This window comes from Tenrec ecaudatus, chromosome 11 (genome assembly GCF_050624435.1).
Source record: "Tenrec ecaudatus isolate mTenEca1 chromosome 11, mTenEca1.hap1, whole genome shotgun sequence".
NCBI lineage: Eukaryota > Metazoa > Chordata > Mammalia > Afrosoricida > Tenrecidae > Tenrec > Tenrec ecaudatus.
In genome coordinates this window covers 51,423,941-51,568,119 of record NC_134540.1, presented here as the reverse complement: position 1 = coordinate 51,568,119, position 144,179 = coordinate 51,423,941, and the positions used below count along the sequence as shown (strand labels likewise).

The 144,179-nt window shown below is 46.2% G+C and overlaps 1 protein-coding gene and 2 pseudogenes across 2 annotated transcripts; 2 read left to right on the top strand and 1 right to left on the bottom strand.

The window, feature by feature from the left end:
• LOC142460924 (putative ATP-dependent RNA helicase DDX47 pseudogene) overlaps positions 1-19,496 on the top strand; it is a 31,993-nt pseudogene extending 12,497 nt beyond the window's left edge.
• A 47,697-nt stretch (positions 19,497-67,193) lies between these two features.
• COG3 (component of oligomeric golgi complex 3) lies at positions 67,194-136,019 on the bottom strand. Of its 2 annotated transcripts, XM_075563052.1 has the most exons (24): positions 135,597-135,701; positions 130,904-130,982; positions 128,696-128,842; positions 125,171-125,232; positions 124,064-124,229; positions 123,362-123,436; positions 122,138-122,230; positions 120,860-120,985; positions 119,350-119,430; positions 117,475-117,518; positions 115,908-116,034; positions 114,270-114,361; positions 111,878-112,017; positions 109,420-109,580; positions 95,937-96,042; positions 90,067-90,191; positions 88,637-88,726; positions 85,921-86,041; positions 82,683-82,771; positions 82,430-82,564; positions 77,007-77,082; positions 73,179-73,306; positions 71,783-71,881; positions 67,194-68,934 (listed from the first exon to the last, which is right to left on the bottom strand). In XM_075563052.1, exons 2-24 carry the CDS (start codon positions 130,946-130,948, stop codon positions 68,905-68,907), a joined length of 2,358 nt encoding a protein of 785 aa, XP_075419167.1. In that variant the 5' UTR covers positions 130,949-130,982; positions 135,597-135,701; the 3' UTR covers positions 67,194-68,904. The 2 variants fall into 2 exon arrangements, with proteins under 2 accessions (XP_075419167.1, XP_075419166.1); XM_075563051.1 differs by lacking the exon at positions 130,904-130,982 and having other exon boundaries at positions 135,597-136,019.
• LOC142461711 (heat shock protein HSP 90-beta pseudogene) lies at positions 105,356-107,522 on the top strand (annotated as a pseudogene).
• Positions 136,020-144,179: the final 8,160 nt, after the last annotated feature.

Here is a 144,179-nt window from a genome sequence, read left to right as displayed (position 1 = left end):
AAGTAAGTTACAGCCATGCCTTACAGCCACTGCTTACAGCCACGCCTTACAGCCACTGATTACAGCCACTGCTACTTGGCCTAACGGCTACCCTTCAGTAGCCATTTCCAACTAAGAGTGATGCCCACTATTTAAGGGGAAGGGGAGGACATATGGAGAAAGGCGGGGAAGAAAGAACCAGTCCACTTTTCACGCAGGAAAAGCCATCCACAGTTGGTGGCAGGGCATCCCTCCAGCAGGGGACTGTGAAACAGAGATGCTGACCCAGGACCGAGGTCTCTAGCCGCCTCTGTGCTCCTGGCCAACAGGGTCGTTTTCTGCCGGTCGTATCCTGCCCTGACCCAGGCTGAGAAGCCCCGCGCAGTGCCACCGGGTAGGGAATAGCCAGAATTTGGTGTACGCTTGGCTCCTGAGCAAACCATTGGTGGTTTGAGTGCCCTTAGAGGGCTGAAGATCTCCTTCCTAAACTCAGCCTCTGGAAATCCAATGGAGCACAGCCGTGCTCTGACAGGCCTGGGACGGCCGCGAGTTGGAGTCAAAGAATCGACAGCTGGTTGGTTTGCCTTGTTGCTGACGATCATAATCTTCTTCATGCTCCCATAATCATTTCCTCATATTCCACAAATGAAGAACAGTTAGGTGGATCAAACTCTTTAGGCAGAAACTAATCCAAGGAACTGAGACAGATCCCAAACCTTCTCTTCCCTCTCGGTTGCTTTTTAATGTCCCTGGCTCCTCCTTTCCCTCTCTTTGTTTTTTAATGAATTATGTGCTCATTTTAATTTGAGAAGAGTGACAGAAAGAAATAAAGCTAATTGTGTTCATTTAAGAAAACGAAGGATTTGAAAAATCAATGAGCACCACTCCTGACTCATATTGCTGCTGTCAGGTGCCTTCCAGTCGGTTCCTGCCCATAGCGGCCCTGTGCGTGACGAGTTCCTGCCCATAACGGCCCTGTGCATGACAGGTTCCTGCCCATAGCGACCCTGTGCATGACGGGTTCTTGCCCATAGCAGCCCTGTGCGTTACGGGTTCCTGCCCATAGCGGCCCTGTGCTTGACAGGTTCCTGCCCATAGCGGCCCTGTGACAGGTTCCTGCCCATAGTGGCCCTATGCGTGACGGGTTCCTGCCCATAGCGGCCCTGTAAGTGACGGGTTCCTGCTCAGAGTAACCCCTATGGGTTTCCCTTTATGGAGTAGAAAGTCTCATCTTTCTCCCTCAGAGTAGCTGGTGGCTTCAAACTGCTGACCTTGGTGCTAAAAGGCCAATTCATAACCCATTAGGCCGCCAGGGTCCCTTTCATCAGCTACAAGCACCTCAAAAAAAATGAATCGAGTCCATACTCCAGTGGTTTTTCTCTTATCTCCTATCCTTGGTTTTGGGGTTGTTTGGGGTTTGGGGGAATGTTTGTTTTCATATTTTCTGGTCATTGTCTTTGTTTTATTTGTGTATGTTTTACAGTTTGAAGTATGTTATATATGGAATAGCAGTGGCAAAAAAAACACTTTACTTTTTAAATTTTATATTAGGATTTCAGGAGCCCTAGTGGCTCAGTGGTTGAAGAGCTTAGCTGCTAACCAGACAGGCTGGGGTCAAACGCATCAGCTGTTCCCATGGAGATGGTTGTCTTGAACACCCTACCGAGCAGCTGTCCGTCCTACAAGCTGCTGTCAGTCACAAGTGACGCAACAGCAATGGGGTGGGGTATTAGGACTTCAGCATTTGCCTGTGCTGCTTAAATTTAGAAGATATCATTTTAATAGTTGAATAATAGTCTGACACACACATAACAGACACACATTTTGAACAATAAAGCTTCAACTGTGTCTTTTCTGAAGATCGTGTCTTTCTTGCTGCCACTGAAGCATTCTCAGTTGATAGAATTCATAGCATATTTTGTCCACTAGTACATGAAATGTCAGATCAATCGCATTTAAATGAGGCATGTGTCCACCTTAGAAATTAATATTTCAAAATAGTTCCATCCCGTACACCTCAGTGATGCTTCCATTAAACCAGAGGCAGAGAGGTGAGGGCCAGAATCTAAAAAGTAACTTCTAGTTTCTGAAATCCAGGCTTTCAAGATGATTTCAAAGATTACCTTAAGGTTAACTTTATGAAATTTCAAGCTAATAATTTTTAAAGGGAGCTATAAAGGGACACATTGTAGGACAGCCAAAACAGAAAGCTACACTGATCACTGCCCTCCTAGCACAATTTCAGAAGCATAGATTTTTTTAAAGGAAGATGCTTTATGATTTTCCCCATATTCTATCTGTGTTCTTTGTTTCCAACAGAAATCCTGATGGCTCCAGTGTTTCAAAGCACACCTTCCTTGAAAGAAAGGTAATAGTGCTCTTTTCAGATACGTCCGCCAGAAACATGTACTGAGGGACGCTGCTTGAGGGGTCTTTGGGGGGTTGAAAGCAAGGGGTGGGAAGCCTTGAGGAGAAAACCCCCAGAGTCTGGGGAGCTGAGAGAGGTCTCCTGGGATTTTACTCAAGAGCCTGGCAACACTATGCACCTCTGCCACTTTGCCATTCCCATGATCAACCCTGGGAATGAAGAACTAGCAGGGAGGAAAGAGGAGACAGTCTAGAATATGAGCACCCCAAAAAAGACAGGCGAGAGGGTCTGAGCTCAAGAGAGCGAGCATGCCCAGTGTGGGGGCAGCTGGTGGGTGAAGAGATGAGTGGATGCACGATGCCTAAAGGAAGTCACTTTCTACCCAAGAGCAGAATACACTCAGGCATACTTTCTAGCTCTGAATTGTGCTCCTGCCACAAACCTGGGACTTGCTAAGCAGCACATTGACAGGCAGTTTCCAGAGGTTTAGGCCAGGTTCAGAAGAGGCCATGGAACCAGGGTTATCGTTGCTGGTATCAGATGGATCTTTACGGAAAGTAGGAAATAACAGAAAGTCTGGTAATCTCCTTTCCAAAAAAAAAAACCTATGAATGAAATTCTATTCTGACACGTATGAGGTCGCCATGAGTTGGAATCAATTTAACAGCAACTATATTTTTAATAATTCAAGTGTTCTTTGATGATAAAAATGATGCATATTTTTATTCCTCTAGCATTGACTTGTGAGGGTGTCATGGTCATGGGTTGGGTTACAATCCACAGGCAGCGGTTCAAAACCATCAATCCGCTCTGTGAGAGAAAGACAGGGCTTTCCATTCTCGTGGATAGTTACAGGCCTCATTCCAATTCTGTAGAAATGATTCCACAATACACAGGTTGACAATATGCTACCAAACTCATTTCATGAAGCAACTCTAATTCCTAAACCAGGAAAAGACATCACTATAATTGAAAATTACAGACCAATATCTCTAATAAATATAGATACCGGAGGGAGGGGAAAAAAAAGAGGACCTGATGCAAAGGGCTTAAGTGGAGAGCAAATGCTTTGAGAATGATTGGGGCAGGGAATGTATGGATGTGCTTTATACAATTGATGTATGTATATGTATGGATTGTGATGGGAGTTGTATGAGTCCCTAGTAGCATGTAAAAAAAGAAAAGAGGAGAAAAAAAATGATTAGGGCAAAGAATGTACAGATGTGCTTTATACAATTGATGTATGTATATGTATGAACTGTGATAAGAGTTGTATGAGCCCCTAATAAATTGTTAAAAAATATATATAGATATATATAGATATAGATATAGATATAGATAGATACCAAGCAAGATCTTCGATAAAAATCTTAGTCGAGAGTTCAAGTAAGCATCAAAAAATAATGCATCACGATCACGTGGTATTCATACCAAATATGCAAGAATGCTTTAATATTAGAAAAACAATGTAATACATCACATAAGCAAAAGAAAGAGCCATATTATGATACTAACTGATGTAGAAAAGGTATTTGATAAAATTCAATGACCATTTCTGATAAAGACACTCAACAAAATAGGTATAAAATGGAAATTTCTCAACATAATAAAATCCATATATATGAAACTAATCACCTGCATCTTACTTAATGGAGGGAAATTGAAATCAATTTCTCTTTGAATAGGCACTAAGCACGGCTGCCCTTTATAGCCCTTTTAATTAATATAGTTCTGTAAATTGTAGCTAGAGCCTTAAGTCACCAAAGAAGAAATAAGTAAACAAAAAGAAGTAAAACTCTTTATTTGCATATGACATAATCCTGGATAGCGAAAGCCTCGAAGATTCAACTAACCCATTGCTTGAACAAGGTGTAGCAGACTACAAGGTCAACATACAGACATCAGTTGGATTCTGGTATATTAAGGATAATGATGCCAAAAAGATAGCGAAAGCGCAAAATGCCATTTACAATAACTGCACAGAAGATACACTATTGAGGAATAAATCTTACCAGAGAAACAAAAGGCCTATGCAAAGAAAACTTTAAAATACTCCAAGAAATGGAAAGGAATTTACACAAATGGAACATGTTACCAAGTTCATGGATAGTAGGGAGGCTAAATATTGTGAAAATGTCAATATTACCAAAAATACAAATTCAATGAAATTCCATCTAAATCCCACCACAATTTTTCAAAGAAATGGATAAACTAATTAGCACCTTTATGTGGAAAGAAAGAAACCTAGGGTAAATAAAACACCATTTAAAAAATACAAAGTAGGAGGACTTTCACTCCCAGACCTTCACGCCTACTATATAGTCACAGTAATCATAACAGCCTGGTATCAGTACAATAGATATGAACGCCAATGGGTTAGAACTAAAAACCTAGAAATACAACCAAGCACCTATAGACACCTCATTTTTGATAAAGAACTAAAGGCACATTAAATGGGCAAGAGATAGTCTTTTTACCAATGGTGCTGGAAAAACTGGGTCTTCGCCTGCAAAAGAATGAAAAGGGCCCTACCTCACACCATGGACTAAAAAAACCCAAAACTCAAGATGGATCAAAGACCTGAATGTAAATCACACATTTACTAATGCCATCAATGAAAAAGTAGGAAAGGGCCCGAATACAAGGCATGTACACACTATTGAACATAATGAAAAATATCCACACTATAGAAGACAAAATAAAGAACTGGGGTCTTCCAGAAATACATTTAAATGACAAAAGGATTCATCAAAAACCTTTTTTTTTCATGAAAAATCCATTTTTTTCACTCACACATTGGGAAAAACTAGTAATAATACATCAGAGGAGGGGTTAATCTCCAAAATCTACAGAAAACTACCACATCTTAACAACAGAAAAAATACAAGTAATCTGATAAAAAAATTGGCTGAAGCCATGAATAGACAGTTTACCAAAGCTGACACATAGAAGCCCAGCGACCATGAAGAAATGTTTGAGGCTCTAAGACTTGACAGAAGCAGCCAGCCTCCTGTCTCTCCTACAAAGCAACTGGTGGGCTTGAACTGCCAATGTCCTTTCAGTTAGCACCTAGCCCTTACCTGAGAGCACCACTGTTACTGACACACAAAGGGAGTTGATCAGTGTAGCAGTGGAGGGCCCGGTCAAGCCACACTGCTCCTGCACAGTCAGCTGTGTGATACAACACCCAAACCAAACTACCTCTGCGCCCAGCAAGTCACTCCCCAGAACAGAAGGAGAGAACCCCACGGGGGGCGGGAGGGAGGTGGTTCTTGGCTATCCTCTTTATAGAAAAGCCTGGTGGCATCAAGAACTGAACTCTTAACCACACAGTCAGCTGCTGAATCCACCGGAGAGAGAGGTGCCTGCTCCCCTACAGACAGATGTCCTTGACGAGTAGACTTCTGTCGATGAGTAGACTGGGTGGGCTTAACATTAAGTGTGTACACACATAGGGGAGACAAGTGCGGTAGCATGCACTTAATTGGACACTCTCAGCCTAGTTTGTATTCAATCCTCACTAACCCCGGCCACGTGCTTTAGACAACCAGAACTTTCGACTCTGTCCCTTCGAGGTGCCCCGCGTCCACACCGGAAGGATTCTATTTGGAGTTCCCAGTAAGCAAACTGAACTCTAACTTAAGTGCACCGGGTAGCAGATAAAAGAAATGCTCCCGTGTGTCTCCGGCTGAAATGCAGAGCCTGTGAGAAGACACCGGGGACTATTTTCCCAAGGGTATGGATGTGAAGGTCATTGGACTTTGGTTCAAGTCCTTGCCTGGAGCGTGCCCGGTACATGGCAGCTGGGGTGACCATGTGCCTCTGTGAAAGGGCATCACAGATAGCTCCCCCTCCCTCCAGCCCTCATGGTCTGTGTAGACAGTGCCCAGTCGCCTACGTAGGGACTACAAATCAACCATCCATACATTGTGGTCTAAACAAACTGTCCTATACATGCAAACTTCCTTTCTCTCGACAGCACTTTAAATTCTATACCAGCCGCTAATGAGTAGTAATAGCGAGAGAACTGCCATAAGCCCCGTGGGGATCACTGTAATGGCCTTTCATAAAATAACCTCAGGACAGACTGGGCTTTCTACTCCCGTAAAGGGCTAAGTCTTAGAAACTCACAGGGGCAGTTCTGCTCTGTCCTATAGGGTCTATGTGAGTTAGAATCAACTCAATGGCAGGCAGTTAAGAAAATAATAATGATATGTTTTGAATCATTATGAACCAGGGACATAAATAAACCACAGATATATGTATGGGTTTTGAGCTCACACTGAATCATAGCCCCAATCTATGAACAAGTACTTCTTATGACCCTGCTCAATCATGAAGAGATCACTCAAGATATGGGTGCTGTAGCAAAGTGTGGTGAAGAAAGCAGTTGGTGCCTGGCTACCAGAGGGAAAAATAGCATCTGGGGTCTTAAAGGCTTGTCTTACAACAAGCAGCCATTGAAATGAGGCGTCAGCTAAGTCTACGCAGAAGCAGCACACCAGCATGTGGGATCCAAGAACTGCAAACAATAAAATCCAAACCCAGAGGAGGAACCGTAGGAGAGCTTAAATCCTGAACACCCGGTTTGCAGAAGGCTGCAGATGGCAGTGACAAACCCGTTGCAGGGCCCCCAGGCAGCTGAAGCCTCCAGTGAATCCCCCTGACTGGGGACCCGGAAGGGAAAGGCCTCGTCAGCAGAGCACATTGCAGGGTGGGTTACTGACGCCTTGTCATTGTTGTCCCTGACTCCCTTCACGATGCACTATTGCTCCAATTGCTGACATTTCCTCCTTCGTTTCGGATCTCAGGGTTGGTGGTGGTTTTTATGCCTCTGTTGTTGGGTTTGTTTGCTTACTGTCTTATTTTGCATAGTGTTCTGTATATGAAATCCAGATTAGGTAAACCTATAGAGACAACAACTAGACCAACAGATTCAAAGGGACATAGCGTGGGAGGCTGGCAGGAAATCGGAGCTAAGCACAATAAGTATAAGGGGGAAAAATGCCCTGGAATTGGTCATGGTGACAGTCACTCAGCTCTTATGAGTGTGATAGGATTATTGAAATGCATGAGGTGTGAATGATATGTCTGTGAATTGCTAAAAATAAAGAAATTCATTTTTAAATAAATACTTTTTTTTTTTTTTTAAGATTGACAGTCTCTGCCCTATCAGTCAGAATCAATCCAGGGCCATGGGTTTGGCTTGGGAATCTTTACAGAAAGCCTGTCTCCCAAGATACTGCTGGGAAGGTTCGAACTGACAGCCTTTAGGTTAGAAGTCAAGTGCAAACTGTTTGCGCCATCTCCTGCCTCAGTTTCCTCATCTGTGAAATGAGGACAGTAAGCACGCCAGCCTTGCAGGGGTGAGGACCAAGGGAGCACTAACTCGCGACAAGTGGGTAGCATCGCAGGCCGTACTCAGGAGGTGTTGCTGGGTGTTTCTAGAGTTCTTTCTGCTCCCCACGAACCTCCAGGTGGGAACCTTGGCATTCCGAACAAGAGAACCCTAATTCAGGTCCGCATTGTCCCAAAGGCACACACACAGTCCATCGTGTCATCTGTAGTTCAGCTGTGTATCTGTTCCCCATGGCCCGGCAGAGCTTTGTGGGGATCAGAGGTGCCTTGTGGCCTTCCCTGATCTCCTGGACTCTGATTTGCATCCCAGAGTCCAAGTCTGGGCCCCAGGTGTTCTGAGAGGCTTGGATTTTCCTGACATCAGGGGCCAAAGAAGCGGAACCCTCCACAGGCCTTTGAGGAAGTGCTGTGTTTTTATTTGTTTAGGAAGGGTCTGGGGAAGGGGACCAGATATGTCAGACCTATGCTGGCCTCTTACACACAGGGAAGTCGCCAGCCGCCCAGGCCTGGACCCATCCTCCTCTTCCATTTCCACCCACACCCCTGAAGCTCCCCCACACATGAGGCAGGGTCCTCCTCCCTTCAAAGTGGCTCCCAAACTCAAACTCCCAGCCGTCGAGTGAATTTTGACTCATAAGGACCTTACAGAATGAAGGCGCAGAGAGCCTCGTCTTGTGCCCTGGGAGCAGGTGGTGCATTCAAGCTGCTGGTCTTGTGGCTGGCAGCCCACCGAGACCTCAGACTATCACAGCTCCCGGGCCCTCATGTTAACTGTTCTTCACAGAGCCTGTTTGCCCCCGCTGCCCGGTGCAGGGGCCGCCCTAGCGCCTGGGCAAGTGTCTCCAAGGCCCTCTACAGCCTCGAGAGGGAGCTGTACCAATGTAATGACGAGAGCGGTAGCCAGAGGTGCCACCACTAGGTCAAGCCAAGGCCCTGTTTTGCTCAGCAGCTTTGCCTCTCACAGTCCTTCCGTAGGGACCTACATGATCTTGCTGGGTCCCGGGGGGCGGGGGGGGGGGGGGGAAGCAGGACAGATGTCCCATAGGAGAAAGAAATGGCAGTGCGTGTCGGGCTTCCTGATCTGGCCTATGGAGCTTGATTCCTGGCCTCAGAGGAACCGAGCAGGCGGGCATTTTTCATTCCACTGGACCTAGGACCCCTTTGTAACAGCAGCAGCCCTCAAAGCCTGCCCGGGAGCATCCTCCACCCAGTCCCAGACCCTTCAGAAGCAGAAGAGCTTCTCCACAATACCTGCCTGTCCGAACCTTTCAGAACAGCCTCCTCCCTCGTCAGCCTCCTCACTCAGGGTCTCAGGCTCCAGCCCTTCACTCCCCACCCCTGAGGCAGGAAGGTTCTGCTGGACTGAGCGGGGCTCTGGGTCTGGAAGGATGGAGAATGTTGAGCACATCAGCCTGTCCGTTGTGGCAGCCTGGCCTTGTGACCTCTGAAGGCCATCACAGATCCTTTTGCGTTTAGTCAAACAGCCTTGGACAGTGTTCAGCTCAGTTGCTAACACACAGGTGAACACACAGGCCTAGGTTCCTACATCCGCAAGCTGGTCCCTTGTTACCTCTCGACAGTGCCAACTTGGGGAGGTGGGGAGCAGTCAAAGTCACTGCATTTCACATGCCATAAACCGGGGTTCCTAGCCTGGTCTCTGTCTGGGGAGTTGACCCACCCCTCTGCTTCCTCCCACAGGTTCTCAACCACTAGCAGTCTCAGAAGCTCCTCTACTTTGCCCCTTTCTGGCTCCAGAATCATCAGCGAGTATTCCCTCTCCATGCCATTTTCTAAATTCCACCTCAAGGAAGATGGAACTTTGATGACCTTCGTAGATCAGAGCACTCAGACAGAATGGCTCTACGAGAGCCATTCGTGTAAGGAAATCAGCACAAAGCCGGCCAGCCCACCACCGGGCTCTCCAGGGCCTGGTGAGCAAACAGTGGTCTTGTGGCCATGCGTTTCTATTAACTATCATGACCAAGTATAGCCTCTCATGCTACTGTTACCATGGCACTTCCAGGGAAGGAGGGTGTCTTGACATTGAAGCGGCTTGGGGGTAACAAGTTAGACTCTCCACCTAGCCTTGTCTCCCTGGCTCTTGCACCCTTACAGGGACATTCAGGTGCAGCACTGGAAAGAGGAGTCAGATGGGTCATGCAGAGACGGCTGATACGACACACAGTTCCCTAGGCACACAGAGACTTGGGTCACCTGTCAAGCTGCCCTTGACAATGAGGAATAGGACCTGTGTGCCGCAAGCAGGGCGAGGGGAGCTCAGTTTCCCACGCTTCTCAGGGACTGGGCCTGCCGCATGAGCCTACTCACCAAGCAGCTAGCCTCAGGCCATATATCCTAGGAGGGTGAGACCCTGGCCCCAGAGGTGTTTGCAGAGTTGACTTAATCAGCTTCTCAAGAAGGGGACCGACCAGACGGGCCTGCACTCACAGCTCCCACTGTGTCAAGACAGCACTTTCAGAAAATGACGCTGCGCACGTCTGCATAGAAAGAGCAGAAACCGACTTTGGAAGCTGGTCTCTCCTACCGTCTTTCCTTTCCCTCCCCTGCACGCTCATCAGACTTCTGGAATTGCTCTACATGAATTCAAGACTATTTCCCTCGGGGACATGGGTCAGTTCCTGTGCAGATTTTACCCCTTGGCTCCCGCGGGCAGGGGGTAGGAGCAGCACCCAGATCATCAAGTAGAAAGTGGTGAGTGGACCTCAGGCCACCCTGACACTCTGTCTCTTTGTGGAAAATGTGTGTGGCCACAACAGGGAGACACACCGTAAAGTTCAGCAAGATTGCCCTGAGGGTATCAATCCTCTGCCCAATTTACCCCACTGGCCCGTGACTCCGATGTCCTGAGGACAGGACACTGGACTGCATTTCTCCCCACTGCTAATCATTGAAATCCAGCCTGGGGGTGATGGAGCCGCCATTGGCCCAGAGGTGTATCCCACAGCTGGAGTCTTGGCAAACATTAGATTTCCCAGTCCCTCACTGCCCGCCACCACTCCCCCTGCCTGCTGAGGTTTGCGGCTGGGGTGTGATTAAATGGCATGAGGATCTGGAAGCCCTATAAGAAAAAACTAGGGAGCCCGGGCACAGGTAGAGCGGGCCGAGAACGCTGCAGTGCCCGCCACTCGGGGTGAGGAGCACTACTTTACTTTTGTCAGCATGTGACTCGGACAGAGCCCTGACAACAGGGGGCACTTCAAGGTCAGTAAGCCCAGCAGCTTGGGTCCGTCTCAGCATTTATGTAAATATTCATCAGCAGGATCGTGAAAGCCACTTACTGGGTAATGACACTAAGAAGTGCCAGTGCTAAGCTTGAAGGGATACAGAAGAGGCTGAGGGAGAGGCCAGCCAAGCCGTGCAGACGATGGAAGACCCATCCCCAGAGGCAGACCCTGCTGAAACCACAACTTCCTCTGTCCTGCTCTCCCGTCCCACCCCCACCCCCCTCCTTTGGTCTTTAAATGTAATTTCTAGTCTTCATGTCACATCTAAATTTTAAGCACCCTGTATATTTGGTCTGGGCAGACTTGTGTGTGTTTTAGATACTGGATTCTGTAAGGACAATGATTAAACGTAAAAGTGGTAATAATTGACCTGGTGTCAGTTCCCCCTCAAGGCAGCCCCATGTGTAGCAGAGCAGAACCATGCTCCCATGGCAGTCAATGACTGGTGTTTCAAAAGAACTTGGCCAAGATTCTCTTCTCCAGTGCCACTGGCTGGGTTTGAACTACTAACCTTTCCATTCGTAGCTGATCACAAGCTGTTGGTATCGTGTTTGGTAAAACTGGGCGCCCACAGTCAACATCTCCATCCAGAGCCTGTACGGCTGGTGTGCTGGGGAAGGTGTGGTCTGTGCGGGAGCCTCGGGGCCAGGGCCTTCAGCAGGCAGCCCCAGGTCAGCATGGAGGTAGTGGCAGACAGAGATCTGAGAAGCAAGCAATTGCCTAAAATGCATGGAGGAGGTTTCTCTTTCTCATCTGCCTCCTCTAGCCACTTCTCTGTCACTCCCATCAAATGACTGGGTGAGACCAGCAAAATAAGGTGTAGTGGTCTCTAATCCAGGTCCGTTAAACCACTTCTCTGGGTATAAGCTAGGTATTGCAGAAGCAGAAACAGAGATTCCTGTGACGGCCAAGAGAGAAGAGCCACCAGCAGAGCACCTGGGAAGTCGCTGCCGGAAGGATGCAGGCAGCAGAGGAGCCACAGCGCGGAGAGCCTGGGCAGCGAGGCAGAGCAGCCAACAGGCTTCCTGGCGCACCGATGCACGGGGGAAGAGGATAAGGGACCAAGCAACCATGAGGAGAGTGAGGACCAAAAAGGGATTGGGCTGCTGGCTAAGGAGGGGGGTGGCTGTAAACCAAAGACTGTATTCTTAATGCTTTCTGATCCTCGCTGTGGCCGTGGAACAAGATGAACACCTTAACCCAACGCCCCCACATGAGGAAACTAAGCAGCAAATGCGCTACAGAAACCCTCTCCATGAACAGAGAAAACGCTGGAGCCCTGAATCTTGATGTGTGTGGACAGAAGGGGTACAGTGAGTGGATCCCCTTCACGACCCAGGAGACTGCTGGAACAGATGCTGAACCACCCCTGGTTCCCCAAGGGTCCCAAGGGTCCCCAGAGGGGTCACAAGCACACACATTGGCCAGTGGATAGGGGATGGAATCCATGTAGGAGGTTTTTGTTCTCTTTAAATATTTTTTTCTGCAATAAACCAGTGGAGCGTGTTCAAAGAGCAAGGCCTATATTCACCCCTGCTGTTTGTAGTGTTATTAGCAATAGTCTGAGGCTCACAAAGCAGGCTGGGACTTGACATTGTTTCTCTCACTTTTCTACACCTGGGGAACTACACAAAAGGGTATAGACCACCCATCCTCCATTGCTCTCCTGGCTGAGGTGAGAGTCTGCCCAAACAGCACCCTAAGGCGGCCAGCCAGCACGGATTCCCCACTGCGGCAAGATTCCATGAAAACGGGAGTGCCAGCTGCACGCTCCCTCACTCTCCCCACACTGCTGTATGTGGCTGAGGTGAAAGGCCACCCAAACAACACTGCAGGGGCGCGGGTCACTGTCTGTGTTTGCTTGGTGCTTTGGGTGTTTCTATAAGTACTTTCTCACTCCACTTGATGGAGTCCATTGTTGCCACATGATCCAGTCACCCTCCCACCTCTAACAGTGGCATCCCAATGTCGCGGAGACAACAGACCAGCCCATGAAGAAGCCAGAAGGGCTAGCCCAAACTAGGGACCAATAATATACAGATACAAAAAGATCTCCTGAGAAAGAAAAGGCATTGAAACACCCAGAAAAGAACATTAGAAGGCTGTTCAGATATTTTCAACGACTCTAGAAGATGACTGAGAGAGCGAGGATGGAAAACTAATGAAAAAAATTAGAAACCATACCAAAAAATAGAAACTCAGAAGATCAATACTAATACAATACACAATCCTTTAACATAGCAAAGCAGTAGAAGTGAAGCAATGGAAAGCCAAATCAATGAGTTTCAAAAGACAAATTTCTTGATTCCAATCTTTGAAAAGAACAATCAATTGAAAAAACAAACACTCCAAAGAATTATGGTTAGAGACTATCAAAGACTATAACTTACATTGCATTGGTATTCCAGAACAGGAAGAACAAAATCCGCAGAGAAAATAGTCCAAGAATGACTGGAAGTAAACTTCCCTAACACCACAAAAGAGGACAAAACATCCATTCCAAAAGCTGAAAGAATTCCAAACAGGATGGACTCCAGAAAAACGTCACCACGATTTATTACAGTCCAGCGCCCTGACAAGGGAGTGTCCTCAGAGCATCTCCGGGAAAGAGAATACTTATCTACAAAAGGGACTCAGAAGGAATGGCTCAGATTTGTCTCAGCACGCATCATGGGTACGTAGTTAGGGTACGTATAAAATGCAGGGGAAATTTTCCAACCAAAAATCTTATATGCTGAAAACTTTCCCCTCAAATATAAAGAAGAAACTAGGGTATTTCCAGATAAGGATGAATTAAAAGAGTGTGTAAAAACAAGATCAACCGTACGAAAATACTAGGGGAGTTCTTTAGACAGAAAATCAACAGCAGATATCAGCCTGAGATCAACATAATAGACATGACCAACCAAATCTAACTTAAAGCAGCATTCCCCCCTCCCAAAAGAAAAAATTTACAAGATTGAGAATAGGGAGCCAGTGATAGCATTCAATAATTCAATCATATTTTAAAAGTGTACAATCATCAACCACTACAATCAGTACTAGAACTTTTTCTTTCTTGTACTCATTGTTATTAGCTTCCCATCTCCCCTCAACCTCCCCTGCTGTACCTAGAAAACATTAAGCCAGTTACTGCCTCTGTAGATTTGCCTCTCCTGGATTTCATCTACAGAAAAACATAGCCCAAAATAGCAAAAAATAAAAACAATAATGAAATAAACCACCAAAAAAAAGCCTTAACTAAAAAAAAAAAAAAAGCTGGACACATTAAAAACTAGAACAAATTTACAATAGGTCAAAGGGAGACCAAATGATCAGGTGTTACACCTGCAACAATCCACTTTCCGCAGCACTGTGCATGCTGACAAGGTCACTCTCTTCCCTGGTCTATGGTCAGAGGGAATTCACTGCAGGGTTAATCCACATGGGTCCCCCTTCACTTTTTTTTAATGAAATAACTTTAAAATGGGTCAAAGGATGTTACATTTTAACCTGATTGCCTCTACCATAATGGAGTTTACAATCTGTCTGACGGCAAGGCTATCATACCCTTCCATTATGGCCAGAGGGCATTCACTGGAAGCTTCATCCATGTGGGGACACGTAAATGGATTAGGGCTTCCACTGTCCTCCATAGCCTTCTGCAAACTGGCTGTTCACAATTTAAGATCTCATACCATTTTCTCCTTCAGATTCGGATTTTGTTATTTATAATCTTTGGATCACACAGACTGCTGTGCTTCTTCCATGTGAGCTTAGCTGACATCTCACTTAGCTTCTCATGTAAGACAAGCCTTTAAGACCCTGGATACAATTCTTGTTGATAGCGGGGCACCATCTGCCTTCTTCACCACCTTTACTCTGAAACATCAGGATATTACAGCCCAATTTCTAAGACCACAATACTATAAAATTAGAAATCAATAATAAGAAGATCAAGAGGAAAAAATCAAATTCATGGAAACTGAACAGCACCCTGCTTAAAAACTACTGAAGAATTAAAAAATGAAATGTTAAAAATCCTTGAAACAATGAGAACAAACATTCAACTTACCAAAATGTATGGGACACAACAAAAGCAACACTCAGAGGGCATTTGTGAACAATAAATATAATTGCAAAAAAAAGGGAAGAACTAAAAATCAACATTTTCACCCTACACCTTCCATAAGTAGACCAGCTCTTAGGAAGCCCGTGGAGCACAGGCTCTACTATGGCCACGTGGAGCCACACGGTCAAGCTGGTGCCATGGCAATGGGTTTGAATAGCCTGGAGCGTTAAGGAATAACCTGACTCACTGCCATCGAGTCAATGTTGACTCATAGTGAGCGACCTCTAGGACAGTCTAGACCTTCCCACAATTTTATGTTCAGTCTGAACAAGGAACAATCTGACCTCTGAATCAGGAATCGAGATCTCATTGGGAAGCGTAAAGTTAAAATCATCAATGGCTACCCCCTTTTGCCTTTCAACAGCTATTTCAACATCTAAAAAAGACGACTCCAAAACCTGACAAGAAGTCAGGTTCCCAAGGTAATGTTTATTATTTTAATGATATACAGAAGTTACTAGGAGCCCTTGAGGGGAAGTGGTTTTAATTTGAGCTGCAAACCGCAAGGTCAACAGTTTGAAACCACCAGTGCTCCACAGGAGAAAATTCTACCTGGTAAAGAGTTAGTCTTGGAAACCAAGAGAGGAGGAAGTTCTATTCTGCCCTACAAGGCTACCATGAGTCAGCATCCACTCAATGGCAGAGTGTTTGTTTTAGGTTTTGTTTGTTTGGGATTGGTTTTGTTGTTGTGTGTGTTTTTCTTTTTTTTGGTGGAGGCGTTGTTTGGGGAGATTTTTGGTTCTACAGAAGTTACTAATCTATCTGGGAGAAAGTAAGAAACACAGAATGTTTATGCACCCAGTCAAGGAAATAATCTGATGGTTTCAGAAGAGGCAGCTTTAACCGAGGCCGGTGGCCAAGGCAACACTTCTGGTAGTTGGCATCAGGGTCATGTAAGAAAGTGAGCCCGCAGCTAAAGCACTCAGTATTCTGAAGAAGCAGAGCAAGACTTGTCAGCAGAGCGGGACGGAAGATTACGGACTGCCTCGACAGGCATGCCTGCTTTATGAGCGCTTCTTGACGGGCCCTGCCTTTCCTGCAGACCCAAGGTTTGTGGCAGCCCCGCATCGAGAATTGTGTCTGCACTCGGTGCCACTTTGTGTGTCTGTGTCACATTTTGATGATTCCCGCACTATTTGGGATATTTGTTTTCAAGACTATTGCCTACTTCATCGGTACCGTGTCACTTCCATACGCACTAAGAAACCAAACCATGAGACTTGCTTTGTTGTGATATTCGCTTTATGCAGTAGTCTGGACCCAAACCCGCAATATCTCCGAGGTCTGCCTGAACTCGGCTCATCAGATGACACTCACTGCATGCTGAGCAGAAGATCAGGAAGAAGAAACTCTAGTGGCCAAGCTGAGATGGGAACAAAGGCAGGGAGTCGGTGCTGGTTGGGAATCCACAGCCTCTTTCCCGAGACCTTTGCTCTTCACCCTGGGTCTCCCAGATCTTTAGGAAATGGTTCCACCATGGACTCCCTGGGGGGCCTTCACTTTCCCATGGCCCATTATCAATTTCCCTAATTTTTTTCAGATGACACTGTCATGGATGTGGAAGAAAAGGAAGAAAATGGTAAGTCTAACATACTGTTTAAATCATTTTATTGGGGCTCTTACAGCTCTTATAACAATCCATACGTACATCCATTGGGTCAAGCACATTTGTACATGTTGCCATCATCATTTTCTAAACATCTTCTCTTTGAACCTTTAGTATCACCTCATTGTTTTTTCCTCCCTCTCTCAGGAACCCTTGATAATTTATATTTTTTTCATGTCTTATACCAACCACTGTCTCCCTTCACCCACTTTTCTCTTATCCAGCCCTGGGAGGGGGTGGTTCATGTATGTTGATCATTGTGACTAGTTCCCCTTTCTCCCCACACCTTCCCCTTCCCCTCCTGGTATCACTATTCTCATTATGGGTCCTGAGGGGTTACTGCCCTGGATTCCTGTGTTTCCAGCTCTTATATGTACCTGGTACATGCTCTGGTCTAGTCAGATTTGTAAGGTAGAATTGGGGGCGTGGTAGTGGGGGGAGAGGAAGCATTAAAGAACTAGATCAGCGGTTCTCAACCTTCCCTATGCCGTGACCCTTTCATACAGTTCCTCATGTTGTGGTGACCCCCCAACCATCACATTATTTTCATTACTACTTCATAACTGTCATATTGCTACTGTTGGGAATCGGGTGACCCCTGTAAAGGGTCATTTGACCCCCAAAGGAGTCACGACCCACAGGTTGAGAACCGCTGAACTAGAGGAAAGTTGTCTGTTTCATCAGGGCTATACTGATTCGTCTCTTCTTTGTGACCCTTCTGTGAAGGGATGTTCAATTGTTTGCAGACGGAATATGAGCCTGCACTCCACCTCACTCACATTGATATGGGCTTTTGTTCTGGGTCTTTGATGCCTGATCCCTGATCCCATCGACACCTCGTGATCACACAGGCCGGTGTGATATTTTCTCATATATTTTTCAATGGCCATAGTCCCTGCAGAGGGTAAAGAAACTAAAGAAAATGGCCCAGCAAGTGGGTCCCTGACTGGTCCCGCTAATTTGCACCAAGTCCTAGAAAGGCCAACCCATCAACTCACTGGACACACGCCTGACATGTGTGTGCCGAGGACTTCATTCCTGCAGGAGGGGGCAAAGCAAGAACAGAGAGAGGGCCTGTGGCAGGGAAACAGGATGACTGAATAGCAAGGTTTTAGAACCACTTAGAGATTGACTGATGCTCATAGCAACCACCGAACCTACCCTACCCGGGATACTCCCTTGCCGAAGGGCGTCCACCTGTGGGCTGGTTCATGGGCAAGGCCAGCCGGTCACATGGCGGGCTAGTCATGCACACTGTCCCCCTCCATCCTCACCTATCCCCTGGGAATGTGCTGCCCACCCAGCGCCACAAACACACAAACAGCTCACACTTCTCTCCCACCTTCAGGAACTGCTGGGCTATCAAGACAAACACTGGAGGAGAGGCATTTGGATGGGGGAAATTAAGATGAATCTTTAATCAGACAGCGGGAGACACGCTCCACTTACCAAGCGCACGGGACCAGGCAATTACCTGCATTAGGATGAGTCCATTTTTCCCCATGACCTCAGCCAGCAGTGGAGAAGGAGGAAGCTAAAACATTTAAAGATCTGGGTGTGGCCCGTGTGTTGTGCGAAACCTGTGACCAGTTGGGATGGAAGCAGCTCACGAAGATCCAGGTGGAAGCTATTCCTTTGACTTTGCATGGTTGTGATATTGTTGGGCCGGCAGAAACGGGCTCTGGGAAAATGAGGGCCTTTGCTCTGCCTGTTCTAAATACCCTACTGGAGCCGCCCTAGCGTTCCTGTGCCCTGGTTCTTCCCCTGACTCGGGAGTCGGCCTTTCAGATCTCAGAGCAGATTGAAGCTCCGGGCTCCTCTTGTGGAGTACAAGCTGCCGTGATTGTAGGTGGAGTTGATTCAATGCCCCAATCTCTAGCCGAGAAAACCACACGTGGTGATAGCAACTCCTGGTCGACTATTGACCATTTGGAAAAAACAAAGGCTTCTACTTAGGAGCTCTCAGATACTTGGTCATGGATGAAGCTGACCGAATATTGAATATGGATTTTGAAAGAGAGGTTGGTAAGATCCTCAAAGTGGTGCCCCGAGACCGGAATCCGTCCCTCTTCTCTGCGACCATGACCAAGAAGGTACAAAAACTTCAGCGAGCACCTTTGAAGAATCCCGTGAAATGTACCATTTCCTCTAAACACCAGACAGTTGAGAAATTTCAACAATATTGCCTTTTTATTCCCTCCAAGTTCAAGGATACCTACCTGCTGTCTATCCTAAAGGAGTTGGCTGGGAACTGCTTTGTAATATTCTGCAGCACCTGCACCAATCCTCAAGAGAACCGCTCTGCTCTTACGGCATCTCGAATTCACTGCCCACCCCTGAGACAGAGGGGCCGGGCCAAGCTCCTAGGGTCCCCAACAAATTCAAGGCAAAAGCTCGTTCCATTCTTGTGGCCAGCCGAGGCTTAGAGATTCCTCATGTGGATGTCGTGGTCAACTTTGACATTCCCACCCATTCCAAGGACGACATCCATCGCGTGGGAAGAACGGCTTGGGCGGGATGGGGGGGGAAGTCTAGTACTTTGGCCACGCTGTGTGATGTAGAACTCTTCCAGAACACTTAAGTGGGAAGAAGCTGCCTGCCTTTCCCACACAGAATGAAAAGGCTTTGATGCGAACAGAACGTGGGATGGAGCCCAAAGGTTTCCCCGAACGGAGCTAAGGAGAACAGAAGAAACGCTCACCAGACGATGCTGGGGACAGCGATGACACAGAGGGTGCTGTCTGTGTCAGGAACAAAGCGGCTGGAGGGAAAATGAGCAAACGGAGAGGCGTGAATCCCTGTGGTGGAGACTCTGCAAACGGGCGCTGAAGAAAGGACTGGGGCGACAGACAGCCTTCTCACACCAGCATCTGCGCTCCGTCCAGTCCTCTGTGCGAGTCCTGCCGTGCTGATGTTTGACTGTTGGTGTTCTTCACCCTCGGTCCTCTGCTCCTGAGAGGTGCACCTCTGACCACTTCACCCCCTTGACCATTGCCAGCACAAGCCAAGGACTGCGGTGGTGAGCCAAATGAGCTGTCCTCATAAAGGGGAGGACGCCTCTCTATCTATGGTCCTGCATATCGCTTGGGTACAGCTATCAGAGGATGATATTCAAGTCTTCTCAGCTTGTGCTTTATTAGCGCTGATGTGAAATAATAAATTTGCATAAATTTAAAAGAAAAAAAAAGGAGGGAACTGGGGTGCTGTGGGACTCAGTGGCCAAGCCCTGGGTGACAGGCTTCCACGCTACCCTGGCCTGACACTTTCTCACCACCTCCCTCAGGAATAGCGAGATCACCATGTCACTGGAAAAGAAGGAACGGTGGACAGAAATCCTCAAGAGGAAAGTTGCTCCGGAGAAAAGCTTTGACTCTGGCACTCAGTGCCGGTTATAACTAAGGTTAATGACTACATTGCCTAGACCACCTGTAAGTTCGCTGGGCGGGGTCAGAGCCACCAGGCTCACCTTTTCCCTGGATGTACATCTACCGCCTTCTTGTCTGCAGTAAGAGTGGATTAACCAGTAAAGCCGTGCACGTGGGCAATTCAAAGGATGGACCTGTCTTGAGCCAGACTCTCAGTGGTAGGCCAGAGTAGGGGAGGTGGCTGGCCTTGAAGCTCTGCTCCGAAGTCCCTCCAGCACTCGCCAGACAAAGCTTCCGGATGTTGCCTTGACTTCCCACGGACTTCCGCTGGCTTTTCCTGAATTGCTTTTCAAAATGTCTCCTGCCATCTCCACAGCAGACAGTCTGGGTCAGTAGTGGGTCATTGGGCAGGAGCTTGAAGCCCTCTTGCCTTTACCATGGGTTGGCACACTGGGAACTAGAGCAAAACCCTGCCCGGCGAGTGCTGGAAGCTCACCGCCCAGCAGGGCACCCAAAGGAAGATTGGCCTAGGGGACCATAGGAAGAGGCCTCTATCACAAAGGCAGATCCATTAGTCATGTTCTCTGTCCCTTCAGGAGCTCCAAGTCGGGGGAGTCTTCCCCAAGGAACTAAAATCGGCAAACATAGCAAACATGTCCTGTGATCACAAAGAATGTTTCCTTCCCTAAAGGTAGAAGGAAATCCAAAGGCGTGGTTAAAAAGCAGCCGCTGAAGAATCAAGCCAGCTCACGGCGAGTCCACGTGTGTCATATAGACCTGGGCTCCACAGGGTCCTCACCATCCATTTCTTCCCAGGCACCTCTGAGTGGACACGGCCTACCGGCCTTTCGGTTGACAGCTGAGCGGGTTCACTGATTCCATGGTCCAGAGACTCCTGGAGGCATACTAGGGACATGATCCAGGTCTGCCTTGTGCCTACCCTGGTGGGTTTCCAAGGCGCTCTCGGATGTGCCAGCTCGAAGAGACTGGTGCCATCTTGAATCCGAGACAACAGGCCTTTGGCATCCCCTTGAGGGTCCAATTGTCTTGTGAGGACTATTTCCTCCCAGGGCACATCCCTCGGGCCTCCTCTTCCCAAGAGTAAGGAAACAAGCTCACTTTGCATGCTCAATTCCCTGATTCAATTTGCAGCCCAACAGCACTGGAGGCTCTAAGCCTCTCCCCTGACGCAGAGAGTCTAGGGGCGGAGGCTGCCCTTTGGCTGATCTCCACTCTCTCAGGTAGACTTTCTCTAGCTCGGTTGCTGTAGGATTCATCCCTTCTGCTTAGATTAGCACTTATGAATAATGCATGATTCTGGAAACGGGTAGTTTTGTTTTGTTTACAAAACTGGCAAGAGATAGGACTATTTCTTTGGATTTTCAAGAGAAAAAAAAACTCATAAATTAATCTTCCAAATAAAATGCAAGATCCCGCCTGAGCTGCCACTGGCCCCTATCCCCTCTGCCACCCTTCACGCTCCCTCCTCTCTGGTCATCCTGTGCCATGGAAGCCACTACCAGTTTGTTTCAGAAGGCTCGGGGCTCACATAGGAGCCCTGTCAGTGCTATTTGAAGAGCATGGGTGAGGCAAGCCCTAGGTGATTGGCTGTTAAGGAGAAAGTTGGCGGTTCAAGTCCACCTTGAGGTCCTGCGGAAGAAAGGCCTGGCGATGATCTACTCTGAACAGATGGCAGTCAAGAAAAGCCTAAGGAGCTCAGCTCTCCTACGGAACACATGGGGTTGGCATGAGCCGGGGCAACAGAAAGCAGCTAACAAGAAGGCAGCAGTCCTATTTTACAGTTGAATTTGACAGAATTTCATGAACAGATTTAAAGTCTTACTGGTGATGTCTACAATTTGATTTTAAAAGATGCAAGGTCAATGGTCATAAATCCATGTCCTTTCTTTTTCTTCTTTGGTTCGTTCCAAACGCCTTTCCTTTAGATGTGCCTGACAAAATGCAAGTCCTGGAGTCCCTTTCTGCAAGTATGCTTTTGGAAGACTTAATGAATGAGTCTTCGGAAGCACTGGAACCTGACGACGTGTCCAGCAATGTAAGTGGGATTCGAGCTGAAATCGCAGTTTCTTTAAACGTGGGAGCGGGAGGCCTGAGTGCCAGCAGGGAAGGGCCTCTGGATGTGAACTTTCCAGACTCACTCTGCAGACAGCACATGGAAACGGTGGACAGGCAAATGGGGAGCTCCCTGCTGACCATGCAAACACATACCCGCATGCTGCTTCTTAAAACAGAAACACAACAAATGAAATCTGACCACTCTCTTGGTATCTAGGATAGTCACACTTGTGGAAACCATGTAAAAAGAAATTTTGCTTCCTGAAAGATGGAGTGGATATATTTTTTCCTATCCTTCCCACCTATTGGTCCAGTTGTGAGGATTTGGGTCCTCTTACATTGAGTTATAATTCACACTGAAGGCTGCAATCCTTGATCTTTATCAGCCAGTGCTTCAATTCTTCCTCACTTGCAGGAAGCAAAGTTGTGTCCTCTGTATATTGTGGGTTGTTAATAAGCCTCCCTACACTCTGATGCCTCACACTTCTTCCTAGAGTCCAGCTTCTCTGACGGTTTGCTTAGCATACAGGTTGGATAAATTGGATCCCTTACGAGTCATAGAAGTGGCCAACTAGGAAACCATTCATTCTCATTTTCTGGATACTTCCTTTCCGGGTCCCTTTGCAGCTAAGGCGCAGTAACTCCTACCAGAAGGTGTTTCGGATGATGCTGAGAGAAATGGCTGCTCAAAGTGAGATAGAAGAAGACATTGATATCCCTTTGACTGGCGGCCTGGAGAGTGAAACCAGGAGGAAACTGTGGCTTCTGTAAGTAGAGGGGAAGTCGAAACTGGGCCTTCTCTAAGTGGTGGGGAAGCCGATAGTGAGGATTCTGTAAGTGGCCAGAAAGGTTGGTTGGGTCACAGGTAGTTGCAGAGGAAAAGGAAATCGAACGTACGGGGGAAAGAGCAAGAGTCAGACAGGTCCCCTGAATCAAGGAGCTGGAACAGGACAGAAACAAGAGGCCAGGCAAGAGTCAGGGGGCAAGGGAAATGGAATGTCCAGCTGCCAGCCCAAGAGCAGAGACATCTAGAAACACAGCAGGCACAAACCAGGATCAGAGACAGACAGTGGCAGAGGTGCAACATCCAGGACAGGGCAAGTCTTGGAGGTATACAACAGTCTGGGGGGGTGAGGCTCCGACCGCTGGGCCTTAAGAAGAGGGGAGCAATGAAGGTCCAAGATCCTGGATGCCTGCTCAAGGAATTGTCCCAGGCTAACCAAGTGGTCACTGCGTTGACTGGAACTCATGGTGGCCTTATCTGTGCATGGTCCCGTGCTTCACTGAGTTTTCAGGGGCTGATTTTACAGAAGTAGATCACCAGGCCTTTCTTCCAAGCCACCTCTGCAGGGGCTTGAACTGCTGAGTTATCCTTTAGCAGCCGAGTAATATTGACTGTGCCCCCAAGGGACTCCTTGCCCTCAGCGAACAGATACTCGTCCGTGTTCCCTGAAAGAGGGGTGTGTGAGTCTGGGGGGACTAGAGACACTCATATGTGTATAAGAAAGAACTTCATATACAAGAGCAACTGAATATTGACAAAACATCACATCCCAATCCAGGTCAAGTCCATAAGTCCAATATTAGCCCATATGTCCAATACCAATCTATAAATTCCTCTCCAGACTCACGCAGCACATGCAATGACACCGAATGCAGGAAGATCACAGGCCAGTGGGTGGAAAGTCTTGTGGATCCAGTGGTGGTGGAAGCATCTCAGTGCTGGCAGGGGTCTCCCACATACCTCCTCCAGCCCCAGGGCTCTAGCGTAACTCCATGTGTCTTGTCAGGAAGCATGTCTCACAGTGAGTGAGCTTGTGTTTCACCTCCAGCAAGCTATTTATCTCCTTAACGCCTCCAAATGAGGTTATCAAGCTGCAACCTGACTGACAGGTCAAACTCCACCCCTTCACTCTTAAGTCTCAAGTAGGCAACAGATTGTGTAACTGCCACAAGGGGGATCTCAGTCTTGAGCTTCACTGACCTTGGGGTCGAAGCTCACTCACTGACATTGAATTCATGCTGACTCAGAGAGAATCTACAGCAGAGTAGACATGCTCCTGTGGATTTCTGAGACTATTGATCTTTACAAGAGTAGAAAGCCTCATCTTTATCCTGCAGAGAAAGATGACCTAGAACTGCTGACTTTGTGGTTCCTGCCCAATGTACAACCACTATGCCACCAGGGCTCCCTGGGGGTCAGGGTACAAGCCCCCATTTGGAGTGGGAAATGAGAGAGCTCTTGCAGCCCCATTGGGAGCCCCATGTCTGTCTGCCTGACATGGCCCCAAACTCCAAAATATCCTGAGCTCGTTTATACCTCCAGCCTGTGGTGCAGCCATGCTCTTTGCATAGAAACCTGGGATCTCACGTCTGCGCTGCCACAGTTCAGAGAGCGTGGTGTGTGCTGAGCTGCCTGGGTGCCAGGCAAAGTCTCCGGCAGTGCAGACCGAGACTGCAGTCCCCACCTCTAAAGGCCGGGCTTTACTTTTACAGAAGGCAGACATAGAGGCTGGCCATGGGCATCTTCTGCTTTAGGCCCAGTAGCCTCCTTGGACAAGAGAGGCCTGAGGCATCCTGAGGAGCAAAGCCAGTTGTCGTCAAGTTGCCTCCACCCCATGGTAGCCCCAAATGTGTCGGAGCAGGATTGCACTCCATGGGGTCTGTGAGGGCTTTTCCAGAAGTAGATCGCCAGACCTTTTTCTGACACACCTTTGGGTGGATTTGAACTTCCAATCTTTTGGTTAGCCGCCCAGGATGTTAACTGTCTGATCCATCCAGGGACTCTCTAGGAAAGGGACTTGACTCTTGTCTACAGTTGAGACCCGGGTTTCAGCCTGTGGGACAGGGGCCCGGGCCCCACTCCACACCATACAGCAGTGGTTCTCAACCTTGCTAACGCCGCAACCCTTTAATACAATTTCTCATGTGGTGGTGACCCCCAACCATAATATTATTTTCGTTGGCTACTACATAACTCTAATTTTGCTACTGTTATGAATCAAGCAACCCCTGTGAAAGGGTCGTTCAACCCCCAAAGGGGTCATGACCCACAGGTTGAGAACCTCTGCCTTACATCTTTATTCCTGCACAGGTGCTGGTCGGCTAGGAAACACAACTGCAAGTCCATTCAAAGTGTTTGCCAACAAAACGTGTTTGGTACAGAAGGGCCACAAAGAGCCATCCCTGGCAGGGTAGCAACAATGAAACATACAACCTTCCTCTAGTTCCTAAATGCTTCCGCCCCACCCACCCCCCAACTATCATGATCTCAATTCTACCTTACAAATCTGGCTAGACCAGAGGATGTACACTGGTACAGATAGGAACTGGAAACACAAGAAATCCAGGCAGATGATCCCTTCAGGACCAGCACCAAGAGTGGCTATACAGGGAGGGTGGAGGGAGAGTGGGGTAGAAAGGGGGAACCGATTACAAGGATCTACATATAACCTCCTTCCTGAGGGATGGAAAACAGAAAAGTGGGTGAAGGGAGACATCAGACAGTGTAAGATATGACAAAAGAATTTATAAATTATCAAGGGTCCGTGAGGTAGGGGGAGCGGGGAGGGAGGGGAAAAATGAGGAGCTGATGCCAGGGGCTTAAGTGGAGAGCAAATGTTTTGAGAATGATGACAGCAATGAATGTACAGATGTGCTTGACACAATGGATATATGTATAGATTGTGATAAGAGTTGTATGAGCCCCCAATAAAATGATTTATTTAAAAAAAAAGAGCTCATCCCCCATACTCCCTGCTTCTTCCGAGGGGCAAGTAGTAAACCAGAAGTCTCTGCCCTCGGAGTCTCTGGGCAGTGCAGTTAAGTACCAAAAGCTTGGTGGTTTTAGGCCACCCAGAGGTGCCTCAGCAGGCAGGCTGGGTGACTGGCTTCCATGCAGATGATGGTCTCAAGAAGTCCCTATGGAATCTCCACTGGGAACTCAGCCACCATGTCCAAAGTAGAGCAGGAGAGAAGGGGCATCCCCCCCGGGGGGTGATCGCCCACTCTGTAGCCCAGAACTGTACCCGGAGATCACTTTCAGGGGACTGCCAGAATTGTACACGAAATAAAGGATACTGCCCTTGAGGTGCCCTTCTTTAAAAACCTTCGTATGAGACCAAATGCTAAATAATCACTAACCGAGAAGTCCGGGAGGCAGGGCAGCTGGAGGGAGGCTGCCTTAGCAATGTGCTGGATTCCACTCCAGACCACGGCAACGAGGTGCAGGGCGCCAGAAAGCAGGTCTCGTGACTTGTTGTTTTTTGCCCAGGGCCCAGCCAACAGTTGTCTTTACATGCCGTACTGTAGGGTCTGAAGTGTGCCGTAGTCAAATGATGAAAACGTTTAGAATATTGTGGAGACTTGCCCCAAGGGGACACAGAGACATGGGTGAGCACCTGTTGTTTGGAAAATGGCGCCAATGGACTTGCTCAAGTCAGGGTGGCGAAAGCACGGGCCCTGCAAAGCACAACAAAGCCAAAGAGCCCTGACACAAGGTGTGCTGGCCTGGGTAGGGGTGCACGAGCCAAATTAAAAAGAATGCTGGCGCTTTGTGAGAAGGGTAACAACTGCCACTGAAGAATTTGCATGGACATTGCCAAATGGGAGCCTAACGTGGAATGCAAACGTTCACCCCAAACTCAATAAAAGAGCACTTTATGAATAAATAAACCTGGCCTGTCAAAAGTCGACTCTTTAGATTCGGGGAAGCCTGGAGGCTCACCTGGTCCCAGCACTTTCCCTTTCGAGAAGCGAGAAACGCAGCCGTCTCTGGAGACCATGCGCATTGGGAAGGAAGACAGGCCACGCCACGGAAACGCCAACCCGTCTTGCTTTGTACTTGCCATGAGAAGAGGCGTGACCATTTTGAAAAGGCTGGGCCTTGCCTTCCCCAGGCTTCATGCAAAAGCCCCTTCAAAATGCAAAACAGTCTCCAGGGGACTGGCCAGCAGACAGTGCTGCTTTTCTATGGATTTCCAAGTGTCAGCCTTCTTGGGCTGCATGGAAAAGCCAACCAAGCTTCCCACAGACAGCTACCCCCTGCTCTGTCCCAGCCTCCAAGACAGCGCTCAGCCCACGGGCCCAGGGGGAGGGCCACCTAGAGGCCAAGCTTCTGCACTGTCTGGAAGAAGAGCTGATCAGGTGGCTAAGCTGATGGGCGGCCCAGTGTTCCCTGAGCAGCACATCCCTCAGGCTCCAGCATGCTCTGCACGGAGCCACATAAATCTGGGTTTGCTCTCAGTAGCTAAAGATGATGGTTTTTCCTTTCAGGCTGAAGAAAAACTTTGGGAAATGCAAGGAATTCATCATGTGTTTTTTAAAGAAGCGAGAAAGTAAGCACAGCCCTCCCACTACAGATGCTGACCCTGGCTCCCTGTCTACCCCTCACTGTTCATCCTGAGCCTGGCTCCCTGTGTGAGTCTCACTGACCATCCGAGCCTGGCTCCCTGTCTGACTCTCATTGCCCATCCTAAGCATGGCTCCCTGTCTAACATACACTGCCCGTCTGGAACAGGGCAAAGTAAGATAAAGAAATGAAAGCTCAGAGAGGCTTGGCTCTCAGCTACCCAGCATCCAAAACAAAACACATGTCTATTATACACTGAAGGCAATACTTGCTCATTGCTGGATTTCCTGTTCCAGCTGGGCTTTAGACATCTGTATCTTTCATTCCTTGGCATCTCAGCAAGGCACACAGTAGGTTCTCCTAGGTGTTTCTTGGGTGAGTGGGTGGATGGATGGACTCAAGCATGCATGCATGCATGATCTTTTGTTTTGTTTTGTTTGTTTCAGAACTCCTTGCTCCTCAAAAACCAGGTAAGACTTCCAATTAGAGAATCATACAATGTAAACAGTCAGATCCCCTTAGCGCCTACTCCCAGCTTCTCTGGACAACGAAAGCCGAGGAGGTTTGAGTGGTTATACTTGTAGTTGACAAGACACAGCCTTACATGTTCCTGCTGTGGTCACACCAAAGAAATCTCCCAGCCTCCCTTGAGATGTTAGCTCAACAGCTAGCCCATTTTCCAATTCCAAGCACACAGTCCACGCCTCTGAGCCCTGCAACGCCCACCAGAAGTGGCTTCCTGCATGTGTGGCCTGTGTGGGCAGATAGGACTTGCTGCTTAAAACGTCCTGCGCCTGAGTCAGGGCCCCGAGGAGGCTGCTGTGAAATGTCCCGGCATTTTTTAACTATTTTAGTTTATTTACCTCATTTTTTTAAATTTGAGAATAACTATGGATTCACATGTAGTTCTAAGAAATAATACAGAAAAATTCTGTTTACCCCTCAACCAATCCCCACCCTCTCGAGCTAGCAGCTTGTTTAACTCTCATACAGTATCATAACCGGGGTTTTGATATGGTGCAAGCTATTGATCTAGATCAGTTTTATATACACTCATTTGAGTGTGTGCATGATCAGTTCTCAGCAATGTTATCATATGTGACCACCATATGGTCACACTTAAGGGTCCTATTATAAGGCAAACATACACTGTCATTCCATAACAATCTGGTTGCCACCACCAGAATTTTTGTTTGTTTGAAACTAGCCCATCGGCCATTCAACAAAAACATTGAGGTCCATTTCAAAGTGTTTTTTCTTCCTTTGGTCCCCCCTCAGGCCCGTGTTTGGGGCTGATGGGGAAGGAAACTGGAGGGCTGGCAAGCCTGCGGCATCTCTCTCTCTCCTTTTATTCGTGGAGCATAACACACACAAACTAAATATGCAAAACACAGTTGCATAGTCCACCTCACCAGAACAGTGACGGTATTCCAGTAAGCGCGCGCACACACACACACACACACACACACACACACGTGTGCGGCCCTTTATTCAGGCTCCCGCCCCCCGTCCCCGCCCCCCGTCCCCGCCCCCGTCCCCCGTCCCCGCCCCCGCCCCCCGTCCCCGCCCCCCCGTCCCCGCCCCCGCCCCCCAATCTCCTTTGCTTCCTGTTCCTTCTCCAGCTGGCTTCGCCAGAGCCTTCACAGTGTCTCTGTTGGTGTCAGAGCCAAACTTGGTGACTTCCGAATGTGTCCACGTCATGAAGTGTCCGACGGTTTCATTATTGTTTTCAGAGATGCATACTATTCCACAGTGTGTAGTCGTGCTCCGTTCTTCACAGATGGCTTCTTCGGATGCTTCCATCTCTTTTGCTATCATAGAAAGTGCTATAAGCAAGAGTGTGCATCTATCTGTCCCTGTTTTGTTCTTTATTTATTTGGGGACCAGATCGAGAAAATAGATTGCAGGTCTGTGTAGTATTTCTATTCCCATTTGTTTACGGAGGCACCATCCTATTTGCCACCGTGGCGATCTGCTTAATAATTTTCTAACAGGGACTCGACATTTTTACTTTGCAGGACATTTAGCAAAATACTTAGCCATTGTTGTTCAGAACCCCCTCAAACCAAAAACCAAATTGCTGCCATCGAAGTCATTCTGACTCGTGGTGACCCTACAGGACAAGGCAGAACTGTCCCTGTGGGTTTCTGAGATGATAACTCTTACAGGAGTAGAAAGCCTCATCTTTCTCCTTTGGGACACCTGGTGGTTTCAAACTCCTGACCTTGCAATTGGCAGTCCAACTCGTAACCCTCAATGCCACCAGGGCTCCTTTCAGACCCATCTAGACTGGCAAAAAGAAGCTGAACAGCGTGTTTCATGCATCATTGAAATCCAATGCTCTTTGGAAAAGGCACCAAGCCAAGGAGTGGCAGGCACTGTGCAAGCGGTTACAGCTACCCTCCAGTGACTGCAGGGAAACCAAGGCCCAGGACAGGGGCCTAAAGCCTTGCCCGAGAGGACAAAGCTAGTACCTAGCCAAAAACCAGCTTTTTGACAGATGAGCTAAAAAGGGAGGGGGGGGGCGGGGGGAGAATCATGTAAACGTCTTCTTTCTTTACAATTACAGAAATGCTTTCTATTAATTTCTAATTGACCCTCAGGCGCCGTTTGATTCCATTTTTGCTTTGCTTACGGTATTTCTCTCTCTGATGAATCCGTATTGTCCCATAAATAAACACTGCAGGAGGGACTCCGTAATGGGCATGTGACCTTTTCCCAAACCCTCCACAGGGGTCACAAGAACGTGGGTGATCCAGTCCGGCTACCTCTTGCTCCTCCCTCTCCGTCTTCCGGAAGCAGCGCTTCTTTCAGTCCTCAGCTACACTGGGCTCCATTTCCACACCCCACCCCACCCCAGCCCACCCCACCCAGCCCACCCTTCCTGAGAGACCTCCTGCCCGCACAGCTCTCCGCCCCTCAGGCAGCTTCATTTCTCCCCTGGAAGTCCAATCTCTCTGGCCTCTCAACTTCTCGTATTTCGGGCCTCTCTCCATATTTCCAGCACCATCTTTGTTAAAGTCTTTGTTGGCCCTCCATTGCTTTCACGGAAGTGTCTCCTCTCCAGACACATTGGCCGCTTTATTCATTCATCAAATGGTCCTGTTGCCCGCTGCCTTGGGCCTTTGTGCTTGCTGCCTGCCTGCCCCCTCAGATAGCTCTTCGGCCTGCTCCCCGACTTCTTTCTGGACTCTGCTTAGGTGTCACCTATGTACTTTCCTCAGCTGTCTTTAGAAACCAGTAAACACATGTGCACGCACAGACTTCGATTCCTCAAGTGTCCCTCAGACACACCACACCCGGGTGGCTTGAAGCAACAGAAATTGATTTTCTCAGTTCAGAAGGCTAGAAGTCCACATTCTTGGCATGTCTGGGAGTCGGGAATCCTTCTCTGTCGTATTCAGAGTTCTAGAAGTTCTGGATGCTTCCCTTTAATATCAGCAGTGATTGGCGTTCCTGGACTCTGTTGCATGTCTTCCTCTTCCTTCTGTGTGTGTTTCTGTGACTGGAGTATTCTTTTTGTAACTCAGAAGTGATCAGGTGTAGGAGCCACCACATATTGTGGGGAGAAAGACTCAGAATTCAATTTGCAACACATACAAGCAGAGGTACACACTCACATTATTTTCCATTGTTCTAACTCGGCTTAATTTTTCTTCAGAACCCCGTTAGCACCTATTCTTATCTGTTTACGTGTTCAGCATCCATAAATCTGAAGCCCGTGTTAGCAAAAGTTCGTAGTCTCCACTATGACAATGACCCGCAAAAATGAGCGCGTTTCCATACACAAGGCAGTTCTTGGCACACAGTGGGTTCACAATAGAGAGAGAGAGAGAGAGAGAGAGAGTGAGTGAGTGACTGAGTGACTGAGTGACTGATTGACAGGTTGGGTTAGTCTTGCCTGTTTCCCCTGTCACCACTAACCCTTGCCCATCTAGGCTTCAACCAGGTGCTACTCACAAAAGGAATCCCCATTGGGTATTAGAGCCTGCTTGGGATCCCTTCCAGGCAGTCCTCGGGGTCTCTGTGCTGAGGCTGATGGTGGGACCATTAGAGTTCTCTTAACGGGACCAACCTAGGCAGGTGGCTGAGGGAACCAGGGGTAAAATACTGGGCAAGACAGACCCACTGGAACAGGCGCTGGGTGCTAGCGAAGGAGAAGGGGGATAGTCAAGACGTAGGGAGCTAACTCACTTCAGGATGACTGAGCGCTATTACGGTGGGAAGAAGCTATAGAACCATCCAGAATGGAATACGAATTCAAGATTGGGAAAGAATTCGCCCCTTTAAGAAGCGGCCCAAGAACTTTAGAATCTCCCTGTTAAGATGTGCCTTTCATGGAGGGTGCCCGTTTTGGGGGGTTCTAATCGTGGAAAGTTTAGATCAGGAGAACAAACTATTGAGCTACTTAATTCAGAGACTCAAATCCACTGTGTGGAATATCTTTCCCACATGCGCACAAACGGCCGCAAGGCCCACGGTAGCTGGAGCGGATGGGCCATGGCACTTCCTCTCAGTGAGTCAGGATGCCGCTTCTGGTTCCCCCTCAAGTTGGCGCTCAGTCTCCAAGGCCAGCGCGCCCTGACCTCACTCCTGAGGCAGACACCCTGTGCTGTGCTAGACACCTTCACACCCACTCTCTGGCTCAAGGTCCTCTGGAACAATGCCAAGCAAGAGGAAGAAACAAAACTCAAAGAGGCCACAGTGGTTTGCCGAAGATGGCCCAACCACACAGTGGAAAAGCTCAGAGCTGATCGTCTTGACACAGTCAAGAGTGGCACAGGCTGGTGGTGTGTCGAGAGGGGAAAGCAGGGGCTTCTACCTCTAGGAATGGTGTCCTCGCGGGAGCTAGGGCACAGGGAGAGGGAGGAAGGACCCCCTTCAGTCTCTATAGTGGTGAAGGCACTGTGTCCCACCATGATTCACGCAGGGGGCTGTCCCCAAACGACAAAAAGCTCTCAGCTACCCAGCATCCAAAAACATAACAACACATGTCTATTATACACTGAAGGCAATACTTGCTAGTTGCTGGCTTTCCTGTTCCAGCTGGGCTTTAGACATCTGCATCTTTCATTCCTTGGCATCTCAGCAAGGCACACAGTAGGTTCTCCTAGGTGTTTCTTGGGTGAGTGGGTGGATGGATGGACTCAAGCATGCATGCATGCATGATCTTTTGTTTTGTTTGTTTCAGAACCCCTTGCTCCTCAAAAACCAGGTAAGACTTCCAATTAGAGAATCATACAATCATATAAAGCCTACTCCCAGCTTCTCTGGACAACGAAAGCCGAGGAGGTTTGAGTGATTATACTTGTAGTTGACAAGAGACAGCCTTACATGTTCCTGCTGTGGTCACACCAAAGAAATCTCCCAGCCTCCCTTGAGATGCTAGCTCAACAGCTAGCCCATTTTCCAATTCCAAGCACACAGTCCACGCCTCTGAGCCCTGCAACGCCCCACCAGAAGCGGCTTCCTGGGAACAACAGCCTGTGTGATCCTGAGGTGTCCATGGGAAAAGGTATCAGAACTTCAAAAGCAAGCAACCAACTTGTTGTGAAGGAGTGGGGATGCAGTGGGGACCCACTTGTAAGAAGGGCCACAGGGAAGGGATGATAAATCCAGGGTGTGGTGTAGCACTGATGAAGCACATAACTCTCCTCTGGCTCTCTAATATTTCTTCTCCTCACTATGAGGGCTTTTATTTGTTTTTCCTCATTAATCACGTTAGACTTGCATATGTTTATTTGTATAATGAAGACCGTTCAATACATGAAAGCCAAGATGGATAACCCTTCAGAAACAGTAACAGAAGTAACAGTTCCCTGAGGGAATGGGAAGCAAGGGGTGGGGGGAGGGGTGGGGGGGGCGCAGCTGAGAGCACTGACGACCGTATAACCCCACTCAAGGGGCCCGAGCCACTGCATTGTACATAAATAGAGATACTGCATGGTATAAGAGGAGGCAAAATAAATAAATAAAATAAGGGTTCCTGGGGGGAAGGTGGGGGAGGGAGAGGACAAAGGAGAGCTGATATCAAGGAGCAAAGAAGAAGAAAAGGTCTTGAAACTGACGGTGGGCGCAATTGGGCAGCACTGCTTGATGTGACTGAATGGTGAAGTGTTTGGCTATCTGTAAAGCTCCCAATGAACTGATAAGGACACCGCTTCCTGCACGCGTGGCCTCCTGCTCAGGACGCCCTGTGCCTGAGTCAGGGCCGTGAGGAGGCCGCTGTGAAATGTCCCAGCGTTCTTTCACCATTTTAATGTCTTTAACTTTGAATGTCTTATTTGAGAATAATTATGGATTCACATGTTGTTTTAAGAAATAATACAGAAAATTCTGTTTACCCTTCAACCAATCTCACCCTCCCGAGCTGGCGGCTTGCACTTAACTCTGGTAAAGTATCATGACCAGGGTATTGATATGCATAGTCATACAAACTATTGATCTAGATCAGTTTTATATACACTCATTTGAGTGTGTGCATGTTGACTTCTCTGCAATGTTATCATATGTGACCACCATATGGTCACGCTTAAGGGCCCTATTATAAGGCAAACATACATGTCATTTCATAATAATTTTATGTGGTCGCCATCACCAGAATTTTGTTTGTGTGTTTGAAACTAGCCCGTAGGCCATTCAACGAAAACATTGAGGTCCGTTTCAAAGTGGCTTTTCTTCCTTTGGTACCCACTCAGGCCCGTGTTTGGGGCTGATGGGGAAGGAAACTGGCTGTGGCCTCTCTCACTTGCTCCTGGATTGTTGTTCTGTTTGGTAATGCTACTGTCTGTGTATCTATCCATATGTGGGACTATCTGTCTGACTCAAGCCACTCATTGCAGAGGCGGGTATTCTCTCTTTTCGCTTGTTGAACCAGCAACCATCAGCCCAAGAGACTCGAAAAGCAGAGCAAACTATGATGCACGACCCTGCTACTGATGGAAGGAAGATGTTAGAACTAGATGTAGATTGGATGGTAAAGAAGATGAAGGTAGGCACGGGGATGGGGGGTGTTCTCACTTTGCACAATGTTTGGTTTTGTTTGGGGCTCAGGTGAGACACACGCACACACACGCACACACACACACACACACACGAGGGAGCATCTGGTCCAGTTCACAGCATGACCACAAACATGAAGGTCTCCATTGCATGACAACAAACCCTCTGTTGCCAAAAAGATTCAAACACACTCCCACACGCGATGTGTGTGTATAGGTGTGTTTACCTAGAGGTTCTGGGTTCATTAAAAAGTGACCTCGATTTTTATTAGGATTTATTGAGATTTAGCCTATGAGGCACTATTTTTGACAAATAAAATGGGTTAGGATGGAGTTGAAAGGTGATCAGAAAGACATGTTCTGTGACCAACCTAAACTCTGAATCATAAATGAAATGGTACAACCACTCCAGAAAACTGTGGCGTGTCCTTAGAAAGCTGACCAGATGGCCCAGCCGCGCGGAGCCTGGGTTTGTCCCCACAGGACGTGGGGGCAGAACCGTGAGCCGATACTCTTCATCAAAGCACCGTGACTGACCGCCACCAGAGGAAGACAACCGAACGTGGACCATACAGACAATGGACTAGAACAGGCCGGAAAGAGAAGTGGAGTTTTAATGGAACTTGAGTGACCCCGTGAACCTGGGAAATATGCTGAGCAAAATAAGCCGGTCACACCGGGCAGATGCTGCAGGGCTGGAGTAACATGACATTAACTAGCACAGAGAGACCAAAGAGGCTCGGTGGCTACCCGGAGTGGGGACCCTGGTGGCATGGCGGGTTACACGTGTGGCTGCTAACTGCAAGGCCACCCATTCAAAGCCACCAGCTGTTCTGCAGGAGGGGGCTGAGGGTCCTCCGCTGTAAAGAGGGACCGTCTCAAACACCCCCAGGCTCGATTGTGCACTGGCCTATAGGGTCGCTAGAAGTGGATGGTTACTCGATGGACGTGAATTGGTGTTTTGTTCTTGAGCGGTGGGAAGGAGGAGGAAGGGGTAGTTTTTCTTGGGGGGGTACCTTGAGTTTATGTCAAGAGTGGTGAAATGTTTGAGGAAAAGATAACTGTAATAGTGTCACAACAGGAAAAGGACAATCAATGTCCTTGAATATTATGTGGACGTAGTACGTTTTGTCCTGAGAATATTTGGGTGGGTATGTTTTCATCACAACTTTAAAAATGAATCAATAAGGTTTTTCTGTTTGGGTTTATTGTTGTTGTTGGATTTCCTTTTGCTTTGTTATGCTTTTCTGTATATGAAATCCAGGGTAGGTAAAGCTATGGAGACAGCAGCTGGATTAACAGTGTCTTGAGGGGAAGGCAGGGAGGTTGGGGGCAATGGGGAGCGAATCACAATGAGTACAAGAAAGAAGATCTGTTCTAAAACTGATTGTGGTGATGACTGCATAAGTCTTTTTAATATGATTAAACTATTGAATTGTGTGAATGTGAATTATCTGCCAATAAAACAGCTTTTAAAATTGAATTGCATGCTATCTTTAAAGACTGATACTATAACATCATCAATGACAAACTAGCTGCCACTGAATTCATTCTGACTCACGGTGGCCTCATGCAGGTCAGAGCAGAGCTATGCCTCCCTCACAGGCTTCCCAGGACTAATCTTCCTGCAGTAGGTCACCCGGCCTTTCTTTCATGGCACCTCTGCGTGAGCACAAACTTCCAACAGCCAGGAGGTTAACCTTTTGTATTCCCTGATGACTGCTGGTACATAAAAACTAGTCTGTCTTATAGTGGTACCGTAAGTCGGAGTGACTTGGAAACTAGGTCTGATGCTCAAAAGAGGATTTTTGAAAAAAGAGGCGTCACAGTGGGCTATAGAAAGACAAAGCACATTTATTTATGCAGTCCATAAATATTTACTAATCACTTTCTACGGGCCAGGCACCATTCTAGAGGTTGGAGAGACAGGGATGAACCAAACACAGCCTGCATTCTCAATTGGGCAGACGGCCCATATGCCAAAATACTACTGGATGCTGCAGCAGTATCGTTAGGTGGCCTCAGGCGAAGACAGACCAAGGAGCTTTGGAGCTGAAAGCCTAGAAGTGAATTCCAAGGACCCTTGGTCAAGTGGTATCTGAGCCAAGATCGGCAGGAAAAGAGAGAGTGGACCCTGCTGTTCCCTGCGGGAGGGCGAGCTCGACAGAGCAGACGTGTATGAAGATCATGAGGCTCCAACCACACCAGTGAGCAGAGGAAGGAGGGAGACGAATGGAGGCTAGGTGGGGCCAGGTCAGGTGGTGTACTGTGGCTCATAGAAGACTTAACATTTTACCCTAAGCATGATCTCTTAATGGTAGAGTAGCTAAAGCAAATGGAAGAACTGAATAGAACTTTTCAAGGACAACTTGAAAAAACAGTCAAATATCCTAATTATAACGAAATGTGCAAACACCTAGAGTTAGAAGACCAAAATGGAGGAAAACACTTAGCATCTCTTCTTGAAATTCAAGCCTTCCGTTGCAATGCTTGAAAAGGTCTATGGGCAAAATATTGAATGATGCAGGAAACATTAAAAGAAAGAAAGAAAGATGGGAAGAATACACAGAGTCACGGTACCAAAAAGAACTGATCGACAGTCCATCATTTCACGAGGTAGCATGTGAGCAAGAGCCAATATTGCTGAAGAAAGTACAAGTTGCATGGAAAACATTAGCCAAAAACGAGGCTCCAGGAATTGACAATTACCAATCGAAATGTTTCAACAGACTGAAGAAGCATGAGAAGTACTTAATCATCCATGCCAGGAAATTTGGAAGGCAGGTACTTGACCAACTGACTGAAAAGAGATCCACATTTGTGCCCGTTCCATAGAAAAGTGGCCCAACAGAATGCTCAAATTCTAAAACTATCATTGATGACATATGAAAGTAAAAATCTGTTGAAGAACAGCCAACAATAGAGGCAGTAGTACATTGACAGGGAGCAGCCAGTGGGTTCGGGCCAGATTCAAAAGAGGACGTGGAACAAGGGATCTCATTGCTGATGTCAGATGGATTTTGGTGGAAAACAGAAAGATGTTTACTTGTGTTCTACTGTTATGCCAAGGCCTTTGACTATTTGGGTCATAACAAACTATGCATAACTTTGAGAAGAAGGGGAATTCCAGAACACTTTATTGTGCTCTTGCAGAACTTGGACATGGATCAAGAGGGCAGTTGTGTGAACAGAACAAGGGAAGATTACATGGTTGAAAATCAGGAAAGGTGTGCATCAAGGCGGAATCCTCTCACTCTACGTATGCAATCTGTGTGCTGAGCAGATCATCAGAGAAGCTGGATTACATGAAGAAGCATTCGCATAAGGATTGCAGGAAACCGTATTGACAACCTGCGATAGCAGATGGCACAACCTTGTTTGTTGAAAGTGAAGAGGACTTAAGGCAACTACAGATGTAGATCAGGGATTGCACCCTTCAGTTTGGATTACAACTCAGTGTAAAGAAGACCAAAATCTTCACAACTGGACCAAGAGGTAACATCATGACAAATGGAGATACGGTTGACGTTGTCGAGGATTGTGTTTGCCTGGATTCACAATACATGCTCTTAGAAGCAGTGGTCAAGAGAACAAAAGACATGATAAACTGGGGAAATCTGCCTCACTTCAGAGTATTGAAATGCAAAGATGTTCATTTGAGGACTAAGATGTACCAGACCCAAGCCGTGGTATTCTCAATTGCCTCATAAAAAAATAAACCAAACTCTCTGCCAGGAAGTCAGTGCTGATTCATAGCAACCCATCGTGGGTTCCCAAGACGGTAGCTGTTTATGGGATTAGAAAGTCCAGTCTTTCTCCCACCAAGCTACTGGTGGTGGTGAATCGTGGTGCTGGTAAAGAATCTTGAAAGGTCTGCCGAAGGACAACCTGCTCTGCCTTGGAAGAAGTATGGCCAGAGTGCTCCTTAGAGGCCAGGGTGGTGAGACTTCATCTGATATACTCTGATGGTGTTGTCAGGAGATACCTGTCCCCGGAGAAGGACATCATGCTTGGTAAAGTAGAGGGGCAGCGAGAGAGAGACGTGCCCTTAACGAGATGGATTGGCACAGTGGCCCCAACAAGCATAGGAACAATTGTGAGTGTTTCATTCTGTTGTGCTAAGGTTGCTGTGAGTCAGAAATGACTTGAGGGCACCTGCCAACAGCAAGAAGAATGGCTGGTTGAGAGCAGGAGAGAAGCATTGTCAGACTTAGACAAATCCTCCTTTGCGCTGCTCTGAGGAGCATTGGAGCGGGAAGTTGGTGGAGCCCTGGCAGCAGTTCTGGCAGAGATGGTGGTCACTTCTGCTAGAGTGGGGGCAGTCAAGGTGGGGAGAGGGGTCTGATTTGGGATGTTCATTTTTGGTTTTTTTTTTTTTAAGAAAGAAATGAACAAGAGGACTTCCGCTTGAATTGGGTACAGGTGTTAGCGAAAGGAAGAGTCTATGAATTTTGGCATGAGGAACTGAGCATACGCTGTTGCCCTTTGTTTATGGAATCGCAGAAGACTAATGATAATCACTGAGTCAGTCCTGTGACATGGTACACGTAAGGAAGCACTCCCACGACGTGTCTGTCAGTTGGTCATACTTCAGTGGGGTTCAAATTTCTGTGATACTGGAAAGGTGGGCCACTAGTATGTGCATACCAGCAGGTTCGCCCACGGTTGCGCTTCCAGACTGGGGAAGTTACTGTGGGTCATTGCCAAACATCGTTGGATGTCGGGCCAGACGGTGAGCACATGAGGATGAACACAGAGCAGGGCCTGGCAGCATCCTGGTCAGATGTACCGAGGGTTGCCATCCACTAGACTTGATGTGATTGCAGCTAACAATAGGAACACATTAATGTAGGATTGGAGACAACCATGTGGTAGTTCGTTAAGGAAAATGGGGCCCAGGAGAACTTAAATGACTATTGGCAGGGCACAGAGCCGGTATTGGTCAAGGTAATGCTCATTAGCTACTTAAACAAACAGTCCCCGAGGCTGAGTGGTTTAATAAGCAGCAGCAGATTTCTTGCCAACATCACATCTGAGTTGAGTCTTTGAACTCGCTAGGGCTGCTCTCCTCCAAGTTGAGGAGACTCAGATCTGGGCGCCTTTGTCATTGGGGCTCCATCATCACTGAGGTCATGACCAGCTGTGTGGATAGGAAGGGGAGCCAGGATCCAAGTCTAAACTCATCAACTTGAACAAGTCAGTGCACTGCGATGCAAGGGCCCTGGGGGGAATCCTCATTCTGTTGGCCTAGGGGAAAAGCAAAGCCCTTCGGAGTAAGAAAAAAAGCAATCGCCTTGCAGAAAGTGATGAGGATGGTCTCACTAGCGGCAAAAGAACAAGGACCGTGCACTGTTGACAAAGTACCAGGGAAGAAGTGGGAATTTCAGTGTGTCTTCATCGCTGCATGTCGAAGGGACATCAGTGGGACCAGTCAAACTCCTAGGGAAGAGAAATTGAGGAAGGGGCCTCTACAGGTTGTACCAGACCATGAAAACGGTGTTGGAAGCCTAAGGTAAGTCCTTCAGCTTTGCCATCTCCCTGGCCTCGCCGCCAACAAATGGAAGAACCCACGTGTGATTACCTGCTCCGGTTAGCCTAGCAAGCACCACACTCTCTCAGTCACCATGCCTGGTGCTGCCTCAAAGCAGTGTCTTCCCTACAGCCTAGAAGACCTAGCTCGGGTCCCGGCAGCCTAGAGGGACCCATCCAGCCTACCAGGCACGCCAGCCTACACAAAGGACCTGAAAAGTGGGGCAGATGGTGGGTCATGTGCTGGAATTTTTAACCAACAACGCATTCCAGGCAGCTGTGGAGTCGAGCGGCACTGCGTGTAAATAGCTGCAGATTCTCAGGCGGAATCCATCGGGCCCTGGCCCAGCAACTCCCAGCTGCCCTGGTGGGGATCAGACATTGCCACTTCTCCTGGCTGCTTACACCAGTTGGTTCCAACTCATGGTGACCCATGGGCTTGCGCCACAGGCTTTTCAAGATGGTGACCTCTGGGAAGAGAAGCACCAGGTCTTTCTTCCGAGACAGTCCGGGGGCACTCAAATCACTAACCTCACGGTTCCCACCGGCGCACTGAGCCATCTGCCTGCAGCACCAGGGAGCCCATCTGGCTGCCCATTGTGGTGTTTTCCCGCTCACAGAACTCAAGAAAAGGAGAGGCCCTCTCCACTCTAAGCTCCCGGCTCTTAGCCCCCAAAGCACGCCGTGCTGACGTCTGAGCTGTTGGGCATGTCAGTCATGTATATTTACGTGTCAGTCATGTGTATTTCCCAGGGAGAGGGAATGGGCCCATGACACCTCTGGGGCAGAGATTTTGCTTTGCCCACGGGTTTCTCACATGAGGAAAATGCCATTACATAACATTTGAAGTTGACGAAAAGCAAACAAACAAAAAGCCCCTCACTGCCATAAAGTCGATGCAACTCATTGTGACCCTCTAGGACAGGGGAGAACTGTCCCTGGGGGTTTCTGAGATGGTCACTCTCTACAGGAGCAGCAAAAAAATCCATCTTTCCCCACGAAGCAGCTGGTGGTTTCGAACCGCTGACCTTGCAGATCATAGCCCAACGCTTAACCAATACAGGGGTCCTCAAACTTTTAAACAGGGGCCGGTACACTGTCCCTCAGACCCGTTGGAGGCTGGACTATAGTCTGAAAAAAAAACTCTGAACAAATTCCTATACACACTGCACATATCTTATTTTGAGGTAAAAAAACAAAATAGGGCAAAAACACCCGGCGGGCCGGATAAATGTCCTCAGGGGGCCGCATGTGGCCCGCGGGCTGTAGTTTGAGGACGTCTGCACTGCACCATCAGGACAAGAAGAGAGTATCTCAAAATTTTTGACTTTGGGGTGCCTTCTGGGGAAAAGAAACAAAACTAAACTATAGCCTCTGTCCCGTGAGAAATGCCTACCAAGAGCCTGCCCACCGGTGTCATGAACAAAACAACCTTAAGCTAAAGGAAAGCAATGGTCGACAGATGAAACGGACAAGGACAGGAGCATGGGACCTGGAAGCAGTGAGGCCCAAGGGCCTGCCTCCCCCTGGGTAACTGTGTTTGCCATTGAGCCTCTCAGGTGGGGGGCAGTTGTTCACTGGAAAGGCCTTCACTCTACAGTCACACCATTAGAGAGCCCATTGCACTGGGCAAATCTGCTGCAAAAGACCCCTTGAACGTGCTAAGGGGCCGAGTTGTGGCTCTGCTGACTAAAAGGCCCCTGACCCCAGTCAGCATTGCTGTCCTTTTATTATTTTACTACTGCCTCGTGCCAAAACTGGAGCTCGGAAAAGGAAGACAAGGCGAAATGGTGCAAGTTGGACCTGTGCAACTGGGAACCGTGGTGCGTCAAAGCGTATTGAATATACTGCGGCAGGCTCAGGTTAGTCACTGAGCACGGTGAACACGGGCTTGCCTGGGCTGCAACCCTCATCCCGAGCCAACAATCGTGCTTTTTTTCACCACATCAAAGATTCTGCTTCTAGGTACAGCTCTTCTCTCTCTCTCTCTCTCTCTCTCTCTCTCTCTCTCTCTCTCTCTCTCTCTCTCTCTCTCCTGACCCCACGTGCCTTCAGACAGAACCAACGCCTTTTTTCAAATGTACAATCCCCAGCAGAGTGATACAGTGAAAATCCTGTGAGCCCATTCACTCCATTGGTCAGTAAACACAAGCTTCTCTTGCATATTGGGCAATCAGCCCCTCCCTGGAATTGCCAAAGAATGAAGGAATCGGTCTTAGAAGAAAGACAAGCAGAATTCTCCTTTGAACCAAGGATGATGAGACATCAGTGCCTTTACTTAGGACACTGCGTCATCAGGAAAGCCCCAGTCCCAGAAACGGACATTATGTTTGTAAAGTCAGGGATCGGAGAAACTCTCGGGAACGTGGACTGACACCATCGCAGAAAGAGGAGGCAGGCTCAGCAGGAGTCTGGGAGACAGCCCCAGGTCAGGCAGCATACAGTCTGCTGGGCCTGAGATCTCGCTGAGTGGGAGCTGACTGGTGGCAAGTGCCAACAAATGGGGACACAAGTACTCCAAAGGCCCATTGTACTGTGACCGCGTGCAGGCAATGAGCTGGCCACCTGTTGGCTGATACAATGTCATTGCCCAGTGCAGTTGCCATCCTGATGCCCAAGCTCCTGGGCACACAGAGGCAGTGTCCTGGGGACACTGTCCGCCACCCTCCCCCAAGCAGCAGTTTCTCAAACATTTCCTTGAAGAAACTGCTTGGCTGTGAAATAGCACCTTCTGGAAATCCCTAGTGTGACTCCCCAGGATGGGCATACTCATGTGGGATGCGACATAGCCGGAAGAAATCTTCCTGTCACAAACACCTGGGAGACCAGGACGTGTAGATACAATTAAAGAGACATCCTTTTATGTGCAGAGCAGCGTGTGTGAACGAGAGTAAGGGGCTTAACCAAAGCCAGAAACGAAGAGGCCACTCAAAACTGGAGGGCGGGGCCGGGGGTGGGTGGTCACCTAACACCGTGAGTTCCATGAGGCCAGTGCTGGGGGAGACAGAGGTCGGTAAGAGGAGAGTGGTATTTCTTGACAACCTTGGACTCGTTTTGTTTCTATATCCACTTGGCTGGGTCAGGATTCTCAGTGGCTTGGCAGTTAACACCTAGTAATTCCCGATGACCCAGCCTAGCACAATGTCATCACAGCCAATTTGTTGTAAGCCTACAAAATAGGATATGATTAGGTGGTATGCGATGCCCTTACTTAGACAGAGTTTCCTTGGAATATGACTTGCTTCCAATATAAGTGGATGCTGTGGAAAAGTTTGCTTGCTTTTTTGCTCTGGTCTGTATCTTGCATCTGGCTCCTCGACCTCTGGTTCTTTGGACATGAGCCAATGACTTACATATTGCCTGTCAATCCTGAGAGGCATCAGTGACCTGCCATCTGAACTGCCTGCTTTGGCTCCATTCGCCTCTGCAGTCCCAAGCCTGCCCTGCTGACCTTAGATTCGTAGGTCTGTAGCCACCTTCCAGGTGATGTTGGGTTCATCAGCAACCACAGGTATGTGAATGAGGATAAACCTCCAGGTTGACATTTGGTCCACAAACTTGGAACCTGCCTAGACGCAGGCTGGCCTGCTTCTACAAGGGTGTGAGCCTTTTTCTTCATATACATTTCTCTCTCGATGTATACAGGTATACGCACCACTGGGTTTGCTTCTCTAAAGAACTCACTAAGACACTCATGAAGTAACAACTCCCTACTGTGTGGCTTAGATTTTGACATCGATGTGGGGACTGGAAGTAACTGGAGCGTATGCATCCTTGTGTCATACTGACCCCACACTAGGCCACAAAACAAATCTCAGCAAATGCTAAAGAGCCGATCTGCAGACAGACAACCCAGCTTCGAGAAACAGTCTGCAAGCATCCAAAAAGCACCCTTCCCACAGCCATGTCCAAAAGGAGGGTCAGCTCAGCTGAAGTGGTGATGAAGGAGGAGCCCAAGAGGAGATGGGCAGGGTTGTCAGTGAAACCCGTGCCTGAAAAGTGGAGACAAAGTCAAAAAAGACAGCAGGAAGGGCTACATCTTCCAACAAAGAAGCGCAGCCAAAGGGAAACAACGGGAGCAAAGGGAAAACAGGCTGAAGTCGCTGACCAAGACACTCCAGATTTACCTGCCGAAAATGGAGAAAGGACAAACGAGGAGCGCCAGCCTCAGATGAAGCAGGAGAAAAAGAAGCCACGTCTGATTAATGTTTATCTACCATGTCTTATCAGTGGGCCCTATTAGCTCCCTTCTTGTACAATCCAGAGGACTATTTTTATCAAGTATTTTATAAATGCAAATTTTTAGCAGCTCTAGAAACATTTTCAAGAAAGAGGAAATCCCACTTCACTCCCCCCACCACTTGATTTTTAAGTGTAAATGCTTTTTTTTAAGACGTGAAATCATTTACTGATTGTTTATCTTTTGGCATAACCAGAAAATAGAGGGACTTGCAATTATGGGAATACTTGACGGTCGTGGGTGTCAACATAACATTTCATGGGATTGGGGGGTAGGGGGAAGTGTTGTATCCCTAATACAAAACATACATAATGACAAGTTGAAGCAACTGTCCTGCATTTACATAACTTGAACATTTAAAATTCTATTTCCATATTGTTGCTGTTTTTAGTAAAATTGTGTCTGAAAACCATTCCGCCTTCAAGACTGTCTTGTCAGAACTGTGTGGATTCGATCGCACCTGTGGTCACAGCAGTCCAGTTTTCCTGGTAGCTGTGTTCTGTGCTGTGCAGGGCTGAGCATTCCAGTGTGTGCTGTTGTGTGGTGCTGAATTGTGAATTACTGGAACTTAAGATGTAATAGCTTATCAACATTTGAAGATAATGGAACTTCATAACCCCTTCAAATTTTTTCCTCCCAAACTGACAGCAGGAAAATCACTGGAAGTTAGAAAATAATTGTCTCTACATGCCATTTTAGGATTTTGGCATGTGCATTAGAATTGTGTACAAATTGCTCATAATGTTTCTGTGCTGATCTCAAAACAACCAATGAAACGCCAGTTACAAAGGAAAGCAAATGGAAGAGTACAGCTCACGTGCAGACTATGGTCTCTTCCCTCATGCAGTTTAATGGCAATTACAATCAGCTCACCAAAAGCACATTATACATCTTGAAAATTTGAAAACATACTTTCAAATAATTCCTGTTATTTAGAAATATTTATTGGAAGTTGGAAAATATTTAAAATCAAGTGGAAATGAAAAGCAACTAGCAACACTCATCGGGGGAAATGTGCAGCCTCAAATGTCACGGTGAAGGAGGGGGACAGACAGGAACAGCACAGGCAGGAGCAGCGTCCTCAGCCGCCACGGGACGAAGAGGAAAATGAAAAGCAGTGAGCTCACCCTTCCAATTAAGGACCTAGGCGGATCACAGAAGTGGCAGCGCATTGGGCATAAAGGATAACAACAAAAGCAGACACCAGCATCCTACAAACGAAGGAAATAATGGGACCGGCAAACCAAAGGCTGGTTCTTTGAAAAGATGGAACGGGAGAACCTTTGGGCAAGATTGGTTATTTTTGAATGCTTAAAAAAAAAAGAGCAAGAAAGAAAAGATAAAGGTAGAATGAAAAATGAAGGTAGAGGCATAACTACAGATATTTCAGAGATGTTAAAAATGCATTATGTAAATTAATACTATGGCAAATTTGTAAAAAGGCAATTTTACTTTTTAAAAAGGCAATTTACTAAAACTGATCCCAGAAGAAAATTTTTAAGTGACTATACCAGTAAACCACTAGAGTGACTGAAATACTAGTCTAAAATCTGTACAACACACACGCACACACATACACACACAGACTGACCCAGTTCCATCTCTTCCCTCTCTAGACAGGAACGCGGCAGCTCTGAGCTGTTTCCTATCCAGAGTTCCCAGCAAGCACTGGGGCCGGGTGGGTGCTGTGGGCCAGGCCGGGCTGGACCGGGGTGTGGACAAGACAGCCTGTGAGCATTCCCAGGGCAGAGAAGAAAGTACAAAGCATTCCAGCAAATGCTCTTGGGATGCTCGCAACCTGGACAAGCGGCCCCCTTGCACTTTTCATTTTCTTCCCAGGGACACCAAGGTGATGGAAAAGTCATTCTCTACCCAACTGGCGTGTTCTTCCAAATCCTCTTTCCTGACGGGACAGGCCAGATATAGTATCCACTGTCAATTGGGCTGGGCCGGGTCTGCCTATTGAGGGACCTCCCTTTGCCCGGAAGCCCAGGAGACACAGCCTGTGCCTTAACCACCTCCCAGTTATCCATCAGGAAACCTGGCCATGCTTATCCTCAGTATCTTTGCTGGAAAGTTCATCTACATCATTCTGGAAGACAGTAATAGCATGTGGATACGGGCCCTGATCAACAACTCCGGCCATGCCACCTTCTACGATGAAAACAGAGATATCTGGTAAGTCGATCCCAACTCATGGCAACCCCATGAGTGTCAGAGTAGAACCAGACTCCGTGGGGTTTTCTAGAAGGCACCTCTGGGGGGCTCAAACCACCAACCTTTGGAGTTGGCCCGACCCTGGAACTCCTAAGCTTGCATAAGCATTTGTATCCCTGAAGAACTTCTAAGCTTGGGCCGCAAATACTCCTGCAGGTGGAGGAGCAGAATGGGCTCTTTGGTTCCCAGTATGCTCTGCCTTCCTGCCTCACCAGCTAAGTGGCTCTCTGTCTCTCACCTATGAATGTATTCATCCACCTACCCTTTATAAAATTGGACAAGGGGGGAGATAGGTCCCCCTCCCTGTGAGCCACCACCTCCCCCGCAGGGAAGCAGGGGTCATGGGCACAGACTACCCCCACACGGTAGCTCACATCCTAAGCACCTCTTTCGAGAATTGCTTTAGAAAAAGCCGCCCCTCTCAGTTCTGGGACCTCTGGGAAGAAGGCTTGCAGGGCTTTGGAGATGCCTGGATGGTGTCCAGAATTCACCGGCACGTACGGGGCTCCATAATGCAGCTTCGCCGGACTTCATTATGAATAGTCTTAGTTCATAAGTTCCCACGTCTTGTCGTGGTGAAGAAGTTCAAGACGCCTCTCCATCTCCTTTGGGAAAGGCTGCCGTCATGTCAGGTCCCCAGTCCCCTCCCCTCGACCACTAACCAAGGTGTGGTCCGTCCAACCCCGGGCAGAGGGGCCTTCGCAGAGGGCCTGGAGAGCTGCTGGGGAAATCCTCCTGCAGAAACGCGCAGGTCACCAGGGTCGGAAGAGCCTGATGGCCATGGATCAGCTCTCTGCTTTCCTTCTTCCTGCTAGTCAAAACTAACGCTGTGGTTGACTATTCCAAAAACTCTCTCAACCGTGGATCTGAAGATGACTTTCTCAGCTAGGGGTTTTTCCAATGCCATTCCCCAGTGGCCGTGTTGTGTTCTCTGGGGGAGGGCGGGGATGGGGTGGGGGGAGGGTCTGCGTGGGTGGGAGAGGAGGGGCACATGATCCACCACCTACAGTGGACACCTGGGTGAGAACCCCCACGGATTTTCATGAGGGCCTCTTCTCCCTCAGGGTGCTGAACATCAGGGCCACAGGGACCCTGGAGGAACAGACTGCCTGAGGGAAGGATCCATGCTGGTGTTTATGGGGAAACTGAGGCCAGGACTCCCTTCTCTGAGTCACACATATAGTTTACTGAAGAGACAGTTCTGAGCCATTCTTTAAAACCATCAGACAAGGTGTGTGAGAGTCACACCCTCATAGCACCCCTGAATCTCAGCTCTCCACATGGAAGGACTGGGATGAGGCTCAGAGTAGGGCTGAGGGCTGACGGCCTTCAGGGAGCCTGGGCAGCGGGCCTTCAAAGCTTCCAGTAATTGCCGGTGGGCCACCTCGGGGAACCCACAGCATATCTCCCCTGAGTCTCTACGTCTTCGGAAAGTGGCAGGTTCCAAAAGCTGGCAGCAGCTGCCCACCCACCCCCATCTCAAAGGGCTCTGTTTTCCACGTGAGGCTGTTTAAATAAGATAAAGACAGGAGACCCTCAGAGAAATTGTCCAGTGTCCTACTTAAAACTCCCAGGAGGTACCCACCTTGCCCCCTCAGGGAGGAGTGGGCGCGATACTCAGGCTCCCCTGGGGCTCTGGTAAAGCTTTGATTCCGTGAAGACACTGGGCGGGATGCAAGAAGAGGCTCCCCAGAACACCTTGGCTTCATTCAGTTCAGGGTGCAGAGACCCGTCCTCCCTCACCGTCCACCTTTTCCCCCTACTCCTACTACCTTTTTGTCCTTGGAAGTGTTTCCACACACCTGCTAACCGCTTAATGACTGGTGGGGTCAAGTACACACCGACAGCTTGCCCTCCTCGCCCTCAGACGGCCAGCCATTTCTTATATGACACCTGGGGGGGGGATCTTCACCCCATTAATGTGGTTAGAGCTGAGCTGTTTGCCGACTGCTTACCCCATCACCACCCCCACCACCACCCTCTTCCTTTCTTCAACCACTGCCAGGCAGTCACTGACTCACAGTGATCCGCAGAACTGCCCCTGTGGGTTTCCAAGGAAACAGATGGACCCCCTTTCTTCTGGTGGGCTCAAACCACCAAAATCGAATGACTGCATTGGGGTGTCAGCAGGACCGTGCTGCCCCAAAGACGCTGGGGATGGCCCTTCCTGGCCTGTCCTAGCGCCTGGTGGTCTCAGAATCCTGGGCCTCCGGGTACAACCTGACGTCACCTTGGAGTGCTCATCTTCCCTCCATCCCTCCTCTCCTCCTTTCTAAGGCCCACTGGACTGCAGTAGGCCCTTGCCATGACTCAACGCCTCTGCAAAGACACTATTCCCAAATACAATCACGAGCCCTCCTGGGTCTTAGGGGTCGGAGCCTCAACACGTGATTTCGGAGGACACACGTCAACACATGACACACCCCTGAGGAGGCCTCCAGATCCAGTCCATTTCTGGAGGTTCTAGGTCTCATTTTCCTAAGGGCACCTAAGCCTCAAGGTTCGCACCCCCAGCCAGGGCTAGACCTCTGACCTCAGGGGGTGGGGAGCTCTGAAGGGTGCCCTCCTCTCCAACAGTGGTAACCAGGAAATTCTAATCTTTGTCACTTCACTGCTGTCCCTAACCAAACTCACTGCCAGAGAGCCAATTCTGATGCATGGTGATCCTACAGGGCAGGATAGAGCTGCCCCTGTATGTTTGAGACTGCATCTCTTTATGGGATAGTAAGCCTCATCTTGCTTGGGGCTAGAGTGACTAGTGGTTTTGAACTGCACCACCAGGTGTTATTGCTATAGACAGTAATTTAATGCTCCCCGCAGTCCTTTGACTAAGGGACTCTTGTTAGCTCCATTTTGCATTTGAAAAAAAACTAAGGCATGAAAAGGTTAAGTAGTGGTCCAAAGCCCACACAACTTGCAGCTGGCAGAGCCAAGCTTCGACCCTGGAGATCGGCCCAGGTTTTGGATGCACCACTCTGCACTCCTGCCTTGTTTCCTTGGAAAGGGTTGTAGGAGGGGATCCCGGCTGTCCCCACAGTCCTCTCTGTCCACAGAGGAAGCCCCAAGCCACTCCAGCAAGAACACCCAGATGGTCTGAGAAAGCCAAGCTCCATCTCCTCCTGCCAACCGGTCTCAACATCAGTTGCCGGCTTTGTGTGTGAGGGGTGCCATTGGGACCCCCAAACAGAAGTCCTGGCTCCTGTACCCGTGAATGTGATCCCGTTTGGAAATGGGTGTTTTCTTTGCCGAATGTTAAAGTCATGCTGGAGTAGGTGAGTCCTAGACCTAATCCTACTGCCTGGTGGCTTAATAAAGAGGAGAGAGACAGCGAGGGAGAAGCCATGGTATGAGAGAGAATCCACTATAACCTCAGGAACACTAAGGAACAAATGCCCAGGGCTGCTAAAGCCACCAGAGACCAGGGAGGGACCTTCCTGAGCAACGCGGCCCGCCCAACACCCTGGATTCAGACTGCCAGCTCCCCAGATGGTGAGATCCTAAATCCAGTTTTCAAAGGCACCCCGTGGTCATCTTCAACGGCAGCCTACAGAAACCGAGACACTATGAGAGGTGGTGCTGCCCTCTCAGGAGCACTGATGGGGTCCAGAAGGCAGAAATGAGGCTCACGAAGAGAAAGCTCACCTGGTGAGCGGGACCTGGGCAAGTTGAGGGAGAAGCCCCTCAGTCTAGTTCCTCACGTGACACGGAGGCAGGTGCCAGCACAGGGCTGGCAGCAGAAATCCTGCAGGGGAACAGAACAGGTGGCACGCTCACCCTCACAGAGCTTCCGTTTCCGTGGGGGAGGACAGACCCTGTGTAGCTGTGGCTAGGTGCCATTGAGTCAGTCCTGGCCCATAGCGACCTCACGCACCCAGCAGACACAAATGCTGCCCTGCCCTGCGCCATCCTCACCATTGTCCCCATGCCTGAGCCCACTGTTTCGGTCCCGGGTCCATCCATCTCCTGAGCGCCTTCCTCTTTGTCACTGCCCCTCCGCTTTCCCAAACATGACGGCCTTTTCCAGGGACTGGTCTCTGCTGACGTGTCCAAAGTATGCGAGACGAAGTCTTCCTTGCCTCGAAAGCGCTCTGGCCATACTTCCAGGAAGTATACAGTAGGTAGGGGACCCTCATTGTTCACCGAACACTGACTTAGCAAACGCGCAACCAGCCTCCCACAGGGGCCGGGAACCGTCTGCTGCTCCGTGCACATCCATGGCTAGCCGGGAAATGGCAGGTGCTGACGCAGAAATGGTTTATAGGGAAGGCCATGAAGAAAGCGAGCCAAGCGCGCGGCTGAGAGATCCGGGGGGGGTGGGGGTGTCTCTGCTCCCTACAGCTGCTCTCAGGCAACACCGCCGACGGGCGGTTCAAAGGGGCAGAAGCGTAACTCCTCAGCTCTGGAGGACACATGTCCAACTCAGGGCCTGCGCTGCCAATTCCTGCCCTGTCGGTAGCCTGGGCATTCCCTGGCCCCTTGGCTGATAGACCCAGTCTTCACAGTCCAACACACACACACACACACACACACACACACACGCACACACACACACACACCGCTGTTCCTGTGTGGACATGTTGTCGCCTCTAGTCTGCCTTCTTTCATAACTCAGAAGTAATTTGATGTAGCCCCGCCCAACTTGAATGTGACCTCATGAACTTTAAATAAAGAGAACCCTGTTTTCAGACAGTCACACCCACAAGGGAAAGGGTGAGCGTCCCGCCATGCATCTGGGGCCGGGGACACAGTCCGTAACAGGGAGTCAGATGGCTGATCAGGAAGGGCCTCTCAGGAGGAGACCTTAGCCGCTGAGCCTCAGGGTAAAGGGAGACATGGGAAGAGCGGCATTCAAAGCCCCTGAGGGAGTGAAGCCCAGGGGTGAGCCAGACACTGAATGGGGGGTGAGGGGAGGAGGTCAGGACCTAGTGGGAGGCCGAGGAGACCTAGAGTGCTCAGGGTGCCCTCCCACTGCTGAGCACCTGAGGGCTGTTTTGTGGGCTGAGAAGAGGGAAAGAAAGAGGGGCCCCTGCTCTCCGACCAGGGAGAGGCTGTGGAGAGCACCCCACTCTGAGCCGGGCTCTGACCGCCCGGTCTGCCTTCCTGCCCTAGGCTGAGCCTAAGCCACAATCTGGGCTACTACTTCACCAGGGACTGCAGCCCCAAGGCCTGGAACTGGTGGGACCTTAACCTGCACATCCACGCGCCCCCAGTCCAGCCCATCATGCTGATGATCAACTGCTACATCCAAGTACTGATCCGGAGCCAGGATCAGATCCTCTTCTCCTTCCTCAGCCCCACGAACCGGATTCACTTAAACCTGGGCACCAAGTACAAGGTACGGGGGCGGGTCCCAGGCCCTCTGCCAGGCTAATAGCCCACCTGCACTTGGGCACCTTCTAGCTCGACTGACTTCACCCCAGGCCCCTAAGCCCACCCATCGGGCCACATGCCCAGTTACTAGCTGTAACCGGTCCACGGGGCAACACCCAGAGTTCAGAAGCAAGTCCACGCAGGTGTGCATTTGGGGAGTCGATAGAAAGGCCCCAGGTACAGGACCGGCAGCACAGGTTTGTCCCCCGGTGACGGTTCCAGGGATTGCTGAGTCGTGGCCACAGAGGACTGGTCCCTGGGGGTGGGTGAGGGGTGGGGGCCATGCTCCGCCTCACCCAGTCTCCTGTGGATCTCCCCAGCATGTAACTCCAGAGGTGCTGAGTGAGATGAAGAAGACAAGAGTCTGGGAAATGGAATCCCACTCTACGGTGCAGAAAATCCAGATCCTCCTTGGGAAGATGAGCAAGATCCTGGGTCTGACGCCCATCCGCAGCCTGGAAACCTTTGTGGGAAACGCCAGGGCTTTTCTAGAGAAGGGTTTTCTGAAGAGCAATCCATGGTAGGACCACCTCCCAACTGTCTGTCTCAGCGACAGGGAGCCCCGCGAGCCCCAGGACAGCCCCGCGAGCCGGCCGGGTCTTTTAAGGGCCAATCTGTCCCGTCTCAGTAGTTCAACATGAGGGTTTCCCACGCCGCTGTCAGCAAAGGATAGGTCTCCAGCTTGGCCCTGTCTCAATAGCCTAGACGTTCGTTAGGATGGGGGAAGTAATACACGTGCACCCTGCTCCGCCTGACTCTACTGTTTCTTATCCACACGTTCTTGTGTGACCTCCCTGTGTTTCTGCTCTTGACCTGAGCAGAAACCTAGCCTTCCCACTGGTTGGCTGTTCGAAACCTAGCCTTCCCACTGGTTGGCTGTGCGACTTTGGGAAAGTCGTTTGCTATCTGTTTTCTCATCTGAAAATGAGCCTAGAAATAGTGCCGACAACTCTCGAGGCATGCGTACTGGATTTGGGGGGGGGGGTGTTGAGTCCCTGGACCCCGTCATAGAAACCACTCGGTAAGCATTCCATCCCTGTTATCAGAAGCCTGGCCCTCCCTTCATGCCTGGCCATCTGTGGGGAAACATTCTTCAGATGTGACCTCTCTTACCAAGGCCGTCAGTCAGCTCTCTGAGGCACCTGCTCTTCCTGAGCGCAGCTGCTATGCGCGGGGCAGGCTCATGGCCAACCACCATGCCAGTTCCGGCTCCCTCGGGCCTATGGCACGTGTGGTATTTTCTCTCCGTCAGGCCTAGCCCTGCGGCTCACAGGGGATAGTAGCCAGCCAGGTTCACACAGTGCTCAGTGATGAAGACCGGAGTTACTTGACTGCAAATGACAGCGATGGTTTGTTGTGTGGATGTGTGTGGATGTGTGTGTGTGTGTGTGTGTGTGTGTGTGTGTTGTGACTCCCCATCACTAGTTGGCCTCAAGTCCATTCTGGCTCCAGGAGACCCCACGTGACAGGGCAGAACTACTCCCTACGGTTTCCAAGACGGAGACTCTGGTAGGAAAGACGCAGAGGGGCAGGCCTGGCTCCCAAGGCACCTCTCAGTGGGTTTGACTCCCCGCCTCTGCAGTCTTGAGTTCACTGTCCCACAACCAGGTAGCGCTGCTCCACACAAATTATGTGTTCGCCTCTGGAAGGCAGCTCCCTCCTGAGCACCACCCCCAGGGACCTCCCCGCAGGGGCCTCATCCTGAAGGCTGAGAGGGAAGACCTGCCTTTGGCCCCTGTCTTCCTATGCGTTCTGCAGAAACCCTAGCCTCACCCCAAACACCTCATTTCCCACCCCACTCAGGCAGAAAGGCATCCACACAGCAAAGCAGCCCAGTCTGCCCCAGTTCCCCAAACAGGGGCCACAGGACCGACATTTAGTCTCCCTCTCATAGTAAGAGGCCCCCTTAGTCCTGCTCACACGTTCCCAATTTACAAGCTGATGCTAGTAGACGCACCAGTTTCTACTGAAGCACCTCAAGCCAAACAGGAAATGGTCATCGGTCCATAGGAGAGGGCAGAGACCACAGAAAGGCGCCGAACCCAGAATGACCTCTGGCTCTCACGCCTGCTCCATTCATCTTTTCAGGACACATGATTTCTGTGCCTCTAAACTCACATGACGAGCAAAAGATGCTCCCAAATGAGAAGAGTCTCCTGGTCTCTGTCCCTCCCAATTTCAAATACCCCAGCGTGAGTCCAGAGACCACTCCTGCCCCAAAGCAGTGAAGTAAGGGAGGGCGAGGCAATCGTGGCTCCCAGCAGACACCTAAGCGGTTGGCGGGGTGGGGTGGGGCAGGGGGAGTTGCCAGAAGTGGAGGACTTGAGACTTAGGCAGAGCTCTGCAGTGTGGTTTTATGCATCCTTGGGATACCTGCAAACTTCCCAGAACCACCTCTGTGTTAGGCAGGATTCTCTAGAGAAACGAGACCAGGACACGTAATGATTTTAGATAGAGAGAGATAGATAGATTGACTTATACAGTGAGAAAGAATATAACAGTTAATTAGTCCACACAGCAGTACAGACGGCGCACTTCAACTCGCTTCTATGGAACAGTTAATATACTGGAAAACCTTCAACTCACGTGGGCTTCCAGGTCCAAGGTCAAGGAAGCAGACAGCAGAGTCCTTGGGGCAAGGCAAGCAGAGTCGGCCCACAGGCAGCAAGCAGCAGGGTGGGTCAGCGACAGTCAGTAGCTTGGGAGTTTAGCGAAGCAGGCCATGGATGGGGTATCGAAAGCAAGCAAAGCAAGGCAAAAGGATCCACCAGCCGCAAGCTCAAGCGATGTACACACCAGTAGCGTGGCGAAGCAGGTCTCGAAGGAGCCTCAAGCTCTAGCGACAGGAGCCACGGGCTGGCCTGGCCCACAGGTTGAGGCAGAGAACTAGCTACAGCAGCAGCACACGCTCTCCAGCATGCTACAATCAACCTTATTAATCAACTTGATTTTTCCCACATGTTCCTATTGCCAGGTTGGCACAATAAACCTCACACCTCCAGCCTAACTGCAGATCAGTACAGACAGTTCAGTTACCTCCCCCTCATGACCACCCACATGTATCAGAGTAGAACTTGACCCACAAGGTTTTCTTTTTCCTTCTCATCTTTAAAGCCAACTTTATTCATGACACGTTTTTAAATGACAAACCAACTCCCACACCCTGAGACAAAACAAAAGAAGCAAAACCAAACCTGAAAAAAGCCCAAAAGCTAGGAGCAAGCTGGTACATGTCCCTGGGGGAGGGGGCATGTTGTCCAATTTATAGTGGAGTCGTTGGACCCGCTGGGAGGAGAAGGGAGATTTCCAGATACGAAAGCTGAAAAGAATGTCACTCAGTCGGAAAAGAAACTCGAAAGGAAACAGATGGGATCACCTGGGGTTCCGGAGCGGCAGGGAGCCAGAAGAGAGGGTGGGTGGCCCAACTCACAGGATAGGAAGAGGCAGGGGGCCAAGCCCAGCTGTTCGGAGACCTCCCAGAGCCCAGGGTAAAAAAAATTTTAAATCCCTCTGGGTACCCACGCCTAAACAGGTGAATGGCCTGCACATTTGGCAAGGGTCCCTAGAGAAGCCCCAGTGCAAGTGGACAGCCAGTCCCTTGCCTGACTTGGGCTTCTCCCCCTCCAGAGGGTTTTCAGTGGCTGATAGAAATCCCAAGTAGATCACCAGGCCTTTCTTATGCAGCATTTCCACCCACCTTCTGACCAGCGGCTGAGCATGGTAGCCTTGGGCACCACCTGTCGCAGTCCAGCTGCAGCAAGGTCCGGGGGTCCCTCAAGGTGGGTCATGGCATCGGCAAGTGGGAGACAGAAACCACACCACTCAAAGGTTGCGGGTGACTGTTCCAATTTTATTCGTGCAAAGCTTCAACTTATATATTCTTTTTCTTGGCTTAAAGCTTATGGCCTGAGATCATACATTAGGAAATTCTCAGGCCACAAGACCGTAACAAGTTACATCAATCACATCATGATTTTTGGTTAAAAATTAGTACATCTGGAAATAAAACTTTCTCAACTACAAGGGTGATAGACATAAACCTTCTAACAATAACTGAGCACAGTTCATCCAACTAAGGCGCATTGTTCTAACTATGAAATCAATAAAGCATTAATACATTTCATTATCAATCACAAAAATTACTTGACAGGCTTTGGCTGTTCTTTCTGGGCTGTTCCTCTAGGGCTTTCATTTCTTGTTCTTTCTTTTCCACTAAGTTCCCATAAATTAAACTCCCCAAAGTCTTTCTGAACCAAGTCATGAGTTGCCTCACTATAGGTAGCTTTGCTTCAGTGGACTTCAAACATCACGGAGGCCCTCTTCTTGCTAACCGTTCCATAAAACTTAAACTACTAAAAGGAACTTGTACACCTTCTTTGTTAACCATTCTTATGCCATGTTTATTATAAGCCCTCGTATAAGGTAAATCAGGGTCAGGAACTCTATTTCTCTTGGGTTATTTCCTGGAGGGGGGTGCCATATTCTACCCCCTAGGCAGTAACCAAGATAAGGAGGGGGAAAATGAGAGGATGATAACCTTTTTTAGAGTCTTGTACAAAAGCTTCCAAACGAGCCTCTGAGATTTCCGTGGGTTTCGGTTGCAATAGCTCAGCCTGCTCAAGATCTAACATAAATTCCTTAAGGGGGGTTTCTGGCTTGCAGTTTCTAGTTTTATTATACAATACACTTTGCACGTAGTCAGGACATGGATCTTTCAAAGCCATAGGAAGGGGAGTAACCTCAACTTCTGGGGACTATTCCTCAGTTGACATCAGTTGTTTCCTAAAAGGGGAAGTGATCAAAATTATCAGGAACCAGAGAGCAGCTACAATTATCAACAATGATATCAGGTCAATCATTTCAAAGGGTTCACGGAAGAGACCTTCCTTGGTGGAGCCTTCTTTGAATGCTCCTCCTCCATGCGCCGACTTTGTCAAGGCCCATGGTTGGAAGCAATCTCAGCAACCACCCACCCCAGAACTCCAAGCCTTTCCCGGGAGTGGCCCTTCTCCCTTGCTGAGCCCACACAACCTGCCACCTACTTTCACTGAGCGTCTGCAGGGGGGAGGGAGGAGGGGACAGGCTGTTACCTCCTTACCTGTCATACTTGAAGTCACCACCTTGTTGGTGGGTGGTTTTTTAAAAAAAGTCAAAAATAATAATTAAAAAAAATAAACTCACTGCCATCAAGTTGGTGCCGACTCATAATGGCTCTATAGGACAGGGTAGAACTACCCCTGGGGTTTCTAAGACTGTAACTCTTTATAGAAGTAGAAAAAACTCATCTTTTTTCCAATGAACTGATGGTGGTTTTGAACTGCTGACTGTGTGGTTAATAGCCCAACAGGTCACCAACCCACTGCACCACCAGGCTACAGCTGAAATGCAGCAGCTGCTTTGCTGCAGGGTAGTGAACCATTCCTGAGCTGAGCGGTGCGGCGACAGGAGCAGCAAACATTGCTTGGTGCCAAAAGCTGGTTCACAAGATGCTCCCTGCTAGAAAGCTAAAAACAAAACGGAAAAATAACTTGCCAGAGAAGGAGTTGCCCCAGCGCTCCTGTACTCCGGGACCGCCAGCCTGGGGAAGCAGGCACGCGGCGCCCTCTAGCAGCAAAGCCTAGCATTACGTTTATCTGGTCCAGCTCCAGAATCACATAGCTGTTTGCAGTAAGGGTGGTTTGGGAGCTGAGGGAGAAGATATTGATAACTGGCACAGAGAAAGGTCCGCCTCCTCCTTGTTCCAGGACTCCATGGAGGCACAGAGAGACACCCATCCCCAGCCTCGCCCAAGGGGAGCACGTTTGGCCCTCAAAACATGCAGTGGTACCAGTCCAGGACGCTGCCACAGCAAGGGGCCAGACTGAAGCAACTTCTGTTTGAAGAAAAACATACCTGCTCTTAACACCCTGGTTCTCCAGCCCCCCATCTGTCCCATGGGCTCCCCACACCCTCCCTCATGTTTTCCGGAGCCTGCTGGATAGAGAAAGAGGCGGACGGGACCCAGAACAGGTGGCTGGGGCCTGTTTGAGACAGCCCTGTGCCGTCAGAAGTTTCAGCTTCCACATTACAGGATGGAGGGTGGGACTGGGGCATTCTTTAACCAGATGTATTGTAAAGATGCCAGTAAGCCCAGAGAAAGCAATGAGGGCATGGGCAGAGCAGAGGAGGGATTAGCCAGGTGGGACAGAGAGCAGGCAGGATTGCTAAGAGTGGGAAGGGGGAGGGTAGGCTGCCAGACCAGGGCAACGGAGTGGCTCATTTACTCCTTCAACAATTTCTGACTGAGCACCTACTTTTGTGAAGTTCGGTGCCGGCTGTCATCCACAGAGGGACTGGCAAGCTCCGAACCCATGGGGCGCGTTACTGTCCAGAGATAAGCCGAGCTCGCCTACGCACAGAGCAGCGATTTAAGCCAGTTTTATTAAAGCACAGTGACTTCAAAAGGAATAAAGACGGGGTCACCTTAAGCATCGATCAGATACACTTCCCTCTGGAGGCGACGCGGGTCCCTCCCTTAAGGTGAGAGGGACATTTTCTAGGGGAACGCTTCCAGTTCTTCTATGGCACCTTCAAGTGGGAGGTGGTTGATGCTGCAGATGGTCAAGCAACCTTCAAAACAGTTACTCAGTCCGTCCTTGGGTCTCAAGCGGCATTTCCTTCCGTTTTCTCTGGGCTGCTGCTCTGGGTCGGCACGTCTCAGAATGTGTCAGCATGACCTCTGAGGACAGTCCTGCATCAGGATGTCCCCTACGACCTGCGCTCAAGGGAAAGCTGTTTGCCAAGCCAGCGCTCACAGAGCCCTGTGTTCTGACTTGTTTCACTGGGTCCTTTGTTCGTTCCCTTAGCAGACAGCGCAGAGCCCCTGGGCCATGCCGGTCACCGAAGCACTGTTCTAGGAGCTACCTGCAAAGCACTGAACAAAGCTAAGTTCCTCGCCCATGGATAGGAGGGAGACAGACAACCACACAAAACAAGATTTAGACGAAGCTAATGTGTAGATTATGGAAGCAATGGTACTTCGTAAGTATCATGAAGGGCAGTGAGGGGACAGCTCGTGTGGTGGAGAACCACTGTATACAGTAAGTATCATGAAGGGCAGTAGGGGGATAGCTAGCGTGGTGGAGAACCACTGTATACAGTAAGTATCATGAAGGGCAGTGGGGGGATAGCTGGCGTGGTGGTGAACCACTGTATACAGTAAGTATCATGAAGGGCAGTGAGGGGCTAGCTGGCGTGGTGGAGAACCACTGTATACAGTAAGTATCATGAAGGGCAGTGAGGGGCTAGCTGGCGTGGTGGAGAACCACTGTATACAGTAAGTATCATGAAGGGCAGTGGAGGGATAGCTGGCGTGGTGGAGAACCACTGTATAGAGTAAGGCTTCTCTGACATTTTGCGCTGGGTGGCTTCGATGTAGGGGCTGTCCTATGCCCTCTCCTATGTTTAGCAGCATCCTTAGCCTCTACCACTAGATGCCAGCAGAGTTGCTGCCCACGGTTGAAAACAGGTCTTTGAGACACTGTCAGATGTCCTGGCCAGGTCTTGGGGAGGAGCTAAATGACCCCACTCCCACCCCCCGGTTGAGAATTATTGATGTCAAAGAGCACAGTGGGGCTTCTGGTACAACTGAAGTTGCAAAACGATCCCGGATTAGGCAGCACCTTGTAAAGATGCTCCAAAGTACTGCCGGCAAAGGGAACGTTCACAAGAGCTCGATCACGAGGATCCAGGAACGAACCAGAAGAGCATTCTGATGGGCCGAAACTTGCGGATCCATGCTTAACAGACACGAGACAAAGGTAGGACCCCATCCACCGTGTTTCGCGAGTCACAACGCTTGGGCCACTTAAAGAATGCTCTTCCTGGGAGCGTGCTGGGCGAGAAGGCGGAGGGTGCGAGGCTAGCAGGCTCCAGATACACAGGAAACGGAAGAATGGAAGAGGCGGAGTCTGGCCTGCATCTCGGGCAGAAGCATCTCTTTGTGCCAAGCCTCTAGTTCGTGAGCTCCTTCACCCCGCTGTGTATGCTTGGGTTGTCGGTCTGTCAGCGCACACTTGAAAAGAAGGATTCGTCTTCAGTTACTGGGCGTTCTGAGTTCACCATGATGAAAGCGGGCACATGCAGACCTCCAGTTGGTTCATCTTATAATTGGTCTTGTTGTTGTTGTTGTCGTCAGGTGCCATCGAGCCTGCCCCGACTCCCAGAGACCCTGGGGACAACAGAAGGGGACACTGCTGATCCTGGGCCTCACCACGTTGCTGCTACTCCTTGGGAATCTTCCTCTTTTGGGATGACTGTCTCTGAGCACGATGTCTTTTTCCAGGGACTATCTTCTCCTGGTAACATGTGTGGAGTGGGAGGCAGAGTCTTGCCATTCTTGTTTCCAAGGGGCCTTTTGAACGGACTTCTTGCAGGACATGTGCTTGTTCCTCTGGCAAGCCATGGGGCGCTGAATATTCCTCCCCAACCAGGATTCGAGGACATCAAGTCTTCCCCCATCTTCCTTACTCACTGCCCAACGTTCACATGCATTTGATGGGATTGAAAACACCGTGGCTTGGCTCAGGCGCTTTAAAGAGACCTCGGGCAGCAGATTTTCCCGATGCAATTCACCATTTGATTTCTTGACCACAGTTTCCCAGGAGCATGGATTGGGGCTCCGAGTGAATGCAATTCTTGATAACTTTAATTTTTTTAATTTATCATGATGTTATCTATTAGTCCAGTTGTGGGGATTTTCTTTTTCTTTACAATAAGTCGCAGTCCATACTCAAGGCTGTAGTCTTCGACCTCCATGCACAAGGGCCTCGTGTGTTCCTCACTGTCACGGGCAAGTTTGTGTCAGCTGCACATTGCAAACCATCCGAGAGCTCCCAGCGTGATGCCACCTTCTTCTAGACAAAGTCCAGCTTCTTGGATTATCTGCTCAGCAAACAGAATGGATAAGTATGGTGACATGATACAACACTGATGCACAACTTTCCCGATTTTAAAGCCCACAATATTCCCCGTGTTCTGTTTGAACAACTGACTCTTGGTAGGTGTCCGAGTTCCACATGAGCACAATTACGTTCTCTGAAACGCCCAGTCTTCTCAATGTTATCCATAGTTTTATGCGAATCACACCATCACATACATGGTGATTGGATGACTGTGTGTCCCGTAGACACTCCTGGCTAGGAGTGGAGTCAAACCTGTCCATCAAGTGGCAGTTGAATGACATCTCCTCAGGGGTGTGGCCTTTGGTAGGACAGTGAGGGACCCTGGGAACTGCCTCTGCAACTTCACCTTCCTGCTTGCTGGGACTCTGCTGCTGACCCCGAGAGCTGTCCGTGTCCTGCCATGTTTCCACTCACTCTGCACCCACTGGTCGGTGATCTTCCTGCTTCCTGGTTTGCCTTCCTGTGCCCCCAGAATGTGGCCACCTGAGTCTGGAGAGGGACGTAGGACTAGCATCAGACTTATGGACTTGACTTGGACAGGGTCAAGGTGCCTTCTTGATAAGTAGTTACTCTTTGATATAAAGCCCTTTCTTATCCAGAGATGAGTGTCCCTGGATGCGGTTCTCTGGACGACCATGAGATCGTTTGATAATGTCTGGATTCTGTTGGGTCCTTTTTTTGGAATAGGCACACATCTGGATCCCTTCCAGTCAGTCGGCCCACTCTTCTGAATTTCTTGGCATGAACTAGTGAGTGCTTCCCCAGTTTTTTAAAGCCTTTCCGGCAGTGTTCTGCCCATTCCTGGAGGCTGGCTTTCTGTTGGTGTGCCTGAAACTCTTGGACTTCCAGCACTAGTTCTTGAAAGGCTGGTCGCTGACTGTGCCTTTTAGTCCGGTGACCCTGTCTATTGCTCCTATCATCTTTTGATGCTTCTTGAATCACTCGACATTTTACCGCGAGAATCTTTCCATGTTGTGACTCAAGGCTTGAGTGTCTCTTCAGTTTGAAATATGCTTTTGGTTTTCTGACTCCAGGTCTTCCTTATGCTGCTTCACCTTGTCTTCTCGGGGGTCCTGTGGAACTCTCCTGCTCGGCCCTCTTGCGTCATCTTTCCTGACACTCTCGTGAGTACTCGATTGTCAACAGCAAAGGCCAGGGTCTCTTCTGACCTTCACTTTGGCCTTTTCGTTCCTCTCTTCGTAATGACCTTTGCTTTATCCAGGTATGTTCTTGATATCATGCCACAACTCATCCGGTCTTCGGTGATATTAATGTTCACTGCGTCAAATCTTTTCTTGAGAGGGTCTCTAAATTCAGTTGAGATATACACAAGGTCATATTTTGGTTTTTGTGGACTTCTTTTAATTTTCTTAAGCTTCCACCTACGCTTGCATATGAGCAATTGGCGGTCTGCCCCACACACTTCCGCTGGCCTTGTTTTGGATGATGACATTGAGCTTCTACATTCTCTTTTCACAGACAGGGTCAATTTGATTTCTCTGTATGTCATATGGTGAAGTCCTTATGTATAGTTGCCATTAGTGTTGTCCAAAAAAAAATTATAATGAAGTCGTTGGTCTTGCAAAATTCTATAATTTCATTTTGTTTCTATCACCAAAGTCCTATTTTCCAACGACTGATACTTCCTTTTTTCCCCAACTTTCACATTCCACTAATTATCCACGCATCTTGATTGCATGTTTGATCAATTTCAAATGGAAGACATTGGCCTCAAAACTGTCATACAGTCAATGCTGACTCGGAGCGACCCTGTAGGACAGAGTAGAACTGTCCCTACAAGGGTCTGACACTGTAACTGCTTATGGGAGTAGAAAGCCCCATCTTTCTCCCTCTGAGCGGCTGGCAGTTTTGAACAGCTGACCTTGCAATTAGCACAATGTGTAACCACTACACCACCAGAGGCTCCTTGAAGACACTGGTAGAATTCAACTTCTGCTTCACTTGCTTTAGTAGTTGGTGCACAAATTTGAATAATAGTTGTATTGACTGGATTTCTTTGTATACAGATAGATATGATTCTATTATAGAGAACATTGTACTTAAAGATATCATGAAATGCATTTTTATGAATGATACCTCTTGAATGTATCATCCCCAGTATAGTAAACCATATGATTATCAAAGTGACCAATACTAGTACATTTTGGCTCACTAAAGCCTCAGGTATCAATCTTAATGTGCTCCATTTCGTTTTTCATGATTTCCAATTTTCCTACATTCATACATTATGCATTCCACTTTCTGATTATTAATGGATGTTTGTAACCATTTCTTCTCATTTTGAGCTGTGTCCCATCAGCCAATGAAGTCCTGACAGCTTTCTTCCCTTCCTGTCATTATGATTGCCTGTACAGTAAGGAGGCAGTTCTTCCTGTCATGTTTTCAGTGCCTTCCAAACTGAGAGCCTCATCTTGTGCCACTGTTATTCATAAAGTTCTTCGTGGCTAATCCTTTGGAATAACCTGCTCCTTCTCTGTAGTGTGCTCTTAATTTGGAAGCTCCATTGAAGTCCGCCCACTCTGGATGTCTGTGGAGATAAGCAGTGGATTACTATCCCAAAGTCAGCAGTTCACTTGCTGGTAGCTCGGTGAGAAAAAGGTGAGGCTGCTCAATCCTCTAGAGCAGTGGTTCTCCACCTTCTTCAGGCCGCAACCCTTTCATACAGTTCCTCAAGGTGTGGTGACCCCTAACCATATTATTGTCGTTGCTACTTCATCACTGTCATTTTGCTACTGTTATGAATCGGGCGACCCCTGTGAAAGGGGCCGCGACCCACAGGTTGAGAACCACTGCTGTTAAGATTCACATCAGCCACCCCTCCACTATCATGACCCCACTTCTACCTTACAAATCTGGCTAGGCCAGAGCATGTACACTGGTACAGATAGCAAATGGAAACGCAGCATGTAGGACAGATGAACCCCGCAGGACCAACATTGAGAGTAGTCATACCAGGAGGAGAAGGGGAAGGTGAGGGGGAGAGAGGGTGAACTGATCACAATGATCTACCTATAACCCCTTCCCAGGGGGATGGACAACAGAAAAGTGAGTGAAGGGAGACATCAGTCAGTGTAAGACATGAAATAATAATAATTTATAAATTATCAAGGGTTCATGAGGGAGGGGGGTGCAGAGAAGCTGATACCAAGGGTTCAAGTAATAAGAAAATGTTTTGAAAATGGTGGCAACAAATGTACAAATGTGCTTGACACAATGGATGGATGATGGATGGATGGATGGATGGGTGGGTGGATGGATAGATGGATGGATGGATGGATGGATGGTGTTAAGAGTTGTATGATCCCCCAATAAAATGATTTTAAAAAGAAAAAAAGAGTGAGGAAACAGGGAAAAAATGCTGGTCACAAAGAGATCCCTTTGATTTCTGTAAAATATGTATGAAGACCAATTCTTAATCAGACTAAGATTTTAAAATATACACAGCAAAAAATATAAAGAAGATATATACCAGTCATTGCCTTTGAGCAGTGGCTTATAAGACTTCCACCTTTTACATTAAAAAATACGAACACTTAAGAAATACACATGAGGGGTATGAGCCCCTAATAAATTGTTAAAAATAAATTAAATAAAATAAATTAAAAAAATAATAGCAACAACACAGAAAAAAGAAATCAAATGCATTTCTTTGTAAATACTAGGTTAAAGTTGATTGATTAAAGGAAAGTTTGCTGAAAGCAATGTATGAATAAGACAATTGATAAAGACTTAAATACGTTTATCAAAATCTAAAAAAAAAAAGAAATACACATGAGGGCTTCAAATAATTCATGGACCCTGTTATTGTGCAAAGCACTGTCAAGTCAATCATGGTAGGTCAAAATGTAGTATCGTTTGGTCTCCCTTTTGGCCCAGTTTAAAGCTGTTAGTTTGGTTTTGTTGTTTTTTAAGTGAAGGAGAAATACTCATGGATGGAGCCCCTAGTGAATCCCGCCGCCCCCCCACCGCCCCCTCGCCAACCGTGGACCAGGGGTGTGAGTACCCTTGCTCACATACAGAGCTTTGGAGAGTGGAATGTAGCAGATGCAGGTAGATGAAAATGTTGCACCCTATCATTTGATCTCCCTTATGAACCATTTACATTTGTTCTAATTTTTAATGTTTTCTGCTTTCCTTTTTTTGTTAGCTTTTATTTGCTTTTTAATGTTTTTCTGTACATGAAATCTAGACTAGGAAAATCTACAGAAACGGTAACGATTAAATGGTTCTTCTCGGGTATGGTCGGGAGGATGGGGGTAAACGGGGAGCTAATACTAAGAATGAAGAAAATGTTTTAAAACTGATTGTCGTGAGGCCTGTACAACTCTTCTTGATGTGACTGAACTGTTGAATTGTATGTTGTGTGAATTAAATGCCAATAAAAATGTACTTGAGGTGGGAAGATATTCATGGAAAAACCCCACTGCCACTTCCCCCAAGCTTTTTAATGTCCCTTCAAAGCCCTGGCTGGTGGCACAGTGGTTATGGATTGGGCTGCTGACTGCAGGGTCAGTAGTTTGAAACCACCAGCTGCTCCCTGGGATGCAGCTGAAGCCTTCTGCTCCTGTAGAGTTGGTCTCAGTAACCCACAGCCAGTTCTACCCTGCCCTAGAGTCGGTAGGAGTCAGCCTTGATTCAATGGCAGTGAGCATTGGCTGTTTTTCTCCTATAGTAGCAAAAATAGTTTTTAAAACCTTGGAAGGAGGAAAACACACACAATCTTTATTTCCTAAGGAAACTACAATCAATAGGGGCTATTGGGCCAAGTACTCAGTGTGTGCTTCCTTTATGAGGCTTTGGATACTGAGGGGAAGATCCACTGGGCCCCTTAGAACAGAACACAACCAGGAGGAAGGGGCTCCAGGAAGGGGGTAGTGAGTCACGGGGCCAACAGCAGTCTCTGCTCCACGCGCCTGGGTCCCTTTCACAAACGGCCCCTTGAGGAAAAGCGCATTGTGATTTTCTCTGTAAGGTACAATGAATGGTGTGGGTGCCGTTACACTCGGGGGCCGTACGGTGCGGCAAACTCAAATGTGGGCATTGCCACTACACCGCTACATGTCAAGACAATTACTTGTGCTAACAGTGCTCAGAAAATCGGCTGCTTTGCCCAAATTGTTTTAAATAATGAAGCCTCCAGAGGCTTCTAAAGCCACGGTTCAACGATCATCTTCCTCAGCCCCAATGCACACCAAGTGCAGGCACAGCTGGGAAGCCGGGGAGAAGGGTGGGTGTATCCATGTCAGTATCCAGCTTGTGATATACTTCTGCACAATTTAACCCCTGGGAGAAACAACCTGACTTCTCTGTACTTCTTGTAATTGCACCTCCATCGACAAATTCTCCAAACCCCTTTCAACTAAAACATGTTACAAAGGGATCATCCTGCGGGGCAGTGGCTTGCTAAGGCTCTTCCTGCAGACGACCTGTGACAACTCCCACCCCCGGACTCAGGAGGACTGGGTCTATTTCTCTTCTCCTGAATGGTCTCCTACAGACGTAGGGGGAGGACAACGAGCGCTTAATGTGGTACAGTTGTGTATGACTGTTTAACCATGATGATGAAAACGGGGAACTGTAGCCTGAGGATTGGTCGGTTTGCCATGCTGCTGGGAACAAGATAAGCCCTCTCAGAAGCAGGAAAGGAGATGGGATCTCACTTCCATCAAGAGCCCGAAGAGGAGCATGTTCACAGAACTCCATCACCATTTTGGGCTTTACCTCCCTCAATCTGGGAGGCACTTGGGTCACCAGAGAGGTAGCAGAGGAGGAGCAGCAACAAGACCCAGAGCCAGAGCCTGAGAGCGAGGTGGGTGTCCCAGCCCAGGGATGGGCAGAGAATTCAGGTAGCTCCTGGCTAGTGACGGGGTGCCCCAAGGCACCTACATGAGGGATTCAGCTGAGAACCTTCTGGCTGAGGCTTCCAGTCCAATGGAGTGCCCTTGGGGCATCCATCTGCAGAGCTGCCAGAGCTTTGGAACAAGAAGCAAGGCAGAGATGGGGCGGCTACGGACCTGAGAGGCTGAGGATGCGAGGCCTGTCTGTGGGTACGGAACTATGTCCTGAGCATTCCTGAGCCTGAACCCTATTAACTTCCCTAATATAAACTCCATAATCCTTGAGGATGGTCTGTAAGTTCTGAGAAGCCACTCCAACACTATAGCTGGACCCAGCGGCCGTACAGGGCTGATCGCGATGGGAGGGGCGGTGAGGTGGGTGTCAGAATGGGTGAGGATGGAGGGTGGAGGCAGAGCTTTCATCTACCTCAACTGGTGCGGAGTTCCATTCTCCTTCCCCTTGTGAAGTCACAGAGCAGACACTGACTGACCCCATGCCATGTTTCTCTTTCTCTCTCTCTATCACGCGCACACACACACACACAATACACGGTGAAGGCAAACTAGGAAGCAAAAATCTTTATTTTTTTTAAATTCACATTTATGAAAAAGAGCAATTTCTAACCAAATAATATAAAGCATTTTAAATTAATTTTAAAGTATGTACACTTTGTATAAGTAAACACTTGAAACTGTACAGATTTAAACAAATATCCACTTAGCAAACAAGAAGGGTCGCTATCACCTACTCCGCTCTTAGCCCTGTGTAAAGTGCCTCAGAAAGAAGAGTCACAACGCGAGCCCGCGAGCCTGAAAGTGCCGCCGCCCGAGGGCCACACTCGCTCCCCGTGGCCGCCGGGCAGTCAGTCCTGTACAAGCGTCATGCCCTCATCTCTTTGGAAAGGCTACCCAATGTACATATAATACACAAAATTGGATTATTTTACAGTTCATGTCGCTAAACGTGTATGTAAAACCCTAAGTGGAAGTAAGTACAACCTTCCGAATTCAGTCCTCTCATTTCAGAAAATGAATATGGCCCCTTCTGTCCCCTAACTCCACAGAACACAGAGTATAAGCTCTACCGATGACCACCACCAACAGGTAGCTGATGGAGACATGGGGAAGCAAGGCCACTGCTGGCCCGGCTGGGCACCCCTGGCAGTCTAGTGTTGAAACCAAGCGCTCCCAGTTCTTTTGGAACCAAGTAGGCTACAACTACTGTAATGTTTGAGGCAAACCCGCAGCACCGGCCCCGCTCCAGATCCCTATCCGGAAACAGGTCTTTGGAGGAAGTCCCAGACACGCGTGATGTATTCGAGGATCCCTGACTCGGTGTGGTAGGATTAAAGGGTGGGCACTCAGCCTCATCAGCCTTGCCTGTGTCAGGACAGCCAGCGTTCTCCAGGGACAGGCATGGAAGGGCAACGCGCTGGCACGGCCCAGCCAGCTGACACCGGTGTCCCTTCCAGAGAAGTGCTGCGTGGACGGCAGTGTGGAGGGGCTGGGGACCCTGACCGTCCTTCCTCAGACCCCCTCCCTTTCTGAGCCGTCCGGGACCCCCTTCATGGGTACTGCCCCTCACAAACACTCAACAGAGTGCCGCGAAGATTTTCACGAACGATGCTGCACGCATCCATTCTGAAGAGGCTCTAGCTCCCGCTCTTCAGCAATTCAAGAAGAACAGATTCTGGAACCTTCTGCAAGGCCCAGGCACCTTTAAACTGCCTCCCATCAAACACACAGAAAGATATCAACCCCCAACTCCTAGGAAAGTCTCCAGCCTGCTCCACACTAACTTCAAAATGAGAGGCCAGCGGTCCTGGGGATACAGTAGCGTGGGGGCCGCAGGCGGGGGTGAAAAGGCAGCGGCTGTGGAATGTGCAGTGCTTGGAAGGGCTGCAGTGTTTCTCCAGTTGACACAGCGTACTCAACTCTCAGGAGCGGTGCATCTATAAAGTCCAACTGTGCCTTTAATTAAAATACTACCGACTGTAAGTGTTTCCAGGACACATCTTTGGGTCCCAGCCATTTCACTGCACGCCTCCCACCCCGCCCCACCACCACGGCCCACGGCTGCTTCCTAAATACTTCCATTTCCTGTGAGCACTGAAATGAGGCAGTGGCCACCGCTCTGAGCTTAGTCTTTGGCAGGACGCGCTGAGGGCAGCAGCAGGCTGGCGCGGCGCTCAGGGCCGCGGTCACAGACAAGTCCTCTGGGTCTTGCAGGGAGCAGACGCCACCACTCCGCCTGGACACGTGGGCTCTACACTCCGCTGGCTGGCCGGGCTATTTCGAACCCGAAAACAGTATGTTCAGCTGCAAAGCAGAGCAAAGGCCCAGGTTAGGTCTGCTGTGGAAGTTGTTCTGCCCTCAAAGCCAGGAGGAGAGAGTTTTAAGGGACTGGTACATGCGTGGAGCCACTGGGTAGAGAAAGCACTCAGCCCCTAGCCAAAAGGCTGGTGGTTCTAATCCACCCAGAGGCAGCTCATGAGAAATTTACTACCAAAATCCCAGAGCCTTGTCAGCTCCACAGAGTTCAGTGCTACTCAGACACCCGGGATCACTGGGGTCAACCTGGCTCTGGGCTGCTGGTACGGTTTCCACTCCTCACACGCTGTCACGCACCAACTGATTGGAACCACCGTGCTGGCCTGCTTCTGAGCAGTACTGGGTACTGGGGCTGTGGGGGCCCCTCGGGTAGCACGTCACTGTAGGGTCACTGTCTCTATGCCTTCAGCCAATTAAGACCCACAAGGGGAGACAGGAAAAAATTGTGTGCCGACACTGAGTGGGAGTTAGAAACTGCTTAAATACCAAATGCCACGTTTTTCTCTGCAGAGTGGGTTTGGGGAAGGGCTGTGTGTAAGATGAATTCTTTAAGCGATGACGACCGGACGGCCAGGAACAGCCTGGACAAATGGACTTTGGCTTGAGCACCAGCCCTGACCGGCTGGCGGAGTGGCCTGCCAGGACTCGGCAATAGGGAGGCACGCCCCCACTGCCGCTGCAGTGTGGCGGTGACGGCAGCCTGCACCACCCATCTGCCTCCCAGGCCCAGGCCCGAGGGACTGAGGGCTAAGGGAACCTGGCAGTGTCGCTTCAACAACAGCCCTGCCAATCAAGTAAGCCCCTCCGAGCCTCTTCCATAAATGACAACTGCCTGCCAGGCATGGGGATGGGCTTAACATCCCCTGTGAGTTTTCCCACCTGACAATCACTGTGAGGGAAGAGATACTCCCAAACTGAAGGCCTATCTACAAAGATCAACTCTGGCAAGGGCGAGAAATACAAAGACAGGCTGAGGAGCTAGCATTGGAATTTTAATATGGGCCACAGGTGAGCTAATGTGAGCACTCAATGTCCTACTGTGACCACGGAACAGTGTCCTTGTATGGGGAAACCACCCTCGAGCACAGAGGCGCTGGGGAGTGATGTAAAAGAGAGAAGGAGGGGGGATAGGAAAGTACAGTATAAAAATGGGGCAAATGCAAACAATGGGGTTCAAAGGGTTTATGGGAGTCTCTTACACCATCCTTGCATCTTTTCTCTAAGTTGGAAATTATATCAAAATAAAGCTCTTAAAAACAACTTGTACTGCCATACAAGGACCTTAGGAAAATAGATCACAGTTACATTTCCAGCTGAGCAACGAGGGGAAAGGAAGCAGCAAACATGAAGAAGGCTCACAGAATCAGACCAAGGGCTTCCAGCCCTGTGGCCTCCTGGCCACGGCACTCCACCTCCTTAAAGGGTAACTAGGCCCAGGCACACCTGGTGGTGGAGTGGGTTAGGGTTTGACTGCCAATGGCAAGGCGGGCCACTCACACCCAGCAGCTGCTCTGCCGCAGAGAGATGAAGCCGTCCACTCCGGCAAAGACGGACCGGGTCAGAAGCGGAGGAATAATCCTACTCTGTCCTAGAGGGTCTCTTTGAGTCAGAACACACCCAATGGGACTTAACCGACAATAATCATTCGTGTTTCAAACAAAAATATTCAGCTACCTAAATACCACGACTTGAATCTTTACAAACAGCTTATGTAACTGAAACAGCAACATGTAGCATCAACTATAGGAAGGATTAAAAAAAACAATGAAGTACTCAAGCAATCCCTGAAGTTGGAAAGGGCAGCTGTGGGATGGTCAATCTCTTCTACGGCTCTTCTCTCAACGGTCTTGTAACATCCAAAAGATGACCAGGCAGGGCTACACGAACAAACTGCTTGTGGCCCAAAAATGGCTGGGATGGTGCTGTCAATAACGCAAACCAGGAGCATGGCATCCTTTTGGTGGAGGGGGGGGGGGGGTAGCTGTGCCAGTACAGTACATACAAGCCTAACAAGGAAATCAGTTTGCCAGCCCATGGAGCTTACAATGAGCCCTCCTAGAAAATGGAAGAGGGGTCTCACTATCACCAAGAGAGAAAAGCCAGGGTAGAGTGTGTCCTTTGGACTTGAGCTCCCTACACTGAGAAGCTCCTAGACCAGGAGACAGGGCTGTAACACTGGAGATGGTGCGAGACAGCAAGTGGCGGCAGCAGCAGCAGACACAGTGGCAACAGAACCAGATGACGCGGTGGCTTCCCTGCCCACAAAGCAAGGCCGTTACAGCGGACCTCCTGACAACTGGAGCAAGAGAGCATGTTGGGCTGAGGATCCCTGGCTCAACGAGGTACCTCGGGACACTTATTAGCAGTAGTGCTTGAGGGAGCAGGTCAGAGGCCAGGCTGAGGGCTGCCTGCAGGCACAGCTGAGAAGTGATCCCAACCAAGCACTGTATTCTGAATTGCCACCTACTACTTTGCTAGTAAGCTCCTTAACTGTGATCATAGGTGTGAGTTCTGTGTGGCCATCACAACAAATACTTGACAGGTGTCAAAATTGGTAACACGTTTGAGGGTAGAGGTGTGGCTGACCCCCACCACAGGAGTCAGCCATTGGCTGCTGCTGACAACTTCCCCTTGTGACTTCGTGAAGGGGACCTCTGACGGCTGGCCCACTGTGACAGCAATGCGAAGTTTGAGTTCTGGCCCACCACACTGAAAAAGCGTGCAACTCCAGAATCAACCGTTAACACCTGCTTACTCACAGACATCATCTACCTGAGCGAAACCACCCAGATGGAGGCGAGCGGCCAGGCCCCTGTCTGTGGGCTGGACTACCTACCTGCTCCACGGTGGGACAGAAGATGAGCCGGCTGTCCTCAGGGCTGAACTCATCCCTTACCAAGGTTTGGACCTTTTGGAAGGTTTGCTGAATGTTATTCTTAAGAAGAAGAAGAAATCATATGAAACAAGCAGCAGAAAACATAAACAGTTGTCTTAAACCAGCAGAACAGTTCACTGTGATGGAACTCCAAACACCTGGCGAAAATGTATGCTCTAGGCGGTTCCTTGAGACCCGCCCCCCCCCACCCCCCGGCCCCGCGCACCCCCCTGCACTAGCTAGCACAGCTAAAATCTGCTGGGTAGTGCTTCCCGGGAAAACCCAACGCCAGCAACGTCCGAGAATGGGCAGGCTCAAGCAGCAGTTTCCTACACAGCGCTATTAAAGGTCCAGGGACTGCAGTACTTTATGAGTTCAACCCAGAGCTGGCCGGTTTCAGTCCCAAATGTGCTCCAGCACTGTGCCCTCGGTGTCCACTGCACGTTCCCACCGCCCACCAGTGAGGCAGGGTCCACCCCACAAATCTCTCGCATGTTGGGCCAAATCTAAGTGAGACCAGAGCTTTTTTTTTATTTACTTGATAATTTCTGCTTTTAACGGCAACATGTTAAAATCTAAGACAATGTGGGTGGCCAAAAAAAAAAATGTACACCTGAGGCCCACACAAGAGGGCTTCTTCAGCCCACTCATTGAAAAAGCCCATTGCCATTTCAGGCCATCCTTCAAGAAGGTTCCAAAGCCCTCTGCTACATGGACCCTGGTGGCAGAGTGGTTAAAAGCAAATAGCTGCCAACCCCAAGGTCAGTGGTCTGAACCCTCCAGCTGGAGAAACAATATCACAGGTTGCCTTCACAAGGATCACAGCCTGGAAATTCCTCTACGCAACTGATCAGCAGAGGGCCTGTGTTCTGGTATGTACACTAGACTTCCAGGCGACTGTAGAACAATGAAATTGAAAGATAACAGAACTTGTCCATGAATGTTGTGAAGTGTCAGTGTGTGTGTGTACACACGACCATGTGCGCCACAACCATTGTAATGTAGAAATCTGTCAGAAAAAAAGTCAAAGATCGTCCATTAACACAAAGGAGAGACTATGTTAAGACTGCACCCAAAGGAGGCAGTCCCATTGTGTCTAGCTCTCGAAGAGTTCTCCTTCTCCCTCTCCCCCAACCCTAAGACCAATAAATCTATCATCCATCTATCTATCTATCTATCTATCTATCTATCTATCCATCCTATCCTCTGGTTTGATCCTGGTGATCACTCATCAGCCGAATGAGGCTCATCTATTGCCACTTGGAGGGGTCTACAGGCAGCACAGAACAGTATGTATGTGTGGTAAGAACATTTGAAGAGACCAATCAGCATTCGTATCGCTTATCATGATACTCACCCTAACAGGCTTAAACAAGATGAACTCTGTATCTTTATTGGATAAGTACAGCGACATACTTCTCAATGTCAAAGGCAGCTTTGATTTTATTGTCTTAAAGGCATTTGACACAAGGTCATTGACCTTTGCTGGAAAGAAATTAACCTTATCAGTGTCACAAAGAAAAACAGGGAAAAGCATTTCCATTGCATTTTTATTCCGAAGGGACAGAAGGGCTCTCTATTTCCCCCAAAGAGTTGCTCTAGTTTTTCTTGTTTATTTATCAAGTTGAATCACAAGCCTTGCACATATTCATTCCATGTCTACTATGTATCAAATGCTAATCCCAAGGGCCAGGCTGCCGCACAACATTCACGGAGGCTGTTCTACCACCCTTGGGAATATGAGGGTAAGGTCACTCTCACTGCCATCAAGATGATTCCAACTCACAGGCTACACATCCACGTAGAACTGGCCCCATGAGTTTCCAAGATTGTAACTGTTTACCGGAGTAGAAAGCCTCATCTTTCTCCAGATGAAGAGCTGGTGGTTTTGAACTTCTAACCTAGCAGTTCACAACCCAACCCATTACCACCACACCACCTGGGCTCCTGAGAATAAAAGAGAAGGCATTTTGTTTTGTTTTAAAGAGCTACTTCATTATGAATGGCTTATGCATTGTCAGAGCCGATGCACACACTCTAAGAGACACTACGATGTTTGCTGAGTTCATTCAGACCTGCCTATGCACAGCAACGAGGCATCTATGTACATGTCTGGTGGCTTCTTAGACTGTCTTGGGAAGAGAATTCCAAGTCGGAACAATTATGCGACCAGGTGTCACATCGGGTTATCTACGTGGAAAACAGTCATCAGCCTCGAGACTGTAAAAGGAACGGCTGATGGAAAAATTCAGAGGCTCAACCTGAGCCCAGCACTCACTGCAGTGGCTTGTGCGTGGCTGGGCTGCTGGGAGCTCTGTCACAGGTGTTTCATAACCAGCAGGGTCACCCACAGTGAACAGGTTCCAGCAGAGCTTCCAGACTAAGCACGCACTACAACGAAGTTGTCAAGGATTCCATCCTGCTTGGATCCACAATCAATGCTCATGGAACCAGCAGTCAAGAGAACAAAAGATGCGCTGCATTGGGTAATCCTGCTGCACGAGGCTTCTTTAAAGTATTGAAAAGGTGTTACTTTGAGGATTAAGATGCATCTAACCCAAGCCATGGTGTTTTTAATCACCTCATAGTCATATAAAAGTTGGACATGGAATAAGTGAGACTTAACAAGAATTGATTCATTTGAATTATGGGGCTGGTGAAGAATATTGAAAAATACCATGAAATGCCAAAAGAACAAGCAGATCTGTCTTGGAAGAAGTAGAAAAAAGATGGCGAGATTTTACCTTATGTACTTTAGACATGTTGTCAGGAGGAGAGACTGGTCCCTGTCAAGGGCATCATGCTTGAGAAAACAAAGAGGCAGTGAGAAAGAGGAAGGCCTTCAGCAACGGCTCCAGCAACGGTCTCAGACACAGGAATGTGAGGCTGGCTCAGGAGCAGCAGCTTCGTTCTCTTGTGCCTAGGGGGTCACTGTGAGTCCCAGTAAACTCAATGGCACTTACCAGCGACTTGACTCAGAAAGGCCAAAAGAGCAATGAGACATTGTATAAGACTGGCAACATTTATCAAGAGAGAAGACATCCAGGCTCCTTTACCCACTGCTGATGGGAGTATAACTAACTGGTCCACCTTCCTGGACAAACACTGGGCCATTTTTAGCAATTCTTTAAATAGACATATTCTTCCACACTGGGGATTGCCACTGTTAGAAATACCCCTTCTGAACACACTCACAAAACACCAAGATAGGTGTGCAACGTGTATAGAAACCCCAAACCCGAAATGGAAGCATGTACCAGCAGCATTGAATAGTAGCGCCATACAACGTTGGGCCTCTGGGAAGTCGAGTAGGTAGGGCTAGCTGGGCTACTACAGAAAGGGCTCCAGACACAGGAGCGACGAGTAAGGAGGAGAGTGCAAACTAACTTTACCTAGTTTTTGAGGCCATGTATGCTGAGTATGGCACAACTTTAGGGAAGATTATCATCACTAGCAGTTACTTTTGAGAAAAGAACTTATTTGCATGCAGAGAGCAGAGCTGATTTTTCGTTTTGTATCTTTGCAAAGTCCCAACTGTGTCCCAGGAGAGCGTGTGTGGTTTGAGTGAGGAGGGTGTGCTCAAGCCAGGTGTGGCAGTGCAATGCTCTCAAGAGAAGCGAGCTAGCCAGGGTCTGCTTGTGGAATGACTGAGAACCTCTTGGCTCCTACAAAATACACAAAAGCGCCTCCAAGACACCGCAATTCCAGGGACTCTAGTTCCAGCATCACTAAGCACCCTTCTGAGATTACGACATCTATTTTTCAATTCCTCGGAAGGCAGAGGGCAGTGTACAGGCTCCTCCAAGGGCACACGCCCCGAGTCAACAAGCAGGTCACGTCCTCATGTGGAACCCGCTCTCTGTTGCACTCCCCATGAGATGAGCCCCAGGAGAGCCAGCGTCTGCCTGCCCCAGGAGCACTGCGCTTCTAAAACAGGGACGCTAAGTCCCCAGTGCTCCCACCCAAGATGCCTGGACCCTCCAGAAAAAACAACTCCACTTCCATAGTGGCTCTCAGGGCCTGAAGATGGGTCACAGTTGTAGCCACCCAGCCCTTTTCGTAGAAAAGTGGAAACAGTTCAGTGACAAGGTGCAGAGCCGTGTCACCATCTCTGTTGCAAGTCATCTCAGTTTCTTTTTATGCTTCCTGTTTCCTTACAGACATTTCTCAATGGCTTAGGAACACACTACACCCGATTCTGAGAGTTCACTGGGACTCCACCGGACAAAGTGAGCACCCAGAGTCTGAAGGAAGCGGGGAAAGGGGGATATGCTAATTACCCATCAGGCCCCTGGCTCTAGCTGTACTCAATGTGCCTCTGGCTGTTCGCTGGATTCCACCTACCTGAAAAAAATTTTCTTACACCCAAATGTTTCAATTACATAAATGCCTACTCAGAATAAAAAATCAACTCCTATTCCGAAACAAGTTAACCTTTAAAAGTGACTAAAGTCATGTGCCAAAGGCTCACTCGAACCCTTCGAGAACTTTCTGGAATCTGGCTGAAAAGTCTGCTTCTCAACTGTGAGAAGTCAAATGGGTGGTTAGCACAGAGGCAGATGGCAGGATAAGCGCCTCCAGTGTCCTCAGTAACAGAACCGGGCTTTCTGCCTTCTGGCGACAAGTGTACAATGTCTTTTAGGGAGCCCCCGGTGGTGCAGTGGTTAATGCTTTGGTCTTCAACTCATAAGGTCTACAGTTCAAAACCACCAGCTGCTCCAAGGGAGAAAAATGGAGCTTTCCACTCTGTTAACAATTACAGTCTTGGAAACTCACAGGCGCTGTTCTGTCCTGTCCTGTAGGGTCACTGTGAGGGGAGTCCATTTGTTTTTTAGAGTATGGAAGGTGAAAGTTCACATAGCAAACGAGGTTCCCATTTAACACTCCCTACCCAGTGACTCAAGAGATGTCAGTTATGGTTACCCAACATGTCACCATTCTCAGACATTCCATTCTGGTTGTGCCAACTTTTATCTAAAACTAGGTGTGGTTTCTTATTCATCTCTTCTGTGGAAAGCTTGCTGACATGTACGTCGTGTTAGCAAATAAAACCTGGCACCTCCAAATGGAATCTTGCAAGAATCCAGACCCTAGATCCCCAGTGTGGCTGGGAGACGCTTTCAGAGCAAGGACCTAATTCACCAACGGCCTGAAAAAGAAACCCCCAAGAGTGAGACTGGGATACCTGGTTGTGCCCAAGGCTGCTGGGAGAGCATGTACTTGGGGCCTCCCTGGCTGGCCATTGTTTTCAATGCTGAAACCTGGCAGAGAAGACAAAAAAGGTTTCCACATCATCAATGACAAATTAAATCAGAGCTCCTCTCAAAGGCTACATAGCATCGTTTGAACCTATTAACTCAATGATAATCAAACCTGAAAACAAAAATCTTTTTGCTTAAAGTTTTAGAGCTAAGGAAAATTTTAGTTCTTTTGTGATTTCTTGGAGATTTTTCAAGAGTAAATATATTGCCATATACTGCCTTTCCTCCCTCGCTGACTCCCTCCCCTGAAAACAGACCAGTTGAGAGGGAGAGGGAGCCGGTGAAAAGCAGCCCGGGGCAAAGGAAGCGGCACTAAATGGGCACAGGCACCAGGAAAACTTCACCCCGCCAGGATGCCATCTACCTCAGAGGCGGAGGGATTCCAACTCCTGAGTGCAGAGTCCACAGAAAGCATGTCTTCAAAACCAATCAGACTTTGGAAAAGCATCAACAGGGGTCCCTAGCCAACCAGTGCTCTAGAGGTAGACACGGGAGGCAACCTTCTCCCCGGCCTAAACCCAGCCATTCGTGTCAGCATGGCTGCCTGGGCAGCAGTGTGGTTACAGGGGTAATGACAGCAAAAGCAAGGGCTGGCTGGGAGAGGGGACAACACAGCATGAAGCATTTCAAAAGGTTCAGGCTAGTCCTTAGCTTCAGGGGAAAAACTCCTTAGAAAACTTGAGTACCAAACATCTTCAGATTTGTCAGTCATTAAAAAGGCCACACTAAATCTTCGGGGGCAGGGAGCTTCAGATCGCTCCAGCTTTCAGTTTCTACCGGTTATTCTCCTGAATCCAGCCAGACTTTTGCTCATGGAGGCCCACGTTATGAAACCACCCTTTCCCTAAATTCCTTTCCACAGCTCATTTGTCACTGTAAGATCCAACTGTTAAAAGCTGATCATACACAATTAATTAGATGTGCTGGAAGATGTGAGCAGAGTTTAATCAGGTTGCAGCTTGATTGGAAAGCAACCGTGATAAATGCTTTCTGAGGCTGGCATCCTGTTGCTCTTCCTCCCTGGTAATCGGACCAGTTGCTGCTGCCTGAGCTAGTTCTTTGCCTCAACTCTGTGCTGCACTACCTGTGGGCGGAGCCAACCCTGGAATCATGTTGCCTTGCATACAGCACTAGAGCTTGAGACCCCATCTCAAAAAATATGACCCCATGGGGCCTGCTTCACTAAGCTCCTTCACTACTGACTGTTGCTGCCTCACCCTGCTGCCTACAGGCTGACTCTGCTTGTCTTGTCTGAGGGCAGACTCCACAGTCTGCTTCCTGGACCATGGACTGGCAGCCCAAGTCGAGTTGAAGGAACTTCAGTATATTAACTGTTCCACCAAAAGTGAGTTGAACTGAGCCCTCTATTACTGCTGTGTGGACTAATTAGCTGCTGTATTCCTTCTCGCTGTATAAACATCCTTTTATGTATGTATCATCATATGTGTCCTGGTTTTGTTTCTCTATAGAACCCTAACACATTAGATGAGACTAGAGGAAAAATAGCACTCAACATTAGTTTATATTTCTGCTATGTATATGTAAATAGCCTAAGTAAATTTATAAAAATTGGAATATAAAAAGATAAGTCAAAAGTGCTGCTAGTAAAGTTCCAGTTAATACAGGCATGGGTGTGCCCCACATAAAATCTGCTTACACGTCTCTGCACTCAGTGGGCAGCTGAAAACAAGTTCTCTCTGGGGTCTTAAAGGCTTGCCTTCCAACAGAAAAGAGGGTGAAGGGAGACATTGGTCAGTGTAAGACATGAAAAAATAATAATTTATAAATTATCAAGTGGAGGGAGGGAGAAAAAATGAGGAGCTGATATCAAGGGCTCAAGTAGAAAGAAAATGTTTTGAGAATGATGATGGCAACAAATGTACAAATGAGCTTGACACAATGGATGGAAGGATGGATTGTGAGAAGAGCTAAATAAATAAAAAGGCTTGTCTTCCAACAAGCAGTCATCAAAGTGAGATGTGAAGTGCGTGCACATGGAAGAAGCACACCAGCCTGTGTGATCCAAGGATTGTAACTAACGTAATCCAAATCCGAAGGAAGGAATGGTATCAGAGTTTACACTGTGAAATCAGTTTGCAGAAGACTATGGTCCAAAATGGAAGCCCCAAATCCATTTGCAGGCTCCACACACAGCTTAAGCCTAGGGTGAATCCACTCTGACCATAGAAGAGGAATGTGACTAGCCTTGTTATCAGATAGAGCATTGTGAGGGGGGGTTTAGTAGACAGAATTGGGTTAAAATGTAGTCTCTTACTTGATCTTCGCCTTTTGGCCCATTTGAAAGTTTCAGTTTTTTAAGGGGAAGGGGAAAGATAAGTGAATTCCCTCTGACCATAGACCCAGGACATGAACCCTTGCTATCAAGCAAAGTACATCAGAAAGTGAATGATGGTAGATTTGGTTAGGTTAAAATTTGACACCTTATTATCTGATCTCCCTTTTGACCCAATTTAAAGTTGCTCTTTCTCTTGATTGAGGTTTTCTCTACTTTGTTATTGTTCTGTGTGTGTGTTTTCCCCAATGTTTTCCTGTATGAAATCCAGGATAGGTAAATCTACAGAGACAGGACCTAGATGAATGGTTTCTTGGGATGTGCTAGGGAAGGCCAGCGTGAAATGGGGACTAGCAGCAGGGAGTACAGAAAGAACATGTTCTGAAGTTGACTATGAGTCTTTACGGGAGCAGACAGCCTCATCTGTCTTACATGGCATGGCTGGTGGATGTGAACCGCCAGGCCAGCTTACCTGGCACAGTCGCCAGGGCTTCCTTAGAAAACTACACAGAGACTCTAATCCTAGATTCCATTACAAATCCTTCAGAAGATTCATTCTGCTCTTGTTAAGACTGCAGATTGCCCATCTACAACACCCCACCAATATAATGTGGACACAAATCCAAAACTCTGTATTGCAATGTGCAAGATGGTTTTCTATGAGGAAAATTTCTGTTTAAAAAAAAAACCATGGTGATTTGTCCAAAAGTTGCAAAGTATCCACATTGCTTTAAAACTCAAAAGTCTTATTGGAGTTTTTTTAAATTTGTGTGGGGCAAAACAACCCCACATGCCCCTCCCCACCTAATCCCTGATAGGTGCAGAAGGGGGTCAAGTCCCCTGACACATCCCACCTGCACATCCCACCAGCAAGGGTAGCTGGGCGATCTTAACATGTCTCTAGTGGGAACTGGCTTGAGAGCAATGGGCTCACATTTGCGTTTTGGATATTTCTCTATTGTTTAAAAGAGTATCTTCTGTCATGACCACAGGCTGCAGCCATCTTAGTGTGGATGGGGTCATTTGCTTTGCTGTCACTTGGCTGTACTTTGATTGAACACAAATATCAAAACAGGACATGGTTTTTTCCCACAAATCCTTCTTCTAGGCTGTGGGGGGGGGGGGGCATTCTTCCCAGTAGCCAGACTGCAGCAGGCCCCACGTCCTGCTGTTAAAGACAATGGATGCCTGCAGTCATCTATTTGGTTCCAGTAGGTGGGGTTTACACCTTACTGATAATGGTTCCTATGGAGATCTAGGGAATAGGTCAAAGTTAAGCCGACATCCTAAACCTAGGATCTGCCCATCTTGTCACATGTATAATCCCAATCCCTCCCCTTCCTATTGCGTGTATATCCCTAGACCACCCCCCCTCGTTACTGTATTACCTATAAGACAGCCCCTTCCAGTGACATATGTCCTCACCTGTAATTAGGGGGCTTGCACATCCCCAGAGAACATAAAAGGCCTGGGCTAGCATTAAATCTCTCTCTCTCTCCCTCCACGTGGACCATCATGCAGGGCAGAGGTGAGCATGCTACCATGAATCGTATCTGACTCCATTTATTTCAATACTTCACTTCTATCTCTCATGCTTTCAATAACTTTACTATGATCTTTACTTATTATCGCTGTACTGTGTTAGGGACTGGCTTCCCCTGACACTAGGCTGATACACTTCACACTTCTGAAGACAGTGTTTCCCTCTCTCTAGTGCCTCGTGAAGAAGCTTGCTCTTCTCAATTCGTGCCACGCTCAAACAGTTTGGGCACCCTTGAGGGGCTCAAACTGTGTTCTGTTTCTAGGTTCTCTTAGCTTCGTGAACAAAGACAAGCCTGAAGGAACAAAATTTAAAAAAAAACAAAAAACAGGGGGGTGGGACAAATTGAGAGCTGCAGGGTGTATGGGGTAAGGTTTTCCCACAAAATTCTCTTCAGACAGCCCTTGCCATCCACAAAGAACTGAGCAGGCACACGATCTGTCATGGAAAAAATTCCTCCGCACAACTTTCCTGGTCTTTCTCTCAGCAATCAAGTTTTCCATTCTCTTAAACGTCAACGTAACAAACCCTAGTGATGATTTTGTGTCCCTCAAGAAAAGGCACCAAGAGTGCCTCTTTGGAATTCCCCAAACGAAGCAGCCCAGCGCCTTCTGACTGGACCTGCTTCCTTTAATTTACCTGGCCCAGCAGACCCGATGGGGAAGCCACTGTTTTCCCTGGACCTCTGGAGGCACCCAGATGAGACTGAGACGAGCGTGTAACTCAGAGCCCTCGTGTGCAGTCATCCCCTGAACACCGAGACGTGTCTGCTTTCTTTGGAAGAAACCTGTGCATGTGGGAGCTAGAACCTTAGTAGCAATACTTGTGTACTCACCTTCATTTATCTTGTCTCCCCAGTAAGACTTGGGAATTGAATTCGAAAGAAATGATCATCATATTTTTATCATTGCTATGATTATATCCTCTAATACAATTACTTACTAACAGCGGAGGTTTCATGAATTATTCTTAAGACTTTAAAAAATATGACAAAAGAGAGTCCTTAAATAGGGCAGGACAGCTAAATGAAAAGATTCGGCTGAGACAAATATTGGCCGTGGTCTCAGTGTTTCGTTGCTGACATCAGACAGGTTAGCCAGATGATGAATGGTCGCTAGAAGGCGGAAAGCTGGACCAACTGTCGGGTGCTTAACAATGTAGCAGACATCAATAAATCTAGTTCTCGATTGGCCGGGCAGAAGAGAAGGCAGCAACAGCAAGTCAAACAAGAAGTCGCCTGTTTTAAGTGATCGGAACCTCCAATGCACAGGCTAGGCCCACTCCAGGAGACCTGGTCAGATAACCTACAAACACCGTCAACAGAACCGAGCCTTTGCGGTGTTTTCACTCTTCTGCTTATGAACCGCAAAAAAAAAAAAAAACACACACACACATCTAAATGCCCAAACACCCTCAAAGCAAAACGTTTCCAGAGCAGGGAGCCCAGGCAGCACTGCTCCGGGTCCCCCTGCCAAGAGCTTTGCCCTCTGGAAGCATCCTCAAGTGGACTGTACCTTGGTCAGGAACTCCTCGAGCTGCTCCACGTACAGCGTGGTCTGCTGCTGGATAAACTGCTCGCAGGCCGACTTCAGGCACCGGTCCACGTCTTTTTTGGAGTCAAGGTAGTACTCTCTTATCTCGGGAGTGCCCTTCAGAGGAAGATGACAATTTCCTCCTGTGGTTATGAGACTGAAAGCCACCAGACCATGCGCCCTCACCCAGCACCACCACCACCACCACCACCACCAATGAAAGATTCCTTCTCACCTCCAACAAGAACTCTATCAAGGCATTGTTGCTATTCAGCCTAAAAAATCGTGGAACAGTCTTAGGGTTCAGGATCTTAAATGCTGCATCTGTGAAACAAAATTACTCCTCCAGTGAGCACACAGCACGTTACAGAGAAGCCCACTCACACTCAGTGTGCTACACACCCGCTGCCACAAAGCCCCAGCAGCCCCAGGGCCACCCATTCACTCTCCTCCATAAACAGACGAGCGGCAGGCCCCCCTCACGTCTCTCCAGGCCTCACTGCAGTTAGTCATGCACACAGAAAAAAGTCAGATGACCAGTGGTGGGTTCGGTTTTTCTGTTGACACCTTATATCACTGTGGGGCTTTGAGGGTGTTCAATGGGATTTTTTTAAGTATCCACATACTTACCCACAATTTCATGTGAAGGTCTTGGCTGGCACAGAAATTTATTCATTGGAAATAGAGTGAATAAACTTATGCGTCAGCCAGCAAGAAAACACCATAAGGACATATTTACCCCTTAACCTCCAGACTAACTAGAATCTATGCAGAGGACTAACCGAGGTCTCATTGATGTTCAAATGCAATAAGATTTAGCAATTAGTTGGGAGAGGTTAGACACCAACAGAGTGGAGTAAGCAAGTATTAAGTGCAAGACAGGATCACCGCTTTGCTTTGCTTTGCTTTGCCACACTGGAGAAAGGGCAGCTCCAGTCTTCCAGGCCTAGGAAGCTGCACGCAGACTCTGAGGTGCGTTCACTGCCTCTGACCGTGGTGGGAAGGAGAAGGCCCTTGGTCAGAGGCCCTATTCAGTGTAAAGCTTTATTTAGCACATGGTTCCGCTTCCACTGCCTTTTTCACAAGCTACCAGAAAGATTCTGTCTGAATGCACAGAATCCTCACCACAGGGCTGGGTCACATAGCTTTTTAAATTTTCTCAGGAAAACAGCCTTACGCTGAATTTGGCCAAAATATAAGATTATTTCATTTTCTCAGTGGAGTTACACTCAAATCAAACTGCAACAAATTATCTACTAAGAAAAACTAAAAGAAAGCCCACCTGGGGCAGGGAATGTGCGGATGTGCTTTATACAACTTATGTATGTATATGTATGGATTGTGATAAGAGTTTTGTATGAGCCCCTAATAAAATGTTAAAAAAAAAAAAGAAAAAGCCTATAAAGTTTCAGGTCAAAAAAAAAGAAAGCCTACCCCCTCTTTGTCTTCAGTCGTTTATATAGGGTAGGGACGAAGAGCAGCCTGGGATAAGGCTGAACAGAGATGGACACCTCAGGAGAATAAGCCTTAAAGAGCGATGTATTCTTCAGTCAGATGTATATTTGCCTGTGTGTATACATACGGAAAGACACACATGACAGATGCAGATATACAAGGAGGCTTTCAAGTTTGTGGGAAAATTTCATTATTTTTCAATTCCATTTTTCATCAGCTCTTCAAAGTCCCCTTCAAAGAATAGATACATTAATATATATTTAATATGCTTAAGATAATGTTCATTCTGTAAAGGTAGACTCCAAGAACTACAGCCGGAGTGGTATTTTTTTACTGTATTTTTCAAAATTGTGTTGTACTTTTTTATATCCTACAGTAGATGAAGAGCACACCGGTTAAGCAGCCAGCGCGCGGCAGGAGGCGCCAAGGCCATGTCCTGGAGGAAGGAGGAGAGCGCAAGGCAAAGGAAAGAGCGCGTGTGTCTCCCTGGGCTCCCCAGCGGACCACTCCACGCCGGCCCACGCGTGAACAAGCCGTGAACAAGCCGGCAGGGCCCCGGGGACAAAGGCACTAGGCTTTCCTCAGAACCATGGAGCACAGCAAGCACACCACCGCGCGAGTGGAGCAATTCTCCCAAGACACAAGGACAAAGTTCACTCATGGTATACAAGGAGGGCTTAAAGCATAAGGGGCTAACTGCCTCTTGGAAACGGTTGAGAAAAGATGACGGGCAGATCAACTTGTAAGGAATTAAGAGCTGTTTATGGCACAGTAACTACTATGACCTTTTACAAACGAGCTCTTGTTCACCCAGTCGAACACAAACTCTTGGGTGGATAAATCCTCGTTCCCGGGATAATTCGATGTCTATTCCCAATGCAGCAACCATATCTACATGATTGCTGAACAGCTCACACCCGCCACCTTCCAGCTGATTCTAACTCACAGTGTGACTTATAGAACAAGAAGATTTCTAAGGCTGTAAATCTTCACAAGAACAAAATGCCTTTCTCCTGCTGGGTTGGAACTGCTACTCTTCTGGCCAGCAGCCAAGTGACTAACCACTGAGCCACCACGGTGCCTTATGTAACAGCCGCTGATTTAATAACTGCATTCATGCTTACTTAAGCGTCTTCGACTCACAAAGCACTTTAACATACATTTTCATCCGTAACGATCTTGGTAACCTGGTGGAGGATCAGGGTAAGTTTATCGTGACCCTTCCACTCTGAGAAGGCTGGGGTGGGACTCAAGGTCACACAGAGTCAGCAAAGATGAGCCAGTGACGGAACCCAACTCCTACAGACTCTTACAGAAGCTCTCTTCCAAGTTCATTATCCCCAGTGTATCAAGCTGGCCTCTTGAATTTTCATAAAGTGACAAGCCATCAATTCAGTATTTCAAATGATCCCAATTAGCTGACCTTGTAGTTAACCTAGTCCTCGCCTATCGATTATCTCATTATCTGACATCTGTATTTATGACAAGATTTTTTGGTGTTTTCCTTCTATCTAATTCACACAGACGGCGGCAGCAAACACAAGGAGAGGACAGCTGCGTGTCAGTGCGGCTGGACTGTGGTTCTCAGCGGCCTGGCAGCCATGGGGTGTGATGATGTCACTTGGCACTGAGGTCATGACGCAGTCATCCTCCATTTGGTGATCATTTTCACAGAGCACTGTGTTCATACAACAAGCGAGCCCTAACCCTGTCAGTAAGTCTGAGGGTGGGCAGTCACTAAACGGTACCTCACTTCTGAACGATTATTATCAGATGTGCACACATCCTACGACAGGTAATATGTTTGTAAACTGCTCAGAATTGCTGCCATAAAGAAAATACAGCAAGTTAGAAGTAACGAAGATGTTGATAGCTTAGCTTAGTAGCAAGGAGTAACATGCTTATTAGCAAGCAAATCATGCAAAAAGAATTGCAGATGAACAAAAAATAAACCTATAACCCAGGCTGACACATCTGGTCAAACACACCCAACTGTGCCAGCCAGGCCAACAAAGTACCTCTAGTTTTCTTGAGATCCAGGGAAATTTCCTTAATGGTGAATTCAGTGTGAAATGGAGCAATCTGTTCACGAAGTATCAAAAGGTGCTTAATTAAGAAAAGTTGTCCATCAATCTGAGTCTGTATTGCGAAACAAAAACAAAAAACACACACGCTGTATTATTACAGATTAAATAAAAACAAACATCTATAATGTTTTTAACTTGAATCAGCATTAGTCTACCCATTATGCCACCTTTAAGATCCAACTTCTCCTGCGTGGTGCAATGAGCTCCCCCCATAGGACTCAAAAATTAGGAAATCACCCAGGTAAGTATTTTTCAAACTCTTTCACACTCTCACCTGCTCTACTCAGTAATACAAAAGTGTCAAAGGAAAGGCTATCGAAGGACACAGTTAAAGAGAGAAGCCAACTCTATTTTAAGGTGGTGCAGAAATGATGAAGCAAACCCCACATGGAGAGGGCAGTAAGGCAGAGCCCGCCCTGAGCTGAATGCCGACCCCGTGGGCTTCCCAGTTTCTCTTCAGTAACACGGCATTCATTATTTGGTCTACAGGTGCTTCAAAATTCAGAACATCACACATACTCCTATTTTCACAAGTACAAATGCAACTTCCAAACAGACGACGCTTAGGGGTCACTATTCTGGACTGGGCTGCCAGGCACAGAGCATGGACTACATCCACCCTCAGTCACTTCTTTCCCTTTCATCTCCTCGGGTCCAGACATAGGCAGCTGTGCTGCAAGCTTAAATGTCCAAGCTCTGCACCAAGCCCGTATTGATAAATCATCGCAGCTCTCATACAGAAGCCACAAGACGACTGTGTCAGCTACTAAAGGAAGATCTCCATGTGAGCATATGTCTTGACTCTGTTATCAATATAACCCTTACAGGGCCTGTGAAACAAGGTGTCCCCTCCCTCCCTCCCTGCTATGTGGCCATGTCCGTGTGTGCGTGTGCGTGTGTGTGAGAGAGAGAGAGCGCGCGAGAAGAGGCTCCTATGTACTCAACAATCAATTTAAGTATGACTGATACAATGGAAACTGACTTTGCATTTTGGAACACAGCGCACCTGATACAGAAAATGCCAATGTTTCCATTATCTGCTGTTTCCACAGAAGTAGCCATTCTGCTGGGCACCAAAGTTCAGTATGGATACACTCGCCTTCCTAAAGCTCTGATAGTCCAGCAACACCCCGGGACTTTGCAGAAATGGCGTGTTGACACAGCACAGTGTGACACAGCACAATGTGTGGCACACACTAAGGGCTTGTTTGTTATGTTTACAAAAACAAGTTTTGTTTTGTCCTTAAAAGACTAGAAATTGTCCCTAAGACATTAAGGTATTGTCACTGACTACTCTTTAAAGTTCAAAGGCAAAAAACCTACATAAGCTGGGCCATGAAAAGAAAATGCCCACCGTCAGTTAACCAAAGTGAGCTCAGGCAAAGAGAGGGAGCTAGAGGAGGGTGGCCTCGGGCTAAGAAGGGCAAAGACTGAACAATCAAAGAGTGCCTCACACCTCCTTCGACAAGGGGACCGTGGTACTGAAGATGTAAGTCTATTCACTTGGCTTTGTAAAAAATCAGGTCACGCTTTCCTCCTCTGTCCAGAAACAAGAAAATTGTGGAAAATTAAAAAAAGATATACGGAACAGAGGAAGAACAACACAACAGCTGCCCAAGGCTTTCAGTGTACATGCTTTCAATGCATTTCTCGCACGTCATGTAAGGCGTGCTGCGTACTGTATCTGAGCTATACCCTCTTCTTATTTACTTACTCAGGTATTGAAGCTGGTGTGTAAACTGGCCTTTTCACGGAATGCTATGTATGACGGCAGTGTTTGGGACGTGCCATCGCTCAGCCATTACCCTAACGTGACAACATACAGGCCTCTCTGAAGTTCACCTATTAGGAAAATATGTGAGAGCCGGAGCTCAGACCTGGAAATCCTTTTGTACAGCTGCCAGCAGCCTGTCTAGAGTGTAACTTTCTGTCCTCTCTCGTCCCCATATCAAGAATCCATGTCTACTACCCAGGCCCTGAGGAGGAGGACGGGTAGTCATAAACAACAAGGGAGGTGACTGGCACCAGGATCCCAAATCCTGTCGTGGGGAGATTTCTTTTTTAATCAAGTTAGAAATCCAGTGGGTACGTCTGGAAGTCCAGGGGGGTTCACCAGGTTTGCACACCAAGCAGCAATGAAACCCTGGCTGGAAGCAGGAGCCTCTGAGGCCTCCCGGGGGTAGAGCGACCCTCAGAGTCACACTGCGCCTCGGGGACCCCTGGGGGGCGCTCGTACCCACAGCCTTGACTCAGGTCCCTTCTCGATTCCCCACCAAGTATGGTCGCATGACTGCAACTTGTAGTCACATGACTCAGGGCCACAGTTGCTAGGGCTCAAAACCGCCTGGCTCTTTTCCTGCCCAGGAAGCCCACACTATTTCAAACATCTTGGTAGAACAATGATAAAAACTGCTACTTTTCCTTGAGAACACGCTGTGCTGTTCCTCAGCCACCACAAGCGCTCATCCCCTCGCCCAAGGAGCCTTAGAAGCATCTGCACTCAACACGGAAATACAGTACGAGCTTCCAGGTGCCTCCGAATCAAAGCCCACTAAGCAAACCACCAGCGACCAAAATGACTGCACACTGTTGTGTCTGGAGATAAACTCTCTATTCCACAATATTGCTGAAAAGCAGTAGAGCAAACCTTGTTTTTGCTGATAGACTCTGAGGCTCCCAACAAGGACTGAATGCAGGCAGACAAGGCTTCCTGTGACAATCCCTGGAACACTGCCCTCTGGTGGAAGGAAAGAAAAACATCAGCCGGCAGCACTTCAGACAAGACGGGAAGAGATCTTGACTCATGAGTTTGAAAAGGCTGAGTCATCTAAACCAGGAAGAGTAATCTGGACTCACTACAAAAGTCCAGAACCCAGCAAAGGGAACTCTGGTTGGATTTCAAAATCTCCAAGTACAGGCCCCTGTATCTGCACAGTTTTAAACAGATGCAAGGAAATCTACACCCCACCGATCCAACAAAGCAACTGTGCACCTACCTGGCCCAGGCACCGTGTGAGAAGGGATAAAGGTAAAGCAAAAAGAAGTGCTACAAAGCAACAAAACTTTTATCGAGCAAAACGATCAATATGTAAAGCTATTGCTTCTCAACATATCCTCCATGTTTGAGAAGTTCACTTGAGTTTTCTTAAAATTTTGTTATTATCTTTGTCCTCGAAATCATTTATTTCCACGGCACAAAAAAATTCTTTTATGAAAGTACCCTGATGAGCTAAGACCCGTACGTGACTGAGCAAACGTGGCGCAGCCCATCTACTGATCACAATGCCAAGTTAGGTTGGGAAAGGACCGCACAGGAGTGGGAAGGAACCCGACTAGCAATACCCTCGTCCGTGTGCCTCTGGGGCCCTTTTAAGGACGAGTGGCATCTGGGAAGCTCCTTCTATGACTGTAACATTTCATCATTTTGAGATGCCACTAGGACTGTGACAATCTAGTAATTGAATTAAAAGCATTTTTACTTTATAAACTATGCCTGGAACCCCTGTAGAGCAGGTCTATTCTGTCCGATATTGTCTCCATAAGGTGACAAGCTTCAACAGTCTGAAACACAGGCAGTCTGACCACTTGCTAAGGATGCCGATTCAAATCGAGTGCAGAACTAAAGGCGCTGCACTTAAGTGCTACAGGTACGTTATAGCCATGTCACATCAGACTTACCACTGCGCTTTCTGCACCTGTTTCCTCATCTAAGACGTATGAATTAACCAGTACTTTTAAACTGTGATCAGAAATCCTTGGAGAATCAAAAGCTATTGTGAAAACTATCACCAGTCTCAGAAAGACATAAAAACATACCTGCAAAATTATACCCCAATTTCAGAGTGCTCCAAGACTTTCCAAAGCCAATCAGTGGATTCCAGGGTCTACAGATTGCTCAGGTTAAGAATCTCTAAATCAGATGTATCTTAAACTTGTAGTGCTATCAAAAATCTTATCATTCTGAGAACACTACAAATTATATACCAAGATCTTAAAATTTTTTAAATATTTCAAGTGAAAACTAAAAGTAAAGATACAAATAACTGAAAGTAAAGATACAAGACTTGACCAACGTACATCTATGCATCTGTAGAGTTTGGAGAGACAGACAAGCGTTCGTCGAACTGTAGGGTACCACATTCCATGAAGGTCTGCTGGAGAAATCGTGGTCTGGGGTCTAGGACTGAGGGATTCTATGGAGCCTAAAACCCAAATGGAAAAGACACATTTCATACACATGGATGTTTGTCTTAAAATACATTGAGCAGCATCTACAAAAGGTTCTCGTTAACTATCACCAGTTGGAGAGCATCAATTTCTTCCAGCCTCACCTTTAACCAAGAACACCATGAAGGATCTACATTAGTCACTGTCACCAGTGAGAGTTAACATAAGAAGTGAGAACATGTGACATACACATATATGCAATTCAGTCCTATACATACATGTGCAACCCTGTGATCAATCTCAGTGACATGAATGAGGAGTATATGGAATCTTCTAACAGACCACCAGGCAGCCATTAAATCAGAGATAATCCATAAGGGGTCAGATAAAAGTGGGGGGGAAGAGATGAGGTGGAGGAGTGACAAGACTTTGAAGCTAATGTACACAGGAAGGTCCATCAGTGGTGGTTTGGCTGACAGCCTTCCCCAGGACCTGAGTGTATCAAATTCCAAATGACCAAGACAGATGTCCACGACAGCTTTAGACCAAGATGAAGAAGGCCAAGGGGTGGGGGTACAGCTGGGCAGAGAGACCTTTGTAAGAGTACTGTGATCACTAGGGCTCAAGGGGCCACATTTCAAACAAGTCAAGCAAGTGGGGTTGGCTTAATATAGATTTTAGAAAGCTACATAGGATCTAGTTACTACAGGATACTAGAAAATTTTGGTAATTTGTCAGTGAGATAATCGGCTGTGATTATATAAGCATCTTTATTTTTTTGGATAGTTGAAAATTCTAATGGTATGTATAACAAAATAAATATGTACGGAGCTTCAAAGTTAATGCAAAATGGAATGGAAAGGTACTAGGATTTTTCCACAAACTTTCTGAAGTCCCAGGGGGTGGGGGAAGAGAGGAACGGGGAGAGAGAGGTCTTAAATCTAGGTGGTAGATGGATCTAGGTGGTCATCATTCATGTATCCTTCTTTCTACTTTTCTATTTAAAATTTATTCAATAAAAAAGAAAATTATACACATAATAGTGGTAGCAAAAAGGACAAGTTTCAGAACAAAATATAAAATCTAATCCCCCCACCCCCACCCCCAAAAGAGATTTCTCACCCAGACCAAGCTGGAAGGCCTGGGGCTGGGAAGTGGCTTTATGGTGAGGGGAGAAGGAATGTGGAGGGTTAGGTGGTCTTTAATCTGATTTTGTTTCAAAACCAAGTAATATTTGTGCAATTTTTAATAGCACTTCCCTAAGGTTTTAAACTAAGATACCTGTTTGACATGAAGTTTTCTAATGATTACAACAAAAAATAAAATAAAATAGACAAGTCCTATCAAAGAATATTTAGGGGACATGATCTCTAGAGCTTTATAAGGATTATGCTCTGAAAACACAAGAGCTAAAAAAATAGCCCCGTCTCCATTCGCCTGGTTCCTTCCTGAGTCATGTTTCTGTTTGGCAGCTCATCAGCAGAAGGCAAGGGCTTGCTCTGGCGCCTTTTCTGAAGAGCACAGCAAGACTCCATGCAGCAGCTTTTCCATAGACCCAGGGGACCTTCCTATCTCCCGCAGAATGCCCCACCTCTCCCTCCTCTGCTGTTCTTCGAGAACAGAGAACAGAGTCTATGGTTTCCACAGATGCTGGTCACCCACCCCTCCATGAACAGACCCCTGCCACGCGGCCCTTTGTTCTAGCTCCTGACACTCAGCTCTGGCGCATGAACCACAAGCCACTGACGGCCCTCTCTCTTGCAGGTTTCTATGCTTTCCCTTTGAACCTAACACAGAACCATGAAAAGCAATTAGCCTGTAAATATACTTATATATGAGAATGGGGAAGTAGATCCATGTGCATATGTTTATAGGTTTAGTATTAAGGCAGCATATGGACATTGAGCCTCCACTCAGGTACTCCCTCAATGCAAGAATACTTTGTTCTATTAAACTGGCATTCTATGATGCTCACGTTCCCGACACAATCGCTGAAGACAAAGCAGGTAAATAAGCAAATGTGGTGAAGAAAGCTGATGGTGCCCGGCTATCAAAAGATATAGCATCTGGGGTCTTAAAGACTTGAAGGTAAACAAGTAGCCACCTAGCTCAGAAGCAACAAAGCCCAAATCATATCACTGTGAATGGCAAGGCGGTGGGGGAGTGGGGAGAGGAGACCCAAAGCCCATTTGTAGGCCACTGGACATTCCCTTACAGAAGAGTCTCCGGGAAGAGACGATCCAGTCAGGGTACAGTGTAGCAACGTGAAACATACAACTTTCCTCTAGTTTCTAAATACTTCTCCCCGCCGACCCCACTATCATGATCCCTTAAAAATTCTGGCTAGACCAGAGGATGTACACTGGTACAGATGTGCACTGGTACAGATAGGAACTAGAAACACAGGGAATCCAGGACAGATAATCTTTTCAGGACCAGTGGTGAGAGTGGCAATATCAGAGGGTGGAGGGAAGGTGGGGTAGAAAGGAGGGATGTATCACAAGGATCTACATATAGCCTCCTCCCTGAGGGATGAACAACAGAAAACTGGATGAAGGGAGACGTCAGACAGTGTAAGATATGACAAAATAATAATTTATGAGTTATCAAGGGTTCATGAAGGAGGGGACTTTGGGAAGGGAGGGGAGTAAATGAAGAGCTGATACCAAGGGCTCAAGCAGAAAGCAAAGGTTTTGAGAATGATGATGGCAACAAACGTACAAATGTGCTTGACACGATGGATGGATGTATGGATTGTGATAGGGGTTGTACGAACCCCAATAAAACGATTAAAAAAAACATTCTCCAGACCAACCCCCAAAACGACACCAGCAACTCAGAGGGTGAGGGTAGGATGGCGGACGAACCGTCCAAAGAGGCTCGATGAAGGCAACTGACCTGTATGGACACAGGCAAGTGGCTGAAATGAATTGGTGTATGGTTTGGGGTATGCTTTAAAAACCATTTTTGAAAAGTTTAGGGGGGGCGGTGAAATGTGTTTCTTATAGAAGTAGAATTATTTTTTATAATGTTGTATTTAATCCAACATACCCAAAGTATTATTTTATTATGTAACCAACATAAAATGACTGAAGAGCTATCCCCCTTTTATTCAGTCTTTGAAATAAGGCCTGTATTGCATGCTTTCTCGCTACACTCGGACTGGCCCCACGTCACAGGCTCAGTGGCTGGTGGCTGCCAAATTAAATCACCACTAAGCTACCTCAGAAGAACATCCTGGTGATCTACTTCCAAAGAACTGGCCACTGGGAACCCTGAGCACAGATCTCCCGACACTCCCAGAGCACTGTCCACAGAGCAGGCTCCACAGGCGCCTTGCTCAATGCTCCCTGAGCCCCCGCATCTCATGGGTCACCCAATTCTGATGACTCCAATTCCCAGCACGATCCCTCACCCACTCGCTCTCTCTAGCTCCATGTCAACCTGGTGGTTCAAACGGAGAAACAAGCACCTCGGGGTCACTCTGTGGTTCTGCCAGCAACAGCATTCTCCAATACCAGTCCTGGGGGAAGGAAGGGTTTCTGGGAAAGGGACAACGCCCAAAGCCACGTTCGGCAAGGCAGACACAAACTCTAGCCTCTCACAGCCCCTGAAGAGGTGCACTATAGACTAGCTCTGCTGGGCATGACATGAGTTCGATTTGAGGAGGAAATTAGAACCTATGGGTCTGCCTGACTATAGACAAATGCTAAACTGGCTTTGTCAGAGGGGGAAACCTGCCAGCTGGCTTTGGGAAACCAACTGTTTGACTCAGCATACCAGTCAGGGGGGCTGCTGGGACAGCTGGGATCCTCTAAAGCAGCAGTGCTCAACCTGGGGGTCGCGACCCTTTTGGGGGTCAAACAACCCTTTCACAGGGGTCACCAAAAACCTTATTTCCAATGGTCTTAGGAACTGAGATACCGCTCCTCTATCCGTCTCCAGGCAGGTCTGCCCACATGCAGATACGCCCACATATGGGGTCCCCACCACATGAGGAACGCGACATTAGGAAGGTTGAGAACCGCTGCTCTAGAGCTTATGAAATGTTCCTGTGTGAGCTCTGCCATGGCCCTGGGCAGCCACACGTGGAGAGAGACTGGTCCACCTCCCATCTAGCTTGTTATCTCATGAATATGCTGGGTGATTCTTTTTATTTGGGGGGGGCGCAGGTTCAACTCACTTTATTATTTTTTATATAAAATCGATTATGTGCTAGCCACAGCTGGCTCTGGTGTGGGTCTGCACGAGACAGTCAGTGAAGTCCTGGTAGGGAGACTTGGTGAACACGGTCTCTTTCCAGAGGTCAGGGGTCAGACAGCTGTAGGTCTTAAGAAAGGGCATCAAAGGTGGCTCTGGCAAAGTTGCCCAGTGTGGCTTTGTAGCCCTAGCCGAGGTGTGGCAGTTATCAATCCTGCCATCAGCAGCAGCTTCTTGGGCACAGAGGCTGAGACGATGCCAGTGCCCCTGGGGGCAGGGATGAGACGTACCAGCACAGACCCACAACAACCGGTCATCTTGCAGGAGACTGTGTGAGGCTTGCCGATCTTGTTCCCTCAGTAGCCTCGCCACACGGGGACAACAGACAGCTTGGTCAGGATGATGGCCCCACGGATGGCAGTGGTGACTTCCTTGGAGCACTTGACATGTACGCAAACATGGCCGCTGTAGTCCCCAATGGCAACAAAGGCCTTGAACCTGGTCTGCTGGCCGGCTCAGGTCTGTTTCTGCACAGGCGGGATCTTTAGGACCTCTTCCTTGAGGACCAGCCCCAGGGAGAAGTCAATGATCTCAGACTCCCATTGATGGGCAGAGAGAACAGATAGATCTCCTCCAGGGACTTGATCTTCATGTCCTTGACCAGACGACCCAGCTTGGTGACAGGGAGCCTCTCCTTGTCTTCAGCTTTGACTCCGTGAACTCCTCGGCTGTGACCATGTCCTCCCAAACCCATTGCTGAATCCTCCCAGGAAGCCACCGCCCCTGGTCCCAGGGCCTCCAGGCCCTCCCACTGCACTGACACCATCTGCCATTTGGTATTTCTCGGACAAGAAGCTCTTGGGTGATTCTTGGGCAACTTTGTCTCTTGCATAACACATACCCTGTCCAAGCTGTTCCTCACATTTCTGAAATTGCTTTCCTCCCAGTCATACCATTTGTTTACAAAATACAGATCTGGCCATGCAGTTACTCTAACCCAGCTACCCTCACCTACAACCTGTCACAATCTGGCCTGTACCACCTGTACATACCCACACATCGAACTCTGTGACCAGCCCGAGAACCACCTGCACCTTGCCTACGCCACGCACCAAACTCCATGAGCTGCCCACGGTGAGTGGTCTATTCTTCCACTCCTAATACATACGTCCTTCCCACTTCCTTAGCCACACTTGCCCCGGCTCTCTCATACTCCACTGTATAATCACTCCCGCTTCTAGAAACCTCGCCTCTCACTAAGCCTGCCTCTCTACATATATCCCCTATGAATATGTGTATCTGTGTGCCTTGTCAAGATGCGCCCCCCACCCCTCACACCCGTGCTGACATCTAGTTTTAACACCAAGCATCACGTCACTTACAGCCCTCTCAGGAGCTTATCCGACAACACGCCAGGGAACCATAAAGAGAATACGCTTTTTTTATTTTTACTTCCCTTGCCACCTGCTAGGGGTCCTCAAAGGCACGGGCTGTTGTTCAGGGCTGGGACTCAAGGAGTGCTCAATAAAGAGGCATGAAGTGAAGGAACACAGGGTGAACAGCAAGGCATCCAAACATACCAGATTTGGTTAGATTGTTGGGCTCTGCTTCTTCCAGCCGCACATCTGAGAAGGAAGCTTCGGGAGGTGCTTTCTTCTGTTCCTCTTTTAAACTCTGTGCAATCTCCTAGCAGGAACAGGGAAATCAGAAGGAACATTACAGTGGAGTTCTAGACCATGCTTTGCAGAGAGAGCAGCTTCTTTCTAAAAGTTAAGGAAATACCAACTAATAAATAAAATGGACTAATTGAAAGAACCGTCCTGAAACTAACCAGCTCTGGAAATGAAAAGTTCTATCAGTATGCCGTTCCTATTCCCATACTCACGCACACACAGCTTTGCCACCTAATTTCCGAGCCAACAGAGGCTCACGTGCGAGACATCCTTCTCAGCTTTAAGCTCTCAAATCAAGTGTTCGGATGAGAACTGGCCACACTCAGTGTCAGAAATGCTTTATTCAAGTACCTGGTCAATCCAATACCAAGCTTTCCCTTCAAATCAGATCAGCTGTAGCATGATAACTTTGAGATGGGTTTCCAAAACCTTAACTTTTGACTAAATTGAAATCTGTAAAGCAATGCTAAGTGAGATTAACCAGCCCAAACAAAATCACCGCCATCAGCTTGATGGGGCTCACAGCGACCCTATAGGACACGGTAGAAATACCCTGTGAGTTTTTGAGACTAACTCTTTTTTTTAATCATTTTATTGGGGGCTCTTATCACAATCCATCCATCTATCCATTGTGGCAGCACATTTGTACATATGTTGCCATCACTTTCAAAACATTATCTTTCTACTTGAGCCCTTAATATCTGCACCCCTCCAGCCCTCCGCACTCCAGACTGTAACTCTTTACAGGAGTAGAAAGCCCCATCTTTCTCCTGCAAAGCAGCTGGTGATTTCAAACTCCTGGCCTTGCAGTTAGCAGCCCAACTCCTGCTCCTTACGCAGGGTTACTAATGACTTAACTAAATGTAAACAGAGTCCATATTCATGGGCTGAAAAACTGTTAAGATATCAATACCACCCATTCAATGCAAGCATGATCAAAGACTTCTTTACAGAAACTGAAAAACCAATCCTTAGCCTTCCGTGAAAAGGAATGAGCCCCTTAATCAATGGTTCTCAACCTGTGGGTCCCGAGACCCCTTTGAGGGTCAACAACCCTTTAACAGGGGTCACCTGATTCATAACAGTAGCAAAATTATAATTATGAAGCAGCAATGAAAATGTTATGGCTGGGGGTCACCACACCATGAGGAACTGTATGAAAAGGTGGCGGCATTAGGAGGTTGAGAACCACTGCCCTAGATGGTCAAAGCAATGTTGAAAGAGAACAAAGTCGGCCTCACACCCCATACAAAAGGTCCGTGGTCCACACCCATCAGCAACCCCGAGGAAGGCCGTCGGCTCCCATAACATAAAACTTACAGTCCCTGAAACCCAAGCCTACTGGCCTACTGCCCCCTTTTCAGAGAAAAAAAAAGTACTCAGAACCCACGGGCAATTAAAAAATGTTAACTATAACCCACATGATCGATTTTATATAAAGATAATAAAGTGAATTGAGCCTGCCCCCCAAAATAAAAGTAATTCCAAATCCTTGGTAAAGTGTAGGTATATGCTTTTGTAGCCGCCCCCTAAATTGTCTAGCACTCCCCACACCACAAGGGCAATACTGCCTACTCTGACAAACACTGTTCTGTAAGTCAGAACTGACTTGATGTTAGTGGATTTTAGTTCTAGAAAACTATGGTAATCAAAAACGCCTGGTACTGTGTCATAGGCCACACACAGACAAATGGAATAGAACGGGGAATCTGAAAATAGACCCACACAACTTTGGTAAACTGATTTTTGGCAAGGATGCGAAGTCCATCCCATAGAGGGAAAAGGGGTCTTTTTAATAAACGGTGCTGGCAAAATTGGATTTCCACATGCAAAAATGAAGCAGGCTCTTGGCACCCATCATAAACACACACACACACACACACACACACACTCAAACTGGATTAAGGACGTAAATGTGCAAGCTAAATGAATAAAATTCTTAGAAGGGCATGCAAGGGCAACATTATCAAATTCAGTTTCAACAGCAGATTAAGGAATATAATAACAAAAGGGAAAAGAACAAAAGATGAGACGTGATAAGTATCAAGGCTTTGCCAAAAAGTGAAGAGACATGCTGCTAACTGGGAGAATAAACTCGGAAACCATACATATCTGATAAGAATCTAATGACTAAAATACTTAAAATATTTCAACAACTAGGCAGTTAACCAATCATCAAATGGGCAAAGGACTTGAACAACTAATTCACCAAAGAAGATATCCAAATGCTGCCAATGCAGTGAAAAGATGCTCGTTGTCATTAGCCGTGAGGGAGAGCAAAGCAGGGCCTTCTTACTAGGAGGGAAAGGAAACGGAAAATGACAACAGGAAAGCCACACCGACCGGGCAGGCAGAGACTCCGCTGGAGTCCTTACCCCCTGCTGTGCGGACACAAAGCGCCTGGGCGCTGTGCAAAGCCGGGTGGTGGCTCCTCAAGCCTAAAGGGAGCACCACCATAGGAGCCGGCACTTCTCCCCAGAAGACGGGAAAGCAGAGGCAGAGCGCGGCTGCTGCATCAGAGTGCAACGACCGCAGTTCCAGCACGCAGTCACAAGACAGAACCGACCCAGAGTCCATCAACAGAAGAATGGAAACACCAAACACGGTACATGCTAAGGGGAGTCAAAAAGGATGCCTACTTTGGTTGCAGTTCACACACACATGTACACGTTTATTCCACATCTGTGTTGGAGCATGTCTCTGCAATCAGTGGACAGTGGCACGCGGGTTCTCTTGAGGCATACACTGGTCTTAGTCTTGCTAGGGCACCTTCAAAATAAGGGGCACACCCCACCAGTGGCTTCCAAGAGTGTCTGCTGGGCCAATCAAATTCAAGGCAGAGAGGCTAGCTCAGACGCCTACGGCAACAGGTTCTGGGTACTCCAAAGGGGTAACCCTGACAGACTGGCTTGAAGGACAAGGATGATGCCAGAGGAAGAAGTTTTCAGAAAATGGAAAACCTTGCCAATGGGGAAAAGGTGGGGAAAAATGAAGTTGCACCAAGGGATATTCTTCCATCACAACAATGTACCTGCTTACTCTTCCTGGGCTGTCCTAGGAAAATCTCACTGGGATGGATTCATGTCAACTTAATAGAATGTAAGGGTGGAGTCTAGCCTGTCAATCAGGTCACAGCCTGATGATGCTTCCTTGTGAGTGTGGCCTTTTCATGAGGACTCTGGGAACTTCCGCTCTTTCTCCCTGGGGGAGGGCCACTCCCTCTCTGCTTTCACCCTCCTGTTGCCGAGACCTGCGGACACGGTCCTGTGATGCCTCCGCTGCCACTGGAGAGACAAGACTTTTCACCCACGTGAGTCTGAAGAGGAATCTACAGACTAGTACAGGGCATATGGGCTAAAATCGAACTTATGGGCTTGATCTGGACTGGGATGTTTTCTCAATATACAATTGCTTTTTGATATAAAACTCTCTCTTACACATATATTTAAGTGTCTCTGGATTTGTTTCTCTAGTCAACCTGGCCTAACACAGATACTTTACCTCACCCATCCTATAGCCCTGATTTTGCCAGTTCACACCAATTTTTGTTGCCCAAACTCAAAAACACATTTAAAAGGAACATGATTTTTTTAGTCCATCAACAAAGGGTGAAACTTGACATGGTATAGGCTGTAGAGCACAGAACTGTTCAGGTTAGAGATATGTAAGCACCATCTCCCACAGTATTCGGATGTACAACCGGCATCTGAGAGTCCACAGAGACCACGCTCTACATCCCACTGAGGTGGGTAGCAACTGGAGTCTTAAAAGCATTGGTTTCTCCCTGCCTGGAGGAAAGAAGGGTGATCACAACCTAAGTCTGTGGGAACAATCAGTCCAATGGATTACTGGACCCATGAATAGCAGTCTCCAATTACATCATTGGAAAACCAATAGGGCAGCTCTACTCTGCCCAACAGCATTGCTATGGGCCAAAGCACTCAGTGGTAATGGGTTTGATTTTTTTCGTTTAATATTTTTTTCGTTTAATATTTATGGAAACAGAGTGAGTGGCCGACCATTCTTCCCCACTCAGGATCACAGGAGGATTCAAACCATCAACTTCTCAGTTAGTAGCAGAGTATAAACTATTGCTGCCCCTCAGGAACCCCTAAATATATGCCTAAAATAGGATTTTACACAACTGAACTCAAGGGGAAGGGAGGAAAAGATTCTCACATAAGCGATAAAGGTGCTAAGCTCAAAAAAGCTGGTTCACTGCAAGGCTGTCCGCCTTTAAACAAACATACCTATCGTTACCCACTTCATCAATCTAGCAAGGACGTATGGGTGGGGCAAAGAATGGGTTAGTAACATGTGCACGTCTTTGTTCTGTCAGCTGAGAGGACGGAGAAGTCACTGGCCCCAAGGAGCAATGAGCACAACTAGTGGCCGGATCTTGGCGTCGACATCCCTCTAACAAATAGAATCCGGGTTCTTTAGAGAAGTGGATGATTCCAGGGGCGGGGCAGGAAATATACAAGACACCATCTAGGAATGCTAGGACACAAGAAAGTGCTTTAAAATAAAAAGGAAAACTGACATTACTCAGTATGTTCAGGGGACACAGGAACCAAATGAAAAGGCCCAGTAGTCAAAGCTAGCATAATTTAAGCAGCAAAACAAAGTCATATTTGATTTTAACCCATGGATAAAACATATCTCAAGTCCCTTATGACATAAAGAAATGACTGAATAAATCAAAAATGGCAGGAAAAAGAAAAATCTCCTTTGCAGGAAAACTGGAATTAAGCTATGTAAGATACCCTCCCTGCAAGGAGAGGGGACCATGCATCTCACTCAGGAGGTGGGGAGTGGAGGGGGGGTGAGCGCATCCCATGACTTCTTTCCCAAGAGGCCAGCATGGAAAAAGGGAAATGGACAACCTTCCAGTGGCCAGGCCTGACAAATGCTGCCTCTGCCACGATCAACATGAACAGTGACAAGTCAGACCCGTGGTGTGACGACCAAAAAGGCACTCTGCTACTGTGGTCCTCCGGCCCAGAACCCGTCTGATCATGAGAAAAGACCAGATTCCAACGGAGAGATAGCCTGGGAAATACCGAGCCAAAGTCTGAGAAACTGCCCCAGCCTAAGGACCTCTAAGGAGGACGCAGAAACACGAAACAGAAAATGGGGTCATGATTAAGAGGAGCTGTCAGGTAAGCACTGGGCTACTCATGGCAAGGTCCATGGTTCAAACCCACCAGCTGCTCTGCAGGAAAAATGAGACACCTATAAAAATTGACAAAGCTTTGGAAACCATACGTGAGTTGGAACTGACTCGATGGCATTGAGTTTCATTTTCATGGATTGCATAGTGGAACAGAAAAGATACTAGAGACAAACTAAGGAAATAGACGAACGATCAACTTTACTCAATATTCACGCATGAATACGGAGTCATTAGTTGGGGCAAATGTGCCACACCAATGCCAGGCACGAACAGAAAAAAATCAAGTGTGGGGTAGATGGGAGCTCTCTGACCTAGCTTCTCAAATTTTCTACAAATCTATAATTATTCTGAAAAAAGGAAGTCAAAGCTGTGTGGCACTCAGCAGTAGCAGCCAAATAGGGACAGAGTGACTGACAGCTGAGTCACATTTCGTAAACTAACAAGACTGCACACTGGACTGACCAACGGGTCCTGGGGAGTCTAGGAAACACATCTGAACAAATGGACTCATAACTACCTTTAATAGACCAGCAGATGTCAGTCTACGACCACTCTGCTGCTGCAAACCAATGGAATTAGCAAGAATGCTTTAGAAACTTGGCAAGGCTTACTTTCATTTTCAAACATATTATTAGAAACACCTAATAGCAGCAAAAATACATCACAGGAATATTCCCAAGTTCGCCTGAAGCAAAATTTTGGAATTTTCCAAAATTCCAAATACAGCTACTGATCATTTTTACCCTACTACTTTTAAATGTACATTTTAAGGTTGACTTTTTGTTTTGTTTTCAAATAAACTAGATCAAGGAATATTAATGCATCTTCATCAGGTAAGGAAAAGTAAACAGTATAAGACAACACTCTTTACATTAAGTGTTAATACAGAAGGATGAGAAACAAAGGCATCAAAACTCTCCCTGACCAACAAGCCACATTTCTTATTTAAAGGAAAAAACACTCATAAAATAAGAAATGCATAGGGTTGCAACGAGTCGCCAGGACTCGATACAGCACAGCTGGTGGTTTTATGAGCAGTCATATACTACCATATATATTCGTGTATAAGCCGAGTTTTTCAGCACAAAAAAATATGCTGAAAAACTGGGGTTCAGCTTATACACGGGTCAGTGGCATGAATGGATGTCATCTGGTCAAGCCCGACTAACAAAAGGAGGAAATCTCATGAAGCCTGACATAGAGTTAATAGCAAAGTGGGTTCGAGATGCATGGGAAGACATTCCAGAAGACATGGTGCGACGTGCCCTCCAGAAATGTAGTATTAGTAATGCTGTGGATGGCAGTGAAGACTGCGCTTTGTATGAAAATGACAGCAGTGATGGTGATGATGGCGATCTCAGTGAGGACAGCGCCTATGACGACCTCATACCGGCTGAAGCTCTGCATTGGGATATGGATGATGATGAGGAATCCAGTTTTGAAGGATTTTAACTCTACATTTTAGCTTGGTTGCTGATTGAGCTCAGGGAATAGATATCTTATTGTTTTTGTTGAACCTATTTTCCACTTACTGTGCTGGCTTACTAATGTTAAATGACTTGTCCTTTTATTTATGTTTTTTAGTTAAAATAAATGTTTAAATACATTACCCCACTGATGTCTCAATTTTTAGTCATTTTATTTTCATTTGTTTTGATTACTGAAACTCACCAATAGCTTCTACATTTTCCACCCTAGGCTTACACTCGAGTCAATCAGTTTTTCTGGTTTCCCAGGTAATAATTAGGTACCTCGGCTTATACTGGGGACAGCTTATATTCGAGTATATACGGTATGTTTTTTAAAATACTGCAAAGGTCAAACAAGGACAAGAGCCCCTATCAACTGTAGACTAAGGAGCTTCAGTGTGCTCCAGTCATAATTTCTATTCTCACAGCCCTGTCTCACATATGATTAAACTCACGGGACGTTAAGTAACTAAATGACAAGGTAGGATTTGAACCCAAGCCTATCTGATCCTACACCTTCCATAGGCCAAGCAAATGACCATCTAACCTGGGAGAAATCTATAAAGAGATCAGCCTTTCCTGTAGATCTATTTCTAGAATAAAAGGTCTAAGCTGGACAGTCAGTAACTGTGTTTCTTAGCAGGATACAATCTAAAGACAAAAAGCACAAAAATCTTGAACTTGATGGCTTTGGTAGTGGTGTTAGAGTTCTGAGAGCTGTTGAGAACCAGTTTCTTAGGTCACAGAAAGATACAAATGTGGAACGGAGGAAGATGAAGAAACGCCCTGTGGAATGCTATTTTATGATCTCTACAGGGGAGGCTTAATTTAAGCTCATGGAAAATGACATGAAGAGATGGACTTTTTCCAAAAACTTTTTGAAGGCCCGTAATACATTGACAGGATCTCCAGCGGTGCAGTGGATAACAACTGGGCTGCTAACCAAGGGGTCAGTAGTTCAAACCCACCAGTTACTCCACAGAAGAAGGAGGTGGCACTCTGCTTGCATAAAGATTTACAGTCTTGGAAACTCTATGGTACAGTTCTCTGTCCTACAGGGTCACTGAGTCAGAATCAAACGTATGGCAATGGGTTTTTCCCTTTTTTCTTTATTTATGTATATACACACATACAGCAAAACCTGTGCAAGCAGAAACCCCTGTAAAGCAGTCACTCACCAGAGAAGAAAAATTCAAATGATATAGAAAAAGATTAAGACTGCACCCTATCAATAGCAACAAATTTTTAAGACCTGAAAAAGCAAAGCAACCCCATGAGTCTGGCTCTCAGATTTCACTGTCTTTTCTAGCAATGGCTTTTTGAAGGTCTTTGAAAATAACAACCGCCCTAACAATAAGCACACTGAACCATCAGATCATGGTTTCTAATTACCATCTTCTGCCTCCTTGAATGGAATCAAGTCTTCTTAAGGAAGTGGCTGATTACAGGTTTAAGACACGTAAAAAAAAAAAAGAGGCTTAAGTGGAGAGCAAATGCTTTGAGAATGATTAGGGCAAAGAATGTACGGATGTGCTTTATACAATTGATGCATGTATATGTATGGATTGTGATAAGAGTTATATGAGCCCCTAATAAAATGTAAATTAAAAAGAAAGAAAGAACTAAGAAAAAAAGAAAGACACGTAAGGTGAGGGCCTCGGACATCTTGCGCAATAGCACAAGGAAGTGCTCAAAGACCATAAGAACATTTCTGTCGAACAGAGGAGACAGCCTGGAGAGGTACCCACTGGCCAAATGTGAACATCCAAAAGAATAATTATGGCATTAAGTCATATTGAATTTTTTTTCTTTAATCCATCAGGCTCTACAATGACACAAGTGATTTGGGGGTGGAGAGGGAATCTAACGAGAAAGGAAGGGAAGAAAAAGAAACTAAAATCCTCACAGTAGAATGTCAACCAATAAATGCAGACAGAGCCACAGACAGGAAAAGCACTATTTACAATCCCTAGTGTAATCACAAGTTCAATCGAGAACCATCGGTGGACGGGAGTTCCCCTCAGTGGGGAACTGAGTTAGCCTCAAACTGTCTTCCTACCATTACTTACTAATCACACAGGTACATACGGAAGGAAGTATTAGCTGATGAAATTATGATGGCAAGACTCACTCTCTCTCTCACTTACTCTCTCACTCATTCTCTTTCTCACTCACTCATTCTCTCACTTACTCTCTCACTCATTCATTCTCACTCTCACTCATTCTGTCACTCACTCACTCTCTCACTCTCTCTCACTAATTCACTCTCACTCTCAGTAATTCACTCACTCAACTCTCTCACTAATTCGCTCACTCTCCCACTCACTCTCTCTCCCACTCACTCACTCTCTCACTAATTGAATCACTCCCTCATTGTCTCAAAATAAAGAGAAAAAAAAGAAATTATGATGGCATAATGTTTAGAATTTGCTTCAAAGTATTTGAGGTGGAGAAGAGATTAACAAAGAGATAAGTGAAACAAGACTGGTCATGCATTTGAAATCTTTGTTTTGGCCCTCCTTTATGTTCACCCCCATGAAGAGACCACTGAAGACAGGGGTGCTACAGCAAAGTGTGGTAAAGAAAGCTGAAAAGTGAGTCACCTCGGCGTAGCCTGCGAGTGTCCACGCGCCCTGCACAGCCCCCGACCCGCCGCGCTCTGGTCCCCAACGCTCTTCAAGATGCCAGATGAAGTGCACCATGGGGAGGAGGAGGTGGAGACCTTCGCCTTCCAGGTGGAGATCACCCAACTCATGTCCCTCATCATCAATACCTTCTACTCGAACAAGGAAAATTTCCCTCGGGAGTTGATCTCTAATGCTTCTGATGCCTTGGATAAGATTCGCTGAGAGCCTGACAGACCCTTCCAAGTTGGACAGTGGAAAAGAGCTGAAAATCGACATCATCCCCAGCCCCCAGGAGCGCACTTTGACTCTAGTGGACACAGGCATTGGCATGACCAAGGCTGATCTCATCAATAATCTGGGAACCATAGCCAAGTTGGGTACCAAAGCCTTCATGAAGGCTCTGCAGGCTGGTGCGGACATCTCCATGATTGGGCAGTTTGGTGTTGGCTTTTATACTGCCTACTTTGTGGCAGAGAAAGTGTCTGTGATCACCAAACACAATGATGATGAGCAGTATGCCTGGGAGTCTTCTGCTGGGGGCTCCTTCACTGTCCGTGCTGACCACGGTGTGCCCATTGGTCGGGGAACGAAAGTGATTCTGCACCTCAAAGAAAACCAGACAGAGTACCTACAGGAGAGGCAAGTCAAAGAAGTAGTGAAGAAGCACTCTCCGTTCATCAGCTACCCCATCACCATTTATCTGGAGAAGGAACGGGAGATGGAAATCAGTGATGATGAAGCTGAGGAAGAGAAAGGTGAGAAAGAAGAAGAGAAGGAGGATGAGGAGAAGCCCAAGATTGAAGATGTGGGCTCAGATGAGGAGGACGCCAGTGGGAAGGACAAGAAAACTAAGGAGAAGTACATTGACCGGGAAGAACTAAATAAGACCAAGCCCATCTGGACCAGAAATCCTGACGATATCACCCAGGAGGAGTATGGAGAATTCTACAAGAGCCTGACTAATGACTGGAAAGACCATTTGGCAGTCAAGCACTTTTCTGTAGAAGGGCAGTTGGAATTCAGGGCACTATTGTTTATCCCTCGGTGTGCTCCCTTTGACCTCTTTGAGAACAAGATGAAAAAGAACAACATTAAAGCTGTATGTCCGCCGTGTGTTCATCATGGACAGCTGTAACGAGCTAATCCCAGAGTATCTCAACTTCATCCATGGTGTGGTGGACCTGCCCCTCAACAACTCCCGAGAGATGCTCCAGCAGAGCAAGATCTTGAAGGTCATCCGCAAAAACATTGTCAAGAAGTGCCTGGAGCTCTTCTCTGAGTTGGCAGAAGGAGAACTATAAGAAGTTTTATGAGGCCTTCTCCAAAAACCTGAAGTTTGGCATCCCTGAGGACTCCACCAACCGGCGGCGCCTTTCTGAGCTGCTGTGCTACCACACCTCTCAGTCTGGAGATGAGATGACTTCCCTCTCAGAATATGTTTCCCGATTGCAGGAGACCCAGAAGTCCATCTATTACATCACTAGTGAGAGCAAAGAGCAGGTGGCCAATTCTGCTTTCGTGGAGCGTGTGCGGAAGCGAGGCTTTGAGGTGGTCTACATGACGGAGCCGATCGATGAGCACTGCGTGTACCAGCTCAAGGAGTTTGATGGGAAGAGTCTGGTCTCCGTGACCAAAGAGGGGTTGGAGCTCCCGGAGGATGAAGAGAAAAAGGAAATGGACGAAAGCAAGGCCAAGTTTGAGAACCTGTGCAAAATCATGAAAGAAATTTTGGATAAGAAGGTTGAGAAGGTGACAATCTCCAATAGACTGGTGTCTTCACCCTGCTGCATTGTGACTAGTACATATGGCTGGACGGCCAACATGGAGCGGATCAAGAAAGCCCAGGCTCTTCGGGACAACTCCACAATGGGCTACATGATGGCCAAAAAGCACCTGGAGATCAATTCAGACCACCCCATTGTGGAGACGCTGCGGCAGAGGCTGAGAAGAACGACAAAGCTGTCAAGGACCTGGTGGTGCTGCTGTTTGAGACAGCACTGCTCTCCTCTGGCTTCTCCCTTGAGGACCCTCAGACCCACTCCAACCGCATCTACCGCATGATCAAGCTTGGCTTAGGCATTGATGAAGATGAGGTGACAGCCGAGGAGCCCAGCACTGCTGTTCCTGATAAGATTCCCCCTCTTGAGGGCGATGAAGATGTGTCTCGCATGGAGGAAGTCGATTAGGCCATTCTACTCAGACCTTGTGCCCTCTGTGTAGTGTCCCATGACTTGAGTGACCCTAGCCCACCTGGGCTCTGTAACTGCTGTTAACTAGTGGCTCCCCCCCCCAATTCTTGTATGTAAAGCAGGATCTAAGGCCCTCCCGCCCTGTTGTCCCCTCCTTTATTTGGGAATGGGGTTAATGTTGTGTATCTGTGAGGTTTCTTTTCTGTTTATTTTGACTATTAAAGTATGCAAAATAAAGAAGATGCCATTTTATACAAAAAAGAAAGCAGAATGTGTCCTGCTATCAAAAAGAACAGTGTCTAGGGTCTTAACAACTTGTCTTCAAACAAGCAGTCATCTTAAGTGAGGAATCAAGTAAGTCCACGTGGAAGAAGCACACCGACCTGCATGATCCAAGAATGAAAATAAAATCCAAATCTGATGGAGGGAATGGTATGAGAGCTTAAATTCCGAACATCCAATTTGCAGAAGTCTATAAATGACAGTGGGAGCCCAAATTCCATTGGCTGAGTCCCTACATGGAGTTTAAGCCTCTGGTGACTCCAGATGCAAACATTCTTGCTATCAGACAGTATTATAAGCTCAATCATGCCAATGGAATTAGAGTAAATGTAATGCCTCCCTTTTGACCCATTTTTAATTTGTTTTTCTAGTTTTTATTCTCTCCTGCTTTTTCCCTCTGGTTTATTTTGTTACTGTTGCTTTTTTTTTTTTTAATGTTTACCAATATATGAAATCCAGGATCAGAAAATGTATATAGTCAGTAAGTGGATTAATGGTTTTTGGGGGGTATGAGCGGGGAGGTAAGAGGAATTAGGAAGCTAATAATAAGTACAAGAAAGAAAAATGTTCTAAAACTAATTATAGGGAAGATTATACAACTCTTTCCAATAGGACTGAACTGTAGAAGTATATGATATATGATTGATAGATCAATAGAACTTTTTTAAAACGGTTAACGACTGTAGTTCATCACAATTCGACCTATAAACTCTGTGAGATGTGAATGTAAAGTCATAAAAGGATTCAAAAGGAGATTGCTCGTGCATTACAACTGAATCTAGAATGATGGCACACAGAAGTTCTGTTTAATGGTTCCACTTCTCTTGCTCACTTTAAAATTTTCCATGAAAAAAGTTCTGGGTTCAAATTCTCTGTTAGCATGAATATATTCCTTATTTTTTCAGTTTTCCCAGAACTGAAAGAAACCAGCGATGCATATATGATTCAGTCATCAGTGAGGTAAACCCAAGCGTCCAGACGGTCGCTCGGACTCTCAAACTGCTGCATTTTTAGGACCCAGACTCCAAGGTTTCTAATGAGAGCAGGATGCCCGCTCCTGCATCCCAGTCACAGACAGTGGCTCCAATGTTAAGGACCTTCCTCTAGCACATATGAAAGAGAGAGAAATCACAGGAAGTACTAATTCAATTTCAAAGTCATATGTATCCTTCCTGGGAAAGGGGAGACCACTGATGTTTTTAAACCTTGAAGGGAAAACAACCTGACAAAGTATTTCTGCTCAAGTTATTCTGTGAAGTAGACAGAGATTTTGTTTTATATATTTCCTATGATCTTTATGGCATATGTATCTTGATTCTACATTCTGAGGGACAGTTAAAAAGAAAAATCCTCAAAACAATAATAATTTATAAATTATCAAGGGTTCATGAGGGAGGGGAGAGCAAGAGGGAGGGTGAAGAATGAGGAGCTGATATCAAGGGCTCAAGTAGAAAGCAAATGTTTTGAGAATGATGATGGCAACAAACGTACAAATGTGCTTGACACAATGGATGGATGGAGGGATTGTGATAAGAGTTGTATGAGCCCCCAATAAAATGATTTAATAAAAAAGAAAAATCCTGTTTTAAATCATATGAAACTTGGACAAGCCACAGGCGAGGGGGCAGAAGGTAGCGGAAGCCTTACCTCCATCATGACTAACTTGTCGGGGTAGGCCAGGTCACCCGGGGCCGGCTTGTAGCCAGTGATGTCAGTCTGAATGTAGATGTGGGTCCGGTACACGAGCCGCTCTTGCACATCTTCCAACATCTGCTTTGCACCAGCTGCAAACGCCCCCAGCTGTTCAGCTGGAAAAACAAAGATCCTCCTCTAAATTTAGAAAATGACTTTCTTTTAAACAAGTATAAATACACCTGATGCAAGGGGCTTAAGTGGAGAGCAAATGCCTTGAGAATGATTGGGGCAGGGAATGTATGGATGTGCTTTATACAATTGATGTATGTATATGTATGGATTGTGATAAGAGTTGTATGAGTCCCTAATAAAATGTAAAAAAAGAAAAGAGGAGAAAAAAATGATTAGGGCAAAGACTGTACAGATGTGCTTTATACAATTGATGTATGTGTATGTATGAACTGTGATAAGAATTGTATGAGCCCCAATAAATTGTTAAAAAATAATCATTTAAAAAAATAAATGCAAAAAAAAAACAAGTATAAATACTACTGAATTGTTCAGAAATAATACAAACCACATTTGCATCAGAGACTCTGGTTCTAGGTCAGTGACTCAAATGGCCTTGGACTTATTTGATTTTAGAGTGCAGAAACAAATTTGCCCAACATGTACCTCCTTACTGGGACTCATAATATTACTAATATGAATACTAAAATCTGAATTCTAGAGACAGCTGTGTGCTGTCTTTAACAATCACTTTTTAAAGTGACTTACATAACTCCGTGTAGCTAGCTTTTCCAAAAGATAGCTAAGGCAAGTTATTTACTGTATTGTTACCATCATTTTACAAATGATGTTAATGACATGTTAGCATTTTCACTAAGAGAAGTTAAAATAAAATAGGATTTGAGCTTATATTGTATTTCTTCATCTCTAAGATGCCTTCAATTTTTAAAAAAAATCAGTAATTCACAAGTTTTCCAAGACCTAGGGGATTGCAGACACTATACAATCATGTAAACAGTCATATTAATTTAAAAATTAAATTATAAAATGTGGGAAACGCAGATCTTAGAATTGACTAAGTAATGTAGAGTAAGACACTTGGCGAGAATTCACAGGCCCAGTGTCTCCTCGGGAAAAACAGTAAATTGCTATCTCTAAAGTTGTGACTCTAAGTTCTGCTTAAAAGTATTATTAGCAAAATATGCCAGATTAGATAAAGCAAAGCTGCTCTGAATAATTCTTTACTTGTAATTAAAAAAAAGGTTAATTCACTCACACTCACACACACACACTCTTGATGCCAATGAGTGGATTCCAACTGAAAGCAATCTTACAGGACAGCACAGAACTGCCCCTGTGGGTTTCTGAAGCTATAAATCCCTACAAGACCAAATACCCTCATCTTTTTCCCTCAGAGTGGTGAGTAGGTTTGAACCGCCAATCTTGTGGTCCGCAGTCCACTTCATAAGCCACTACACTGCCAGGGTTCTTTATATCATACCTGTGCTGTATATGTATGTTAAAATACTTCCTGGTCTTTAGTCAAAATTGGATAGTACAGTTGATTACTACATGGACCCTGATAATGTTGCCGTATGTCATCAATCCATTTCCGACTCCTGGTGACACTGTGTGACAAAGCAGAAGTGCTCCACTGAGTTTTCTTAGTGTTGACCTTTACCGAGGCAAGGGGCCAGGCCTTTCTCCAGCAAAACCACTGGGCGGGTTCACACTGACCACCTTGAGTCAACAGCAGCGCACTTAAACCACTGTGATGACCAAACCCACTGCCATTAGCTGACTCCAACACACAGCGACTCTGCACAGGATATCTGCACTTGTTCATCTTTACAGGTGCAGACAGCCTCATCTTTCTCCCACAAAGCAGCTGGTGGGTTTGAACCACCAACTTTGTGGTTAGCAGCCTGATACCTAACACATAGCACCACCAGATACACCTAACCCAAAACTGGTGGTATCCGGACATTCATGTGCCAGAAGGAAAAGTTGCTGTACTTTTATTGCTAGTTTTGCCAAAATCTTAAAATCCTTTTCCAATTTAGCCGAAGCCTTGGTGGTGCAGTGGTTACATGCTGGGCTAACTGCCAGGTCAGCAGTTCAAAAGCATCAGAGGCTCAGAGGGAGAAAGACGGGCCTTTCTACTCTTGCAGTGAGTTACAGTCTCGGAAACTCACAGGGAACCTTCTACCCTGTCCTAGTAGGGTTGCTATGAGTTGGCATCAACTCAAAGGCAGTGAGTTTGGGTTTAGGTTTTCCCATTTAATTTGTGCGTAAGTCATAGAATAAAGTACGCCTGGATTCAATAAGGGACCTTCAATCCAGGCTTCAAAATTAATAAGTATTTTCTAGGCAGGAGAAATATTTATTCTTCTAGTTCATTGATTGAGCCATTGCTATAATTAAAAAGACCTTTAAGTTACCGTTTCTATTGATCATTTACCATTGTTCTGTACATGATCTTCAAGCACCTCGTTTTTAAGAATCCCACAAAGCTCTGACAGAGTCTCTAAGTGAATAACATGAATGATCAGCGGCCTGAAGACGTCATACAATGACACACACAGTTTCTCCAAAAGTTCACTGAAACAAAAGGAGAAAACATGGGCATAAGTCATCTTTGTAAAAGTCTAGAAAAGAACAAAGGCAACATATGTACAAATTCGCCTGATGCAAGCGATTTATGGATTGTGACAAGGGTTGTAAGAGTCCCCAATAAAATGAGAAAAAAACAAAGCCATCTTTGCATGGGACAGGAGGAAAGTAAAAAATAGAGGAAAGAACTAGGAGGCAAAGGCATTAATAGAGATACAAACATAGGCGTGCTCATATGTAAATATATAAATATTTTAACAGGAAGATAGTCTATGTACAGACATTTAAGACGTTAAGTATTAAGGGAGCAGATGGGTATTGCATCTCTACTAAAGTACTCCCTCAAAGAACTCTTTATTCTAATAGCCTGGCATTCTGTGATGCTCACCTTTCCGACAAGATTGCCAAAGTCAAAATGGGTACATAAGCAAATGTGGTGAAGAAAGCTATTAAAAGATATAATAGCTTTTAATAGCTATTAAAAGATATAATGTCTGGGGTCTTAATGGCTTGAAGTTAAACATGCGGCCATCTAGCAGATAAGAAACAAGCCCACATGGAAGAAGCACACCAGCCTGTGTGATCTTGAGATGTCTACAGGATCAGGTAACAGGCATCAGAAGACCCAAAACAAATATATTAATGCACATTATGGGGATCGGAGAGGAGACCCAAAGCCCATCTTGTAGACAATTGGACATTCCCTCACAGAAGGGTCCCAAGGAAAGAATGAGTCAGCCAGGGTGCAGCACAGCACCCACCGAACACACAACACTCCTCTAGTCCTTCAATGCTTCCTCCCCGCCACTATCATGACCCCAGCTCTACCTTACAAATCCAGCTAGACTGGAATGCACAATGGCACAGATAAGAGCTCTGGACACACAGAATCCAGAGCAGAGAAACCCCTCAGGCACAGTAATGGGAGTCATGATACCAGAAAGGTGGGGGGAAGAGGGAGAAATGGGGAACCATCTACAATTATTGATGTATAACGCCCCCCCCTGGGGGGAATAAATTAGAAACGTTGGCGAAGGGAGACAGTGGATGGTGTGAGATATGAAAATAATAATAATTTGTAATTTACTAGGGGTCCATGAGGGTAGGAGTGGGGGATGGTGAGAGAAAAAAGAGGAGCTACCACCAATGGCTCAAGTAGAAAAAAAATGATTGAAGATGATGATGGCAACATGAGTACAAATGTGTTTAATTCTGTATGGATTGATATATGGATTGTTATGAGCTATAAGAGCCCCCAATAAAATGATTTTAAAAAAATCATCTTTGCCAGATTCACTAACAGTATAAGAGGAGGCTCACTGATTGCTTCCAGCTTAGATAAAAATGATCTAAAAATAATCAAAAAAGATTTATTACAAAATAGCTTCTGAGCACTTATTATGAAAATTATGTAAAGTTTTAACTTTAAAAGCTCAGAATCAATAAGAAATCCTTAGCAGTCAATTGTAATCAGTTGTTCCCAACTAAATAACAATTCATTAAAAAATACTCTTTACGTCAGCAACAATTTTATGTATTTTCTTCCTAAAACAACAAAAAGATCTTGATAGATCAAAGCCTCCTTTTAGTTCTACTTCCCTGTGAATCAGACGATGTCACTCTCCCCATAAAAGAGAGGTTCAGAGTTCCTAATAGATTTATATAAGCAAACCCCAAAGTACTTGGGATACACCAAGTCTTTGGAGAAATTTTTAACATCTGACAGTGAAAAGATGGCGTTGTACATACTGAATATGGTGCTATAGAAAATATTTCATGGACAGTAAAAGCCAATAAAACCATGAAACACACTGGTTTCTTCCCCATGACAGAAGCCAATTAAATAGCCAAGAACCCAAAAGGAGTGTCCGAGGGTCTGAAAGACACTGGGGAAGGCCACAAACAGTGTCTATATTATGGACATGCCTTTCCCTGGTTGGAATCGGAGTGTGTGGACCAGAAGGAACCACGGTACTTTGTGGAGAGAAGACCATCTAGATTCCGAGGCCCCTCCCTGCCCTGGACACAGGTTCCCACCATCACATCAGTCTCCATACTCACATCACAAACCATCTACAAACATACCAGGTCTTGACATTCCACATTTATTTTCAGAAAATACCACTGCCCTAATCCAGCAACATTCTGTATACACACACACAAAGAAACTGAAACCTTCTGCAGCTAATACTAGAAGAGTTCATTAGTGGTTAACAAATTAAACTCCACATGCCACGTACTCTAGCTTTGAGGTCGGTTTTGTGAAAAACTCGGTGTAGAGCTGGTGTTCATCCTGGCAGACATGGACCATAAAAGCACAGCCACTGCGAACCTGTAGCAAACAAGCAAACATCACGGAGCGGTTAAAGACCGAGGTTTCCATCTCATTTGCAGACAGATGGTGCTTATGTCGCCTTCACACACCACTGTGAAGGGCAGAATCTGGCTGACCGCAACGCGTTCCTGAGGAACAGAGCCATGACTCCCATTTGTTTTCCCATGTATGCGCCATCCTCTAAACTTCTGACAATACATTACTTCTCTAGTCAAAGAGTATTTGAAACAAAAATAAAAGAATTTCATGCATTTTCCTGTATTAGGAATTAAAAATCACACAAACCAGCTCTTTTGCAGCAAAAGGAAAACTAAAATTAAATTGTCTACATAAAAGGACAAACTGAAATCTCATCTTTCAATAAACAATACAAACTTGATAGCTCAAATTTATGTCAATACCAACCAATGTAATTTTTCCCTTGTGACTCGGATGTTCTCAAACCCTCGGATAATGTTCTCCCTCTAGAGGGCTTTCTTGAATTCTCATTTACCTTCCCACTACCAGATCATTGCCCAATCCGGACCATTCCATTCCTTCAATAAAATTCAAGTTTGCTCTTCAACAATGGAGTGAAAGGTTCAGATTTACAAAGATGTCAACTCTTTCCAAATTCATCTGTAGACTCAATGCTCTCCACAACAAAATACTAACACGGAGAGAGAGAGAGAGAGAGGAGAGAGAGAGAGAGAGAGAGAGAGAGAGAGAGAGAGAGAGAGAGAGAGAGAGAGAGAGAGTGTGTGTGTAGGGGGAAAAAATGAGGAGTTGATACTAAAGGCTCAAGTAGAAAGCAAACGTTTTGAGAATGACGAGGGTAACAAATATACAAATGGGCTTGACACAAAGGATGGATGGATGGATCGTGAAAAGAGTTGTGGGAGCCCCCCAAAAATTATGTTTTTTAAAAAAAGAAGAAGAAAACAAAGTAGAAGAGCTAACTTTACTGGATATTAATATTTATTATAAAAATACAGTAATATGCCAATGTGATGCTGAATAAACCACAGGAGGATAGAATTAAAAATATACATGTACGTGTGTGTGTAGGTGAGGACGCTTTCAAAGTTGAGTGACGCATGCGATTTGTCAGAAAGAAAAATTCTCTAAGTTCACTGATACAGAGAACCTGTTATGAATTGAACTGTGTCCCCCAAAAAGGTATGTTGAAGGTCCTAATTCCTACACCGGGGAAACGGGGTTGCAGATGTCCTTAGTTTAAATTAAGCTGAGGTCAGTATGGCGGGCCCTCATCTCTTTCAAACTGGTGTCCTAAGTCGAGGAGAAGCTGGGAAAGACCAGTGAAGAACTTCCGGTAGCTTTTGGAGAGCATGGTCCTATCCCCACTCTGAATGCGGACTTCTCAACTCCAAGACTGTGAAACACGAAGTTTCTCTTGTTTTAAACACACCAGGTCGGTGCTACTCACTTACAGCAGCTGTAGGAAACTAACACGGTATTCACAAATGTATTACTCCTCAGGCAGATTTCTTGGGCATCCAACTAGCTCAGGTTTAACATTCAACCAAAGCAAGTCAAAACTTACCAAGGCACAATGATCTCTGTTATTCTGGCTGGTTAACTCGGTTACAGTACACGTGATGCTCGGGCCCAGGAGGAGCTCCCGCTGGTCAAGGTAACACTGGTGGATGTCATGGAGAAGTTGTTGGTATCTGAGGGGAAGCAAATGAGACTGCAGTGTGACGTCTTGATTCCAGACACCAGTATCCCCACTCTACCAGAGTTCACTTTGTTTGTGCAAAAGGCCTACATTCGTGCCTGCGTTCACTCGCCCACAGCTTCGAGGGGGAATTTCGCTTTACAATAAAATGTGAAAAACGAAACAAGCACTGCTGTTCCAGAGGAAGCGTACACTTCAGACAGCAAGCGATGTCACCACGTTCCTTCCCCGGGAACCTCCCTCAGCACCCCGGCGCCAGAGCCTGAGCTGTGTCTGGGAACACCGTCACCAGTGGGATCTGGGAGTTGACTTCGTCTCTGGTGTGAATTGGCAGGTTACTGCTGAGTCTGGGAACACTCCAAAATGTTGCCCATAAAAAAGAGGAGCTGAAACCAAGGGCTCAAGTAGAAAGAAAAATGTTTTGAAAATCATGATGGCCACATATATACGAATGCGCTTGATACAATTAATGTATGGATTGTTATAAAAGTTGTAAGAGCTCGCAATAAAATGAGTTCTAAAAACATGTTCCCAATATAAATAAGTGGCCATTGCTTCTTCCCTTTTCTCCATCCCACAGCTTACACAAGGTGTCACCAGAATGCTCGATTTTCACATAGCGGGCGGGGAGAAATAGCCAGAAACTAACCTAGTTGTAAATCCCAGAATGCGATGGCAAACCTCTAAATTATGTGGTCACCTCTTCCTTGCTCACATTACTAAATGTATTTCTTTAGAGAAAGAAAAAAACAAATCACAATAGGCCTGTATCATTTACAAAAGGACTTAGCTTTTAAGAGCAAGGACTTACATCAACCCAATGAGAAGGAAACCCTGCTCAGGAAAAGCTCCAGGCTTGCCCCTCAGATTAAGTGTATGTGTGCGGCAGTTTCATAATCTGGTGTCAGTGGGAGACTACTAAGAGAGAAGAGGTGGCGTCTAGCTTGTCAATCGGGTCACAGGTTGACGACCTCATGTGGAGGCTCGACAGATCTAAGTAGCTCATTGGAGGTCAGACAGACACACTCCCTGTGAGACAATCCTGTTGACAAACCACATGGAGCTACGCTGATAGAGCGAGAGCCCTGGAGCTGGAGGAGCCAGGTGGAGACCGCTGCCAAGCACTAAGATGCTACCACCACTGGATCCACAAGACTTTTCACCCACTGGCCTGCCATCTTCCTGCATTCAGCATCATTGCATGTGTTGCGTGAGTCTGAAGAGGAAACCAGACTGGAGTTGCTCTGAACTGGGCTGGGAAGTGTTCTTAATGTGCGATTGCTCTTTATATAAACCTCTTTCTTACACACGAGTCTCCCTGGATTTGTCTCTAATCAACCCAGACTAACGGCCTGCAACACGCGCTCCAAACGCAGAGAGGCGTCTCCACTCAGATAAAGAGAACGTCAGGGGAGAACTGTGGCATACTCACTCAGGTATTTTTTCCGATCGTTGTTCTATTTGTTCAATAAGAGTCTGCAAAACAAAGGAAGGTCTATCAGAATCAGTCTGACTTAGCCCTTCCATTACAATCTTGTCTGATGGTGATAGCATCCCAGGCTCACGTCTACACAAAGAAGTAAACTGACCATGAAGGTCACCTACATTGTGAAAAACCACCTGCTAAGGTTGCAATATATGCTTTCAGTTGCTAGGTGCACAGTTAGTATGTTTTTCATTATTTAAAACACTTGAAATTATGCTACAGATTCAGTTTTATAAGCTGTTTTTCTTCAGTTAATGTTATTTTATCAACATTTTCCTATCACAAAACAATGTTCATTAGATGAAAATGTATAAACACTCAAGAATTCCCATCATAAATATTATCTTAAACATCACTTTATATGGCTACGCACAAAGGGGCTTCAAAAAGTTCAAGGAAAAAATTCACTATCTTTTTATTCCATTTTCCATGAACTTTTTGAAAACTCCAGGTTTTTTATTCCATTTTCCATGAACTTTCTGAGCTCATGTATCCACTGGGTAGATGGACATGTGGACTGTCTTCTATTAAAACAGGTAGACTGTGCTTCCTAAGAACAGCCCACTGGTTGGTTAAGAGCTCTGGGCCTGGATTAAAGCTACGGGGCTCAAGCGCCTACTCCATCACCCCTCAGCAGGTAGTACTTTGAACCCCGGGCAGGTGGTTGACTTCTGAGATTTCACTCTGTGATGTCAAACTGATACCGTAAAGGTCCTCACTGAGTGCATGCCGCACACGAAGCACAGTGCCCGGCACCTTGTAAGCACTCCCACCATATTTGCTGTGACCTGTTTGCCTCTCAGATGATTTCGTATTGACTTAGGAGGCTATTTTGTATTGAATTGTGTCCCCAATAAAGTTGTATTGAAGTCTTAATGCTCACACCTAAAAATATGACCCTACTTTGAAAATGGGGGGTTTCTTTTATTATATGAATGAGTGTACCCTAAACCTCATCCCCTTCCCAGCAGAGTCTTATAAGAAAAGTGGTGTCAGGTGAATTATGAGAGTGACGAGTGCAACGAATGTATAAGGGTGCTTTGCTCAATTGATGTATGTACAGATTGTGATAAGAGCCTTATGAGCCCCAATAAAAAGATTTTTAAAAATGTTTTAAAAAAAGTGGTATCATACTGTATCTTCCAGGGCAGATCTGACCGCATCCCTGATGTTTAAAACACTTCGTCGGTTAGCCACTTGGCCCACACTAGCACGGTCTCTAAAGCCCCTTGGACAATGGGTCTTTGCCCTGCTCCCGGCTTCTTTCCCAATACTCTGCTCATGTCCTATGTTCCACTGACACAGTTCTCACAAAAGGCATGTCCTTTTCTGCCTGTACATCCCTTTAACATACCATTCTCTCTGTAAGAAAATATCCTTATCAATCCCTTGAAGTCTACCTGGTGAACTCTTTGGAAGCTCAAATAATGTGTTGCTCTAGGGACCTCCCCCGAGGATCTTTTCACGCACTGTCGGTGCTGCCCCCGAGACCCTACAGGACAGGGCGGAAGTGCCCCTGTGGGTTCCCGAGACTCAATTGTCTGCGGGAGCAGAAAGCCCAGTCCTCCTCCCGCACAGCGGCTGGTGGTTCCCAGATGCCGACCTTTCGCTCAGCTGCCCGACATGTAACCAGTACGCCGCCAGGGCTCCTCTGAGCGTCTGAGAAAGAACTACGTGCTCAGTGGCCTTTGCACTGAAGTCGTGCACTTTCCACTCATGGCCACCTCCATGGGTTAGCACAGAGCCTCACGTACAGGAGCACGGCAGCGGGCTGGCGAAGTAAAGCTCAGAGCAACACTCCACTTATGCCAACACACTTACTCTGACTTTGGGGGCAGCAGCTCGAAATTTCACATAGAATAGTGTGAACGCGTTGTCTGCATTAGGTACAGATGAAGGATCCTGAAGAAACACGGGTAGAAAAAGAGGAAAATAATTAGCAAACAAATATTTATTTGGAGAATATGACCCTGCCTATTCAGAAGGCTATCACTTGCTCTGTTAAGTCAACTAAAGGCTTATGAAGGAAATTCTAAGAGATTAAATTTTACGACAGTTATAAATTAATTATGGAGCTGTCATCTCTTTCCCCTTATCGTTAAAGTTTACCTTATATTACAAGAAACTTGTGGTTAAAGAGATGTAGAATCAGGTTCACACTCTGTCCCTTACTGGGTCTGGAGGAATGGCCAAATTATTCTACTTTTGTGAAATCGATCCCTGCTTCCTTACAAGGGAGCAACACACCAGCAGGGAGGCCGGTGCAGTTCAACGGTACACAGTACACCACCTGGCAGCTAGTAGGCACTAGATCACAGTGCCCAAAACTGACTGAAAATTTCACAAAATAGAGAAATCAATATTCTAACTTTTCTGTTAACAAAGCAATGTGAGGAGTAAAATAGTTTAACTTCGAAAAAGCAACACAAAAATCAGAGGTTCTGAATTCAAAACGTCCCATATGCTACCCCATCCAGGGGATGGGGAAGTTTTAGAAGGAAGTGGTGGTGGTGGTGACCCCAACATTGTAATTAATGTCACTAAGTTGTACACTTAAATGGTTAAAACAGCAAATGTATGTTACATATGTTTTACCACAATAAAATTAAAATGTTTCTTTAAAAAATATGCCATTCATGTTCTTTAGGAAGTAACTTAAAAAAAAAAATCAACATATAACCTTTCATTCTCTTGTGTAAAACCGTGCTCAATGACAACCCAAGTCAGCCTTTCCCATTCTCTATGCCAACACCCTGTGGGTTGCTCGCTCCTAGTTTCCACAGAACCCAGGTGCTTTTTCTCCAGTGGTCATTGCTTCTGCAAGTGGGCTCCATGGGTACACGGGCACCACTCTGCTACTGGCCACTTCTCGTTCATTACCAGGCACGGAGAAGGCTTGCCAGAAAGATACATTTAACTTGCTCATGTAGAAGGTCATGAAAAAATACACTAACGTATAAAAAGAAATTATCAATTTCTATTCGATATAATCCCATCATGCCACTTTTACAATTTTGGTTTATTTCCTCCCAATATTTTCATGAAAAAGATAGAAAAGAAACTGTTTTAAGTTACAAATACATTTTATCTTACTTGGTGATCTATCATACAGTACTGGATAATTTTCACACTGTCAAATACTCTTTGGAAATAAAACTATAAATGCATACATGGCCATTTCCCTTTATTCTATAAATAAAATTGCAATACATAACTCTTATTGGATAAAACTTAAAAGTGTTTTAAATGTCAGATTAAGATTATCGAGGATTAATGAATCAATGATTTATTTATTTATTTTGAAAGTCTGTTACTCTATGGGCTAACTTACCCTTTTTAATAACTGGTTAGTGAGGTTCTGTAGTGTGTTCACAGTGTACGACTTCATGAGGTGCAAAGCTTTAGAGAGACACTGCTTAAACTTCAGCAAATATACAGGATAATCTTTAAAATTTGGCTGAAAGAGAAAGAGAATGATTTACATAAAGACTGGCAAAACAAACTTCCAATGAAAATCACAGTACTCTTGCATAGTTATATATAAATACACACGAGGGAGGAGACGAAGTCAAAAACGCCATGGAAAACAGTGCAACTAAAAGATCATGGATTTTTCCGCAACTTTTTGAAGTTCCCTTTATTTCTATGTATGTGGGGACACACCTGCACCCCCCCACCCACATACACACACACATATATAGTTTCTTAAACTTAAGAAAGTCTTATAAAAATAATTTTTTAAAGTCTTACATAGCTCTTAAGATCACAAACACTGAATGCCTTGCTCAAAGCCAAATGCCTTGTGCCTCGGCACATGAACAGAAGTTAATAAACAGTTAGTTAATCAGCAGCTGTTAAGCAATTACAGTGGTTACACACTGGGCTGCTATTCACAGGGTCAGCAGTTCAAAGCTACCAGCTGCTCTGCAGAAGAGGAAATGAGTTTTCTACTCCCATAAAGAATTAAAGTTTTGGAAACTCACGGGGGGCATTTTTACCCTGTCCTGTAGGGTCACTATGAGTCAGCATCAACTGATGGCATGAGTTAAGAGAGGTTTTACTGTTATCGATTATGTATTTTCAATACCCTGACGACTTCAGGGAGCCCTGGTTATGAGTTGGGCTGCTAATCCTAAAGTCAGTAGCTTGAACCCACCAGCCGCTCCGCAGCTTCCTGCTCTTGTAAAGAGTTACAGTGTCAGAAACCCAAAAGAGGGGCTCTACTCTGTCCTGGGGTCGCTCACATTCAAGGAGGCTGAGTTGGAAGGACTGCGGACCAATGAGGAAGGTCCAGTTAAGGAAAAGGGTATGAGGGGGGGGATTAAACCAAAGGCTTGTTCTCTTATTTCCCACAGCAGAGCACTTTGTTTTCAGAAGAAACATCAACCACATCAGGGGAACAACGATCTAAAACTGGAACACACTTTCAAGAGGGAAAAAGGAGGAAGAGCTGTTTTATTCCAATGGCTGCCTCTTTCACAGCACTGTTAATATCCACCACGAGTTTACTACCGTGTTTCTCCTTAGAAGATATCACTGTTTTACAGTAGGAAAGGTGATATAAAGGAAGTTAAGCTTTCTTTAAAAGATGCAGAAATAACATACTTACATGAGAGGAGATATACATTATACAATCATCTAACTTGGCCAGCATAGGTATAAATCCTTCACTATTCACAGACAATGTAGGGGAATTCAATTTCTTTAAGGAAAACAAGGAGAAAAACTATCTTAATTCACAAAAGAAGATGTAGGTAAGCATTTTAAAGTCTCATTAGAATGAGCATATGTCTTTCACAACACAGTTATACAATTGGATTTGAAAATGTTTCTGGAGAAAAATTCTATTGTTTTTTAAATCTGTTTTTACATGAACTTTTGTGTCAACATCTTTACATTTAAATGGCACCATAATACCCTTAAATGCAACCCATGCACAGCTATAAATAAAGAATAAATGTTTTAAATGATAAGTGAATTTAGTTTATTCCCAATGACCCTCAAGGGGGCCGGCTCCTGGTGGACACGCAAAGGCTTTGCGTCGCTTCACTGTTCAGTTTTACACTAGAATATTGCAGTCGGTACCTACAGCTCCCACTTTCTAGTCCTCTACAATCAACGTAATGTGCCACTTTCACACACTGGTGCCTTTTTTAAATAAATAATATTTACCAGTCAACAATGAAAATAAAACACCACAGCAATGAAAATAAAGCATCACAATAAACAAGCAGGTTGATGACAAAGCAAGAAACTATTTTCCACTGAATTCCATTAATTCCGAGTTTTACAAATGTCTCCTTTGTAAAGTATAATAATTGTGATTAATTTAATAATTTTAATACTGTTTTACTTGTCTTTAGGAGGACTAATTTATAAGCCAGAAAACTAAAGAAATACAATTCACATAACAATCTGTCTTGGAACTACTGTTCTGGAATACACGTATGCCTTCTGAGAACAGCACTTCTCCTGTAGCTAGACATGAGTCTAGGTCTTCTACAAAATAGTTTGATTAACACAACCACAGCTTTTTAAAAAAAGTTAGTATTTCTTCTTATAATCTTCGTCACAACTTACAAATTATTCCTTAAGTAATCAACCAAAAAAAAGAAGTAATCAACAAGTTATTTTTATTACAATTTTAGAATGCTAATTAAATCTGAGTTGATAATGATTAGCTATAAATTAAGATGTCTTCAAGCAAGCTCACAAGTAAATTAGGGTATCAATTATAAGTTTAAAGATTATGTTCAGAGAAACATAAAATTACCAGGAGTACTAAAGGCATTAAAAATACTACTTTACCAAAAGTAAAAAAAATGAGGCTTACTGTGTTAATCGTTTCCAATTCATTAAAATAGGAAAGCTTTTGTTGAATATTTTCAGCCAGATCAACAAGTTCCGACTACATTTTTTAAAAAGAAAAGAAAATTAATTACAATGGATAACTGTAGTCTATCAAAGTTACATTGAACAGGTTTCTATTATACATGTAAGTCTATATTACACATAAGATTTCAGATTAATGCTGATTTGTGTAAACATGAAATAAAATCGGTAATGAGTATGCCAGGAGGTGTCTCCTGGGCTTTTTACAAAATAATAATCACCTTTAAAAAAACAAAAATATACACAAAGGAAACCCTGAGATTAAGCATAATATGCTAAATATTCCATCTCTAGGTGACACGCTTAATGCAATCTGTCCTCGGCTGATATTTACCCTTCACTATTATCACCAGCTTTTCTGGCGTGTGTCAGTAATGAAGGGTAGACAGAGCAAACTAATACTCCCCTTTGCTGCATGCAACCCTGCACCGAGACCTACCAAACCTAATGCAGAAAAGCTCCCCGTGGCCCATTACCATAAATGGATTTAAACGAAAAGTAGGCTGTGAACATTCTAAAGCACACACTCTCCCCCAAGGCCCCCATACATACTTGGAGAAATCAATAATATTCAAATTAAACTATGTTCATCTATTTCAAAACTAAATCTAATCACTGGCCCCTTGCTCCAACTCCACATTACCTGTTCTCTGAGGAGCTGTTCACAGGCTTCATGTAGGGCTCCGGTCTTATTGGACACAAAGAGATACTGTTTCTGCAATGACTCCAGGTGCTGAAGAGCATTGTTTACATCATTCAGTATCGCATCACACTGCTCCTGAAACCCAGACAAGTAATCCCTCATCTGTCTAGAAAACAGAACCAAAAGGGGATTGACAATAATACTCGCCCCCAATAAACAGCAAAGCCTCGCTCTTCCCAAAATGTTTGACTTTCAGGAGGAAAGTTTAACCAAAATCAATTCTATTCACAAATGTATCAAAACACTATTTCATCCCCAGTCAACCCTTAATAATGACAATACTGTAAGCAATGAAAGAAATCAGTCACGAAGCTACAAAAAACTTCCATGGTTGTTCCCATGGAAGAGAAAAAAAATGTGGCTCAACTTTCAGAGACCAGGACATTCTGGAGCATCAATTAAGGTCAACTTTCAAGTCACTTCCACCTTTGAGAGGTGAGGTGATGCAGCAGAAAGAACACTAGACGTGTCTCTGGGACAGAGCCTGCTGCAAAAACACTTTCCTCACAGATGAGCTGTGTGGGTTAGATGGGCCCCTGCATCACAGTGCCAACACAAGTAAGAGTAGTCTATGGATAATATCTCCATGAAAATGCTCAGCCTACATCCCCCAAATTATCTAAAATTTTCTGTAATATTCCCCATACGATCAGCATATACAAATAAAACAGCACAGTTATAAATAACCTCCTGAAAGCTGTCTCTGCAGTCTCCTCGTCAGTCACCCTTTATACACAAAAGCAATAAACACCTACACTTCCAGAAAACTTAATGGTTGGTGGAGTTATAATGCCTAGCCCTCCCTAACCTATTAAGTCTGATAATACTCTTTTTGGTAATGGCACAACTTCCAATGCCAGTTGTAATGACCCAAAACCTCTCCCGGACTCTTCATTAAAAAATACTGTGCTAATAAATAAATGAATAAGCATGGTGCTATAGGAATTTCTTTGCATCGGAATTCTGTTTTGAAGGCACATACTGTGACACACATCAGATGTCTATGTTCTAAACTTCAGAAAAACCACAAATGAAGGAGCCACATACCTGTATTTAGTTCCTTCATCCTGATCCATCTGAGTTTGGAGCTTTGCAAACCAAGAGAAAAACTGGGGAAAGAAGAGTATTAAATTGACAACAAAACCAAACAGAACGAAAGTGGCTACAAGCCACACAACAAGTCAAGCTGAATAACACTATTTCAGTTTTATTGCTTTGGGCTCAGACATTAATAATTAGTTGTAAAGCAGAGGAAGGCAATTTCATTATATATTCAATACCCACACACTAGAAAACAAACCAGGTATTCACACATGGGCCACCTTCAGGGTCATATAAGGAAGGATAGCAGATATAATTACGTATGCGCTCATTTGCTGAACTTTAGGATATACAAGGGGGTGCCCAAAACACCTGGAATTCCCCCGCCCCAAAGCTATGAATTTATGTTTTTTTACAAAACAACTTTATCACCTTCAAAGTACTCTCCCTTACACTTAATACATTTGTCAAATATGCAATTCCATTCTTGGAAACATTTTTCAAACTCATGTGTTTGGATGGCTGACAGTACCTCCCTCGTTTTTTTCTTCACCTATTCTACATAGTCAAATCACTGTCCTTTCATGTCCCACTTCATTTGTAGAATCAAAAAGAAGTTTCACAGAGCAAGGTAAGGTGAGTCAGGTGTGCAGGGCAAGAGAAGCATGCTTTTTTTTAACCAAAAACTGGTGCACTGAGATGGCTGTATGAGCAGGTGCATTGTCAGGGCAGCAAAACCAGTCCCTCCCCGCCGCCACAAATCAGGCTTTTGGTGGCACATTGTTCCGCTATCTTTTCAGAACCTCTAAATAGAAAGCTTGATGAACAGCCTGACCTGGTGGAATGAACTCCAAATGCACTACGAGTGGACATTTTCTTCCATTCGGAAGTTGATGGATGTCCAGGAGAAGGTTTGTCATCAATCCACATTTCACCTTTTTTGAAATGAGAAAACCACTTTTTCCCATAGTGCTATCCTTGAAAGCTGTATTCAACATCACAAGTTTCCGCAGGATTTTTCTCCAGCAAAAAACAAAATTTCACAGCACACACTGTTCTCTTAAGTTGGCCATCACAGAAAATGAGGCTCAAGTGAAACTGCTTTGATGAAAAAATTCACTGTGAACAGATAAAACCTTCCTAGGCAAGGCCACTAGATGCACTAACTCAGAGCAGAATTGTTCCATGCTCGCCTAGTGGGAGAAATGCGTACTATCCTAGTGGAGGCTTTTTACATTTGGGTATTTGGGGGGGGTACCTCCCTCGCATCATTGAGCTTTGGGTAAATGTTATCGAATGAGAAATAGGAGAAATTAAACTCAGAAATAATATAAACATGAGTTTGGGCATTAGCCAAACTTGAGTGTGAAGTTTAGGTCAAAAAGAGGGAGGGGGGGTGCTATTTGACCTTGCTAATGGCATGAGAGTTGTTTTGGGGTGAAAGAAATGTTTGATACCCTGATTACAGTGGCAATTACATAGGTAAGTACATCTGTCAAAACTCATTAAGCTACCTGTACACTTAAAATGAGCACATTCTGCTGTATGTAAATTATAACTCAATAAATTCAATTTAAATTTTTTTAGATATATAAGTATACAAATTCAACCCAGAAGATACTTTTTAATAGTCCAACAAAGTTCACAGACTTGATACAAGATTATTGTTTTCAACTCTCAAGCAAGATTGTGTAGTAAGGCACCCTCTCAAGACACCAGGCCTGGGCTATTGCTGACTGAGCATTTATTGTGTGCATTTATATGTATTTTCTGATTTAATCTACTGGGAAAAACCCTATGAGAGCCATATTATAATGAGCCCTCTTTTACAGATTAAGAAACTAAAGCCCTAAGAAGTTAAGCTCACAGGACAGAAAGTGACGGAGCTTTGAAAGTCAGCTCTGCTTAACTCAAGCGCTCTTGCCCGCCACTGCTCGGTACACTGCCCCTCTCTATGTCCAAGCCACTAGATTTGCTGGGTGTTTTACTCAGTAAATGCCTCAGCTTTGATTCTCAACAGAATGGAGAGAAGAGACAGAAGAGGCAGCAGAAGAAACCATTATACATTTAGCTTTTTAATTAGGAAAAGTCAAAAACCAAGAGGAGCATTCCGCTTGCTAAATTACTAAAGAAATAAATGTAAATGTGATCTAAAAGGAATATTCAGGTTTATAAAAAAGGGATCATTTAGTGGCAAGCAGAGAAGTGTGTGTGTGTGTGTGTGTGTGTGTGTTGCATGTATGTGTGCTGGAGTGACAGGTTAACTAACACAGACAACACGGGGTGTAGTCAAGCAGTCCATAAAATATCCCAACTTTAAAAATCAGCATCGACACTTGGAATATCATATTTTAACAGTATTATAAATATAACTAGGTAACTGGGAGACTTAAGATACATGAAAGACAACCACTACTTACACAAAATCAAGAATGTTCAATAAAATGATTTTTTAAAAGCAGGCATTATCCATAATAAGAAAATAGAGGGAAAAATAATATAAATAAATAAAGAAGATAGTAAGAACGAAAATTTCAACCAGTGGAGGAATGAATAAAAAATATTCTATATGTACAATGGGATGCTATGTATCATTAAAGAACAATGATAAAACTGTCCAAAAGTAAATAAACCAACAAGTCAAAAGAAGAGAATGTTGACAGAACGAGTATGAAAATGAAACACCATGAAAACACTTGCATTGGTTTTACAGTGTTTTCACCGTGTGTGGTTGTGTAACAAAATACAAATTGGGTATTCCACATGTGCGATGGATATTTAATTTGCATTAGAATTAGAATTGTACAATTTAAAAAAACAATGTTCAAGATAAACAACATTCACTATCATTTCAAATGTTCAGAACTTTTATTTTAATTATTAATAATTTTCTTGGCGGGGCTCTTACAAATCTTGTTAACAATTCACCATTTAATTATATTAAGCACACTTGTACATATGTTGGCATCAACATTTCCAAAACATCTTCTTTCTACTTCAGCCCTTGGTATTAGCTCTTTTTTGTTTGTTTTTTTAACCATTTTATTGGGGGCTCGTACAACTCTTATCATGATCCACTGTGTCAAGCACATTTGTACATTTGTTGCCTTCATCATTCTCAAAACGTTTGCTTTCTACTTGAGCCTTTGGTTAGCTCCTCTTTTCCCCTCCCTCCCTCACCCTTCCACCTTGTGAATCCTTGATAAATTATGTCATTGTTATTTCATGTCGTACACAGTCCATGGTCTCTCTTCATACCTTGCTTAGTAGTTTCCTGCATTATTCTTTTTTTAAATCACTATGCTTTATGTTTAATTATGTTCGAATTTACAATAAAATACATCTTGCATATCAGATATTTATATTATGATTCATAACAGTAGCAAAATTACAGTTATGAAGTAGCATGAAAAATAATTTTATGATTGGAGGTCACCACAACATGAGGAACTGTAGTGTGTGTGTGTGTGTGTGTGTGTGTGTGTGTACACCGAAACTATAGATGTCCTTAGAAAAGACACTGCTACTCACCTGCTGAGCAGTTTCAATTCTTTCATCTTCCATCTCTAAGGATGTAAAGCCCTTCGTGAGAATGTCTTCCATAGATTCAGGCACCACTGAAGATGGGGAAACGGGCAGTAGCTGGGATGTTAAATTGCTGAAGTCTTCAAATGGAAGCTTAAAAAAAGTCACAAAGATATTTAAACATGGAAGGTCTCTGAATCTAACTCAAGATAGGTTTCCACCTAAGGTGCTCTGAAAGAGACTGGAATGTGTCCCGTTACATTGTTCGGTGTTAATAAGCAGCATGCAATAATAGAGTTCCCCGTGCGAAACACTAATCTCACCGTGCAATGGTGGCGCAGATGTCCCCCACCACTAAGGTATAAGGAACAAGTTCAGAGTGTCCCACCAGTTTCTGAGGAGCCTCACACCACCCTCTAATAACTAATAACTTGGACTACAATGGGGAGCACACCTAGAGTGCTTTCTTCACAATTAAAGTTAGGACAGGTGTTAGTTAATTCACCTGCAGCCAAAGAGACAAACTCTAGAGAGACCTAAAAGAATGCAGCAGATGCTGGGGAAGGTAAGAGGCCAAGCCTCTAAGTTCAATTCTAGTGTTTAGCCCTAACTCATGATATTTAAGGTCCTTCAATAAGCAAGATGATCCAAGGACTCTCTCTAATTATGTGAAGTGTTTTTTGAAGACAGTATTTTCTCTCAAAGCTAAATTAAGCTAGATGCAAATGACCCATCACTAATTTGAAGACCTTCCTGAATGCAACCCTTTAACAGGCCCAGTTTTGCAGCATAGTAAAGCAGCATGTAAGAGGGCAGCCTGTTCAAATCCTACCTCTGTGTCACAAGCTGTGTGACAGTGAGCAAGCTACTTAGTGCTTCCAACCCTCCATGTCACCTCTGTGATGCAGGAATGACAGTGTCTGCACCAAAACGAAGGTGAACGGGCAGGTGGAGGAAGACAGACTTCTTGGAATGCGCCTCAGTAAGATCAACTGTCCATGTGAACCCTTTCAGAAGGGTGACTTCATGCTAGGTATGAAGAGAGTTGTCCCACAGTAAGAACTGTGTGGGGAAGGCCCAGTGAGGATCTCTCTGGAGCCTACAGTGTTGCCATCAACTGTGTGCTACAGTGGAAGCTCCAGTGACACTATGCTGAGATAAGCTGCATCTGCCTCGGTGGAACCACGTCAGCTGCCAACAACAACCTGTCTCCTCGGGGAAGTCGTGAGGGTAGAGGGACACCTTTTCAGGCCAAAAAGTTACCCACAGTAAGGACAAGTACTCAATAAATCTCAGTCACTCCCACTTACCATATTAGCAATAAACTGATTAATAACGATGAATAAGGAAGACTGAAGAAGTGATCTATTTGAACTATGGTGCAGACAGAGAATTCTGAAAATACCACGGACTGCCAGAGAACAAACAAAGCTACCCAGCAAAAGCACAGCAACAAAGGCCCTCAGAAGCTAGGAATGGTGAGACTTTGGACATGTTATCAGGAGACACCGTCCTTGAAGGAGGACATCAATCTTGTTAAAGTAAAAGGTCGACAAGAAAGAGAACCTTCAAGGAGATGGACACAGTGGCTGCAACAATGGGCTCACACATAACAGCAACTGTGAGGACAACCCGGGACTGGCAGTGTTTCCTTATATCGTATGGAGAGTCCCTGTGAGCCAAACCTACTTTAAGGCACCTAACAACATGCCTAACAGTAGACTACGTGAATTTAAATCTCCGAATCTTCTCCTGCCCTTGAAAACAGAGAATAAGCAATCTTTTTAAAAATATATTTTATAAGTAGTTACATGGTTGCTCCTTGTGGGCTCCTCTTTTTCACTGGCCCTCTCCTTTATCAAGCCTGAACTCAAGGGACTGGTCCTTCTTGATGGCATGCCCAAGCATGGACTCCTAACTTCCCCTCTAAATACTTCAATACTTTCTTCCATATTACTCTCAAATTCTGCCCCTGACATCACTTCTTTTCAGATGGTCAAAAATTTAGCATTTGCGTCCTAATTAGTCTGATTTTTTAAATTATACCATATACTTTGGAGCTTCCAGAAACTTGGCAAAATTCCACCTCCTTAAACAAGCAGCCATCTAGCTCAAAAGCAACAAAGCCCACATGGAAGAAGCACACCAGCCTGTGTGATCACGAGGTGTCAAAGGGATCAGATATAAGGCATTATTAGAACAAAAAAATCTTACCATAGTGAATGAGGGGGGAGTGCGGAGTAGAGACCCAAAGCCCATTTGTAGGCCACTGGAGATCCCCTTGCAGAGGGATCTAGGGGAGGAGATGAGCCAGTCAAGGTGCGATGTAGCACCAATGAAGAATACAGTTTTCCTCTAGATCCTAAATGCTTCCTCCACCCCCACCCCCACCCCCCACTGTCATGATCCGAATTCTACCTTGCAAGTCTGGCTAGACCAGAGGATGGACACTGGTACAGATAGGAACTGGAAACACAGGGAATCCAGGCCGGATGATCCCTTCAGGACTAGTAGTAATGTGAGTGGCTATAACAGGAGGATAGAGGTAGGGTGGGTTAGAAAGGAGGAACCGATTACAGGGATCTACATATGACCTCCTCCCTGGGGGACAGACAACAGAAAAGGGGGTGAAGGGAGACGTCGGACAGTGTAAGATATGACAAAATAATAATTTATAAATTATCAAGGGCTCATGAGGGAGGGGGGACTGCGGAGGGAGGGGAAAATGAAGACCTGATGCCAAGGACTTAAGTGGAGAGCAAATGTTTTGAGAATGATGAGGGCAAGAAATGTACAGATGTGCTTTACACAGCTGATGTATGTATGGATTGTGATAAGTTGTATGAGCCCCTAATAAAACAATTTTTAAAAATTCCACCTCCTGTGACACCTTCATTGTTTGGGGCGGGCACACCGTCACTATTATCATTTCAGAGATCTATGCGTGACATGTATGTGTGCGGCATCTGTCATCTTGAACCAAGAAACGTTTCTTTTCTAATTTACTTTACAAATATGATTGTATGAAAACTCTACACCTGAGAAGGTACTAGAGATATTCCAGGTATGCTCTGTTATCTGAATGTTGTAAGAAAATACCAAGATCATCTGAATTTGTAAAGAACGCTCTATGAGATTACAATGACCAATACTAGCTACTGTACAATCATACTAACTTTTATATACTAGAAGCAGGTGGCTTCCAATTTCCTTGTTCTAAAACAACACTATTTTCTCTCAAAGCAAGCAGGAGCAAAGCAACGCTGCAGCCATTTCGAACATTATGTTTTAGTAACAAAACAAAGCAAATCCTTTTATTTTTTATTTCTCTTATTCATCATTTTATTGGGAGCTCTTACAGATGTCATTACATTCCATAATTCAAATAATTCAAGCATAGTTGTACAATTGCTACTGCAGTCACTTTCGAAACATTTTCTTCTTGAAGTCTTCTATATCAGCTCCCCTTTATCCCCTCCCATCCCCCAGGAACCATCATTGTTATATATCATTATTATTATATATATGAACATATATACTTTTTAAGCCGTATCTTACCCCATCCAATATATCCATTCACCTACAATTGTTATTTGCTCCCAAGTCCCTTTTTAATAGCCTGCCATCTCCCTCAGGTACGTGTGCCCACTGCTCCTGAAATGCAGTAGCCAATCACACAGAAGGGTATGTGTGTGTGTGTGTGTGTGTGTGAGAGAGAGAGAGAGAGAGAGAGAGAGAGAGAGAGAGAGAGAGAGAGAGATCGGAGTGGGGTGTTAACCACAAGCATCCCTGCCCTGCCCTCCCACTCACTTCTGAAGAGCAGACAGGCCCAAGAGCACCAGTGACAGAAGAGCGCAAAGCTGGGTTGGTGATGATCGGGCCCAAAGGGCTACTGTACAGCCCTCTATGCAAAAGGGATAGGAATATATTAAAAGACAACCACAGTAGGCTAGCAACAAACACACCTTTCTCTCCCAAGCAGTACTGCCCTGCAGCAGTTCTGGGATGGCGAAACTCACTTTCCATAGCAATCTAATCCATCTGTTTCCTAACTAAACCTGGCTGTTGCTCTCTCTTGGGAGTAAGCCCATGAAAAGGCCGATAGGGAAGCTACAAATCTTCCCCTTGTCTCCCCTTTGGTCTGCGTGACACCTAAACCAGTTCAGCTTAGCATGACCGCCACCCAATGCAGATCATTCGACAGAAAACTCAAGAACAGTACTAGTCAATCATTTGCACTTTCCATGTAATGCTCACAACTCCCCAGGAGATCCTGTACTAGTACAATCTCCTCTTATAGAGAAGAAGGAAGATGTTAAACTTTCTAAAGGTCATACAGCTCCAAGAAAGCAACTCCTGTAACAGTATTGCCTCCAAGTTCACAATAAATTATTTTGGCTTCCTGTCACTAGGTTAAACTAAGTCCCTGTCACTCATTAAACTAAGTTCAGCGTACTATACCAAGGAAAATATTTCAACAACACAAAGCTTGCCCTGAGCCCCAGACACAAATCCACCTGATATTCCACTGAAAACCATTTTCTCTAACGCCAAATAAAGGGTAAGACTCAAAACAAAAACCAAAAATGGTTCACTCCTTTCTCAGGTAAGACTAAAACTCACTGCCATGGGATATTCGGACTCCCGTCAGCCTATAGGGCAGAGTAGAGCTGCCCTTTCCTGGGCTGTTGTTATTTTTTGCAGCTATCATGTTTTGTTAAACAGCATATACGGAGGCAAAATATAATACAACAAACTGATTGTGTAACATCAACTTAGGCTTTCAAATGAATCATGAACAGAATAAAAATGCCTTTTTCAACATAATACAAAATGACACCATTACATCAGAGGCCTGGGGGTGGCAGCTTATATGAGCAGCCTCCCGTACTGAGTGCACACTGGAAAAACTAAGCTCACAGGGCAGTTTTCTCTGGTGGAATGCTTTGGGTCAAAGGTCATACTCTTCTGGCACCAAAGAGTGAAAGCTGTCCCAGGTACTGAGTTTGCAGGTGAGATTTCAAGGCTGAAAATCTTCCAGGGGCAAATAGCCCCAACTGCCTCCCACTTCCTCACCAGGGCTACTCAGATAAGAACAGCTCTTCACAAAAAGAGAGAGCTCTCTTCCACAGGCGTTGCCAGCTTTGTGGGATTTACAATATTTACTGAGCTAGCCGGCCTCCTGCTATTTCACTCATCTGCCCTCACGGAATAACTCCTGTCATCAAGTCGATGCCAACTCATAATGGCCCTGTAGCCATGACAGAACTGCTCCTGCACGTTTCCAAAACTGTAACGGTGAGAGTCTTTCCTTCTGTGGGGTAGCTGGTGATTTCAATCTGCTGACCTTGTGGCTAGCAGCCGAGCGCACCACCAGGTTAAAGTGGGCTGCTCACCATGAAGTCGGTAGTTTGAACCCACCAGCTGATCCTTAGCAGAAGGGTGAGGCTTTCTGCTCCTGTACAGCACCACCAGGGCACCTAAGAATGGGTCACACCCACTGCCACCAAGTTGATTCAGATTCACAGCAACTCCATAGAGGGCTTTCGAGAATGTACATCTTTATGGAACCTGATAGCCTCATCTTTCACCCGAGGAGCAGCTGGTGGATGCGAACTGATAACCTTGTAGTTCGAAGTCCAACGCTCACTTAGTGCCACAAAGACTCCCTGAGTTGGTACATAATATAATGACTACATGTAGCTAATAAATAGATACTGTATGACACAAACATGAAAACTGGGGTGAGAATGACAAGATCCCACTTACTTCACCCCAAATTCTTACCCTCATAGGAAGAGAGAACAAGAAATCAGAGTATGACTGACGGCAATAAACAGACTGCGTTCCTTTTCTCATAGACTAGCTGCCCACAAGCCCAATGGGGTCTGAGGAAGTACCCTGCCTCAGGCACAGGCTAAGTCAATTCTAAACAAATTGGAAAATTTATAGAGTAATAATTTTCAGGGTGTGAAAAAGTTTGATTGCAAGCCCAAAAAAAATTTTCCACCTGCTTCCTCCTTGATTCCAAACTTACTTCCGGCAAAATATGCTAAAGTGAACAAAAAAAGATAAACCAACTGTATTTTAGGGTCAAGCATGCCAACAGTGAAAAGGGTGAGAACTTTTAAACCAACGTTCTTAACCTTTGAAGTTTGTGGGGAGAAAAAAAAGTTAACCTCTACATTTCACGCCTCTCCGTAGGCTTCCCAAAGCAAAGGCAGCCTCTGCTCTTCGTGACCTTCCTGAACATGGCCTCGGAACTAAGCAGTTTGCCAAGCACCTGGCCATTCAGAAGGCATACTTCTTGCTATTAAAGCTAATAAGTGTAATTGCACACGCATCAGTAAGATGCGCGGAAACGTGTCCCTGTGTTTTAAAACTTCTGAGCATTATCTAATAATGCACTGACCCGGCTTTCAAAGTGAATGCACTGACATTGCTTTTCGGGGGGCTGAATCAACTGATCCTATAACCTGCACGTGATGGAGAACCCGGCTCCCTGTTCAATCTATGGACCAAACTGTGCGTCGGGTCAGCGGGGCAGTCACGTGTTGGGTCTCCCCTAACACCCCCGTGGGGGGAAGAACGTGGGAGCTTCTGACTCGGGGGTGGGGTTAGGGGGGGGGGTCGTAATGCAGAATTAAGCCCCGGACGACTCCTGGACGCAAGGGGCAAGGCCAACCGTCCCACGTAGCAAGGCTGGACGCCTCCGCGGCAGTCCCGCGGCCGGGGGTCGGGTCATGGTCGCCGCAGCAATGCCCGACAGCCTCGGTAGCTAAGGGGCTGCTGCCACGGTGCCCGCCCGCGTACGACGAGAGGGAGAGCCCCCGGGCCGCGGGCAGCGACTGAAGCACCCGCGACCGGCACAGGAGCGCCCCGCACCTCAGCCCCGCCGCCCCCTCACCTCGGCCGGCAAGGGCAGGTTCTCCGCCGCTGCCTTCAGCTCGAGCACCGAGTCCGTCTGCCTGTCGGTCAGCGGCGCCGTGGTGTCCGGTCTCCGGTCCCAGAGAGCCAGCTTTTCCCTGGCGTCCCGCTCCGAAGCCGCCTCCGGCTGCAGCAGCAGGGCCGCTTCCGCCGCCATCGCCGCCGCCCCTCGGGCCTCGGCAGCCGCCGAGTGGACGGGACCGCGCCAGGGAGGCTCGGGCCACTTCCGGGAGCGCGGAGGCTTCCAGCAGAGCACCGGCGGCGGGGCGGGACAACGTGACCCGGAAACGCTCCCGCAGCTCCCGGGCGGGACCGAGGCCAGCACAGACGTGGCTTTAAGTGGGGTACAAATATATCCGGTTGGGAGTCGCCAGAGGTCGAAGGACATAGGCCTAAGCGGAAGTAGAAGTGCCCCTACCGGAAGTACTTTGTGGGCGTCAATAACTTTATTGTAAAGAGAAATCTTCCTGGCTGGATCCATTTCTAAGCTCCCGGATCCACCGCCTCCCTGCTCCTAAGTGGCAGCCCTGAGTGGAGGGGCTGATTTACATGCTGACAGATTCGTTGCCTAGATCAAAACCCCACTCTTAGATTGTCGAACATTCAATAATTAGGATTTGTATGAGGATACATACAAATACAAGGATTTATGTGTACCAGACATCATGAATAGTACCGAAGAACTGGAAACAGCCTAAATGTCGAACGCTGAAGAATGTGCTTAATAACTCCGGGCACAGACATGCAATTGGAATACTATTCTGCCATTTTAATCATACTGTAGATTTGAATGAGGAACCTAGTGGCTTCGTGGGTACTGACTGCAGTTATACTGCTAACCACAAGGCTAGAGGTTCAAACCCACCAGCCCCTTTACAGAAGAACGACTAGTGGTTCTCCAAGATGTAACGCCTGGGAAACCCACTGCGACAGTTCAAGTCTGCTCTATAGGGTTGTTATGAGTCGGGTTTGGTTTTTGGTTTATCAAAACTTATTCTGAAAAAGAATTCATTGCCATCAAGTCGATTCTGACTCTTAGAAAGGTCAGGGTAGAACCGCTCCGTAAGTTTCCAAGATTAACTCCACAGGACTAGAAAGCCTCATCTTTCACCCACAGAGCAGCTGATGGCTTCCAGTGTAGAACTGATTCCACCAGGGCTTGTTTATCAAAATTAAGGCTGGAGACATAGAGGAGCTAGCCTCTCTGGAGATTGATCTACCCATTCTATTTCTGATCATCTATCCTAGGGAAATTGTATATGCAACAATGAGTACATAGAAGGATGGTTAGTAATACAGGAAAATTGGACACAATGTAGGGTCTGGTAGTGAACCTCAGGAAAATCAAGGTACTAGCGTATCTGAATAGGAAGACATCAGACCTAAGTCAAATGGGAATAAAATCATGAAGTCCCTGAAAAATTCCGATTGTAGACTTCTGACTCAGGATTTGCACTTGACACCCATCTGGACTGGTTGGGGTTACTCACTAGGGGTGCCACGCTGAAAGTCTAAAGGTGTAATGTGGGGTCGGGGTAGTGCTGAGTACAATAGACTGCTCTGTCCCTGACTGCGGGACAGCAATGGGAACTTTTAGGATGTATGTCTTTCGGACATGAATGCTGGAGACTACAAGGATCTATGTGTTATTAGTTAAGTGGGACCCAAGATATGGGACCCTGAAAGAAAAGGGGACTGAATGATGGATTATACCATGTCCTCTCTAATTAACCTAGAGATATTCTTCTGCTCTGTGTCAGAATCCCTGTTAGACTTGTGACTGTTTGTATGTTTGCTTGAGATCTCTCTCTCTCTCTCTCTCTCTCTCTCTCTCTCTCTCTCTCTCTCTCTCTCTCTCTCTCTCTCTCTCTCTCTCTCTTTGGTGTCTATACAAGATTGGCAGGATAGGCAATCCTACAGAGATAGCAGCAGGACCAAGAGTGGTTCCTGAGAGGCATGGAAGGGGAGGAGGTGGGAGGAGGTGAGCAGTGAGCCAATAATGATAGATACAGGGAATAGTAGGTGTTCTAAATTTGATGGCAAGGAGGGTGTAGCTTTTCTGATCATGTTTGATCAGTCAAATTGTATCTGAGAGATTACTGAGAGGTGAGCAATGGGTAAACATGATAATAGGTCAGGAGGAAAGAAGAAAGGAAAAATTATATAGGTAAGTAGAGATAAATATAGGTGTGTTTGTTTATATTACTCGTGTGTGTGTGTGTGTGTGTGTGTGTGAATGCTACAAGGAAGCAGATGGACTTTGGGCCTCTACTTAAATCCAACCTCAGTACAAGAACAGTTTGTTCTAATAATGTGGCACTGTATGACACCCACCTTCCTGACAGGATCACTGAAGACAAATTGGGTGCATAAGCAAATGTGGTGAAGAAAGTGGATGGTGCCTGCCTATCAAAAGATATAGCATCTGGGGTCTTAAAAGTTTGTAGTTAAACAAGCAGCCATCTAGCAGGGAAGCAGCAAAGTCCACATGGAATAGGCACACCAGATCATGAAGTGTCGATGGGAAAAAGTATCAGAAGTTCAAAAACAAGCAACCCAATTGATATAAAGAGGTGTGGATGTAGGAGAGACCCCCTTGTAGAAGGGTTGCAGGGAAAGGACGATAAATCCAGGGTGCCCTATGGAACTGGTGAAACACATATTTATCCTCTAGTTCTTTAATAGTCCCTCCCCTTACTATTAGGGCTTTTATTTGTTTTATTTCATTAATCATGTTAGACTTGCTTATGTTCATTTGTATAATTAAGATCGTTTGATACAAGAAAGCCTACATAGATAACGGTTCAGAAACAGTAACCGGAGTAATGGTTCCCTGAGTGTATGGGAAGAGGGGGGGGGAAGAAAGGGAAGCAGGGGCTGACAGCACTGATGACTGCACAACCCCACTCGAGGGGAATGAACAACAGAATCGCGTGTGAATGGATATATTGGAAGGTGTAAGATATGGCAATAAGTAAATAAATAGGGTTCCTGGAGGGGAGGGGAGGGGAGGGATAAAGGGGAGCTAATATCAAGAAGTAAAAGAAGAAAGAAAAATGTTTTAAAATTGACTGTGGTGAGAAGAAGCACATGGCCTAAGTGAATACAAGGTGTTGAACAGACCAGGTAGCAGATACCAAGAAACAAAACCATCATTGTGTGATCACCTTCCTCACATAAACGCTGAAGACGAAAGTGTGCATAAGCAAGAGTGGTGAAGAAGGCTGATAGTGTCCAGCTATTGAGAGATATAGTGTCTGGGGATTTAAAGGTTTGAAAGTAAACAAACGGCCATCTAGCCCAGAAGCAACAAAGCCCACATGGAAGCAGCACACCAACATGTGTGATCATGAAGGGCAGAGGGGACCAGGTTTCAAACAACAAAGGCAGGGGAGAAAAATAAATCACATCACCATGAATGAGGGGAATGCATGATGGGGACCCAATGCCCACCCGTAGACAGCTGGACATCCCTTGCAGAGGGGTATTGGGGAGGAGATGGGTCACTCGGGGTTCAGTGTAGCAACGATGAAACTCCAAACCTTCCTCTAGTTCTTGAACGCTTCCCCCACCCCCAATTCTCCTGATCCCAATTCTGCCTTACGGACCTGGTTAGACCAGAGGATGCACAGCGGTGCAGTAGCGATCTGGAAACACAGGGAAACTAGGACGGATGAACCCCTCAGGACCAGCGGTGAGAGTGGCAACACCGGGAGGGAAGGGGGTGTAGAAAGGGAGAACCGATCTTGGGGATCTATGTGTAGCCTCCTCTCTGGGGGATGAGCAATGGGAAGGTGGGTGAGGGGAGATGCCTGGCAGTGTAAGATAAGCTAAAATAATAATTTATAAACTATTAAGGGTTCATGGGGGAGGGGGGAACAAGGAGGGAGGAGGAGGGAAAAAAATGAAAACAAGCTGATTCCAGGAACCCAAGTGGAAGGCGAATTTTGAGAATGATGAGGGCAATGAATGTATAAGGGTGCTTTACTCAATTGATGTATGTATGGATTGTGATAAGAGTTGTATGAGTCCCAATAAAATGATATATTAAATAAAAATTGAAAAAAATAATAATAAATGACTTAACTATGGAAAAAATTGTGGTAGCAATTGCACAATGCTGCTTGATGTGATTGAACTGTGGAATGTTGTGATATCTGTAAGAGTTTCCAATAAAATGATTTTTATTGCCATTTTTAATCAAGACTTTCATGCCTGTCTTTCTAAAGAAAGCAATTCATTCTGTTTCTCGTCAAAGCGATCCTGTTGGAAAATAACAAAGACAACAAGAATCAGAATTTCTAGCTGAAGAATTGTTTAGGCTTGTTCATCTTGCCATCTTAGCTGCTCCTTGAGTCAGGTGAATTGTCTAAGTCATCAGTTCTCCTTAGCCAGGTAAACAATGTTCTGTATTTCAAAGGCTTCAGATTAGAGTTGCTAAACCTTTCCATCTTCTAAAACAAATTAATCAGTTTTACCTTCAAGGGGTTCAACCAGAATTGACCTGCTCTACATTCAATCAAGGATTGATGGCAGCCTTCAAGATGGATTGCAGTGTTATGTAAAGAAAATAAAAGTCCTCAGAACTGGCCCAAGAGTTAATGTCTGACAAATGGAGAAAAGATTAAAGACGTCAAGGATTGCACCTAGCGTGGATCCACATTCAATGCTCAGTCATCAATGGGGTGGACTGACACAGTGGCTACAACAATGGACTCAATGGGAAGCAGCCGTAAGGGATCAACTGAGGCGTTGCAACACCTCTTTAAAGTGCAGAGAAGCAAGAATGTTATTTGAGGACTTAGGTGCGCCTGACCCAAACCATAGTATGTCAGTCACCTCCTGTGCATGTGAAAGTTGGACAGTGAATAAGGAAGACCAAATAAGAACTGATGCTTTTGAATTAATGGAGTGGCAAAGAATATTGAGAGTACCATGGACTGCCAAAAGGACAGACAGACAGAACAGCCAGGATGCTCCTTAGAAGTGAGGATGGCAAGACTTCATCTCACCTACTTTGGACGCGTGATTAGGAGAGACCAGTTCTGGAAAAGGAGACCGTGCGGTAAAGTGGAAGGGCAGCGATCAAGAGGAAGAGCTTCAACGAGCTGATTGACACAGTGGCTACGACAATGGACTGACTGGGCTGAACAAGGATGAGGACAGCACCGGACAGCCCTGTCCCGTTCTGTTGACACAGGGTCGCAATGAGTGGGAACCAAACTGGCAGCACCTAACAACGCATTCAGTCACAAGACCCTCCCATCAGCATGTTTACCTGGCTGCTTCAGAGCTACTGCTTCCGTCTGAGTTCTAACAGAAAACAAAGACTTACTATTTGGGTAAGAATTGTGGTTAAAATATTTTTTATCTGACAATTCACACATTCTCTCTTCCCCTGCACTTCCTCCTTTGGTCTAAAGCTGATTCCCTGTGTATGCTTTATGAAATGAGAACTGTTTCCATGACACGGGAGGATGCTCATTGAATTTTTTCCGATGCTATGTCTATGACTTTATTTTTTTATAAATCACTTTATTGGGGGCTCTTACAACTCTTAAAGCAATCCAAACATCCATTATGTCAAGCACATTTGTACATATGTTGCCATCATCATTTTCTAAGCATTTTCTTTCTACCTGAACCACCCTTGGTGTCAGTTCTTTTTTTTTTTTAAATCATTTTATTAGGTGCTCATACAATTCTTATCACAATCCATACATACATCCATTGTATCAAGCACATTTGTACATTTGTTACCATGATCATTCTCAAAACATTTGCTTTCTACTGGAGCCCTTGATATCAGCTTCTCATTTTCCCCTCCCTCCCTGCTCCCCCTCCCTCATGAACCCTTAATAATTTATAAATTATTATTATTTTGTCATATCTTACACTGTTTGGCATCTCCCTTCACCCACTTTCCTGTTATCCATCCCCCAGGGAGGAGGTTATATGTAGATCCTTGTAATTTGTTCCCCCTTTCCACCCACCCTCCTGGTATTGCCACTCTCAGCTCTGGTCCTAAAGAGATCATCTGTCCTGGATTTCCTGTTTTTCCAGTTCCTATCTGTACCAGTGTACATCCTATGGTCTAGCCAGATTTGTAGGGTAGAATTAGGATCATGATAGTTGGCGGGGAGGAAGCATTTAAGAACTAGAGGGAAGTTGTATGTTTCATCATTGCTACACTGCACCCTGACTGGCTCATCTCTTCCCCACAACCCTTCTTAAGGGGGTGTCCAGTTGCCCACTGATGGATCTTGGGTCCCTACTCCACACTCCCCCTCATTCCCAATGATAAGATTTTTTGTTCTTTGATGCCTGATACCAGATCTCTTCAATACCTGTGATCACACAGGCTGGTGTGCTTCTTCCATATGGGCTTTGTTGCTTCTGAGATAGATGGCTGCTTGTTTACCTTCAAGCCTTTAAAATCCCAGATGCTATATCTTTTGATAGCCGGGCACCATCAGCTTTCTTCACCACATTTGCTTATGCACCCGCTTTGTCTTCAGAGATTGTGTCAGGAAGGTGTCAGCTCCTCTTTTTTCCCTCCTTCCTCCCCCTTCCACCCTCATGAACCCTTGATATAATATAAATTGTTTTCATATCTTACATTGTTCACTGCCTTCCTTCATCCATGTTTCTGTTTTAGTCCCAAAACCTTCTGTTTTAAATTTTTTTATTTATGTATTATTAATAAACCATCTTATTGGGGGCTCTTACAGTTCTTATAAAAATCCATACATCAATTCTATAAAACACATTTTTGTATATATGTTGCATCATCATTTTCACAACATTTTCTTTCTGCTTGAACCCTTGGTATCAGCTCCTCTTTTTTCCCTCCATCCCCCACCCTTCCACCCTTATGGTCCCCTAATAAATTATAAATTATTATTATTTTCATATATCAGCCACTGTCTCCCTTCACCCACATTTCTGTTGTTTGTCCCCCTGGGGGTGGGGTGTACATAGATCTGTGTAGTCAGTTTCTGGTTTCTCCCCGCACCTTCCTGAACCCTGAGCATCAGTCTAGTGTTTTCACTGCTAAGACAAAAGAAACAGTTTTGTTCCTCTTACCTACTGCTGTGCTGTCTTTTTATCTTGGCCCCAAACAACCACCATGCCTTTGTGAGTCAGGAATGTCTGCTGAGCACAGTGGGAAAGACTTGTGCCAGCCCACAATGTCTGGGGCCACTGCTGAGATGACTCAATGGCTAAGGGTCTAAGCAGCTGGGAATTGGCTAAAAGCCTCTGTCTCTCTCATGCAGTGTCAAGGCCTTACCACCATGAACCCAAAACCAAGCCAACTCACTGCCATCCCATCGATTCCAACTCATAGCAGCCCTATTAGACCGTCTAACTCTGACCCTGTGGCTTTACAAGACTGTAACTCTTTACAAGAGTAGAAAGCCTCAATTTTCTTCCAAATAGTGGCTGGTGGTTTTGAACTGCTAACCTCTTGGTTAGCAGCCCAACGCAAAACCCACTATGCTACCAGGGCTCCTCCAGCATGAAGGCCTCAGACTATTCAGATGTCCTGTGAGCTGGAAGAGTGTCCCAGAGGTTTCTTACAACCCAGCCTCGGAAGTCACAGAAGATCACTTCAGCCAAATTCTCTGTCAAGCATGTCTTCATGGCCTGCCCAGAATAGGGATGGTGGAGTGAATTGATGCCCCATTTCAATGAGATGAGTAGGAAAGAGTTTGCAGTATTTTAAATTCTACCCCAGCTTGCCACCAGTAAATTGCAAGATTAAAAGGAGAAAAGTCTTTTGTGAATCTTGCTTCTATGTGAATCTTGCTTCTAGATAAATACTCTGGCTTCTCTGGAGGCATGAGGACATTTTTCAAAGTGACACAAATGGTATCTCAGTGGTACTGGTGCTTTCACACATGCACATGTCCAAGCTTTCAAATTGCACACTTTAAGTATGTGGCATCTACCTAAGTACACACAATGTATTTTGATTATACCTCCATGAAGTTGGGGAGGGAGGAGAATGAGGTAGATCCTCAGGTAGTACAATGGAAGACGAGTCATCATATATTGTTGAATTACAAAAGCAAGCTGCTGAACCATGTGAATCAAAAATCCCAACTAAGGTTGCATAGTTACGCACACACAAACTCTCCGCAAAAGGTCTGAAAAGATACATAAGCCAAACCAACTGCCATCAAATCAACTCTGACTTAGATTGCTCTTGATGGGAGGAGATGCCTTCATCTTTATCCCACAGAACAAGGGGTTCAAATTGCTGACCTTTCCATTTACAGCCCAACACACAAGCACTACGCCAGCAGTGGTCCTGGAAAACAGGCACCGTAAATTATTTTTCGTCATTATGTCATAGGAGTAGGAAGACAGAGCAGTCTAAGAGAGATGGACAAAGTCTTTCTCTTTTAAGACTTGTTTCTAGAAAACGCATTGTTGAAGAATGAGAAGTCAAAATTAGTGCTAGTTCCAAGTCTGCTACTAGCTAGCTCCTACTGTGATGGCATCACTTGTTGCTATGACGCTGGAAGGTACGCCAGCAGATTTCAAACACCACAGGGTC

Excerpts from the sequence above, each read along its gene's own strand:
- COG3 (XM_075563051.1), bottom strand. The coding sequence starts at position 136,004 with ATGTCCTTCGACCTCTGGCGACTCCCAACCGGATATATTTGTACCCCA. Across the intron at positions 117,519-119,349 it reads CTGCTGCCCCCAAAGTCAGA|ACTCTTATTGAACAAATAGA; the intron begins GTAAGTGTGTTG and ends TTTGTTTTGCAG. Across the intron at positions 71,882-73,178 it reads TCTTGTTTAAGCCTGTTAGG|AATAACATTCAGCAAACCTT; the intron begins GTGAGTATCATG and ends CTTCTTCTTAAG.